Here is a 144,179-nt window from a genome sequence, read left to right as displayed (position 1 = left end):
CCGAGCCGGTCACGGGTGCACCTCAGCCACGCTCAAGGTACTAAACGATATCATAACTGCCATCAATAAAAGACAGTACTGTGCAGCCGTCTTCATCGACCTGGCCAAGGCTTTCAACTCTGTCAATCACCATATTCTTATCGGCAGACTCAGTAGCCTCGGTTTTTCTAATGACTGCCTTGCCTGGTTCACCAACTACTTTGCAGACAGAGTTCAGTGTGTCAAATCGGAGGGCATGTTGTCCGGTCCTCTGGCAGTCTCTATGGGGGTACCACAGGGTCCAATTCTCGGGCCGACTCTTTTCTCTGTATATATCAATGATGTTGCTCTTGCTACGGGCGATTCCCTGATCCACTTCTACACAGACGACACCATTCTGTATACTTCTGGCCCTTCCTTGGACACTGTGCTATCTAACCTCCAAACAAGCTTCAATGCCATACAACACTCCTTCCGTGGCCTCCAACTGCTCTTAAACGCTAGTAAAACCAAATGTATGCTTTTCAACCGTTCGCTGCCAGCACCCGCATGCCCGACTAGCATCACCACCCTGGATGGTTCCGACCTAGAATATGTGGACATCTATAAGTACCTAGGTGTATGGCTAGACTGCAAACTCTCCTTCCAGACTCATATCAAACATCTCCAATCCAAAATCAAATCAAGAGTCGGCTTTCTATTTCGCAACAAAGCCTCCTTCACTCACGCCGCAAAACTTACCCTAGTAAAACTGACTATCCTACCAATCCTCGACTTCGGCGATGTCATCTACAAAATAGCTTCCAATACTCTACTCAGCAAACTGGATGAAGTTTATCACAGTGCCATCTGTTTTGTTACTAAAGCACCTTATACCACCCACCACTGCGACCTATATCCTCTAGTCGGCTGGCCCTCGCTTCATATTCGTCGCCAGACCCACTGGCTCCAGGTCATCTACAAGTCTATGTTAGGTAAAGCTCCGCCTTATCTCAGTTCACTGGTCACGATGGCAACACCGACCCGTAGCACGCGCTCCAGCAGGTGTATCTCACTGATCATCCCTAAAGCCAAAACCTCATTTGGGCGCCTTTCCTTCCAGTTCTCTGCTGCCTGCGACTGGAACGAATTGCAAAAATCTCTGAAGTTGGAGTCTTTTATCTCCCTCACGAACTTTAAACATCTGCTATCTGAGCAGCTAACCGATCGCTACAGCTGTACATAGTCCATCAGTATATAGCCCACCCAATTTACCTACCTCATCCCCATACTGTTTTTATTTTATTTACTTTTCTGCTCTTTTGCACACCAGTATCTCTACCTGCACATGTTCATCTGATCATTTATCACTCCAGTGTTAATCTGCTAAATTGTAATTATTCACTCCTATGGCCTATTTATTGCCTACCTCCTCATGCCTTTTGCACACAATGTATATAGGTTATTTTTTTTCTACTATGTTATTGACTTGTTTATTGTTTACTCCATGTGTAACTCTGTGTTGTTGTCTGTTCACACTGCTATGCTTTATCTTGGCCAGGTCGCAGTTGCAAATGAGAACTTGTTCTCAACTAGCCTACCTGTTTAAATAAAGGTGAAATAAGAAATAAAATAAAAACTTAATAGGCATTTACGAGTTTATGACAGAATGTCAAAAGTAGGTGAACTCCAACGTTTTTTTCACCAAGTTACACATCTCACAAGGCACTGCAAATTGGTAGAAAGACCCAAACATATAGGCAAAATCCAAGTATATTTTATTCTGGCTTAAACAAAATCCGCCCAAAAACAAAATAATATGTACAGATAGGCCAAACAGCCCCAACATGTGTTTCTCTCCGGTGCAGTTGCTATGGTGGCAGGCAGCTGCTGTGCTTCAATGGTGCTGGTCAGATTAGGGAATCAATTTTGACCTGTCCCAACATACAATAACAAAACCACAATAGGCCTGTAAAACATGTTCACTGAAAAACGAAAACCCAATTATGTTCCCAGGGGAGTACTAAACTTTCCTTCATTGCTTGAATCAATGCCACAGAGGTGAAAGCCTTTGACTTGTTTCTATCTGTGTTTTGAGATGTTTGAGATGTTTTGGTGCCTCCTCGATAGTAAATAGGCTATATTCAGAACATGAAGACGCGTAAAGGGCATGCAGTGGAGACGGTTCATCATCATGAATAAATAAACAACGTTTATTCAGTCCCAACACGCTTCCCTTGAATAGTAATTTGACTTGTTCATGTTTTAGTATTGATTCAAATAAAAGTTGGTTGCGCAAACACATTTCGAAGAATTGAAAGTCCTTAACTAACGGTCCTCCAGAGAGGCCGCCTTTCTGCATGTACAGTGAAATCCTGCCATCTTCTGGCCAAGTTGCTCCTTATGGCTTCCCATGGATAACACAGCCACGAAGTCAGATTCCAATGCCATAAAGTCAAAACGGGCTTTTTTGTCTTAATTTAAGGTTTGGGTTAGGCATAAGGTTAACAGTGTGGTTAAGGTTAGGTTTAAAAATGGTAGAAATGGGCGGGGTTTAGCCAAATGTATGACTTTGACATGTTAACCATAGATGACTAACAGGTGGTGCTGTTTTGACGCCACCGCAAAGCCGTTTTGGTACTCCTCCATTGTATTTTTTGGGGGGGAAGCTATAGAAATGCATTTATTAATGTCTACATTAGAGGAGAGGATTGGCAAACTCTGGTATGGAGGACTGCTCCTTCTCGGGAGTACCAATATGGCGAATGGTGGCTTCAAAACATCTCATTTGCTATTACATAGCATCAGCAATACAGGCTTTGTACACATCATTGGTGCTAACCTACTGTAATAAGACTTTCACCCAGCCTGTATTGAAGTAGGCCTCTGTGCCTTATAGCCTACAGTATAGTTTTAGTTATTTCTCCAATTGATTATTGGCTCAATACAACCTCTATGAGCTCTCAAAATATCAACCTAACATGTAAGGCTACTGTCAATTATTTTAATTTTAATTAGCCTATACATTGAAGAATAGAGTTGAAGGAGCCTATATGTCATTAGACATTGTCCCTATGAAATGAAATGTGTTGGTAAAAGGGGCAATCTGTAGTTCAAACAATAACAAAGCGGCTATCTGCCTCAAGTTGAGGGATGGGGCTGGAGAAATGTAACCACTTAAATTCATAGACAGAATACAAGGACCAACAATCTATGATATAAAAATATACTTTTAACCATTTGAGGCTATACCGTAAGTTTACAATTACATTGTTTATAAACAATGTAGTAAAGCACTTATATTTTGGGTTGTGATGGGGTAGGCGAGTTTAACTAAGTTCATGTGGCATTTAGAAGTTATATTCTTCAAAAATGAATGGATATTGGGGTATGGATGCTAAAAGGTGTCGAAAGCGTGACAGGGATGCTGGTCCATGTTGACTCCAATGCTTCCCACAGTTATGTCAAGTTGGCAAGATTTCCTTTGGTTGGTGGACCATTCCTAATAGATACAGGAAACAGTTGAGTGTGAAAAACCCAGCAGCGTTGCAGTTCTTGACACACTCAAACTGGTGCACCTGGCACTTACTACCATACCCTGTTCAAAGGCATTTAAATATTTTGTCTTGCCCATTCACCGTCTGAATGGCACATATACACAATCCATGTCTCAAGGCTTAAAATCCTTCTTTAACCTGTCTCCTCACCTTCATCTACACGGATTGAAGTGGATTTAACAAGTGACATCACAGTTGTCCCTGTTATGTTTTGTACTCTCAGTGTATATTATTAATTTAAAAATCCACAAATGGACGCACCAATTGCAGATTGCCCCTTAATGCCAAAATTATTATTATTTAACCACCATCTCTCATTTGCGTATTCTTGCACTTGTGCAGCCCAATCTTTGCGGTGTAAAAGTCAATGTAGGCTAGAATTAAAACGCACAAGGCTAAGCCAGATCAATAAAAGCAGGGTTATTCCTACAGTGGAAGAGTTGTTTGATATATTTTTGATATTTCCTAAAGATTCTTCCAGTTAAAGAGACAGTTCCCTGAAAAGTGAAATTAAAGGAACAGTTAAATTAACTAAAGTAAAAAAAAAAAAATGTTAACCTTTGCTACATATACCTTTTTTTTCTTAAAAAAATGGAAGCACCAATCACATTTAAGCCTAAATAATAATAATTTAACCACCATCGCTCATTTGCAAATTCTTGCACTTCTGCAGCCCAAACCTTGGCTTGTCGGCTAGGCTTTAAATGCAATTTACCCACAAAACAATGCGTGTCGTTTTAATTGATCTGGTTGAGCGTAATAACACCAGGCCTACATTGGGAGAATTGTTCAGTGTTTCCTAAAGAGTCTTCTTACTGCATGTGCATAGACTATCATCTCCGTTTTAGTGGTAATGAATGACAGCCATAATCTCTGACACTGAATCAGGCTACTAATCAACCTAGAACAAGTGTGGTAGCACATATTTCCATATTCAACCATGATAGGTTTATGCTTTCCTGGAAGTAGCAGGAAACAAGTGAAATGGTTAGTGTAATTGATCGTTAGACCGATATAACCCAATCCACACGCACATCATTATAATAGTCCATGTTGTAGACTGTGGGACCGCAAGACATGTTATCATTTATATCAAAGGGGGTTAATTTAACCCTTCCAATGATTAATTTTGTCTATAAAACTATCCCCGATCCAGTGTAAAGAATAATAAAATAACTAAACATTTGTCTGCGGACCCATCACATATTTTTGCTTAAACTATCTGAATGTACGGGTTTTACGCACCAACTAAACTTCTGGGAGAGCGCGATGATCCCCTTTAGATTGTCTAGCAACTTGTTCCCTCAGTTAATCACATCCTATCTAGCCTATCAAATCACCAACGGCACCCCAACCATAATGTACAACGTTGCACTCTGAAACGAACCCTCCCCCCACGCAATAGCAACGACACCGCAGGAATCCTTTTATTTTCTAAACGTGAAGAAGGCAGCTCATAACAGATTAGGCTACTTCATTACAGAATGAATTTCGTTCGTAGACTACAAATTCACAGTTATGCGACTGATGCCACTATGGGCCACCTTCTCTTCCGGATTAACCTGTTACGCAATGTCTGCAGACGACGACACGCACGGCGATAAAGTAGGAACGCCAGAATTATTTGATAGCACAGACAATCTACTATATTAACAAGATACTTCAGTGGCCTCTCTAACGATGAAAACAAACGTCTTCAAAAATCAAAGGCAATCGGGGGAGCGGCAAGATCAGGTGGGACCATTCTAGCCAATGAGAGGGCAGATACGCGGGTGCAACAGGCACAATGGTTTCCACTAGTTACCACAGCCAAAGTCAAAATTGGCTATATGGGTCATTCTTGGGCGCGGGCAATATTTCAGTCCCTCTGACTTTTTATATTATATTTCAAGTATTGGGTCCCAAAAATGAAATGTTAAAAGATGTTGTATATATATTGAAATGTCCAGTATAATGAAATGAAATAAATATACATTAATTTAAACTTTATTATGAAAAAAAATCATATTTTTTTTAATTGACACTAAGAATTGTGTCATGTCCCCCAGGCATTTCACTTAATTTTTACTTGGGAAATGACTAGTAAAATGTGTACATAATTCATAAATATTGCCATTAATGCAAACATATGTTTGTGTTATTTTGTTGAGAAAGCATTTTAATCAAATAAATGCATAACTATTGATTCAAAATCACACAATTCCACTCTGGCCCTCTGTCTACAACCCTGTCACGCCAACCAATAAACCAACCAATAAAAATGGTCATGTGCCATCATTAACAGGAAGTGACATCATTCAACAATTTTCAACTGCATGGTACAGAAACAGGCAAGTAATCACATTCTTTTATATCTGTATAAAAAAAAATTAAAGTCAGGTAGGAATCATCGATCAGACCAACTCAAACCCGTTACATGAAATAACGATGGAAAACTAGTACTTATCAACATAATACTTTAAACCATAAAAATATACAATCTATTAATTTCATGAACACTATGTGGTCTCCTGTCCTTCACCACATGAGGAGCAGAAGCCATTTTGAACTTTTTCACGTTTCATTGTAACAGGGTTGCTCTAGATCCTAAACTACTCAAGGATTATAGTGGTTACATGTATATATTCTAAGGCACAAAGGCCCTCCTTCTATGTAAACACCTCGATCCAGTGCTAGACGACCTTCAGGCCACACATCCACAAGTGCACTTTTTCAGGGATGGGCCTTGCACACAGTATAAGCAGAGGCAACTTACTGCTTTTCACAACAGAATTACACAAACGTGGATTCAAAGCTGGTACATGTAACTTTTTTGAGTCAAGCCATGGAAAAGGGGCTCCTGGTGGTGTGGGAGGAGCGTTGAAGAGAACGGAGGACAGGTTGTCTCTGTGAGACAAGCATATCAGTGAAGCTGTCCTTTCTGAAGAGTGCCGATGTTGAACAGTGCCCTCCACCATGAGAATACACCAGGTCATCACCCTTGCTCCTGGTGAGCTGATGTCTCGTGATGTCGGCTGCTTTTGTTCAACAAAGAAGGACCTAAACTGTACATGCTTTAACTCACAGCACTTCAGTTTCAGGCTGCTCCAGAACAGCCAACCAATGAGGGAAATCCACAATCTGTGGATGAAATCCAGTGGGGAAATCCAGGTCATCTTGGACAGTGGTGTGTAGTGGAATATTATGATGACCTTTACCCAGGCATCATCCTCGGCACGGATAAAATGAGTGTACAAATGAAATGTATGCATTGTGTAAAACCAAACAGATTTTTCTGGCCTTCTCGAGACAACATCCACTAGTATCAGTTTGATGAAGTCCTTGATGATTCCACCCCCACAGCGTGTGACATCCCGCCACGTAGAGCTTGAGAGAGATCTGTGGGCCAGACTCTCAGGAAGAAAACCATGAATTAATGAATATGGTGCTCCTGGGAAGAAGGATAGTCATGCTGATACTAGTGCTGTAGTTACAGCTGTTCTAGCATTCTAAATGCCATTGGAAAATGTTCCTACAGTTTGATGACACTTTTCTGATGAAACCTGTTGAATGTTATTAATTACCTTAATGTTGATGTTTTTATTTGTTTCAATATTTACTGCAGTTTGGTTAATAAAACCCCAATTATTTTTAATATATCTAATGTCCTTATTATATGGTTGCATACAATGACATGCAATGTTTTGGGGTAAATCTTGGGAGGGATTTGGATAGTAAACTCAATGCCGTTACAGTATTCAACCATGTCACCCTAGTCTCAACCCTGTCACATGACAATATTTGTTAAATAAAATGGTAAAGATGAATAGGAATTGTAAGTTTTCTGAGTTCAGTCTGAAATGTTAAGGACAATCCCAAAAAGATTCGATAGGTTCAAATTCTAAAATACATTTGATTTAAATTATGATCCCACTGACACATAATGTGTCTATTTCAGGGTTTAATATAGCAAAATTCTGAGATTTTACATACATTTTATATTTATAATTGAATTGGTTTAGGGGACACATGAGCATTAGGTACATGTTGATTTTTATAAGTATCTTTCAGAATCATATTCAGACAACATATTCAACGGGGTTGAAGATAAATGGTTTCCATATCCCCCAAAAATTGACAATAAAAGAGCTTTAATGCCTGAGGTGGGAAAATATGTTTTCTTGAAGGTTTAATATGTACTTAATGTTGTGCATTTATTCTTTATTTAAAAACAATATTACTGTAGCGCAAGAATGACTCCTGTCATAAAAACATTGTGCTTTTTGGTCTTAAATTAAGGTTGGGCATAAGGTTAGGTTTAAAATAACTTTTTAAGAAGATAAATTGTTGAAATGGGTGGAGTTTATGACTTTGGCTGTGGTGTGAAGACCAGGCACAATTTTATTTTTTTCAAAGTTACCAGGATTTTACGTGTCCTACTTATCAGTACACTCGTAACAAACTAATCATTACGAAACTTCTATTTGATCAAATAAGCCACGTAGCAATAAGCCCTTCATATTTTAACCAAATTCGACACTCATTGACCACCATACAAAAACGAATGACTTGGTGAACGAAAAACGCCACCTGCTGGAGAACACCGATTTCTGGCCCAGTTATCCTTCTCGTTTAGCCCTTTGCTCTTTGGTGATAGCCTAGCAACTACATCTTTTGAAATAGGTTTATTTGAAAGCGCATGAATGTCATATGACTCTTTTTTGTTGTCAAAATCTACCGCAGATGATCTAATCTATGAATTTCTAAACAACTTGGTTATGAACAGGTTCTTATGTTGCAATGATTAGCATAGCACAAACCGACCCTATTTGAACAAACACCTACCCGACACCCGCCCATAAACACGCTCCCACTGCTGTGTGGGTTACTGTATTGGCTGTTTTAGATTATACATCTCCGTTGATTGGTACAGGGAGTGTCTTTCGAGCGGGCGAGTTCACGGTTGCAGACGAGGTTGACGCCTCTGTTGATACTTTTGGAAGTCGGTGTAGAACAAGACGTTCTACTGCTTCATCGAATATTACTTGTTCAGGCAGGAAACAAAGGTAGGCATTCATAACATCTTCTTATGCATTTCAGGAGAGTTGCTTATTATGCCTTAAAGCTTACATGTGTGTTCATCGCAAATCCCCATTGTGTTCTGCAACAGTAACCATTGTTGGACTAAACAAAAGCTATTGGGGTCCTTTAAACCATAAAACGGGAATGTACAATGCATTGAAATGTTGCTTTCAGATCATTTAATGTAGCCAGAGATGTAGGCCTGTTAAATCATTCACACGTGTGGAGCTTTGTTGTAAAGGATGATAATGACATCTCTTTTCACACCCGGCTCATATACATTCAGGAAGTAGAAAATCAGGATTAACATTAGGTCATTCAGACAGACTGTAACGTGAGATGTAAAGTTTATAACTTCGTCTAGTCTTTGCCAATGTATCCCTATACTACCAACTCCTCCTCGTCATATGATGTCCATGTGTGTTATCGTGTAACATTCTGGGGCTGCTCTTTCTGGGTCGAATGATTGAACATTGATACAAAGTTTTCAGAAGAAGCAATGTAGGTTATCTACTCCAAACTAGCACCAGTAACGTTACCGCATTGTTGATTGGTTACATTTTATCTCCAGGGTTGTTTTTTTGTCGAAGTAACTGAACATATCCTACCTGTCATGTATCCCATGTTCACATTCAGAGAAATAGTTGTATAAATACATTTTGGTCGAGGTATTTGTTAGACTGAAACTTGTCACCCAGAGTTTATATTATTTTACCTGTTATTTAACTTAGAAAAGTTCAAATTTTAGCTGGCCACCGGAGGACAACATAACCAATGGGATTTGATAGGAGTGACGCCAAAATCAAATCCGGCTTCCGTTTACTTATTTATTTTTTTGGTGTGCCAGAACAATTCACAGTTGAGCTTGCTCAAAGCTGATTGGCAAATGTTGTATACTTTAAAAAAAAATCAATGGCCAAATGCTTGCTGGCTTCCCTTGCCTTCAATGCTACGGGCGGCAACAATGTCATACTTGTTTGGACCAGAAAGCATCAGATATATGGCCTACATGTAGAGAGACAGAGGGGCGCTGTTTTGCTCGCTCGGATGCTTTCTCCTTGTGAGTTACATTCATCCTCTTGCAAATTGATGGAAATTTATGAAACGCAGAGAAACTTAAGATATTTATTTAGTATATATTTGGGGAGTGGGGGGGCTGGCTTTCCTTGGCATCCGTGAATACACGCCACTGGTAAGTGGCAGGTAGCCTACAGGTTTTTGGGCAGTAAACAAAAGGTTTCTAGTTTGAATCCCCAATCAGACTAGGTGAAAAATCAGTAGGTGTGCCCTTGAGCAAGGCACTTAACCGTAATTTCTCCTGTATGTCGCTCTGGATTAGTGTCTGCAAAAAGACTAAAATGTACATATAGCTGGCTAAAATGGTCATAACAGTATCACTCCTGAAATAACTTCCAACGCTCAAAAGGCTTGGCAGTTTAGTCTCAAGCTTGCCAGTTGCCCCTTTCTTGTTACCATTGACCCTGACTCTCTCTTCCCTTGTCTATCTCTCTCCCAAGTTCCAGGATGTCTCAGAAGATTAAGGCAGGGTCGGTGGTGGAGATGCAGGGGGATGAGATGACCAGAGTCATCTGGGAGCTCATTAAGGAGAAGCTCATCTTCCCCTACCTGGAGATGGACCTGCACAGGTGAGTTATTACCTGCTGACTGTATTCATTAGTGAACACCGTAGAAAAGCATTTTGTAACGGAAACGTTTTTCAATGAAAATGAGCGCTTCTTATTGGAGAAATTCACGTAGCCCCTCCCAGTTCGGGGGGAGGGGGGTTGGGGATGGGTGTAGAAGACACCAGATGAGCTTGTCAACATCTGTTTCAGCTCCTCTGTGATTCAGGTTTTACCTGATTGTCGATACTCTCTTTTTCCTGGTCAGGTCACGTAGTCAGGAAAACCCATTTCCCTGTAATTTCCAGGAGTACACACAAGTGATGTGGAAATGCTGATAGTCGCTGTGCACTGCACTACGCTAACCCTTGACACTAGCACAATATCACCAAGGACACACCTGCATATTATTGCGCATTATACAACAGGTGGGTCTAATCCGGATTGCTGATTGGTTAAAAATGCATTCCAGCCGTGTCTATTCCACCAGCTAAATCTGACGATAAAATGCCTATTTACTGATTGTGCAATCCACTGTCTCATCAGCCCAGTCAGTCAGTCGAAATCATGAATCAGCTGGCATCATTTTTATGGATATATACAAAGAAATGTCAATTGAAAAAAGGTAAAATGAAACGAAGTGCAGCTAGTTTGCAGACTTTCCAGCTTCAGTTTGAAGTGATTGTGTTAGCTGTCTTGTTGACTAACTCCTCGGAACAACCGTGTCCTGACGAGTGAACAAATGTTGTATGCCAGACGAAATCACACCTCATTAGCTCATTGTTATGGATGTATCCAAATAAATATCATTAGAAAACAGCGTAAAGAAATGCAAATGTGGCTACTTGACTGTTATTCTGGCTACACTTTTTGACGCGACTTTAAGTTAGCCGTAGTTGGCTAGCTAGCAAGCAAGGGATAAGAACATTGCCAGCCAGTATGGCAATGGAACATTTAGAACAAACGACTGGGACACGTCCATAGATGAGGAACAAAAAGACTGAACGATTGGGTCGTGTCTCTAGCAACCAAACTGATTGGCTTGGGTAGCAACCCTAGATTTGTTTCTGGACTATATCTTGTGGAAGGATGAAATAGTATGAATAAATTCATAAAGTACTTGTTTTTATGAAAATATGTCAATCATTTGAATGTGTTGGTAACCCGTTTTATAGATAGAAGTGATAATACCCGGTGTTTGGAGGATATAATGTCACGGTTTGCCTAACATCAACAACAACAACTGACCAAGGACAATCAAGAAAATATCATTTTCAAGATGTACAACTCTGGTCTGTATATCTGAACAGTTATAGTCTCATTCTCTAGTACCGTCCATTGAGTTCCCACTCCTCCTTTTTGCATAGCCAGTATATGCCCTTTAGACTGTGGACTGATGACACACACACCAGTGTTAATCTTGGCACAATTTATTTTTATTTAGTCTAGTCTTTTTTCATTAAGTCTTAGTCACATTTTTGTCATTTGAATATTGATTCAGTCTAGTTATTGTCAAAATGACAAACAGTGGGCCATTTTAGTAAACTAAAAGCCCTTTAATTGTAGTCACATAAATCACTGACTTCCATGTGCACAAACATAGTTTTCTGCATTACACTCTATCGCATGATTCTCTTCCCAACAGCCAAATTGGCAGAAGAACACATTACTCAGCAGCAGATTGAAAATCCCCCCTTGACAGGGCTCCAGACTAGCATTTTTCTCCTGGTGGCACTGGTGCCAATTACTTTTTCAGTTGGCAGCACCAGCCCATGATTTGGTTGCACCAATTTTCCCCCGTGGCGTCACACCATATCAAAAAGGTGTTATCACATCATTCACAGTGCTTTAGACTGTGTAATAGACTACTGAGATGGTAGGCTATTCAATAAATAAGTTGTTTCATCTAACATGTCCAAGTAGGAATGCATGATTCAATCGGAATGGCCGATGCATGCTTCCTATCTTAAAGCCATATCAAATATCTTGGTTGTAAAATAGTTGCTATTGAGCTCAATATTAAGAGATGACAAATAAAATAAAAAATAAAGCCAAAGAAAGTTGAGAACAACAGTAGTTGCATCCAAAGCTTTGTATTTCCCACAATTGCATCTTGAAATGTACAATCAGAAGCCTTTTTTTTTTTTCTCCTCTCCCGGTGCGCACATCCGGAGAGAGAGAGGCTCGCTCATTATTGAAACAGGCCCCAGCGAAACAGGCCCAGGAGCTGGGTAGACTCTTTCATTAAAGGAATTGTGAGGATAATGCACTTTACTGTTTGACCAAATCATGCTTTTATCTGCCGAAAAATAGGACGTTTTGAAACGTTTGATTAATGTGACCATAAGGATGATCAAATGGAACTGATGCAACCAAGTCAAAATGTGACTAAATGTTTGCAGTCTGGAGCCATGCCCCTTGACATACTGTAGCTCAATTGCAATCCAAGTTCTGTCAAGTAGTGGTCTGTTAAGTTGGAGCAAACTAACTAGCTAGCATTATAAATATTTTATTACCTGAACATATACGGTATATTGGGATGGTGCGCTTTCAGATTTCTCTTGAGGTTGGTAGTATTTTTCCCAGTCAACTTGTGGGTGCCAATGCTGTCTACTCCAGTGGTGGAAAAAATACCCCATTTTCATACTTGAATAAAAAGGACCTTTTAAACCTTTTAATAGAAAATGACTCCAGTAGATGAGGAAATTCACACAGTAAAATAGCACTTGAGTAAAAGTCTAAAAGTATTTGGTTTTAAATATACATAAGTATCAAAAGTTACATTTATAAATCATTTCACATTCCTTATTAAGTAAACCAAACACTCAGACATCATTTACATACAAAGCATTTGTTTTTAATGAGTCTGCCAGATCAGGGACAGTAGGTATGAGCAGGTATATTCTCTTGATAAGTGTGTGAATTGAAAAATGTTCCTGTCCCGCGAAGCATTCAACATATTACAAGTACTTTTGGGTGTCAGGGAAAATGTATGGAGTAAAAAGTAAATTTTCTTTAGGAATGTAGTAGGGTAATATAAACTCATCAAAAATAGAAACGTCCTTTCCCTGTCAACTGCGTTTATTTTCAGCAAACTTAACGTGTAAATATTTGTATGATCATAACAAGATTCAACAACATAAACTGAACAAGTTCCACAGACATGTGACTAACAGAAATGGAATAATGTGTCCCTTAGCAAGGGGGATTCAAAGTCAAAAGTAACAGTCAGTATCTGGAGTGGCCACCAGCTGCATTAAGTACTGCAGTGCATCTCCTCTTCATGGACTGCATCAGAATTGGCTAGTTCTTGCTGTGAGATGTTACCCCACTCTTCCACCAAGGCACATCAAACATTTCTGGGGGGAATGGCCCTAGCCCTCACCCTCCACTTCAACAGGTCCCAAACATGCCCAATGGGATTGAGATCCGTGCTCTTCGCGGGCCATGGCACAACACTGACATTCCTGTCTTGCAGGAAATCATGCACAGAACAAGCAGTATGGCTGGTGGCATTGTCATGCTAGAGGGTCATGTCAGGATGAGCCTGCAGGAAGGGTACCACATGAGGGAGGAGGATGTCTTCCCTGTAACGCACAGTGTTGAGATTGCCTGCAATGACAACAATGATGCTGTGACACACCGCCCCAGACCATGATGGGCCCTCCAAATCGATCCTGCTCTAGAGTACCGGCCTCGGTGTAATGCTCATTCCTTCGACAACAAACGTGAATTCGACCATCACCCCTGGTGAGACAAAACCGCGACTCATCAATGAAGAGCACTTTTTGCCTAACTCGGGCAGTTGTTGTTGCCATCCTGTACCTGTCCCGCAGGTGTGATGTTCAGATGTACCGATCCTGTGCAGGTGTTGTTACACGTGGTCTGCCACTGTGAAGACGATCAGCTGTCCATCCTGTCTCCCTGTAGCACTGTCTTAGGCGTCTCACAGTACGGACATTGCAATTTATTGCCCTGACCACATCTGCAGTCCTCATTCCTCCTTGCAGCATGCCTAAGGCACGTTCACACAGATGAGCAGGGACCTGGGCATCTTTATTTTGGTCTTTTTCAGAGTCAGTAGAAAAGCCTCTTTAGTGTCCTAAGTTTTCATAACTGTGACCTTAATTGCCTACCGTCTGTAAACTGTTAGTGTCTTAACGACTGTTCCACAGGTACATGTTCATTAATTGTTTATGGTTCATTGAACAAGCATGGGAAACAGAGTTTAAAACCTTTACAATGAAGATCTGTGAAGTTATTTGGATTTTTACGAATTATCTTTGAAAGACCGGGGCCTGAAAAGGGGACTTTTCTCTTTTTAATGAGTTTGGAGAGCTGTTCAATCTCTCCAAAAACTCTTGCCCATTCCATTTACTAGTCAGATTTTAGTCTGAGATAATTTAGTCTAGTGTCATTTTCATCAACTGAAATTAAAATTATTTCCATTGAGTTTTTTTCTGGGTCTATTTAGTCTGTTATCTTCTAGTTAATTGCCACTGAAAATAGGTGTTTGATGAATTTCATTATTTTTGTTGACAGAATTAACACACACACACCCAGGAGTTCAGCTGCAGTGCAGTTAATATCACAATTCACATGACCTCACCCTCTGTCTTAAACTCAGTTTTGAAGTTGAGTTTGGACCGTTAAGTTAAAGGCCCGGAATATATCCATAAGGTCGGTTTGTAAGAGCTTATGAGTTCGTGCTTTTTTTCCCACAATATTTTCAGTATTAATGCAAGAAGATAAGGTGTAATAGTAATTATATGAGCACAGTCAAGTCATACAAACCTCCAAGCGTTCCAAACCCATGACCTAACCTCTGTCATTACAAATGTCCAGGGAAGTTTTTTATTTTTTTAGTATTTTTTTAATATATCAAATTGTGGCATCTGTGAAGTTGGTCATGCAAGAATGCCTAACTGATAGCTTGAGGTGGGGGGGCTTCTTGGTGGGTTGTGTTATTCCTGTTGACTCGGTTTCTGTGTGTCTGTAGGGCACCCTCATTAGTTTTAGGAATGGATTCATTGTGGTGGGGGATGTGGTGTGAGTGGAAGGGTCATCTTGGTCAATCCCTCAGACTTCATAAACGGCCCTCTCAGGAGGCAGTGCAGCTTATCTCCATCACACACAATTACACAAAGCCTGTAGTGCTGTTTCACACCGTCTCCGAGATTGTGTGTGGTGTTTCACAGTGACATTGAGTTACACCTCTACTGTGTGCTGATCTGTGGTTGTGTATCCTAATATTTCTTATCTAACGTACAGTATTTCTGTGGTGCAGCACATTGTTGTAATACTAGGCTAAGGAGGAGAGGAGGGGAGTGGAATGAGAACTGGATGAAGAGTAGTTTCTGAAGGCCTCAGTTTCCACAAGGAAAGGCCTACAAGCAAATTCTGGGTATTTATGCTTAGTCTTGTCTTTTTGGAAGTACGTGTGCACACAAAGTTCTATTTTTGTGGGGTGATGAAACTGGTGTTCCTTCCTACACTACCTTGTTGTTGTGAGCAGAGCATCCCCATCCCTTGCGAGGATGTGTTGGGTCTTTCAGAGGAGCAATTAATTTGTTCAGTCACGCAGCAGCGGGTAAAGATGGAGTTTTGTCTGTTAGAATCTTCAACAGTGCCTTCAGAAAGTATTCATACCCCTTTACTTTTTCCACAATTTGTTAATAAGTAGGATTAAAAATGTTTTTAATTGTATTTTTTTGTCAATGATCTATACAAAACACTAATGTCAAAGTTGATATGAAAAGGGGGGGAAAACACTAATATATCTTGATTTTGGTAAGTATTCGACCCCCTAAGTCAATACTTGTTAGAATCACCTTAGGCACCGATTACAGCTGTGAGTCATTCTGGGTAAGTCTAAGAGCGTTCCACACCTGGATTGTGCAACATTTGTCCATTTTATTAATTCTTCAAGCTCTGTCATATTGGTTGTTGATCATTGCTAGACAACCATTTTCAGGTCTTGCCATAGATTTTCAAGTAGATTTAAGTCAAAAATGTAACTCGGCCACTCAGGAATATTCACTGTCTTCTTTGTAAGCAACTCCTGTGTAGATTTGGCCTTGTGTTTTCGATTATTGTCCTGCTGAAAGGTGTATTAATCTTCCAATGTATGATGGAAAGCAGAATGAACCAGGTTTTGTTCTAGGATTTTGTCTGTGTTTAGCTACATTCTGTTTGGTTTTTATCCTGGTGAAACTCCCCAGTCCTCAACGATTACAAGCATACTCATAATATGATGCAGCCACCACTATGCTTGAAAATATGGAGAGTGGAACTCAGTAATATGTTGTATTGGATTTGCCCTAAATGTTACACTTTGTATTCAGGACAAGTGAATGAATTGCTTTGCCACATTTTTTTCTTCAGTATTACTTTAGTGCCTTGTTGCAAACGGGATGCATGTTTGAGAGTATATTTTTATTCTGTACAGGCTTCCTTCTTTTCACTCTGTCATTTAGGTTAGTTTTGTGGAGTAACTGTTTTTCATCCATCCTCTGTTTTCTCCTTTCACAGGCATTAAACTCTTAACTGTTTTAAACTCACCATTGGCCTCATGTTGAAATCCCTGAGAGGTTTCCTTCCTCTCCGTCAACTTAGTTAGGAAGGACGCCTGTATCAAATCAAAGTTTATTTGTCAAGTGCGCTGAATACAACATGTGTAGACCTTACAGTGAAATGCTGAATACAACATTTCACTGAATTTACAGTGAAATGCTGAATACAACATTTCACTGAATTTACAGTGAAATGCTTACTTACAGGCTCTAACCAATAGTGCGAGGAAAAATAGGTGTGTGTGTGTGCCAAAGAAATAAAACAACAGTAAAAAGACATTTGAAAATAAGAGTAGCAAGGCTATATACAGACACCTGTTAGTCAGGCTTATTGAGGTAGTATGTACATGTAGGTATGGTTTGAAGTGACTATGCATAAATGATGGATAGAGAGTAGCAGAAGTGGAAAAAGAGGTTGGCGGGTGGTGGGACACAATGCATCTTTATAGTGACTGGGTCTATTCATACTCCATCCAAAGTGTAATTAATAACTTTACCATGCTCGACGGGATATTCAATGTCTCCTTTTTTTTTTACCCATCTACCAATAGGTGCCCTTCTTTGCGAGGCGTTGAAAACCTCCCTGGTCTTTGAGGTTGAATCTGTGTTTGAAATTCACTGCTCTTCTGAGGGACCTTACAATTATCTGTATGTGTGGGTTACAAAGATGAGGTGGTCATTCAAAAATCATGTTAAACACTTATTGCACACAGAGTCCATGTGATTTGTTAAGCACATTTTACTCCTGATCTTAGTTAGGCTTGCCATAACAAAGGGGTTGAATAATTATTGACACAGGACATTTCAGCTTTTCATTTGTAAAAATGTCTAAAAACATTATTCCACTTTGAGGTATTGTGTGTAGGTTACTGACAAAAATGTTAACCGAAAGGCTTTGTTTCCTGGGTCCCATGCTGCTTTGCTACAGTGTGGCTCTGTGAACTGGTAGAGCAGGGGACAGGGAACTCATGGTGAGGTGGTTCAGTCATCTGAGGTAGCGGTTTGGATTGGGAATTCCCACGGACTTCATTATAGAAGGTTTAAAACCAAGAGTCAGGTGAACTACTGTTCGGCGGTCTGGGGAAATGCATCATCAAGTGAAGTTAGGAGGCTGCAGAATGCACAGAACAAAGCAGCAAGGATTGTTTTCAGGTGGAGATATGGTTCTTCTGTTGCAGGTCATGCTCAGTGTTCTTGGTTGGTCATCAATCGACAAGACAATTGGAAAAAAAACATGCTTATTTTATTTCATAATATGCATCATTTAAAACGGCCAAGTTCTATTCACAACGGTATTCAGTTGGTAAGAGACAGACATTCTGTAAATACTAGGAATAGATTGTCCACCATCTATGCGTTATTCAGACAGAAAAGAGAAATAAGCAAAATAACATTTTGATTTAGAGCCATAGAGAAATGGAATAAATTAACTGAGCAAACTAGAAACCTTTCAATATATACATTTAAACATTATTTTAAAACAATTTTAAATATAATACATAGAAATGTTGTGGGACTATAGTAGATGAAGAATCAATATTTTTTAGATTGAGTATTTATTGGGTCATTATGCTAGTATATTATGCATGTTTGTAATAGTGTATTATATGTGAAAATGTGTTTGTATTTTAATGTTTAAGGACTGTTTAAGATTAGTCCAAATGGGGACTAAAATAGATCCAAATCAAACTTAAAAAAATACACCAATTGTATCATAATTAAATATGATTGTATCATAGAATAGCCAACTGTAAAACAAATAATAATATGTCAGAGATTAGTTTCACAGGCCCACACACTTTTCATGGCATTTGCCCTTCCATGAAACCTGACTGTAACTAAATTCTACTTTCTCCCTACCCCCTTCCCTGCCCCTCTCTTCTGCTACCCCCTCCCTGCACTTCCATCAGCTACGACCTAGGCATGGAGAACCGCGACGCCACGGACGACAAGGTTACCGTTGAGGCGGCGGAAGCGACGCGACGATACAACGTGGGCATTAAGTGTGCCACCATCACGCCGGACGAGAACCGGGTGGAGGAGTTCAAGTTGAAGCAGATGTGGCGTTCGCCCAATGGAACCATCCGTAACATCCTGGGAGGCACCGTGTTCAGGGAGGCCATCATCTGTAAGAACATCCCTCGCCTTGTGCCCGGCTGGGTCAAACCCATCATCATCGGCAGGCACGCCCACGGAGACCAGGTAACCTTTTACCAACCGTTCAGCAGTAGAACCCTTACTAACCATTCATCAACCCTTCTTTACTCCCTACACCCCTAATGAGTCTCAAGGTCGCTCTCTAGGCCCTTCTTCCTACCTCGCTTCCTTAAATCTACCATTTTTTTAAGGTAATTGATTCCCTCAAAGGTGGAAGGATGGATGCTAGGCCGTAGGTAGACGACGCAATGTGTTTATTAGTTCCTTGTATCTGTTAACACGTTTTCTAAGAAGGGAGATCTTGTACACAGGTCTCAAAATCAGTAACCGACCCAGTTGATCACATGTTAACCTCATGCCGACTAGAGCTGTGGTTGTCAGGCCTGCTCACAGGGAGACAGATGGTCAGCCTGGTGTTGTCGCTGAAGGCTCAGTCAGTCACTGATTAAGTGGATCTGTTGCCCTTTGGACCATGATGTTGATACTTGTCTCCCTGGATCCAAGTCTGAAACTGCTACATCATTCATACTGTACAGCAGCTAGAGGATAATAGAACATGTACTTGGCACCATGCCATAGTTAATATGATGAAATGACAGATGAGGTGAGCGCTGGGTTGGTTACTGATTGTTGAGAATCGTGCCGCGTTACGGCCTGGATGCATGATACATGTTTTACTGCTATTTCTCCATTTGCTTGTTCTGCTGCATCCACACTCCTGATTTGGTAGAAGCCATTCGGAATAATGTTTCATATTAGCCCAATATACAACAGCATTGTAACCTGTCATCTGTTCATAAAGAACTGTTAGCATATCCTTCTGAGATGCCCTTGGAGAGTGGGGTCACAACCAGGGTCTGCCATTATTGCCTGTTGCACCAGACAGGGGGTGGCATTGCTGTTTTCCTCCACTAGATGGAGTCCTGTCTGTATTACATCTATTGACCTGTTCTCCTGCCTCTTTTCACAGTACAAGGCCACAGACTTTGTAGTACCAGGGCCTGGGAGATTGGAGATGAAATTCACACCCAAGTCTGGGGAGCCAATGAACTTTGTAGTCCACGACTTTGAAGGTCAAGCAACATGTTTACTTGTCGATGAAAATATATATCTTTGTTCTTGTATAGGTAATAATGTCCAGTACAGATTGTCTCCCTTATATAACACTGTGTTAGCCTATTGTGCCAGCCTGGGTACATCGTATTGACTATCTTTACATTATGTGTGCAGTGTAAATATTACAAAATGAGACCAGCGTTATCTGATTTAACTCTGCTTGTAGGATAAATCTGCCATGGACCTCCCTTTCCTGAACCTACTCTAGACAAACCTTGAACTTTGATTTAAGGTTGGCGCCATCGTTCTGTTTGAGTGAGAAAAGGCTGTCTTAATGAGGCTGTGTGTGTGTGCATGCATGTTTCTTTGTGTGTGTTTGTGTGACTGTGTACCGTATCTACATGAGAATGATGCATGTGTCTGTCTCTCTGTCCTCCAGGTTCAGGTGGTGTGGCTCTGGGGATGTACAACACCGACAGCTCCATCAGGGACTTTGCCCACAGCTCCTTCCAAATGGGCCTGGTTAAAGGCTGGCCTCTGTACCTCAGCACCAAGAACACCATCCTCAAGAAGTATGATGGCCGCTTCAAAGATATCTTCCAGGAGATCTACGAGAAGTAAGACTGCCTAACCGCAGAACATTTAATCAAGTCGGGTAAATCATTATTGTCCCTATTAGCAATATATTTTTCAGGAAGTAGATCATACACATGAAACATGATCATGATCATTATCAATAAAAAAATGGTTGATATATGGTCAATGGCAGGCAAGCCCCCCCCCCCCCCCAACTACCATGCCTCTTTTCAATGTATGACTCACTAGTTTAGAATGGACAGTTTGAGGTTTAGGTGTGTAAACCCTGTCCTCAGACCTGTTCCCGTGTGTGTCGCAGGGAGTACCGCTCTAAGTTTGAGCAGAAGGGGATCTGGTATGAGCATCGTCTGATTGATGACATGGTGGCTCAGGCCATGAAGTCTGATGGAGGATTCATCTGGGCCTGCAAGAACTACGACGGAGACGTTCAGTCTGACTCTGTAGCACAAGGTGAGATTGTGTACTACAGTAGCTAGCTCTGAGGGATAAACAGTAGCACAAGGTGAGATTGTGTACTACAGTAGCTAGCTCTGAGGGATAAACAGTAGCACAAGGTGAGATTGTGTACTACAGTAGCTAGCTCTGAGGGGTAAACAGTATCATGAAGTGAGTTACTGTTTAGCTAGGCTTTCTGAATGAAAACAATGTCATTGGCTACATTGCTATATTTCTCACCTTAGCTGTAGGTTTTCAAGGCAGACTATACACTGTATTCTGATAGAAATTGAGTTACACTTTTAGCAACAGGAGTTCCAGGATAATGAGGAGAATGAGGCAAAAACCAACAACTAAATAAGCAGTCGCCCCTTCTGGCTGTAAAAGCGTTTAGCTCTAGTTTGCTGTTCAGCACTTTGCGACAGATGTATTTGTGTGTCCACCAGGCTACGGGTCCCTGGGTATGATGACCAGCGTGCTCATCTGTCCTGACGGTCGTACAGTAGAGTCAGAGGCTGCCCACGGTACAGTGACACGCCACTACAGACAGCACCAACAGGGCAAGGAGACCTCCACCAACCCCATTGGTAAATAGAACAAATGGTATCTCTATGACTGATAATACCTGCTCTTAAATCCTCTAGTCTAGCTTCTTCCTTTTCACAGTTTTTAGATCTGAATGTACCAGCCAAGATAAATAAAGGCAATACAAGGACCTAGGAAAAGATGTCCCTTATGTGTTATGGTCGCGTGTGCGCAGCGTCCATCTTTGCGTGGTCGCGGGGGCTGCTGCACCGGGCGAAGCTGGATGACAACGCAGAGCTGCGTGTGTTTGCTGAGGCCCTGGAGGTTGTCTGCATTGAGACCATCGAGGCTGGCTTCATGACCAAGGATCTGGCTATCTGTGTCAAAGGCATGGCAAAGTGAGTCTCTCTCACACACACACACACACACACACACTCTCACAGTAAACCTGATTATGAAACTAGACATTCAAACTTTCTTACTTTTCCCCTCTCCTCCTTTCTTAGTACCAAACGCTCAGACTACCTGAACACCTTTGAATTCTTGGATAAGCTGGCGGATAACTTGAAGATCAAGATGTCCAACCAACCCAAACTGTGATCTCCTTAGCTCTCAATTACACACACACACACACTGTTGACACCCGGGACTATGGGTCCCAAGCCAACACTAAACCACTGACGGAGGGACTGTTTGACACAGTACTGAATCAATCATTCCCATCTCCAAGAGTCTGTCTGCTAATGGAGGTTCCTTGTCCAGGAGGAGGGGATGTAGGCTGAGCTGAGGCCCCTCCATCGATCATTCACCACTATAGCAAAGCCATATCTTCTGGTAACACTCATCCAGTCTAAGTGTCCTGAATCTTAACTTGAGATCCATGAGCATAACTCATGTTTATCATGATTTAAGAGTTAAATGTGATTATCCAAGTTAGGATTCTGCCAAGTATGATCTTATGACTGTCAATACATCACATACAGATGGTTCCAGAAATCAGACTGGACACAGTCAGTAATATATTTAGCGATAATTGCACTTGTATTTTATTTTTTATGACGTGTGTGTTTTTAAGTGTTGTCCGTCAGTGATCAGTAATAGTGGATTGTCCTGCCTGAGTTTGAGGGTCGTCTTACCCTTGTTGCCTTATTTGTTTTATGTCAAGTAATTGATCCGTGTCACACATAATATATTCCATGTCGACTACTGTAGTAGACGAAAGCCTGCTTGATTTTTGACTATGTTCACGTGCTCTTTGATTCACACAAAGGTGTTCGCATCACTTACTCCTTATGGATGGTTGTGGAAGGGGTTGTTGTGGGCCTGCTTGTTATCTTTGTGTGTATAATCCATAGCTTAACACTTTACTCCTCAAATACAGAAACCAGTGTCAATGTACGTCTGCCAGTATCGGGTTGTTGGTTGGTACTCGACGGTGTGTGTGGTTAGAATATTAACTCAATAAATATTTTATTTTATTGTGGTCTTGTGCTTTTAGTTTTTCTTGTCTATTAACCAATGGATCCAAATGTTTTAAAGGGAAAAAATAACTGTTTATCTAGCTCCACTATATCTTACAAGAACAGCTTTGGAAATGTGTGGAAATACCATTTTCCTCTTAAAGTTTGCCACCAGATGGTGCCATTGTAATCCATTTGACATTGTCATGACGATGTATGTGCATATTCCTTTTAACTGCTCTCAAAACTGAATATAATGGTAGGTTTGCAAAGTAACACTGGGTACAAAGCAGTATCCATGTAATCATACAAACCAACATGACTATTAATGTACCATATCACAGGTTGTCAGATTGAATCTGACATCCAGGACTGAGCCATTACTCAGTCACAGAACTGGAATGAATATATCATCTGTAGCTTCTTTAATATCATGCAGAGATAGACAATAGGCGCTTCATATCCAATGTATTATCAGTTGCAGCACAACATCCATATAATCCTAATATATCACTGTATGGATGACTGTCTGGGTGATGCATTCACATTGGGAGTATAGGCCTACAGCAGTGCACTGTCCTCATACACACTCAGGGGCACCCTTGACATGATTAGCTTTTTGCACCAGATGGCATCCACTTGGTTAATCCTAGTGGAAGCCGAGATGGATGGCTAGATAGACACCGAGGAAGGGAAAGCAGAGGCACTTGGTTCTCTCCATCCTCCATTGGATGTCCAAGGTTTCCAAAAAGGTATCCGAGCCTGCAGGGCTGCTACTATTGTCCCAACGTAATTGGATTTTTGTCCGGGGGAAGGAAGTCTCATTTGCCAGTCGGAGGCTCCACAAAGATGGCTGTGCCACTGAAAGAGCAGGATCATTATCTGTGAATGTGAACAGTGGTTACTGTTTTCAATCAGGGATGGATGGGACAACGTAGCATGTTGCTTGTTGTTGATGTCTCTGTCTTATTGATCTGTCAGCCCTCAGAGGGAGTAAACCCAGCAAGCACATAACATTCTGAAAATGTTTCTTAGAGCTTGGTGAGAGTGTGGTTGTCCCTTCATTACTTTAACAGAACATTTACTGAAAGTTAACATGGTTACATTTAATGTTGGTAATGTTCTAGGGACATTATTCAACTGGTTTGACATTGGGAATGTTTTCAGATGGTTCCCAGAACATTAAGAAGCAACATTATGCTGTGGGAATGTCAATACTTCAGCATAACGTTTCCTCGTGGTTCTATTTAAAGTCATGTTCTCATTGTTCCAAGAACAAAGAAAACGTTCCATAAAAACCACAACTTTAGTAACGTTCAGAGAACATTCTAGGAATGTTATTTAAAAACATATGTTCCATTCTTAGCATCAACTAAACTCTTTGTCCTCTTGTTCAGGTGTGTTGGCCTCGCCCGCTAATTGGCCACACCTGATCTTAATGAGTTCTTGTTTCCTCTGAAATGGGGTATGTTTGAATAGACAAAAATTAACAACTTTATATGTGTAAAAAAAAAGCAAGGCACTACCTCCATCCTGGTGGTGCAGTGGACTTATTCCATTGATAGAGAACAGAAGATTATAGGTTTGAAACTCACTGATGCTGCTGAGGGGAGCGCCGCTCACAATAACGTCTGGTATGGGGTGAATGGAATGGCATGTAACACACAGAATCCATGTGTTTGGTGTACAGTATTTGGTACCATTCCACTAATTTCCCTCCAGCTATTACCACGAGCCCGTCCTACCCATTTTAAGGTGCCACCAACCTCCTGTGCTTTCTATAGCTGTATCTCTATGGCGACTACACATTTAGCACATCATGCTGTGAAAACCATATGTTTCTTAGAGCTTGGTTAGAGTGTGGTTGTCCTACGGTTACTTTGCATGCAACCTTTCCACAACTTTCTCGGATTGGTGCAGGAGAGTTGCTTGGCTTTAAGGACCTTGACAAAGAAAACGTTATTTACTTGGTATTTCATTAATGTCGCCCTTTAAACTTTTTGATTGGTGTCTAAATGTAAACGCAGCGGCTGTACAGGAACATTCTATACATGACGTCAGAGCTCAGGTTCTACGCTTTACAGCTCTGATTGGGTTTTGACTGACAAGAAGTTGCCCCCATCCTTCCCGCTAATTGGGCAGCTTTTGTAAAAGACAAATGTTGTACGAGTGAGGGAAATACTGTAAATGAAGGGAACTCAATGCATTTTAAAAGATTTTATTATTTTTCACATCTTTTTTTATTCTGCTTTCTCAGTATCCAATTGGTCGTAACAGTCTTGTTTCATTGCTGCAACTCCCGTACGGACTTGGGAAAGGCGAAGGTTGAGAGCCGTGCGTCCTTCGAAATACAACCCAACCAAGCCACACTGCTTCTTGACACAATGCCCACTTAACCCAGATGCCAGACTCACCAATGTGTCAGAGGAAACACCATACACCTGGCAACCATGTCAGCATGCACTGAGCCCAGCCCGCCACAGGAGTCGCTAGTGCGCGATGGGACAAGGACAACCCTGCCGGCCAAACCCTCCCCTAACCCAGACGACGCCAGGCCAAATGTACGCCGCCCCATGGATCTCCTAGGTTGCAGCCGGCTGCGACCCAGAATCTCTAGTGGCACAGCTAGCGATGTAGTGCCTTAGACCACTGCGCCATTCGGGAGGCCAGGGTGTCATTGTCAATGGCGCACTGAGACCACTAAGTAAAAGATTTTTAAAAAATAACAAAATACAATAACAAGTACACCACACCAAAACATCACCAACATCACAGCCATAATAAATAAGTGACTAAATAAATCAAAAAATAATTGCACACCTCGGTGAACTAATTTATCATCAGGGTTTTAAAATGCCCTAGTGGTACCAGGGAATCCAAATGTAATTAATTTTGTAAGTGATTCCAAAAATGTGGAGTTTGAAAACTAAAAGCCCTAAGAACGGGTTTGGTATGTCATTATTTTATATGTTAGCAATGAAGTTAAGTCAATCAATCAAATTTATTTATAAAGACCTTTTTACATCAGCAGATGTCACAAAGTGCTATACAGAAACCCAGCCTAAAACCCCAAGCAGCAAGCAATGCAGATATAGAAGCACGGTGGCTAGGAAAAACTCCATAGAAAGGCTGGAACCTTGGAAGAAACCTAGACAGGAACCAGGCTCTGAGCGGTGGCCAGTCCTCTTCTGGCTGTGCCAGGTGGAGATTATAACTGTACATGGCCAAGATGTTCAAACGTTCATAGATGACCAGCAGGGTCAAATAATAATAATCACAGTGTTTGCAGAGGGTGCAACAGGTCAGCACCTCAGGAGTAAATGTCAGTTGGCTTTTCATAGCCGATCATTCAGAGTTAGAGACAGCAGGTGCGGTAAAGAGAGAGAGTCAAAAACAGCAGGTCCGGAACCAGGTAGCACGTCCGGTGAACAGGTCAGAGTTCCATAGCCGCAGGCAGAACAGTTGAAACTGGAGCAGCAGCACGACCAGGTGGACTGGGGACAGCAAGGAGTCATCAGGCCAGGTAGTCCTGAGGAATGGTCCTAAGGCTCAGGTCCTTTGAGAGAAAGAGAGAAGGAGAGAGAGAGAGAAAGAGAGAGAGAGAATTAGAGGGAGCATACTTAAATTCACGCAGGACACCGGATAAGACAGGAGAAAATACTCCAGATATAGCAGACTGACCCTAGCCCCCGACACATAAACTATAGTAGCATAAATACTGGAGGCTGAGACAGGAGGGCTCGTGTGACACTGTGGCCCCATCCGGCGATCCCCCCGAACAGGGCCAACCAGGCAGGATATAACCTCACCCACTTTGCCAAAGCACAGCCCCTACACCACTAGAAGAATATCTTCAACCACCAACTTACTACCCTGAGACAAGGCCGAGTATAGCCCATGAAGATCTCCCCCACGGCACGAACCCGAGGGGGGCGCCAAACCTGGACAGGAAGATCACATCAGTGACACACCCCTCCTAGCGACGGGATGGAAGAGCGCCAGTAAGCTAGTGACTCAGCCCCTGTAATAGGGTTAGAGGCATAGAATCCCGGTAAATTAGGTAAATTGGAAGTTAATGGCAGGGATGCAGGACTGTGTTCCAAACAAAACAACTACAAGCATGCTTGCTCTAGTTCCTCAACGGCACAGCTAGGAGAGCTCAAAAAAGCACCTTATAGTTGAAGAGTCTTCTTTGAGTCATAAAAGTGCATTGAAATTACTTGGGAACTGTGCACACTGTGTCACTTGGAGTCACCAGTTTGACCTCTCACTCAAATCCTTGTGATTTTTTTGTCTTATGTTGCACCTAACCCAAATTGTCCAAGAATATTCTTATCATATTACTGAATGTATCCAGAGTATTTTCAGATTTCGTTGTCGACAAATACGGCGAAAAGTACAATAAATGTAAAATGCACATAAAATCAAAAGTGTCATGTTTGGATTCAGTCTTGTGTCAGGTGAACTGTTGTGTCCTCAGCTTTAGTTTAATAATGTTTCCATAATCTCCAAACTGTTCCCTTTTATTGCTATCATGGTTATGTATATGCTTCATATTTCTTCTATGAGACACTTTTCAATTTAGCCCTATCCATATAGGCCAATTCCCACTAGTGTAAAGGGTTAACAGAATGTTTCCTGAAAGTTCAAACATGGTTACATTTAATTTCAAATTTGGTAATGTTCTAGGAACGTTCTCCAACTGGTTTGACTTTAGGCATGTTCTCAATTAGTTCAGTGAATGTTAAGAAACAACATTCTTCTGTGGGAATTTCAGTACTTCAGCATAATGTTTCCTGCAGGTTTCCTCATGGTTCTATTTAAAGTCATGTTCTCAAATAGTTCTGAGAGCATTAAGAAAACTTTCCATGAAAACCACAAGAAAACTTTAGTAATGTTCAGATAACGTTCTAAGAATGTTATTTAAAAACATACATTCAGTTCTCAGCATCAACAAAACTCTATCTTGTTAATTGTGTTCAGGTGAGTTGGCCGCACAAACTAACAGATCTTAATGAGTGCTTGTTTCCTTTGAAATCTGTTTGAATAGACTAAAATTAACAGCCTTGTATGTGTAAAAAACATGGCATGCTGGCGGGGTGTACTTATTCCATTGACAGAGAACAGAAGATTATAGGTTCAAATCTCACTGATGCTGTGTCACAATAAAAAAAGAGTTTTCATGATTAATGTCTGATTAAGTAAATTAAGTTCCATGTGTCCTATCTGTGCTTGTAGTTCATAAAAGTTAACTCAAAATAAGCTAGCAGTGTTACTAAAAGTCATATTGAAATATTCAGTGAAAGTTTTAAGGAAAGTTTTAAGGAAGTTATTCAAAAACCTCCAAATAACCTATAATTTCCGTTCTCAGAGCGTTAATAAAACCTCCCAGGAAGATGTTCAAGGAACCAGAGTAAAACATTCTCAGAACCTCCGTGTAACCTGTAAATAATATTCCCAGAAAAGTCAGGAAACATATGGCTTTGTTCCCACAACCAATGTGAAACCAAAAACATATATGTTCCCACAACTTCCAAGGAACCATCCAGCCAGGAAGCTGTCTCTTCAGGTTGGTCATATGTTGATACTGTTGGTTTAGTCAGTGCTTTGAATGAACACATTCAGGAGGTCTAGTCTTGTAGTCCTAAATGTTTACTGCTATACATTTGGCCGCCTTTCAATTAAGTCTTTGTCCATCCTCCCTCTCATATCCTATAGTCATGATATTCATAATTACAACATACTATGCCCTTTACAGGCCCCTATAGAACAGCAAATATAATGGCAACATAATGGCATGATTATGATTGTTCTGTTTTACCTTTTTACATAGGATTGAAATGTACTAGATGTCTACCGGTATGTGACTTAGCCTTGCATAGCAAACAGACACCCTGGTAAAAAATGCCATTCCAACATGAAAAAAAAACAGATCATAATACATAGTCAAATTGCCCCTATTTCTCCTGAAATCACTTCCTTTTCACAGATTTATAAGATAAGAGCTGTGTTTTCCTTTGTGTTCTTCTGTCTGTATTCTAACTCTGTCTCTGTTCTGTGGTAAGGACACCTTGCTCCGGTAGGGAGGACATAAGAGGCCCCTGTGCTGCCGTTTCCATGGGGACCCAACAGCCACTCTACTCTTCAAAAGCGGTCGAGCAGAGCAGAGGTAGCGGGCCCTTTGTGTTGGAGAGGGAGAGAGCAGAACAACACTGGCCAGATGAAAGCACTGCCATCCTTAAACCCAATCATAATTTAGTCATCAGAACAGGAGGGTATAATCAAAATATAGGGGGGAGATGGATGGGAGAAACAGACAGAGAGAAAAGAGATATAGATAGATAGAGTGGAGTGGAGTGCGTGGGTCAAGAAACGAGAGAGGGAAAGAGTGCTGTTAGATGGAAAAATTAGGGGGATACGGATAGAAATGGTCTTGTTCTTGATGTTGATACTCAACCTTATTTGCAATGTCAATCTTGTATCCAGGCAGCGCACTTAGATTGAAGGTTTTGTTGTGTCTTGCTGGATACAGACACTGTGGGAGGAAGATAACATATAATATGTATTATTGTATACACAAATAAAATCATTATGTGACATATTTGCATTTATACTTTACTTGGTGAATGAACAATAGTTCCTTCAAGTCTCTGAAGGAAGCAACCAATACCATTCACTGTTAGTAGTGTCCATGCTACAATTGTGTTCAATGCCGTGATGTCCTTGAGGTTATCACATTATATACTGCTCTATTAATGTGTATATTATTTCAATATAATCCCATTTCAAATGGTATTTATCCATTATACTATTGAGCTATCAAACAGAACTACAAGTCCTTCTCTGCCTCCTCCTGCATCTCTCCCAAAAGCAGCTAGGCCTAATCCCTGACTGCCATAATTGACTCTCCTCTCAGAACAAAAAAAAGAGAGGAGAGTTTCCTGGGACAAATAGAATTGAGCAGGAATTCACATGCAGCTCTATGTAGGTCATGCACAATACGGCGTCTGCAAGTTTACACCTGGGGCTCATAGCACCATTATCCCACAACAATGCTTCGGAGAGGAACTTATTTGAGCCCATTAGCCCGGGCCAGTCCCCCTCATTAGAGAAGGCTTTTTAAATGAGCCTAGACAATAAGCACACAGAAAGGGTACAGTGGAGCGCTGAGGGACCGAGAGGGGAGGGGAGGTCGGAGGTTTAGCCAGAGAGCTCACGATAATTACTGTGTTTCTCTCTCTGGCCTGAAAGAGACTTGAATAATGTTTCTCTTTCTGTGGGGCAAGCACAATGGACGCTGGGTAGCTTCAAGGACCGTTAGCTCTGCCCTATTAGGAAAAAATATGCTCTGTTCTCTTTCCTCCACCCCTCCACTCAGATTCGTCATTAGAGAAATGTCTTTATGACCTCTGTAGGAGGACTGTCAGTTTGAAATGTTCCCCCCGCTACTGTCACCTGCCTTAGTCAATAGATTGGTATTATACTGGTCTTGGAACAACTGTAGGTTCATTTGTGTGAATTAAAAAATACAATAAATGGTTTTAAAAAAACATTTAAAAAAAGAGGTGATTGTGACAGAGGGATACAAGATTTAGCAACTCACCAAAAGGTTGTCGATTATTATTACACACTTAGGTTCTTTCGATTAATGTTGAAATTATAATAACACCAGCATTATCATGTTAATATTATCATACTATTACATTATTACTTATACAATAATTCATTACTATGCATGATATTGAAGAATTTACAACTCTGTACAGTAATTCTTCTGACCTGATCTGGGATGCATGGCAAACTTCTACCATTCTCTAGAACGCACGGCAAACTTCTCTAGAATGCATGGCAAACTCACACAAGTTGTAAGACCATGCAATAACTCCCCCGGCAGAATTGAGACGGAACATTTAATGACGGAACTATTAGTTCCATCCGGTGAACGTTTTCGCTGACGGACCAGAAAATTACATATTTGTAAACAGATTCAGGTGAGTCACGATTTATATATTTGTTTTTTTCTCGGAGACGTGCCTGTGGGTATTTAGCTAGCTTTATGTTGTTTTTGAAATACAATGTTAACAAATATTTATAAATATTTGCGCGTGTAGATGATTTTACCCCTGCTATCAAAATGACATTGTTCAAGGATGGAGGCTAGCTAACGTTAGCTTGCTTGCTAAGTTAGCTAGTTACAGTAGATGATGGACATTCACACCTGCTAGCTAGCCGAGTCGTTTATCTAGATTGGTACCGTGAGGCAAGCTCTACAAGCTAGGTAATTATTGTTTCAATGACGAATGTTGGAAGTTGTCTAATATTCTGTGCTAGTTTGGGGCTAGCTAAATAGCTTGCTAACTAGTTATGTCAGTGAACCACTCAAGCAGGATGCAGCTGGTCAGGATGTCTAACCTAATGTAAAACTGTAATACTTGCGTTGATAACAACTAGTCGACTGAAGTTCTAAGAAAGACACCTGTCTTGACTGCGCTTTCCCCTTGTATTGATCAAGGAATCGCTAACTGCACTAGAGACACTTCCTCTGTTAGCTAGTTAACGTTACCACCATTTCAAATGAATATAGAAAATAAAGACGTGTATACGCATGGTTAGCAGATGTTATTGCGGGTGTAGCGAAATGCTTATGCTTGATACCCTAAGGGAGGATGCAATGCCTGCTGTGTGCTGCTGTGTGAGAGGGATATAAAAAGTCAGTGAGGAGGCACTGTGTGCTTCTGTGTCACACAGGGTGGTCTGCTGGGAAGGTGAGGACACAGTCGTGACTCAGCTGCTGCTTGCTGCTGGGGGTGCTGCTAGCCTCAGACAGTCATGCACTTAACCCATCACATGCAACCAAGCCTTTTTGAGTCAAGGTCACTCATGTCAAATGTTATGATTTGTGTTTTCCTTTTTACCGTTTGCTCTTGGGGATGGTTGAATATGTTTTCCTAGTGTTGGGCGTACTCTTTAGTGCAGGATGATTGTCTGGATGTTAGTTTGCTATGGGCATACAGTACATAGCCATGACGACATAGTGTTTCATTAGATGCAGTGAGGTCATTGCTGAAGAGACATTGATGAGTCCGATAGCTGCTGAAGCTGGAGTCACAACCTGCCCCAGCCTCTGGCCAGGGTTGTTGTCACGGAGACAACATTCCTAAGCACAGCCTCATCTGGCCTGCCTGCTTACTGATCCATCCACCTCCCCACCATCACCCCCTTCCTCCACATCACCCTTTCTAAGTGAAGTACTGACTGTATGCCGTCCAGCGATTGGCTAATGGTGATGTAATGCCCTCTAAATTATTCATTACTGGAAGAAAGTGAAAGACCCTGAGCCGGGAGGGGCAAGGGAGGGAGGCAGGGAAAATCGATGGGCCTGTCAGTGAGAGAGGGAGAGGTAGCGATAGATGAGGAGTCAGAGGTTGCATCGGGGAGGAAGAGAAAAATAACAACAAACAGTGAGAGGCTAAACTGGCTGGGCAGATGAAAGGGAACACCGCTCCAACCAGGTTGGTCCATGCCTGAGGCACAGGTTGGCTGTGTGTTAGACTCCATTTACTCCCTCAAACTGGGATGATCCGAACAGTTGAGGGAGCGTCCGATGATGAGTCTGACTTTGAGGAGACGTCCATTTGAGACCCTTTTTAGGTGATGATTGAGGGTAGGTTCAGATTGATTGTAGGTAATTGATTTACAATGAGTTAAGATTGCTGGTAGTGAGTGTTTAACTATTTTTAGGCTATCTGTCAGAATAATTAGCATGTTCTATGATAATGGGAAATGTGAAGCTTGCTTAGCCTCATTCAGTGCTAAACCTAACTGATGTTGACCCTGTTCTGTGTTTCTTACAGTCCGATAATCAACCCTGACATGCTTCCTTTTTTTGTTCCCTCTTTTCCATGACACAGTGAATCTTCATATTGACCCCTTTTGTTGACATCATCACCCAATGTGGAGGAGGAGCATTCTTCTTTGTTACACACATCCATATGTGGATTCGTGTGAAAGCTCTCTCTCTCTCTCTCTCTCTCCCTCTCTCTCACACACACACACAGCACCACAGTTCTTCAAGTGTGTGTGTGTATCGGCCTGTGTAAGAAAAACAGTGCCACCAAAAACTGTGCCATGAGAATTTCTGGCAAAGGCCAGACCTACTCCTCTTACTGTGCCAATCTCTAGCATTAACTCAATAGGATCATCCGCCTCTAGCTAGTTGATTAACAGAGCTGTGTTAAAGAGGGATTGTTGTCCTGGAAGGAGCTTCCTGCCCTCGAGGAACACCATCCGCTCAGACTGCCTCCCTCTGGGGCTCAGACGGCAGATGCTTCGCCTGCAAGTTCCAGAGCCACCCCGCCCCATAGAGGACCATCCCACCCCATAGAGGACCATCCCACCCCATAGAGGACCACCCGCCTGCCCTAACAGCCTCTAGGAGGGTCCCACCCCGGGAGCACCATGGAAGGGCTGGAGGTGGAGGACATTAGTCCTGCCCTGGAGGCCACTGAGGACTTCCTACACTGCCTGGATGGGGGTGGAGGCCAAAGCCACTGCCAGGGTGGGGATGGGTTCCGGCAGCCTAGGCAACACCACCCCAAGCTGCAGGAGATGTCTGCAGCCCTGGGGAAGCTGAGCTCTAGCGGGGTGTGGGGCCTGCTGGCCAGGGAGCAGGGGACCGAGGTGTCCCCCCGTAACGTGGCCTGGGCTGACCAGCCCTCTGCCTTCAGCGTGCTGGCTCTGAGGCAGGGGAAAAGGAGTCGTGCTCGTTCCACCAACGACCTGGCTGCCCACACCAAGGACACCAACAACACCACCTCTAACTCCTCCAACACCGCCTTTAAGAAAGGCCACAACCGCTCACGTTCTGATGTCAACTACCGGCCGTCCTACACAGACAACGCTAATGGCCTGCCTGCTGTGGACAAGAACATGCTGAAGAACATTGCTCTCAACGACCAGAGAGAAGAAGGTAAGGCTGGAAGGAAGAGTATGTCCTTCTTCTTTGGTTAGCTAATAAGGACACACAGCTTATGTATTATTGGTTTAATAGTAGGGCTGTGGCGCTAATTGAATAACCGTGTGACGGTTATGGAGGAAGACAGTCATGAAAATAAAATAACTGTCAAAACCATTTAAAAATAGGCCTACATACATTTTTTTGAAAAACATTTTTAATAACTATATTTTCATGTAGATAAACTTGACCTATTAGCGGTATTATTTGCTAAAGATTATAAGCAATTGTTTTGCTAATTAAGTCTGTCTATTAAACTGTCTACATCTCCTCTTTCCAACAGTCGTTTGGTGCTCCAGCAGCTAAACCGCTAACGTTAGATGCGCGGGGGTGTAGATGCGCTGATGAGTGGACTTTCTTTTATACAATGCATGTTAATAGACTCTCCCCCCCCCCCCCCCCCCAACGATTATGTCAGTGACCGACCGTGTACATTGCCCTGGCCAATTACCGCAACCGCAACCTCAAATTCCAAGACCTTCACAGCCCTAGTTGATACTCAAGTCAATGCTTGTGTCTTTTTTTATAATTGGATGAATAGACTTATGCTATCATGACATGTACTTTTCCTTGTTGTGTCAGAGACTAGATTAAGGTTAGGACTAGTTTCCACCTTTGTCTAAATGAAGATAATTTCAGCGTCCTAGAGAAAACGAATAGGCCTAGGCTATGACACAGCTGTACTGCATGCAGCAGACAGTATTGTATTCTTCTGGAACACAGCAATGGCCACTCAGGATCAAATGTTATTTGTCACATGCTTCATAGACAACAGGTGTAGACTAACAGTGAAATGCTTACTTACGGGTCCATTATCAACAATGCAGAGTTAAAGATATATAACAAAATAGAAAGTGATGAGGAATAAATGCACATATGTAGGGAGTAGAAAATAACATGGCTAAATACAGGGAGTACCAGTCGGTGTAGGGGTACGAGGTAATTGAGGTAGCTACAGTATGTACTGTACATACAGTACCAGTCAAGTTTGGACACCTCTTTCCAAGGTTCTTAATTTTTTACTATTTTCTACATTGTAGTGTAGACAAATTGTGAAACAAATTTAAATATATTTTATATTTGAGATTCTTCAAAGTAGCCACCCTTTTTTGCTTGATGACAGCTTTGCACACTTGGCATTCTCTCAACCAGCTTCATGAGGTAGTCACCTGGAATTAATTTCAATTAACAGGTGTGCCTAGTTAAGTTAATTTGTGGAATTTCTTTCCTTAATGTGTTTGAGCCAGTCAGTTGTGTTGTGACATGGTAGGGGTGGTATACAGGGGATAGCCCTATATGGTAAAAGACCAAGTCCATATTATGGCAGGAACAGCTGAAATAAGCTAAGAGAAACGACAGTCCATCATTATTTTAAGATATGAAGATCAGTCAATCTGGAAAATTTCAAGAACTTTTAATGTTTCTTCAAGTGCAGTCGCTAAAACCATCAAGCACTATGATAAAACTGTCTTTCATGAGGACCGCCACAGTTACCTCTGCTGCAGAGGATAAGTTCATTATAGTTACCAGCCTCAGAAATTGCAACCCAAATAAATACTTCAGAGTTCAAGTAACACACATCTCAACTAGAGGTCGACCGATTATGATTTTTCCAATGCCGATTATTGGAGGACCAAAAAAGCCGATACCGATTAATCGGCCGATTTTTATTCATTTGTAATAATGACAATTACAACAATAGTGAATGAACACTTATTTTAACTTAATATAATATAAATAAAAATCCATTTAGCCTCAAATAAATAATAAAACATGTTCAATTTGGTTTAAATAATGCAAAAACAAAGTGTTGGAGAAGTAAAAGTGCACTATGTGCCATGTAAAAAAGCTAACGTTTGAGTTCCTTGCTCAGAACATGAGAACATATGAAAGTTGGTGGTTCCTTTTAACATGAGACTTCAATATTCCAAGGTAAGAGGTTTTAGGTTGTAGTTAATATAGTATTTATAGGGCTGTTTCTCTCTATACCATTTGTATTTCATATACCTTTGACTATTGGATGTTCTTATAGGCACTATAGTATTGCCAGTGTAACAGTATAGCTTCCGTTCCTCTCCTCGCTCCTCCCTGGGCTCGAACCAGGAACACAACGACAACAGCCACACTCGAAGCAGCGTTACCCATCGCTCCACAAAAGCCGCGGCCCTTGCAGAGCAAGGGGAATAACTACTCCAAGTCTCAGAGCGAGTGACGTTTGAAACACTATTAGCCTGCACCCCGCTAACTAGCTAGCCATTTCACATCGGTTACACCAGCCATTAGGCTGATGGGCTTGAAGTCATAAACAGCGCTGTGCTTGTGAAGAGCTGCTGGCAAAACACACGAAAGTGCTGTTTGAATGAATGCTTACGAGCCTGCTGCTGCATACCATTGCTCAGTCAGACTGCTCTATCAAATCATATACTTAATTATAACATAATAACACACAGAAATACAAGCCTTTGGTCATTAATATGGTCGAATCTGGAAACTATCATTTCGAAAACAAAACGTTTATTATTTCAGTGAAATACGGAACCGTTCGGTATTTTATTTTAACGGGTGGCATCCCTAAGTCTAAATATTCTTGTTACATTGCACAACCTTCAATGTTATGTCATAATTACGAAACATTCTGGCAAATTAGTTCGCAATGAACCAGGCTGCCCAAACTGTTGCATATACCTTGACTCTGCGTGCAATGAACGCAAGAGATGTTACACAATTTCACCTGGTTAATATTGCCTGCTAACCTGGATTTCTTTTAGCTAAATATGCAGGTTTAAAAATATATACTTATGTGTATTGATTTTAAGAAAGGCATTGGTGTTTATGATTAGGTACAGTCGTCCAACGATTGTGATATTTTCGCAAATGCACTTTTGTTAAATCATCCCCCAGCGTTGCATCGATTATATGCAACGCAGGACACGCTAGATAAACTAGTAATATCATCAACCATGTGTACCACATAACTAGTGATTATGATTGATTGATTGTTTTTTATAAGATAAGTTTAATGATAGCTAGCAATTTACCTTGGTGTTTTACTGCATTCGCGGAACAGGCATTCAGTCTCCTTGTGGAGTGCAACGAGAGGCAGGTGGTTCTAGCGTTGGACTAGTTAACTGTAAGGCTGCAAGATTGAATCCCCCGAGCTGACAAGGTGAAAATCTGTCGTTCTGCCCCCAAACAAGGCAGTTAACCCACCGTTCCTAGGCCGTCATTGAAAATAATAATGTGTTCTTAACTGACTTGCCTAGTTAAATAAAATGTAAATACCGATTTGCGATTGTTATGAAAACTTGAAATCGGCCCTAATTAATCGCCCATTCCGAACTGTTCAGAGGAGACTGTGTGAATAAGGCCTTCATGGTCAAATTACTGCAATGAAACCACTACTAAAGGACACCAATAAGAAGAGACTTGCTTGGGACAAGAAATGAGCAATTAGACCAGTGGAAATCTGTCCTTTGGTCTGATGAGTCCAACCGCCGTGTCTTTGTGAGATGCAGAGTAGTTGATCTCCTCCATGCTTCACAGTGGGAACCACAGATGCGGAGGAGGTGTGATGGTGCTTTGCTGGTGACACTGTGATTTATTTAGATTAAGGCACACTTAACCAGCATGGCTACCACAGCATTCTGCAGCGATATGCCATCCCATCTGGTTTGGGCTTAGTGGGACTATCATTTGTTTTTCAACAGGACAATGATCCAACACACCTCCAGGCTGTGTAAGGGCTATTTGACCAAGAAGGAGAGTGATGGGGTGTTGCATCAGATGACCTGGCCTCCACAATCACCCGACCTCAACCCAATTGAGATGGTTTGGGATGATCAGCATATGTGATCAGCATATGTGGGAACTTCTTCAAGACTGTTAGAAAGCATTCTATGTAAAGCTGGTTGACAGAATGGCAAGACTGTGCAAAGCTGTCATCAAGGCAAAGGGTGGCTATTTGAAGAATCTCACATATATTTTGATTTGTCTAACACTTTTTTGGTTAATACATGATTCCATATGTTATTTCATAGTTTTGATGTCTTCACTATTATTATACAATGTAAAAAAAGAAAGAAAACCTGGAATGAGTAGGTGTGACCAAAGGTTTGACTGGTACTGTATAGGTAGGGGTAAAGTGACTAGGCAACAGGATAGATAATGTGGTGAATAATACAAACCTCCCTGATGCATGTTGTTTAGTCTGCTTGTTTGTATTTGTTTAGGGAGAGACCATAATATGTCATTCTGTCACCAAATGTACTCAAATGAGGAGAAAGAGAGAGGCCCAATTATCCCTCATATTAGGAGGGATTAGCATACGACTGAAAAGACATTAGTTGGCTCAAGGCAGGGAGGGGGATGGATAGTTAGGCTTCACAAGAGGATAGTAAAATCATGGGCTGCATTCAACAGCACTTAGCATCCGAACAGATACTGCTGTTTGCCAGTCATTATAGTTGGCAATGCTTTTATGTAGGCCTAATTGTATTCTTTCTTGTCCTGTACAACATATTTCCATGACATTTGATTGTGTGCACTGTGTAGGTAGGCCCCTAGGAGCTATTTTACCCCCTTTTTATCCCCAATTTCGTGGTATCCGATTATAATCTTGTCCCATCGCTGCAACTCCCGTACAAACTCGGGAAAGGCAAAGGTCGAGAGCCATGCGTCCTCCAAAACACAACCCAGCCAAGCCGCACTTCTTGGCAGAATGCCCGCTTAACCCGGAAGCCAGCCGCACCAATGTGTCGGAGGAAACACCGTACACCTGGTGACATGTCAGCGTGCATTACACCTGGCCCGCCACCGGAGTCGCTAGTACGCGATGGGACAAGAATATCCCCGCCGGCCTAACCCGGACGACGATGGGGCAATTGTGCGCCGCCCCATGGGTCTCCCGGTCGCAGCCGGCTGCGACAGAGTCTGGACTCAAACCAGGATCTCTAGTGACACAGCTAGCACTGCGATGCAGTGCCTTAGACCACTGCGCCACTCGGGAGACCCAGACTGTCTCTTCTTAGAACAAACCTTAGCAGAAAACCATGAAATCCCCACCATCTTGAACAATGTGACTAAAATGGGGATCCACCGCAGTTGTTGTCACATTAGATGCAACAGGGAAAGGAGGCTTTGGTGCCACTGGTATGCAATAATGCTTCCTCCCTTTCCCACTGCCAGCGGTAAACGTTCCCTCATAAAGACCCCAGCCCACGTACTCCTGCAGAGTCCCCGTGGGGTGATATTTACTGATTTCCTCAGCAGCAACACTCACTCACTAATGCTGATGGATCTGTTGATTTCAGCATGGACAGAAGCTAGCCAGTGAGAGTGGGCTTCACAGCGACCTTCAGCTGTCAGTGCTGTATGGATTTGACTTAATTTACCAATCTACTTGTTAAGGTTTTATATGGTTGTTTTAAGACATTAGACCAGACATGTACTTTTGGGATTTTAATGTATAGCCTAGCTTTATTAGCTGTTAATTGGTCTTTCAATTTGTTCACCTCATCTAATGAATCTCTCAGTTCTGTTGACTTTTCATCAACACTGAACAAAAATATAAATGCAACGTGTCGGTCCCATGTTTCATGAGCTGAAATAAAAAAATCCCAGAAAATGTCCATACGCACAAAACGCTTCTCTAAAATGTTGTGCACCAATTTGTTTACTTCTCTGTTAGTGAGCATTTTTCCTTTGCAAAGATAATCCATCCACCTGACAAGTGGCATATCAAGAAGCTGATTTAAACAGCATGCTCATTACACAGATACACATTGTGCTGGGGACAATAAAAGGCCACTCTAAAATGTGCAGTTTTGTCACACAACACAATGCTACAGATGCCTCAAGTTTAGAGGGAGAGTGCAATTGGCATGCTGACTGCAGGAATGTCCACCAGAGCTGTTGCCTGAGAATGGAAAGTTAATTTCTCTACCATAAGCTAACATAATTTTAGAGAATTTGGCAGTACGTCCAACTGGCCTCAACCGCAGACGGTTGTAACCGACTTCAGAGGGCAAATGCTCACCTTCGATAGCCACTGGCACCAGTGGAGGCTGGTGACTTGAAAAATTGAGGAGGATGGGAGACCCACGGTACAAGCACGGGACGCACAGAGACATCAAAGTGTGTTTCAAAAATCATCAAAGTAATTATTTTAACCTAAAGCATTTAATATTGTACTATAAATGTATATTATGGGGAATGGGAGGGATCACAGCAGTGATTGAGGGTATGAGGCAGGTGCTGAGGTGTTCAGAGGCTTAACTTCAGGGTTTGACTGGGAAGAAAAACTATAATAAAACACACCACACAGACTAAAGAGTTAAGAATGAGTTAGTCCAAGCAAGAAAAATCAATGTGTAATTGTGTATGTGATTGACTATATACAGTAATGAGAGAAAATTGATAGGGGTAGTCCGTAATTGGAGAGAAAAAGTTCAATGTGCCAGTGGATGAGCGGGCACATGAGACGTGGCTTCAGTTCATGTCTTGACAGAGTTGACAATGGTAGTAGTGTGGAGTGGTCATCACCTCTTAATCAGGGAACAGGAGAGGACTTAGTTGGAAATACAAGTAGCAGATACAGTTGAAGTCAGAAGTTTACATACACCTTAACCAAATACATTTAAACTCAGTTTCACTATTCCTGACATTTAATCCTTGTAAAAAATCCCTGTCTTAGGTCAGTTAGGATCACCACTTTATTTTAAGAATATGAAATGCCAGATTAATAGTAGAGTAATTTATTTCAGCTTTTATTTCTTTCATCACATTCCCAGTGGGTCAGAAGTTTACATACCGGTACACTCAATTAGTATTTGGTAGTACTGCCTTTAAATTGTTTAACGTTTCAGGTAGCCTTCCACAAGCTTCCCACAATAAGTTGGGTGAATTTTGGCCCATTCCTCCTGACTGAGCTGGTGTAACTGAGTCAGGTTTGTAGGCCTCCTTGCTCACACACATTTTCTTTAGGATTGAGGTCAGGACTTTGTGATGGCCACTCCAATACCTTGACTTTGTTGTCCTTAAGCCATTTTGCCACATTTGGAAGTATGCTTGGGGTCATTGTCCCATTTGGAAGACCCAAGATTGAACTTCCTGACTGATGTCTTGATGTTGCTTCAATGTATCCACATAATTTTCCTGCCTCATGATGCCATCTATTTTGTGAAGTGCACCAGTCTCTCCTGCAGCAATGCACACCCACAACATGATGCTGCCACCCCCGTGCTTCACGGTTGGGATGGTGTTCTTTGGCTTGCAAGCCTCGCCCTTTTTCCTCCAAACATAACGATGGTCATTATGGCCAAACAGTTCTATTTTTGTTTCATCAGACCGGAGGACATTTCTCCAAAAAGTACGATCTATGTCCCCATGTGCAGTTGCAAACCGTAGTCTGTCTTTTTTAATGGCGGTTTTAGAGCAGTGGCTTCTTCCTTGCTGAGCGGCCTTTAAGGTTATGTCAATATAGGACTCGTTTTACTGTGGATATAGATACTTTTGTACCTGTTTCCTCCAACATCTTCACAAGGTCCTTTTGCTGTTGTTCTGGGATTGATTTGCACTTTTCGCACCAAAGTACATTCATTTCTAGGAGACAGAACGCGGTTCCTTCTTGGTGTTTATACTTGCGTACTATTGTTTGTACAGATGAACGTACCTTCAGACGTTTGGAAATTGCTCCCAAGGATGAACCAGACTTGTGGAGGTCTACAATTTTTTTTCCTGAGGTCTTGGCTGATTTATTTTGATTTTCCCATGATGTCAAGCAAAGAGGCACTGAGTTTGAAGGTAGGCCTTGAAATACATCCACAGGTACACCTCCAATAGGCTAATTGACATAATTTGAGTCAATCAGAAGCTTCTAAAACCATTACATAATTTTATGGAATTTTCCAAGCTGTTTAAAGGCACAGTCAACTTAGTGTATGTAAACTTCTGATCCACTGGAATTGCGATAGTGAATTGAGTGAAATAATCTGTCTGTAAACATTTGTTGGAGAAATTAGTTGCGTCATGCACAAAGTAGATGTCCTAACCGACTTGCCAAAACTATAGTTTGTTAACAATACATTTGTGGAGTGGTTGAAAAACGAGTTTTAATGACTCCAACCTAAGTGTATGTAAACTTCCGACTTCAACTGTACATTCCATTACAGCTGCACCATAGGTTTGAACAACAAGTTTCTCCATGAAGTTAAACACAGACTGCGCATCTCACCCACCCACATGCCCAAGAAACATTCCTGAATAAAGCCCTGGTCATCCACACAACTGACAACTGCAAGCAGACTGGTGGCTCCATAGGTCTCAGAGTGGCGGGGTAATTTTTACCCCCGGGGTCCCAGTGTTTTTCCTTATCTGTTAACTGGAGACCCTATAAGGTGTGACAGTGATTAATCAGTAATCAGTTGTAAAAATGTTGTAAGGGCTATGATGGGACCAGTTTTTCCTAATCAGGTCACATGTTTATTTTTATTTTTTTACTTTAAAAACTCCTGGCCCCTGGGGGGTGAAAACCCTGTCCAACTGCAGCAACCTTATAATAGGTTATATGAATTATAGTTAAGACTAGATTAGCAAACTCTACCTATTATGTTGATTAATTCCAGTTAACAATTTGGGATTGAAAACGAATAGGCAGCCTAGCCAGCCACATTTTGAATATAAACCAAATTTGATCACATTTTCTCCTTACAGTTACCCAGACCAAATGGACAGCGCACCTAGGCTGTATGCAGTTGCTCTTATTAGTAGCCTACTGTTGATCAGACTGAAAATTAGTCTCGTTTTCAACCCATACAACATTTGTGTAATAAGGTTTTGCTTGGGTCTGTCCTGATTGATTGTGTTAAATTTGCTAAATAAATACCGGGAGAAAGTGGAAAGACTACTCCAGCGCGTGCGAAAAAATGCGCCGCATCCACCTCTTTCTTTAATCTAACTTTTAATGGATGATGCGATGGAAGCTATCAAATCATTCGGAATTGATTTGACATCCTAGAAAACGGAATGTTCCATGTGTTCAGCAAATACAGCCTCGTAACGTGTAATTACCACTGCAAGCTCATTATAGTTGCACTTATTAGTGGAACTTCCCTCTCGTTGTGTCCTTTTAAAAGCCAATTCTTGTATGCCCCAAAACACAGTGGTGTTGATAAGCCGCTTGAGAACATTCCTGTTCCTTCTTACTTTATCGTTGTGTTGCGCAGTTTGAATACGCAGACCTTTGTCATGATCGATGCAGCTTTTCCCCAGAAACTTGAATCTGATGTGGCCATTTATATGCACCTTGCTTTTGTTTTGCCGTTTAGCTGAACGATCAATGTTCTTCTGGTCTTTGTACCCCTCTTTCGCCCAAGGCGCAGGCAGACTTCCCAAAAAGCAGGCAAGGCCAGCAATATCCATGGCAAATACCCAAACGGCGTTCCATAGTTGGCGGCGAAAACGGCACACTGGAGCTGGTAGATAGCTAGCTAGCTACGGCTACTTGCTACTGAAGTTAGTAGAATTTATTTAAATTTGCCTTGTTAACTGGACACAAAAATAAAGTTCTAAAACCAAGAAAACAATGTATAATCTTACTCCCATCTCCTGTAATTTGAAGAAACTAATTTGAATGGAATAATAACCAAAAAGTTCTCAACTATCACTTTTGAATCTATCCAATAATGTCACCAAGCTTCTCTTCATCTTCTTTGATGAGGTGTAACAGCGGTTGGCATCCAGCAAGCTTCTCAATACATAGCACCCACCATAATGCTTTGCGGCACAACCCCAATACAACACACTAGGTTCGTTCTCTGGTCCTAATCCTATGATTGGATGGACAACATGTCAGTTCATACTGCAAAAGTTTTAATTGGTTTGAGGTTGTCCTCCGGAAGTGGTCATAATTACCATGTATGTCTATGGAAGGGGGTGAGGCCTATGAGCCTCCTAGGTTTTGTATTGAAGTCAATGTACCCAGAGGAAGACAGAAGCTAGCTGTCCTCTGGCTACACCATGGTGCTACCCCAGAGAGTGCAGTTGAAGTTACTATAGACCATTAAAAAACGGTTTTAATCAATTATTTGGTGACATATATATTTTGTATAGTTGTATCTATAAAGGAAAACTTTTTTAGTGTTTCACTATTTTTATTTTTATGAAATTTCACTGAGGAGGATGGTCCTCCCCTTCCTCCTCTGAGGAGCCTCCACTGACTGGCACGCTGGAGAAGTGTGCTCTTCATGGATGAATCCCAGGTTTCAACTGTACCGGGCAGATGGCAGACAGTGTGTATGGCTTCGTGTGGGCGAGCGGTTTGCTGATGTCAACGTTGTGAACAGAGTGCCCCATGGTGGGGGCATGGTGGGGGCAAGCATAAGCTACGGACAATGGGGGAAAAAATAGCATTTTATCAATGGCAATTTGAATGCACAGAGATACAGTGACAAGATCCTGAGGCCCATTGTCTTGCCATTCATCCGCCACCATCACCTCATGTTTAAGCATGATAATGCACAGCCCCATGTTGCAAGCATCGGCACACAATTCCTGGAAGCTGAACATATCCCAGTTCTTCCATGGCCTGCATACTCACCAGACATGTCACCCATTGAGCATGTTTGGGATGCTCTGGATCGACGTGTACAACAGCGTGTTCCAATTCCCACCAATAACCAGCAACTTTGCACAGCCATTGAAGAGAAGTGGGACAACATTCCACAGGCCACAATCAACAGCCTGATCAACTCTATGTGAAGGAGATGTGTCAGGCTGCATGAGGTAAATGATGGTCACACCAGATACTGACTGGTTTGCTGTTCCACACCCCTACTTTTTTTTAAAGGTAACTGTGATGTGACCAACAGATGCATATCTGTATTCCCAGTTATGTTACGTCCATAGATTAGGGCCTATTGAATTTATTTCAATTGACTGATTTCCTTATGTGAACTGTAACTCAGTAAAATCTTAGAAGTGTATGCATGTTGCATTTATATTTTTGTTCGGTGTAACTAGGAACCAGCGAATTAAATAGAACATTAATAATGTATATGTATGTTTGGGATGTTTTCCTTACTGGAAAAAACATTATTCCTTTCTGTTCTCTTTGAGTCTGTCTGTCCTGGTTATGGTGTCCAGGATTCACCAGGGGGTCCATTGGTAAAACATCTCGTCTCTAAAGGCCAAAGTTATAAAATGGCACTTGTTATGTTGTGATTGGCTGTCCTTGGTCTGTCTGGGTGTGGCAGTCAGTCATTACAGTAAGAGTGACTGCTCTAGCAATTCTGTCTGGACTTTGGCAGCCTAACCGGTACTCCCTATTCCTGGTACAACCCTCCCCCCAAATTACACCCTAGCCCATGTACAGTGTTTATTGTCACGTCCCCATGTAAGCCTTAAGGCAGCTGCTTTAGTGTGATTACAGCTCTGGATGGACTGATATCCTATTTCAGCGTTTTAGCTGCAGGACTGAGGCAAGCGTTAGCTATGTGTTGGTGGTTTTACAGAATGTCAGTTTTGATTTCAGGCTGTTGGGGCCCAAGGCTGCGTGGCGTAACGTTAGCTTGTTCATGTCTCACAGCGTTACCGGAGCATGATGTCACGGCACGCAAGCAGTGGTGTAGTAATTGAACAGTGTGTGTGTGCGTGTGTCTCACCTCTTAATGTCTCACCTCTTAATTCTGCTCCACTCTCCACCGAGCGTGGCGACTGTCGAGCGGAGGCTGAATCTCAATCGGGCTCCTGGCTGCATTTACATATTTATTGGTCCTTAAAGAGTATTTAAGCATGCAAGTGCAAGACTCAAAGTGACACCTTGTCTGTCAGTGTTTTTGTGCAGTAAGATGGATGGGACACCCCACCACCAACTTCATTTACCTCAGTAGTTAAGAAAGAAGGAAGGAAAGGGACCATTGCCCATTTGAACCACATTTAGCCTTGTTTCTAGAAGTATTTTCCCATCTTATTAGGCTAGCCGAGTTCATCTAGTGAATCTATTATACTATCACTAGGGGACAAGGCACAGCTAAACCACACAGTTTTGAGTTGAGTATAATATGAACTGATGGCTCAGACACCAACAATGAGTTCATAACAAGATGTCCTCTCCTCACCTGCCTCTGGGCCAGACCATTCACATCACGTTAATGTTAAGTCCCTGTGACGTTTCAGCAACGCTATCGCATCAGGTGGCACTAACGGCCATGCAGGGCCAGGTCAGGACAGCCAGTTCAATCCAGGGAGGTGTAGGGCCGTGTAGGGCTAGGATGCTGCTGGTTGACCAGGCCCAGCAAAGCAAAGCGCCGACTGCGACTCTACTAATTGAGTCATGTCCGTGCGCCTCGCCTCCTTTGTAGCGTGAAATGAACAGTGACCTACACCGCACCCACGTGCTCACAGGAGCCTTTGAAGCCCAGGGGGACAGGCGAGCCCCCTAGCACCCCCAACCTTTGCCTGAGGGGCTCCCGAAAGCCAAAGCACAGCGGCCAACCGGCCCGGCCGTCTGGTCGTCTGTCCCGGGCTTCTGGCATCTGCTCTCTCCGTCTGACAAACGTAGACAAATTAGCCTACAGACCCACAGATGCCTTTTGCCACCCTCGATTGACAGAGGTGAACAGGGACTAGATTGGGTCAGAGCCTATTGGGTTTTTAAAGGGGAGTGAAACTGCAGGTAGGCTACATAACAGTAAGATACATTGAACTGAACTCCAGTAATATTTTTAATTTTTTGGTCTGTTGATTATCAGTTATCATTGATTGGTCAAAGATTACACCCACCTGTGAACCCTGGTATAACAACATTTCTGATAAGGATAAAAACAAGTATACGTCAAGGCTGCGAGTTGTGCTCCAATGACAACTAGTGTATGCTGGAGCACTACAGATAAGGAAAGTGGCTCCTATATGTCTCACAGACATTTCTATTTACGTGCAATGCTATTTGGCTTCAGCAATGCTCCTGGGCCACTGGTAGGTGGAGACACGTCTGCCCTTCTACACCCTACGTGCAGCCACAGCACAAGTCAAAATCCACCAAACCCCTGAACAGGAAGCTGAGAGATGAGATGCAAAAAGGAGGAATGGAAAGGAAAAGAGATAAAGAAAGGAGTGTGTAAAAGAAACGGATGGAGGGAGGAAGGGCAGAGAGAGGGTGTGCCCCAGATAAGTGAGTTTCTCCTGGTTCTCTGTGTTTGCACAGCGTTCTGGGTAACAATGCTGTTTCTTCCTGCTGACCTCACAGGAAGCACTTTCAAAGCTAACTGTGCTAGTTGCTATCACAAACCAAAATATCATCTCTCACGTTCAGACCTGAACATCTGTGTTTGGCTCCGATAAATAACATGTCAAAAGTGCTATCAGATTTGTAGCCCTCAAATGGTGGGAGTTGCATGGTAGCCTAATTCATTTAGTGAAAACGCTGGCTAAGCAAGCTGACCCAGAATAGGCTAGGCAGTTAGAAGTTTGCCCCTGCTCTTAGTAATGTGTCGCATTTGAGTTGTTTAATAAGTTGAGAATTCTAGGCTACGCTTTGAAGATGTGTCCTTAATGATGGGAGAATGAATGTCCTACGCGGTATATTAGCCAAGAGCACACTGCTGAGTGCTGACTGTTGAATGGAGGCCAGTGTTATTGATCCAATGAGCAGATAATAAGATGAAATTGTTGCAGAGACATTCTGTGAGTGGTAATAGCATGTGTGGCTGGCAGCCTAGCCCATTGGGCCCCCCCCCCACACACCGCCGTACTATTTGCAATCAGATAGTCGCTGTTCTTTTGTCTGCCCTCTGAATCTTTCTAAGGCTGTTATCTTCTACTTGTAACCTCTTCCAGTAGCTAGCTATACATTGTTCAATATAACAAGTAAAGCCTAATAAATGTAGCTCTAGCCTATGTGTTTAGCAGTGGGGTAAAAAATACTTTCAAGTACTACTTAAGTCGTTTTTTTGGCTAACTTTACTTTACAATTTATATTTTTAACAACTTTTACTTTACTACATTACATTCTTAAAGAAAATAATGTACTTTTTAATCCATACATTTTCCTTGTCACCCAAAAGTAGTCGTTACATTTTGAATGCTTAGCAGGACAGGAAAAATTTTAAATTTATACACTTATCAAGAGAACATCCCTGGTCATCCCTACTGCCTCTGATCTGGCGGACTCACTATAAACACAAATTGTTAGTTTGTAAAGATGGCTAAGTTTTGAAGTGTTTCCCTGGCTATCTGTAAAATGGTGCCGCTTGATTTGCTTAATATAAGGAATTTGAAATGATTTATACTTTTACTTTCGATACTTAAGTATATTTAAAACCAAATACTTTTAGACTTTTACTCAAGTAGCATTTTACTGGGTGATTTTCACTTTTACTTGAGTCATTTTCTATGAAGGTATCTTTGCTTTTACTGAAGTATGACGATTGTGGACTTTTTCCACCACTGATGTTCTGCTGTATATCAAATAGTGTTTTCTGCAGATGATCCTGTTGCTGAATATATGTTGTGTTTGTTCCAGCCCATAAGGACAGCAGCAGCGGCAGTGTGGTGAAGCAGGGCTCCCTGGAGCATCGTGAGGGTCAGAAGGGTCGTTGGAGCATCTGCCACCTAGAGCTGACCCCCTGTGAGCTGCGTCTCTACAGCCTGGACAGCAGTGGTAACCGCCAGCTCTGCACCGCCTACTCCCTGTCCCACTGCCAGGGGGTTAGCCAGCCCCAGCCACCACAGGACGGACGAGTCCTCCAGGCCCTCTTCTTCAACAGGTAAAATAACGGTGCTCAACTCTTAGGAGACCTCTTGCTGTCTCCTTCCTAAAATAGGTCTTCTAACCTGAACGGAATTTCCTGGATAAATAAAGGTTAAATGAAATAAATCAAAGATTGTTGGAGTCAACAGTCAATTACATAAACATGAGTTGCAATTTAAGTTATTTCTCTCATAACAGCATGTTTTAATAGACCACTCACTGACCTCATCTTCAACAGCTCCACCCGCCTGCAGTTACGTGCCGCCTGCCAGTGGGAGGCGCTAGACTGGAGGAGGCAGATCTGGGAGAGAGTATTGGCTGCCCGGCCCGGCCACAAACAGGCAGAGCCGCCTCCAGTCTTATCCCCGTCGTCATCCATCTCCTCTGGAGGTCTCGACACCAGACCAGACCCCATTGGTCCTGCTGAGGCTGCCCTGACCCCTCATACCTCGCATCTTCCCCCAGCCCGGCCCACGGCCCTGCCCCTGTTTACCAAGCGCTGTGCTGATGTCCTTAAGGTGGGTCTGCTCCACCAGCAGACTGACCTCAACAACTGGAGGGCTTTCACCTTTGTGCTGAGTCGTTCCACGCTGCAGGCCTTCCCAACCGAGGGCCGGGGGCCCGTGTCCGAGCCTGTCCTCCGCTACCCGCTGGCCTCCTGCCTGGCCGTGCAGAGGGACGAGGGGGCCAGCGCCGCCCGTTTCCAGGCAGTCTTCCCCAAAGAGGTGCTCCGTCTGCGGGCTGAGAGCCAACTCAAGGCCCAGGACTGGGTGGAGGCCCTGCGGACGGCCGTGGCGGCCCAGAGGCCACAGGGGGAGGAGGGTCAAGGCTCCAGCCAGGCCCAGCCAGGTGCAGTGTCGATGGGGACGGGGGTGCTGCTGAGGACCAAGCCCTCCAGGGAGAGGAGGCAGAGGGATGCCCAGAGGGCCAAGAGACAGTCAGTCACCACCAGCTTCCTCAGTATCCTCACCTGCCTGGCTGTGGAGAAGGGCCTGACCACCCAGAGCTTCAGGTGTGCAGGTAGAGACCTCCGCCTGTTACCACACAGACACACACACAGTCAGTCTGTGCAAGGCACTTACCCCTAATTGCTCCAGGGTCGCCGTTGATAATGGCTGACCCTGGCCGTGACCCCACTCTCCCAGGGTCTCTCAGGGGGAGTTGGGAACGCTAAAAGCACATTTCCAAAACAAAGGTTACATTTTAAAAATCCAATGCACACATGCATGTTAATACACACACTTGCACACGTGTAAAATATAAACCCCCGGAAAAGTATTTTTTTACACAGACACTAAAGTGACACATTCTTCACTAAAGTTCCAAAAATCTAATCTGTCACATCACTGGTTCATCTACATATCTCTACTCTTTATGGAAAGATGTTTTATAACATAACCCATCAAACCCGTGGCTTTATATTGTAACCCCTGTCATTAGTCAAAAATCTGTTGATATTACTACAGAAAGAGACAGCATACTTCAGTAGTGCTCTGCAAACACATGCATTACACAATCTCAGATGCATACTTCTGTGAGGGTAGCTAGCTAATGACTGTCAGATGGTGCAATATAGGCCTTGTATCTCTCAATCCTATCTACAGTGCCTTCAGGAAGTATTCACACCCCTTTACTTTTTCCACATTGTGAATTTAAAGTCTGAATTTAAAATGGATTACATTGAGGTATTTAGTCACTGGCCTACACACAATACCCCGTAATGTCCAAGTGGAATTATGATTTTCCAATTTGTTTAACAAATGATAAAAAAAAATTTGAAATGTCTTGAGTCAATAAGTATTCAACCCCTTTGTTATGGCAAGGCTAAATAAGTTCAGGAGTAAAAATGTGCTTAATAAGTTCCATGGACTTGCTCTGTGTGCAATAATGGCATTTAACATAGTTTTTTTGATGACTATTTCATCTTTCTACCCCACACATACAATTGTCTATAAGGTCCCTCAGTCCAGCAGTGAATTTCAAACACAGATTCAACCACAAAGACCAGTGAGGTTTTCCAATGCCTCGCAAAGAAGGGCACCTATTGGTAGATGAGTAAAAATAAAAACAGTCATTGAATAGCCCTTTGAGCATGGTGAAGTTATTAATTACACTTTGGATGATGTATCAATACACCCAGTCAATGCCACTTTCCCTCCAACAAAACAAACACAAACAGACAGACGAACAGCATCCCTCCAATGGAACACTTGGTAGACCCACAGATTTTTTGGGGTCTGTAATTTTATGAGTTCACCTCACCACAACCCAAATAAACACACACCCCTATTTTGTTTCTCTTTATTTTTCACTGCACGACGACATGGCATTACCCAGAGTCCTGTGCGGTGGCGTTACCTTTGTTGGCAATGCAGCTTTGTTGTGGTTGGCTTCAAAAGGGCGGCTGGGAGACGGCTGGGGATCAAGGTGTCTGGGGCTCTCACCCACAGCCACCAGTCCTTTGAGCTTAGACCAGTCACCTGTTACACCACTGGGGGTCACAGACCCCCCTCCCTAAATAACCAGCTTTCTCACACACACACACACACACACACACACACACACACACACACACACACACTGGCTGGCTGACTGTAGCAGTTTTTGTATTTACTAGGCTTATGACCTGACCTGTATGTTTGTAGGAGTTATAGAGAGGTAGCTACAGTTCATAGTTCCCCTTAGAGATGTCTCCACCATTACATCTGTTTCGTTCCCTAAGCCTCAGTGGACCATAACTGATATCTCACTACCAGATAGCCCCTTCTTCTGTCTGACAGCTCAGTAAATGGAGCCATGGCGGCTCTGTGTTTGGTCTTTCTGGGTGTGAAATCTGTGCTTCCTAAAAGGGGATGAATGAGGTGGTTTCCTCCTTCTCTTCTGTAACCAGCTCTATTAATGCACGCCATCTGAAAGGGCCACTGAACAAGGGGAGCGGGCACCTGACGATAATTGGCCGGCATAAAGCAGAGGGAAAAAAATCATTTTTTATAATCAAAGACAGGCGCCCGGGAGGCTGGGATGCTATCGTCAATGCGGAAGCTAATTGTTTGATACAGGGGCTCTTTTTGCTCGGGCTGCAGACCTCTTTGAATGAGACACAAGCAGAGAATAACAGCTGGATACAGCTTGTCCCATGCTCTGTTCACAAAACCCTTTAATTATGCGCTCTCTTTTTCTCCCTATTTCTCCTTTCTCTCTTTCTCGTTCATTCAGACTCACACAGTCTCTCATGCTGTCACTGTGTTCACTGAACTCTACTCTTTCTCTCTGGCTCATTCTCTCCCTCTGTCCCCCCTCTATCTCCTCTCTCTCTCTCTCTCTCTCTCTCTCTCTCGTGCTCTCGCTCGCTCTCTTTTTCCTCTCTCTATCTCTTCCCGCCCTCCCCAATCCCCTTGCCTGGCTCCTTGGTAGAGTGCCAGTTTCCTTTTGACTGCTTGTTCTTGTCAGTCACTTAGCTTTGGATGGAGAGTCAGGAGCCAGCCTGTTGTATTACAGTTTAATGGCTTTTCCCTAAACAAATATCCCTGGCCTCCACGGCTCTGTTAGGGGGATTAGGGGACATGCGATGAGGAGGGGTGAGGACAACAGGCAAATAGAGGGAAAGTGAGAGAGTGGGAGAAAGAGAGGAGAGTGGGAGAGAGGGGAAGTTACCATTGTTGGGTCTGACAGAGAGCACAATGGCCAGGGAGTGTAGGAGGGAGGCGTGGGGGTTCAGGGGTCCCCATTACTGTAGCTTTCGCCCCTCTGTCTATTTGGGGGCTGTGATTGAGCACCCTGTGCCTCTTCTGTCCCCCGCCTCCCCACCGACCGACACCCTCTGGCACCAATTTGTTAGCCCCCATAAAGGATAGATGATGGATGGTGGATTGGCCCCGCCTCCTCCTGTGCCTGTGTGTGTGATTCTGGGGGGAAGGTTGAGGGAGCATGTGCACCCTCTTTTTAACTGGGCTCTGGTGTCTACTAATTACCCATCAGACCTCAGCAACTTAATGGTCTAGGAATTTGTAAAGAGGCCAGAGCACAATAGGCCAAGAAATGCAACAAAACAACCAAAAACAATCCTTGAGTTGAATCTTCTTGCCTTCATTCCCCCTGTCTTGCCTTGCTCTTCCCTGTGCTAGCCAAATCATCAAATGTATTTATAAAGTCATTTTTACATCAGCAGATGTCTCAAAGTGCTACACAGAAACCCAGCCTAAAACCCCAAACAACAAGCAATGTAGATATAGAAGCACGGTGGCTAGGGACAACTCCCTAGAAAGGTAGGAACCGAGGAAGAAACCTAGAGAGGAGCCAGGCTCTGAGGGGTGGCCAGTCGTCTTCTGGCTGTGCTGGGTGGAGATTATAAGAGTACATGTCATTAAGGACAAATTGGGGAGGAGAATCTGACTCAAATCTCATGTGCTTTACCATTTCTTTCTCGGCTGTTCTTTTGACTGGAGAGTGAAGTCAAAATATCCTTGTTAGAACAGCGGTCGGTAATGAGGAGTTTTGGCATGGCGTCTCAAAGCTTCACATGAAGGGTCTTCATTAGATCACCCTGTTATTGCAGAAAACTTGATGTGTATTCTAGGTTTAAAAATGCTTCTAAAGTTTGTAATTTCCACATTAAAATATCAGACTTGATTTACCTTAACTAAAAATATATCAACCAATACGATTTTTTTACAATTAGAATCCACACAATAATTTACATTTTCACATTATATGTTCCTGCTGTGAGAAAGGGTCAAATTAAGATCTTACATCTGTATTCACGTGAATCCAGAAGAAAATAAATCAAAAACAATTCTGGGCCTGGCTGAACACACATTTTTTTTAATCAGTTCTTGATGAATATTGAACTGTGACCTAAATGCATCTATAAGATTGTCACTGGTCAGATGAATATGTGAATGCACTATATTCAGGGTTGGGTAGTTTAAAACATATTTTTTTTTTTATGTAATCCGTTACTAGTTAATTGTCCAAAATTGTAATCAGTAAGGTAACTTTTAACTTACCCAAACTCAGTAACGTAATCTGATTACATACTTTTAGAAGACAAAAATATATGTTACCATTTGAACGACATCTTTTGCAGGATAAATCCATGTTAAAGTTTACCTAGCTGGCCATATATGGATGTTACATTTTACTTCATGGGTTGGTTATGTAGTCTTTTTCTAACCCATCACTTTCTAATACATATAATACAACTACTAAATTATATCTATACATTAAAAACCAAAGTCTATCAGAATTCCAGTCATTCCAATAAATGTTATACCCCTTGATCTTCAAGAATAGGACTTGGAAATATGGAAGTATAGATTTGACAAATTGTTTTACCTGAGCATGACCCCAAAACTAAAGACTCATTATTCAGCCCTACTCTGTTTATGATTTTGTTGTCATGGAGGACTGATTGGGCTCATTGATTCCAGTTGAAAAATAAATGCTGCCCTTATGGAATGGCATGCTTTGAGCACTACTGAAAAGTGCTATTTACATGTGAAAAATGAATGCCATATGCTGCATTTGCTATAGGTCTATTGTTTACCTTTTTGTTGGTGACACTTTGATATCTTGATCATATGCAGCTGTTTAAAGGGCCAATCCACAGACGAAACAATAACTAAATGTCCACCCTGCCTCTGTTTTGGTAAAGAACTGAGGGATGGGACTGGAGAAATGTAATGACTCTCAGATTAATAGACAGAGCAATGGATGCAAGGACTGACCATCCTTGATAACATGGTTGAAACAATAATTTTGAAATGAGACTATACAGTTTTTGTTTACATCTACAATGTTTACAAACATTGGAGAAAAACACGTTTATATTTTGGGTTCTGATGGTGTATGACAGTTGAACTAAGCTCATGAGGCATTTATAAGTTATATTCTTCAAGAATCAATGGATATATACAGTACCAGTCAAAAGTTTGGACACATCCTCCTCATTCCAGAGTTTTTCTTTATTTTTAATATTTTCTATATTGTAGAATAATAGCAAAAACATCAAAACTATGAAATAAGACATATGGAATCATGTAGTAACATAAATTATTATATTAAATGATTATATTATAATTCTTCAAAGTAGCCACCCTTTGCCTTGATGACAGCTTTGCACACTCTTGGCATTCTCTCAACCAGCTTCAGGAGGTAGTCACCTGGAATGCATTTCAATTAACAGGGGTGCCTTGTTAATTTGTGGAATTTATTTCCTTCTTAATGTGTTTGAGCCAATCAGTTGTGTTGTGACAAGGTAGGGGTGTTATACAGTAGATAGCCCTATTTGGTAAAAGACCAAGTCCATATTATGGCAAGAACAGCTGAAATAAGCTAAGAGAAACGACAGTCCATCATTACTTTAAGACATGAAGGTCAGTCAATGCGGAACATTTCAAGAACTTTTAATGTTTCTTCAAGTGCAGTCGCTAAAACCATCAAGCACTATGATACAACTGTCTTTCATGAGGACCGCCACAGGAATGGAAGACCCAGAGTTACCTCTGCTGCAGAGGATATGTTTATTAGAGTTACCAGCCTCAGACATTACAGCCCAAATAAATTCTTCATGGAGTTCAAGTAACAGACACATCTCAACATCAACTGTTCAGAGGAGACTGTGTGAATCAGGCCTTCATGGTCAAATTGCTACAAAGAAACCACTACTAAAGGACACAAATAATAAGAAGAGACTTGCTTGGGCCAAGAAACAGGAGCGAGACATTAGACCGGTGGAAATCTGTCCTTTGGTCTGATGAGTCCAAATTTGAGACTTTTGGTTCCAACCGCCGTGTCTTTGTGAGAGAGTAGATGATCTCTGCATGTGTGGTTCCCACCATAAAGCATGGAGGAGGAGGTGTGATGGTGTGGTGGTACTTTGCTGTTGACACTCTCAGTGATTTATTTAGAATTCAAGGCACACTTAACCAGCATGGCTACCACAGCATTCTGCAGTGATGCACCATCCTATCTGGTTTGCACTTAGTGGGACTATCATTTGTTTTTCAACAGGACAATGACCCAACAAACCTCCAGGCTGTGTTAAGGGCTATTTGACCAAGAAGGAGAGTGATGGAGTGCTGCATCAGATGACCTGGCCACCACAATCACCCAACCTGACCATAATCACTCCACCCAATTGAGATGGTTTGGGATGAGTTCGACCACAGAGTGAAGGGAAAGCAGCCAACAAGTGCTCAGCATATGTGGGAACTCATTCAAAACTGTTGGAAAAGCATTCCTTATGAAGCTGGTTGAGAGAATGCCAAGAGTGTGCAAAGCTGTCATCAAGGCAAAGGGTGGCTACTTTGAAGAATCTCAAATATACAATATATTTTGATTTGTTTAACACTTTTTTTGGTTACTACATGATTCCATATGTGTTATTCCATAGTTTTGATTTCTTCACTATTATTCTACAATGTTGGAAATAGTCAAAATAAAGAAAAACCCTTGAATGAGTAGGTGTGTCCAAACTTCTGCAAGACACAAATAGCTAAATGAGAGAGCAGCTGTGGTGATTACCTCAAACGTTTATTCCCCATAGGAAGACACGGGTGGGACTATAATAGCCTACAAAAGCCTATTCCTGCTTTTTTCCCACAATCGATCAAGCACATTTGGCGTGTCATCATAGTGATCTCTGACTTGTGGTTAGATTCGCTCAGGTGGAACAAATTTTTAAAAAATTCGGGGCTTATTCGAATGTCATTTGGAAAAGTTATTTTTTTTCCGCTAACATTCTTTCTGAATTTAATTATCTAGTTTTTCAAAAGTATCTGTAATCGAATTAGAATATTTTTGCTGGTAGCGTAATGGATTACAGTTACCGTGTTTTTGTAATCCGTTACATTTATCATAAAAAGAAAAAAAGAACTATTTCTAGAAATACTACTTTTTAAAGAAATACTATAACTACTATTTCATATTGTTAGTAATTATAGGTAATATTAGATATCTGGAATCACTGGGCAGTTACTTTTGCTAACCAGTCATGCAGTTCAGGACCCTACCATGAAAGGCCAGTGACCCTCCACCTGTGTGTTGTCTTTGTCCTTTTGTTTCATAAGAATTGCGCCACATGCATATGCGACAAGTGATTGTTCACATCAAACCCATACTGAAACAGAATTTAATGAGCAATATTTATTCAGCTAATTGCACATGGGGAAACACATGGTTGTTTTTCTGTTGCCGATGTTCATTTGAAGCCTGATTACCCCCCCTCAACACCTCCTCTACCCTTCTATAAGGGGCTGAATGTACCCCCAGGTTCCTCTCAAAGTTTGCTTGACCCCGGTCTTTCAGCCTGTGTGGATTCACAGGGTCCTCAGAGGAGAGGGCTTTGTAGGGACGAGGAAGAGAGGAGGACTGGAGTATCCAGAGGGACAACCAGGGAGAGGAGATTGAGAAAAGAGATGCTTTGGGGTTGGGTGGGAATCTGTTGGTGGAAAGGGGTGTTAGGGGAAGAGGTGGGCGTTCACATCAAAAGATGGGCAGCGCATCCCCCACCCTCCCCACACACACACAAGCACTCTCACTCTCTCTCACACACGATTTTCTCCCTCACACACAAGTGTTCGTCTGCCTGAATGAGACACATCAAAGCAGAGGCCTCTTGTTTTTGCCCCCTGTGCATGCACACACATACACACACACACACACACACACACACACTGGTCAATGTCCACTCAGCAGTGCGGTGGTGTAAAACGTTGGACAGTTGAAAGCGTGGTTGAGTAGGAACCCCTCTCTGGGGACGACAGAGCAGAATTGACCCTCTCTAGCTGTGGGACTGGGACCTGAGGGGCCACAGTTTCATCATAGCAGCAGGTAGACCTGGGGTGCCTCAGTATTACAACAGTGGATTTCTCTCACGTTCCATCTCCTCCCATCACCTCTCCTCCCCTCAGTGTCAGCCATTTTGAGGCGACACTGGAGGTTTTAGGGAATCCTTACAGTGGCCTCTCAAGTGGGAGCTTGAGATGGTGGGTCCATGGTTTTATTCCTCTTCTTTCCCACACTGGTGGGCATAGACAATCCTAGAGGCCATGTTGTTCCCATGAGCACCACTGCTCTGTCCCTCTGCCCTCTGCACTCTACACTAGAAGGCTACTAGAATGTACCTAGCTGTGTTAGGGAGCTGTGGCTTTAGGGAGGACATAACCATGAAGTAAGCTCCCGTGTGGCTTAGTTGGTAGAGCATGGCCCTTGCAACACCAGGGTTGTTGGTTCGATTCCCATGGGGCACCAGTATGAAAAGTATTAATGTATGCACTCATTACTGTAAGTTGCTATGGATAAGAGCGTCTGCTATATGACTAAACTGTAACCATGTAGATCAATATGCGTTTGTTTTTTTGTGTGAGGGTTTTTGTTGTTGTTTTTTTTACTGACAGTGACAGCAGACCCAGCGGCCTTTCCAGCTGTGGTTTGCTAGTGGCCAGCTCCTTCCCAGCAGTTACACAGCGTTTGGCCGCTGGCACTGACCATCCTCTCCTCTCTGCTGGACATTGCCCATGGAGGCCCTAACATCCATCACACACTCACTAAAATAAGACACATCATCCACATCATTAGTATAGGATCTGTATTGCCAAGGCACCATCCAACACAACAAGTTACCGTCCAGATTTAAACATGCTGGATCCTATTTCGGAGAATCGAACCTATACAGAAGCCAAGGTGTAGTTCTGGAAACGACAATGTTAGTGAATGCTATCAATCATTTCCGAGAACACTTGGAGGAGCCCTTTTCAGAAAACCCCAATGGCTAAATCCAGCCCTAGTGAGTTGAGTTGATGGGCATCAGAGCAGCAGCAGGCTGGTTTGTTTTCTGGGGGAGTGGATGGGATGTGTGTATTTATGGAGCGGAGTGGTTAGTGTGGGTTTGTGCTGCGCTCCTACACTGATTACAGGGCAGCCCCGACACACGACACCCCGCCGCATGGTCTGTGGTACACGCCACACTGCAGCCTCCAGGGTGTGTGTGTGTGTGTGTGTGTGTGTGTGTGTGTAAGCTCGAGGATGGATGGTAAAGAGGGAACTAGAGTTGAGGGGGGAAGACACCAACTCTCTTTTTATAGCTTGGGGTCCCTGCCACAAAAACCTCAAGTTGACATTAGCTCCAGCCTGATCGGCTGATTGGTGCATGGCTAACTCCTTACCTCAGCCAGTGGCAGTGCAGCCCCTGTGTTTATGCCATATTGCCTTGGATTTAGGAAGGCATAAGGAGGAGATGGGTTCTCTCTCCAAGAGAAACGGACACACCACATCGGTCCCTGCTTAGTCATTTATCTGACTCATTGGGGCCTCTTATATTGCTTTGGGTTGTGTTCTCCACTGGCTTTCCCTCTGACTGAATCATAGTAGAAACTAATAGGCCTCAAAGTTTGTCCCCAGAGTTTGAGGTAATTAAGATGTTGGCTGGAGAGGCTATTGGGTTAATGTAGTGTTTGCGATCTGTAAGGTTTTTACATTGGTGTCCCTTATGTACACAGTGGTGAATGTTAAACCAATTACTCCCAAATTGATTTTACACCTGGACTAAAAAGCATGCTCATTGAAGAATCTCCATTACAAGTGCTCGGCCTAATGTCCAGGAATAGGCTTGAGCCGCCGGCCCGATATGTTTTTATTTGAGACGCATTACCCTTTGGTTTCTCTCTGTAGTCATAGACTGTCACTAGTGCTCTATCAGGTACTTCAACAACAACATCCCATAGAAAGCCTCCGCAGATAAAGCAGACGAAATCACAGACTTGTATTATGTTCATTCTAAGTCTCTCAGGTCCTGATCTGCTGCTCTGATAGCTGGCGTTGGTGTCCGGCTATGGAGACAGTGTTTTCCTCTTCTCTGTCTCTTTTCTTTCCTTCTCTCTATCCACGTCTGATCTCTTGCCCCTCTCTTGTCTCTGTGAAGTAAAGAGGAAGGCACCACGCTCCATCGAAAAAGAGCAAGAGCGTGCAAGTCTTTATCCATCTGAGGTCCTTCCCCCTCTCCCTCCATTGCCTTCTCCCTCTTCTCTTGTTCCTTTCTTCCTCTGTGGCGCTCCCGGCCCTACCAGATCATCCTGGGGATAAGGGATACCTGCCGTTGCCCCTTTCACCTGTTTGGGTTCCAATCGTCACCCGTGGCGTGGGACCTGAGTATTTGGGGGAATGCAGACAGGAACAATAAAAGAGGGTTTTCAGAGGATAGCAGCACTACTAAACAACCTCAATAGAATCCTAGGATCTCTCTTCTTGTTGTGACTGCAGGTAGGACTGGGGAAACCTATTGATCTCTGCCTCAGTCTCAACTGGGTTTGAGGGATTTACTGAACAGGTGATGTGGCTGCAGTTTAATGGTTCTCGTAGTTATAGATGTTTGTTTGCTTGGTTGAACGTGGTTAGTGTGGCAATTAAGAGGTGCCATAAACTGCTACATATTAACACTGTGCTTAAGAGCCCAGACTGACTGGGTCTCTCCTCTCTAATCATTAGCCGTAGCAAATGGGATTTTCAATCTCCTGACAACAGCTTCTCTCTGTGACCTGAATATGAGCTGTCTTTAGTGTCTTACCCAACAGGTCATTTCTAGTAAATTAGGGACTTTATTGCTCAACTTGGAGCTCCAGATACACAGAGCATTTTGTGCTTTAGTTCAGCTGTAGACACACACACTGACACACACGCAGACACACACACACACACACACCCTTATCCAGTATCTCCTCTCTATCTCTGTGCAGGGTGTCAGAAGCCAGTAGGGTTGTCACGGGGCAAGGCCAAGGTGTGTTGCTACAGTGGCTGGTACTACTGCCAAAGCTGTCATCAAGACAACCTGTTCCTCATCCCTGCCCGCCTGCTGCACAACTGGGACACCAACAGACACAAGGTGAGAATCAATGGTGATACATGCACACATTTCAGAAGTATGTCCAGCTTATTGAGATACACTCTAAAATACACTTGGGAACGTTCCCTAGTTACACACATTCGTATCTTAAATTGGGTGGACACATGGACGTAGGGTTGGGTGCCCCCATACAGTATAGAGAATGCTGCCAGGTTACATTTTCCAACTACCCCATGTGGTCCCACAACTCATACACACACATACATACATACATACGCATACACACACACACGCACACACACACACACGCACACACACACACACACACACACACACACACACACACACACACACACACACACACACACACACACACACACACACACACACACACGCATATGTATGTATACACAGTCACAACCCCACATCCCTATGCGTTCTCCACCACTCAGCCCTCCCATCCCTCCCCCTGTGTCCTGTCCAGGTGTCCAAGCAGGCCAAGGAGTTCCTGGAGTTTGTGTATGAGGAACCCCTGCTGGACGTGCAGCAGCTGAACCCGTGTCTGTATGAACACTGTGAGGGCCTGGCTGCAGTACTGCGCCTGAGACAGCAGCTCCAGTCCCTCAGAGCATACCTGTTCAGCTGCCGTGCTGCTGTGGCCGAGGACCTCCGTAGAAGGTGAGAGGGGGGCAATTTCCAAACTGTAGTAGACCCAGTTCCTCCTCAGAGCATCAGAGCATACCTGTTCAGCTGCTACTCTGCTGTGGCCGAGGACCTCCGTAGAAGGTGAGAGGGGGGCAATTTCCAAACTGTAGTAGACCCAGTTCCTCCTCAGAGCATCAGAGCATACCTGTTCAGCTGCTACTCTGCTGTGGCCGAGGACCTCCGTAGAAGGTGAGAGGGGGGCAATTTCCAAACTGTAGTAGACCCAGTTCCTCCTCAGAGCATACATGTTCAGCTGCTACTCTGCTGTGGCCGAGGGGGGCTTTGAAGGCGAGGGGCATGGGGAGAGGGGAGTACTTAAAGAATGATTAATCAAGGCCTTGATTGTTGAGTCAGGTGTATGAGCACTGAACTGATACTCCAAGACCATCTTTAGTGACTACAGATATAAAGAGTTGTGAATGGGCAAGATGTTGGGGGGCCACGACAGTGAAGGGTGATGTGAAGGAGGAAGAGAGAGAATGGTGTGTAATGAGACTGCAAACATCAAAGTAGGATTTCATAAAACACAGGAATATAGTGAAGAAGCTTGGAATGGTAATTGTATGTCTGATGTCCTTTGAAAGACCCTTTGTTGACTTGATTCCTAGCCCACGTTGAGTATGACTGTCTGTAGGCCTTAAGGCCCCTACATGCTCTCTCCGTATGATGGGAATGAGGGGATTGTGTTTATGTGAGGGGTCCAGACTAAAAGGCCTGTCTCTGGGGTGATGGATGCTCACTGCCCTGTATGGGTCACTCCCATGGACTACAGACACTCTTCGTACCCCTCCCCACACTATACTCTTGTACTCGCACTTTGTGAAGTACACTCAACACATCTCTAAAGAACTGGTTAGTAAGCTTCTCATTTTGTCCAGGTTAGTAATATTGTTTTTAAAGACAGTCCTGGTCCATATACTTGTGTCTAAAACATGTCCTTCTTTATGTGCTTTTGAGAGTCTGACTGGCAGGTTTATGTCCCGTGTCTACAGTGAGTGTGTAGGTCGGTGTAGACTGCAGACATCCCAGGTTCACCTGCCCTTTTGATGTCTGTCTCTGCTGTGCTGAGGTCTGTTTGAAGTAACCTACTGACAGAAACCAACAGAGAGGGTGGGGCTCTGAGACCCTCCTACTCCTCCACACCCACCCTGGGCCCTCAGAGCCATCCCATCTGGCTGTCGGAAAGAGGGTGTAACTTCATCTAGCTGTGATGTTTACGGCAGTGGTGGCGACCCCGGAACGATGCTCGCTCACCGGGGCCCATGTTTACCGCTACACCATTAGCCCACAGCGGCTAATGCCCCACACTTCAAAACATTACAGGATTAATGAGGCCGGAGGCGCTAAAACCTTCCCCCGGCCATCCATCGGCCCTCCATAGGCCTGCCATGGCCCTGGACAGGGCTAAAGGGCTAGGGAGCTCGGAGGAAGCCTGCCCTGTGTTTATACTCAACCCCTGGGAGATGGGAGAGAGCTGTCACGGCCCACACTGTCTGCGCTGATCTAACGCACACCTCTGAACCCCACGGGTACCCCACATACACAGACACACAGAAATGCTGCAGACGCTCAGACACACAGAAACGCTGCACGTGTGGATAGTCTGCACACATACATATGAACACAAGCATGCACCATACTGTTTACAGTGTACAATACTTTATCTCCTATTCACATAAGCCGAAGTCATAACCTCCATTAAGCAGTGAACCTGTTGTATTCAATATATAATAGTTGTAGTCTTATCAAACCACACACTGACTGACTGGCTGTGATCTTACCCCAGCAGGGTGTGCTGGTCGGTTACTGCCAGAGCCAGCGCTGATACCCACAGGAAGAGTCAACACTGCAGAATCAAGTGTGTGTGTGTGTGTGTGTGTGTGTGTGTGTGTGTGTGTGTGTGTGTGTGTGTGTGTGTGTGTGTGTGTGTGTGTGTGTGTGTGTGTGTGTGTGTGTGTGTGTGTGTGTGTGTGTGTGTGTGTGTGTGTGTGTGTTCAAATAAAATGTTATTGGTCACATACACATGGTTAGTAGATGTTAATGCGATTGTAGCGAAATGCTTGTGCTTCTACTTCGGACAGTGCAGTAATATCTAACAAGTAATCTAACGTTTCCCCAACAACTACCTAATACACACACATCTAAAGGGGTGAATGAGAATATGTACATATAAGTATATGGATGAGCGATGGCCGAGCGGCATAGGCAAGGTGCAATAGATGGTATGAAATACAGTATATACATGTGATATGAGTAATGTAAGATGTGTTAACATTATTAAAGTGGCATTGTTTAAAGTGACTAGTGATCCATTTCTTAAAGTGGCCAGTAATTGGGTCTCAATGTAGGCAGCAGCCTCTCTGAGTTAGTGATTGCTCTATAGCAGTCTGATGGCCTTGAGATAGAAGCTGTTTTTCAGTCTCTCGGTCCCAGCTTTGATGCACCTGTACTGACCTCGCCTTCTGGTTGGTAGCGGTGTGAACAGGCAGTGGCTCGGGCAGTTGTTGTCCTTGATGATCTTTATGGCCTTTCTGACATCGGGTGCTGTAGGTATCATGGAGGGCAGGTAGTTTACTCCTGGTGATGCGTGGTGCAGACCGCACCACCCTCTGGAGAACCTTGCAGTTGAGGGCGGTGCAGTTGCCATACCAGGCAGTGATACAGCCCGACAGGATGCTCTCAATTGTGCATCTGTAAAGGTTTGTCAGGGTTTTGGGTGATAAGCCAAATTTCTTAAGCCTCCTGAGGTTGAAGAGGCGCAGGTGGGCCTTCTTTACCACACTGTCTGTGTTGGTGGACCACACTCGAGAGGGAAGGAGAGTTATTGTCCAGCCCTTGTGGACTGGCAGGCAGGCCCCTGAGAAAATGACAATCACACAAACCAGGGGATTTAACAGGGATTCACACGGCAGACTGGGTGGCTATTGGATGTCTCTATTGGAGGCTTAAACACTCAGGTTACATATCACAGTTATGATGCCGATGTCTTTTTTTAAAACACTTTTTCTGTCTCCAGTGATTTGTTGTTTTGGGAAGGAGTTCTCCGGGGGTATGTTCTTTACAACGTAGAACAAAAGTGAGTGAAGATGAAGATCCATAGTGGGTTGTCATGTCATATGGCCAAAACATATTTTGCAGCAATCAGGGTGAGAGGCAGGTAGTCTGCCCTAAATATGTCTGTCAGTAGACATACACCCTATGCTCCTGCTTCCTTGAACATAACACTGATATCCTCCAATTAAAGCTGGTGTTGTCCGTCTGCTGAACCCTGTACTGTAGCAGTTAGATTAGTCAGTTATGGCATGGACTGTACATTCCCTAGCTGTGTGTCTGGTATGTATGTATGCTCTATGTTGTTCTGACTCTGGTTGCGTTCCATATGGTACCCTATTCTCTATGAAGTGCGCTACTGTTGTCCAGGGTCCATAGGGCTCTGATCAAAAGTAATGCACTATGTAGGGACTATGGTGACGTTTAGGACGAAGCCTCTTGACTGCTGGCTTCACTCTCTCAGTAGTGGCTTGTCTCTCTGACAGTCCCCCCAACTCCCTGTCTATCTCTTACTGACTGGAAAGCTACACACACACCTCCCTGGCTATCGCTTAACTGTAAAGCTTCCCACAAACACATGAAAAGGGAATTCATCCTCAGCTAAACAAATAGCCCGCCCTCTGAGCCTGTGTGTGTGTGTCAGGTTAGTGCTGTAATGAAGCCTGTCTAATGAGGCCTGAGGCTGATGTGTGAATGGGGCTTTGCTCTCTCTGACTAGACCTTTGCCATGCCTCCTCACACAATGACCACATAAAATCTGCCTGTCTGTGGGCATACACGCACACGCTCTGCCTCTATATCTGAGCAAACTCATACATGCTTGATCACACACTCTGTCTCTCTGTCTCTATCTCTCTCTTTCTCTGTCTCTCTCTGTCTCTCTGTCTCTCTGTCTCTCTCTCTCTCTCTCTCTCTCTCTCGCTGTCTCTCACTCACTCTGTCTGTCTCTCTCTCACTCTGTCTCTCTCACTCACTGTCTCACTCACTGTCTCTCTCTCTCTCTCTCTCTCTCTCTCTCTCTCTGTAGAATACTGATGTACACACACATTCCACATCATTTATATAGATATTGCAACCCTCTTCAGATAAAGGCGTGGCATAGAACCTGCATAGAGCTGTGTATGTGTGCGCCTCTCCACTCTCATGAGTCATATTAGAGTTGTGTGTGTGTGTGTCTCTTTTCACATTGTTACTAGTACAGAGAGTGAGTGCACCCAAATTGTCCATGTGATCCCATATCTCCCCCTCTCCATCTTCTACTCTCTCCCGCTCTCTCTGTCTCTCTCTGTCTCTCTCTCTCACTCTGTCTCTCTCTCACTCTCTCTCTCTCACTGTGTCACTTTGTGGATCCTCAAGCTGAAATGTGAGCTAGCGTGGGCGAGAGTGTGTGTGTGTTTGTCTGTGTGTGTATGTGAGTATGTATGCTAACGTTTGCGTGTATGTAGTTCAAGCAGATGAGCGTAGAGAGGACTGTAATAGCGAGACGGGCAGGATGAAGAGATTATTGAGGGTACCCCGCTTCACCTCGTAATAAAGGCAGAGGGATTTTAAACCCCTAAACCCCAGCCTCCACTGCCACCCCAACCCAGCTCCCACTCTATTGAATTGACCCCCATTTTCAGGGCAATTTGGCCACTTGTTGCCACAGTTACACAGGCCCGATCATGGCGTGTGTGTGTGAGACGTGACTCATGGTGCACATTCTGTTATCGTCCTAAATTAATCTCAACATGAAAGCAGAATCTCCTTTCTGTCATGTATGATACTGTCATGTTGATGTATGGATATACTTTCATGTTTAATATGCTGTATGTAATACTGTAATTAATAATAATAATAATTTCACCTTTATTTAACCAGGTAGGCCAGTTGAGAACAAGTTCTCATTTACAACCACGACCTGGCCAAGACCAAGCAAAGCAGTGTGACAAAAGCAATAACACAGAGTTACACATGGGATAAACAAAAGTGCAGTCAATAACACAATATAAGAATCTGTATACAGTGTGTGCAAATGAAGTAAGGAGGTAAGGCAATAAATAGGCCAATAGTGGCAAAGTAATTACAATTTAGCAATTTACACTGGAGTGATGTATGTGCAGATAAGGATGTGCAAGTAGAAATACTAGTGTGCAAAAGAGCAGAAAAACAAATATGGGGATGAGGTAGGTAGTTGGATGGATGGATGGATGGATGGATGGATGGATGGGCTATTTATTGATGGGCTGTGTACAGGTGCAGTGATCTGTAAGCTGCTCTGACAGCTGACACTTAAAGTTAGTGAGGGAGATATAAGTCTCCAACTTCAGTGATTTTTGCAATTCGTTCCAGTCATTGGCAGCAGAGAACTGGAAGGAAAGGCGGCCAAAGGAGGTGTTGGCTTTGGGGATGACCAGTGAAATATACAGTGCCTTGCGAAAGTATTCGGCCCCCTTGAACTTTGCGACCTTTTGCCACATTTCAGGCTTCAAACATAAAGATATAAAACTGTATTTTTTTGTGAAGAATCAACAACAAGTGGGACACAATCATGAAGTGGAACGAGATTTATTGGATATTTCAAACTTTTTTAACAAATCAAAAACTGAAAAATTGGGCGTGCAAAGTTATTCAGCCCCTTTACTTTCAGTGCAGCAAACTCTCTCCAGAAGTTCAGTGAGGATCTCTGAATGATCCAATGTTGACCTAAATGACTAATGATGATAAATACAATCCACCTGTGTGTAATCAAGTCTCCGTATAAATGCACCTGCACTGTGATAGTCTCAGAGGTCCGTCAAAGCGCAGAAAGCATCATGAAGAACAAGGAACACACCAGGCAGGTCTGAGATACTGTTGTGAAGAAGTTTAAAGCCGGATTTGGATACAAAAAGATTTCCCAAGCTTTAAACATCCCAAGGAGCACTGTGCAAGCGATAATATTGAAATGGAAGGAGTATCAGACCACTGCAAATCTACCAAGACCTGGCCGTCCCTCTAAACTTTCAGCTCATACAAGGAGAAGACTGATCAGAGATGCAGCCAAGAGGCCCATGATCACTCTGGATGAACTGCAGAGATCTACAGCTGAGGTGGGAGACTCTGTCCATAGGACAACAATCAGTCGTATATTGCACAAATCTGGCCTTTATGGAAGAGTGGCAAGAAGAAAGCCATTTCTTAAAGATATCCATAAAAAGTGTTGTTTAAAGTTTGCCACAAGCCACCTGGGAGACACACCAAACATGTGGAAGAAGGTGCTCTGGTCAGATGAATCCAAAATTGAACTTTTTGGCAACAATGCAAAACGTTATGTTTGGCGTAAAAGCAACACAGCTCATCACCCTGAACACACCATGCCCACTGTCAAACATGGTGGAGGCAGCATCATGGTTTGGGCCTGCTTTTCTTCAGCAGGGACAGGGAAGATGGTTAAAATTGATGGGAAGATGGATGGAGCCAAATACAGGACCATTCTGGAAAACCTGATGGAGTCTGCAAAAGACCTGAGACTGGGACAGAGATTTGTCTTCCAACAAGACAATGATCCAAAACATAAAGCAAAATCTACAATGGAATGGTTCAAAAATAAACATATCCAGGTGTTAGAATGGCCAAGTCAAAGTCCAGACCTGAATCCAATCGAGAATCTGTGGAAAGAACTGAAAACTGCTGTTCACAAATGCTTTCCATCCAACCTCACTGAGCTCGAGCTGTTTTGCAAGGAGGAATGGGAAAAAATTTCAGTCTCTCGATGTGCAAAACTGATAGAGACATACCCCAAGCGACTTACAGCTGTAATCGCAGCAAAAGGTGGCGCTACAAAGTATTAACTTAAGGGGGCTGAATAATTTTGCACGCCCAATTTTTCAGTTTTTGATTTGTTAAAAAAGTTTGAAATATCCAATAAATGTCGTTCCACTTCATGATTGTGTCCCACTTGTTGTTGATTCTTCACAAAAAAAATCCAGTTTTATATCTTTATGTTTGAAGCCTGAAATGTGGCAAAAGGTCGCAAAGTTCAAGGGGGCCGAATACTTTCGCAAGGCACTGTACCTGCTGGGGTGCGTGCTACGGGTGGGTGCTGCTATGGTCACCAGTGAGCTGAGATAAAGCGGAGCCTTACCTAGCAAAGACTTATAGATGACCTTGAGCCAGTGGGTTTGGCGACGAATATGTAGTGAGGACCAGCCAATGAGAACATACAGGTCGCAGTGGTGGGTAGCATATGGGGCTTTGGTGACAAAACGGATGGCACTGTGAAAGACTGCATCCAATTTGCTGAGTAGAGTGTTGGAGGCTATTTTGTAAATGACATCGTGGAAATCAAGGATCGGTAGGATGGCCAGTTTTACGAGGTTATGTTTGGCAGCATGAGTGAAGGAGGCTTTGTTGTGAAATAGGAAGCCAATTCTAGATTTAACTCTGGATTGGAGATGCTTAATGTGAGTCTGGAAGGAAAGTTTACAGTCTAACCAGACACCTAGGTATTTATAGTTGTCCACATATTCTTAGTCAGAACTATTCAGTGTAGTGATGCTAGTCGGGCGGGCGGGTGCGGGCAACGATCGGTTGAAAGCATGCATTTAATTTTAGTTGATTTAAGAGCAGTTGGAGGCCACGGAAGGAGTGTTGTATGGCGTTGAAGCTCGTTTGGAGGTTTGTTAACACAGTGTCCAAAGAAGGGCCAGATGTATACAGAACGGTGTCATCTGCGGTGGATCAAAGAATCACCCGCAGCAAGAGCGACATCATTGATATATACAGAGAAAAGAGTCGGCCCGAGAATTGAACCCTGTGGCATCCCCATAGAGTCTGCCATAGGTCCGGACAACAGGCCCTCCGATTTGTCACACTGAACTCTATCTGAGAAGTAGTTAGTGAACCAGACGAGGCAGTCATTAGAGAAACCAAGGCTGTTGAGTCTGCCGATAAGAATATGGTGATTGACAGAGTCGAAAGCCTTTGCCAGGTCAATGAAGACAGCTGCACAGTACTGTCTTTTATCGATGGCGGCTATGATATTGTTTTGGACCTGTAATGTATGAAATACCATTAAACGGTGTTATACATTTACATACGTGTACTTTGAAGTTACCGGTCAGTTTAGTTCAAGCGTGCGAGACAAAATTACACAAAGTGTCTGTCAAATGGTATGTATTATTATATATTATGAAAGGATATAAGTCATGGTTCTAAGAAAATATTCCAATAATTGAATATATACGGTAAAGAAGTCAATCTAACTCGACCAAAACAATGGAAATGCCAAGGAAATGCATGGGGAAAAGATCTGTGCGGGGAAAGATTCAGAATATCCTCATTGCCCCCCCCCGTAAAATTAGCCTACATTTAGGCTATTATTCCTGTGTATTTCACACTATGTTGAGGTAGAAATCTGAGTATAATGCTTGTATGGATGTTAACCCCAACACATGTTCATGTCACCTTAACCAATCAACTGCATTACAGTTCAAAATGTCCTTAACTACCACCACCAATTTTTGATGCTAGCTATGCTATCAGCTTATACGAACGGGAGTTAGCATTTAGCCGTCACTTCTTCTAAACCTTAAAAAGGCCCATTTCTAAATGTTATGCAGAGAAAACAGCGAAATAGATACACATCAGACTTTAGTAACTACATTGTGGGCCTGTTGCTTATACCAATCATTACGGATTTGACAAATATCTACTGTGTTAGATCAGATTTGTTAAATGTGCACCAATCCAACGTCCTCCTTCTATTCCCCAGTCTGCTTTCCATTGACCTCTTTAATGCATTTTGCATCGATGTAATGCTCTCTCTCTCCCCATAGGATCTTCCCCAGAGAATACCTACTGCAACACATCCACCTGTACTCACTGGCTGACCTGCAGCAGGTAAGACACACAGGCTGCTTTTAGGCCATGTCTACACTTGATAGTTGATGCAGCTGTTGTATTCTGATCATGGAGTTCTGATCATGGAATTACGAACATGTCATGCATGCTTCTACACTAGGGATCATCAACTAGATTTTTTTTCTTGAGGGGATGGTCAGTGAGACGGAATATAATTACAAATCATTTGTAGACTGCAAATTGACTGCAAGAAGCACAAACGGATATAATATTTGACTAAAACATAATCATTTCAAACCTTGCTTACGTTTGTTTACGATCACGTGTCTCTCTATTATGCGTGGGAATACTTGGGAGCAGAATTCCAAAAATTAAAATCACTTGGAGCTGATTTCCTGGTGTTTTTACAGCCTCATGTTTTTTTTAATGACATTTTCTTAAACTTTGGGGGCCAAATAAAACCACTCGTGGGACAAATTCGACACGAGGGCCACCAGTAGGGGAACCCCGGTCTACACCTACATTTTAAATATGTCTACCGTGTCCACATTGTGTCCGGATTCCCTTATCCCACACTATATTCAAATGCCTGTATGCATTCTGAAAACGATGGAAAAGGCTAAATCTGATAATAACACAACAGTAGCCAACTACTGTAACTAACTAGTCAGCTAACCTCTCTAACTAGCCAGCAAGCTAGCTAGCAAAGCTAAAGGGGTTGAAAATAAGTTAGCATTTATGAAGCCAGCAAACACATTCCTCATACACTAGAAATGCATTTCCTCCAACGTTTAAAAGGAGACTTTGGGATTTTAGCCATGAGGTCCTTTATCTACTTCCCCCAGTCAGGTGAATTTTTATGTCTCTGTGTCCAGTATGAAGGAAGTTAGAGGTATTTATGCGAGCCAATGCTAACTAGTGTATGCTAGCAGATACCCATAGACTCCCAGTCATTGTGCTAACGCTAGTTAGTATTGGTTCACAAAACTACTTCTAACTTCCCTCTTAACTCTGGGGAAGTAGATATTTGGTATTTTATTAGGATCCCCATTTGCTGTTGCAAAAGCAGCAGATACTCTTCCTGGAGTCCACACAAAACATGAAACATAATACAGAATGACATAATGCAGAACATCAATAGACAAGAACAGCTCAAAGACAGAACTACATAAAAACAAATTAAAGGCACACGTAGCCTACATATCAATGCATACACACAAACTATCTAGGTCAAATAGGGCCTCATTGACAAAATATAGATAAAGGACCTCATTGACAAAATCCCGAAGCATCCCTTTATTAACCCCCTAAATTCAATCGAATTAGCATAATTAAACAATTCTCTGAATTATCACAGTGAATTATTATAAAGTTTGTTTATGTGTGAAAAATTTTTCATTCAAAATGTAATTCGTTCAGTCAGTTTAAACTAGAGATATCTGTTTTTTGCATTGGATGCGTCTATATGTTGTTCCATGTAGGGAATCTGTTATTGAGTGCGTTTGTATGGGCTGATGGCAGTTTTTTTTCATCAAATGTTTTCTCATTTTTTTTGTTATGCTTCAAGGGGTCATAAAATTCTAAATCAAATAACAAAATTATCCTTGGTATGACCTTCTTAAAACAATTCCATATACACTATATATACAAAAGTATGTGGACACCCCTTCAAATGTGTGGATTTGATGTGGATTTTGATTTGGTGTATAAAATCGAGCACAGAGCCATGCAATCTCCATAGACAAACATTGGCAGTAGAATCACCTTACCGAAGAACTCAGTGAGTTTCAACCTTTCCAACAAGTCAGTTCAGAACATTTCTGCCCTGCTAGAGCTGCCCCGGTCAACTGTAAGTGCTGTTATTGTGAAGTGGAAACGTCTAGGAACAACAACGGCTCAGCCACGAAGTGATAGGACTCACAAGCCCACAGAAATGGACCGCCGAGTGCTGAAGCACGTAGAGTGTAAAAATCATCTGCAGCACAAGAACTGTTCGTCGGGAGCTTCAATAGACTGGGTTTCCATGGCTGAGCATCCTCACACAAGCATAAGATCACCATGCGCAATGCCAAGTGTTGGCTGGAGATCTCGCCACCATTGGACTCTGGAGCAGTGGAAACGCGTTCTCTGGATTGATCAATCACGCTTCACCATCTGGCAGTCCGACGGACTAATCTGGGTTTGGCGGATGCCAGGAGTACGCTACCTGCCCCATTGAATAGTGCCAACTGTAAAGTTCGGTGGAGGAGGAATAATTGTCTTGGGCTGTTTTCATGGTTTGGGCTAGGCCCCTTAGCCCCTCCTCCTTAGTGGAGGGAAATCTTAATGCTACAGCATGAAATTACAATCTAGCCAATTCTGTACTTCCAACTTTGTGGCAACAGTTTGGGCATGACAATGTCCTCGTGCATAAAGCGAGGTCCATACAGAAATGGTTTGTTGAGATCGGTGTGGAATATTTGTCTAAATATTTTTATATTGTTTTGTATTTTTTACCTCTTTCTCCCCAATTTTGTGATATCCAATTGGTAGTTACGGTCTTGTTTCGTCACTGCAACTCCGAAACACAACCCTGCCAAGCCGCTCTGATTTTTGACACACTGTTCGCTTAACCCGGAAGCCAGCCACACCAATGTGTCTGAGGAAACACCGTACAACTGGCAACCGAAGTCAGCATGCATGCGCCGGCCTGCCACAAGGAGTGGACTGGACTGCGCAGAGCCCTGACCTCAACCCCATCAAACATCTTTGGGATTAATTGGAAGCCAGGCCTAGTCGCCCAACATCAGTACCCGACCTCACTAATGCTCTTGTGGCTGAATGGAATCAAGTCCCCGCAGTAATGTTCCAACATCTAGTGAAAATCCTTCCCAGAGGAGTAGAGGCTGTTATAGCAGCAAAGGGGGGACCAACTCCATATTAATGCCCATGATTTTGGAATGACATGTTCGACGAGCAGGTCTCCATATACTTTTGATCATGTCGTGGGGTACCACTCACTCCCTCTCTTTCTCTGACCCCCCCCCACCCCCTCTCTTAACAACCCAGGGAGAGTCCATAGCCCTCTTCTCCCCCTTCCCTGCTCCCTCCATGTCCCCCTCTCCCCCTGGCCCGTTCACTAATTACACACATTCAGAATCAACAGGCAGAAAAACAAGAGTGTGACAGTCCACCATTCTTCCCTACATCCCCTGCCCTGACACTGTCTCTCTCTTCCCCCTCTTTTGCTATCCTTCTATCTCCTTTCTCCTCCGCTTTACCCCCTCTATCGCTCTGTACTTCTATCCCCTCTCACTCCTCTCTCTATCCCTCTCTCCCTCTTTCTCTCTCTGGGTGTCTGCGTGTGTCACTGTCACATTCTCCAGTGGACTGCACACAACACTCAGACAGGTTATGATGCCCATGTCAAACAAACTCTAATAGATGGCTTAAAGATTACCTCAAGTTGAGGACACCGCAGCATGCTACAACAGACATGCTGCTATAGGCAACTTACTCGGGGCTTGACAACTGCTTTAAAAGTTGCAAACAGCTCAACAATTCAGTGATAAGCAATGATAAATTGATGGATGGCTGCATTTGTTTTCCCCTTAATTGATAAACTATATCAGAACCTATTTGCCAAGTATACTTTTCCCCATATATTTTCTCTCTCGCTCTCTCTCTCTCTCTCACACAGCTTCTTAATTGGCTTTCCATATTAACGAGCTGTTTCTTTTATTTCTCCTGAATAATCAGAGCTCCTTCATCAAGCCTGGCTTTTATTGTTGCCCAGCGAGATCAGTGAAGACTGAGCCGTCTCTCCCTGGCTAGTTATTGACTAGACCCAGTCCTTCATAGAAAGCAGCAGTGCACTTGGCTCTTTACTATTGAACTCTCAACAAACGCGTCCTATTTGGAGCAGCCTCTGTCTTTAAACCATCAGACTGTTGGCCATATTTGTTTGCCCAGGGCCTGCCCAAGGCCTGCCCAGAGGCTGGACTTGTTTGGCTACTGGCCCTTTTGTTGCTTCATTGAAATGTTTTTTTGCTTTTCCAGTTGTAAAGTAGTGGGATGGGGAGATAGGCTTGTTTTGGAGGACTGAGGAGTACCATATAGATGCTAATTGTATTGTGTGTCGTGTACCGGGGCAGCAGTCCTAGTCCTGCCAACGACCTACAAACAACTGGAGGGGACAAAGGGGCATTGAGCAGCCCCGGCCCGGCCCGGATTGCACGGTGGCCATGGTGACACGCACATACGTGCAATAGGGCAGATTCCCACACTGACACCCTGGCATACAACTTAAGCACACCACAGGCTATCTAGTAGCCACTCTGACGAAGACACAAGGACTTCCTAGTTGAGCCCAGATACAGGCATAGACACAGGCATTAGGCATGTATGCCCTTACACTGGCACGCTCATTGGAATAGGGGCATGTTGGTCATCTTGAGAGCTGTTGGGTAAATGGTAATTCAGCGTTTTCTGAACTGTAAGATATTGATTTTAAACTCAAAAGTTGCACATATTTCTGAATATTTTTTAATTTTTTTAAACTCAAACACCTCTCTCTGCCTCTCAGTCCCACACAGACATACACGGACATTCTCTCTATCTCTCACTCGCTCTCATCCATAATCACACTCCCCACTACACGTCTTACACACACACTCACACACACACACACACACACACACACACACACACACACACACACACACACACACACACACACACACACACACACACACACACACACACACACACTGGGGCTGGTAGTAATCCTGTTTGGTGAGAGGGGTGTTATCCAAACAGAGCTCACCCTGTCTTTATGTGTGTAATCCGGGTGGCTTTCTGAGCATCACTAATGGAGGCCCGGCCTTCATCAGCGGAACACTAGAGAGGGATAACGTAGCGGGTGTTAAACAGAGGTTTTAGGGGATTAAGCCGTTTGGACCACAAAGCCCCCCGCACGGGACAGGGCCAGATGGGTGTGACTTTATGAGGGGTGGGGGGTGAGGAGGATTTGATTGAGGGGTGTTGGTGGAAGGAGGGGGGGGGGGATGCTGGGGCTGGTGTTCCAGGAACATTCACAATGACACTGCAGCGAAGGAAGGCAGCTGCAGGCAGGACAAACGAATGGTAGCCCCTCTCTTGCCCGCTCTGTCTGCACCCCTCCCTCAGACCGGCTGTAGGTGTGGTTTCACTTCTCTGAGGAGAATGTATCCACCTGGTTGGCAAAGAAAGGGAAACCTGGGGCTACTGCCATTTTCTGCTTTTTTTCCCCTAAAGCATCTCCCATTCACACTTCTCCTGCCCTTTCTCTCCCTTCAATTCCAACTCTCTCTATCTCTCTCACTTCCTCACTCTCTCCCTCTGCAACTTTTGCCTTCTCTCTGTCCCTTTCCCTCCTCTCTCCCTCCCTCTGTTTCCCTTCATCTCCCTCTCTCCTTGTCCACTGAGCATCAGTCCCAGTCAGAACCCAGTGTGGTGTGTTGCCAGTCGTGTCTTAATTACCCCTGGTGTCAGCATTGATCAGGGGTGGCATATATCATCTGGGTTGGGCTTGGCTAGGGGATGGGGAACACTGCCTGGCTGGCTGGCAGGCTGCTCTGCCTGACTGGCTCTCTGGATTGCTGGCTGACTCACTGACTGGCTACTCTGCCTCACTGCTCCACACTACACACAGCCTTTGATTGCTGGGCTACAGCCTGGCTCATGTCACCATGCTAGACAGCATTATTCACAGTGTTGTAGCTCTCCCAGACTGGGGTTGCCACAGCCTCCGGGCTGGAGGGATGGAAAGATGGAGGGATGGAAAGATGGAGGTGTGGTGCGTTTTCAGCCACTGCTTGAGGAGTTATTAGGACTGTTCCTGGTTGTCGCCCATTCTCTAGGTAGTTAGTCATGAGCTGTTGTAGACCAGTTAGTATTACATTGTGTAATCTCTCATTCTCTGTCCAAACCATACAGACATAACATCCACCTCCCCTGCAGAGCACCTTTTCAGTTATCCATCCATTGTGTGTATGTATGCATGTGCGTGCGTGTGTAGGAGTGGGGGTCGGGGTGGTCTCCTCTCCTTTCTTCGTTCTCCTTTCACCTTCAGCCCCCCCCTCACCCCCATCCTCCTTCTTCAGCCTCTCCTTCCCTCTGTCCCCCTCTCCCTCTCTCTCGTCTTTTCTCCTTCTCTTCTCTCCTCCAGGCTGAAGAATGCCTGGCAGGCCTTAATTGGTGCAGCCCCAGCGCTGCCAGGTGTAGCCACTTGTCTCTGCCCCCTCAGCCTCCCTCAGTGTTCTCTGGAGGTCCACTCAGGCCCGTTCCCTTCCCCAACCCCATTCAACAGAGCCACAATGCTCTCTACCAGGCCCTCACCAATCAAAGGCCCTGCCGGTTTTTAACTACTCGCCCACCGGCATTCACATATAATTTTTTGCTAAAACGGCCCCCAAAAAAAGGAATTCCCTCCGCCCCCCAGGCCTCTCCAGCCAGCCTTTCTCCCAGGGCCTTCATTAGTTTTGATGTAAATTCCCGATGTGAATTCCTGACGTGAACTCTTGTCCATCTCCTCTATGTGCTGCGCTGCAGTGGCTCCCAATGGGACCTGTATTAAAAGTGTTTATCCTCACAGGGAAAATTCTGCTGTCTTCTCTCTGTATAGTAGAATATATTACAGCAGTACATTCTTATAGATGGGAAATAGAATGGTTGAATTAGAATGAAAATGTTGAAAATGTTGAATTTGAATTATATCGTGGAGAATGAGGAAGAGAATGTTTTGGAAAGTACATTTTATTTCACTTCATCCATTATTCCCTTTTTTCCTTCTCTCTCTCTCTCTCTTGTCTATCTCCATCTCCTTCCTTCCCTACTCTCTCTCTCTCTCTCTCTTGTCTATCTCCATCTCCTTCCTTCCCTACCTCTCTCTCTCTCTCTCTCTTGTCTATCTCCATCTCCTTCCTTCCCTACCTCTCTCTCTCTCTCTTGTCTATCTCATCTCCTTCCCTACCTCTCTCTCTCTCTCTTGTCTATCTCCATCTCCTTCCTTCCCTACCTCTCTCTCTCTCTCTCTCTCTTGTCTATCTCCATCTCCTTCCTTCCCTACCTCTCTCTCTCTTGTCTATCTCCATCTCCTTCCTTCCCTACCTCTCTCTCTCTTGTCTATCTCCATCTCCTTCCTTCCCTACCTCTCTCTCTCTCTCTTGTCTATCTCCATCTCCTTCCTTCCCTACCTCTCTCTCTCTCTCTCTCTTGTCTATCTCCATCTCCTTCCTTCCCTACCTCTCTCTCTCTCTCTCTCTTGTCTATCTCCATCTCCTTCCTTCCCTACCTCTCTCTCTCTCTCTCTTGTCTATCTCCACCTCCTTCCTTCCCTACATCTCTCTCTCTTGTCTATCTCCATCTCCTTCCTTCCCTACCTCTCTCTCTCTCTCTCTCTTGTCTATCTCCATCTCCTTCCTACCCTACCTCTCTCTCTCTCTCTCTCTCTCTCTTGTCTATCTCCATCTCCTTCCTTCCCTACCTCTCTCTCTCTCTCTCTCTTGTCTATCTCCATCTCCTTCCTTCCCTACTCTCTCTCTCTCTCTCTCTCTTGTCTATCTCCATCTCCTTCCTTCCCTACCTCTCTCTCTCTCTCTCTCTCTTGTCTATCTCCATCTCCTTCCTTCCCTACCTCTCTCTCTCTCTCTCTCTCTCTCTTGTCTATCTCCATCTCCTTCCTTCCCTACCTCTATCTCTCTCTCTTGTCTATCTCCATCTCCTTCCTTCCCTACCTCTCTCTCTCTCTTGTCTATCTCCATCTCATTCCTTCCCTACTCTCTCTCTCTCTCTCTCTCTCTCTTGTCTATCTCCATCTCCTTCCTTCCCTACCTCTCTCTCTCTCTTGTCTATCTCCATCTCCTTCCTTCCCTACCTCTCTCTCTCTCTTGTCTATCTCCATCTCCTTCCTTCCCTACCTCTCTCTCTCTCTCTCTCTTGTCTATCTCCATCTCCTTCCTTCCCTACCTCTCTCTCTCTCTTGTCTATCTCCATCTCCTTCCTTCCCTACCTCTCTCTCTCTCTCTCTCTTGTCTATCTCCATCTCCTTCCTTCCCTACCTCTCTCTCTCTCTCTCTCTCTCTCTCTTGTCTATCTCCATCTCCTTCCTTCCCTACCTCTCTCTCTCTTGTCTATCTCCATCTCCTTCCTTCCCTACCTCTCTCTCTCTCTCTCTCTCTTGTCTATCTCCATCTCCTTCCTTCCCTACCTCTCTCTCTCTCTTGTCTATCTCCATCTCCTTCCCTATCTCCATCTCCTTCCTTCCCTCTCTCTCTCTCTTGTCTATCTCCATCTCCTTCCTTCCCTACCTCTCTCTCTCTTGTCTATCTCCATCTCCTTCCTTCCCTATCTCCTTCCTTCCCTACCTCTCTCTCTCTCTCTCTTGTCTATCTCCATCTCCTTCCTTCCCTACCTCTCTCTCTCTCTCTCTCTTGTCTATCTCCATCTCCTTCCTTCCCTACCTCTCTCTCTCTCTTGTCTATCTCCATCTCCTTCCTTCCCTACCTCTCTCTCTCTCTCTTGTCTATCTCCATCTCCTTCCTTCCCTACCTCTCTCTCTCTCTTGTCTATCTCCATCTCCTTCCTTGCCTACCTCTCTTTCTCTCTACAGGTGATTGATGGGAAGCTGGCCCCCTTTCTCTCCAAGGTGATTAAGTTTGCCAGTTCCCACGTCTTCAGCTGCAGCCAGTGCAGAGAGAAGGGCTTCATCTGTGAGATGTGTCAGAACGGACAGGTCATCTATCCCTTCCAGGAGAGTGCCACTAAGAGGTGAGGCCCCTTCATGCGCAGATATAGGATCAGCTCAATACTTCAACAATCTTAACCTTTTTAACTATTCAGGGTAGCAGAGAAAACAGATGTTAGATCAGCGACTTGCGTGATGGCATCCTGGAAGAATGAATGGAGTAAAGAGCAGTGTTAATTACACGCTGGCAGGGGCACGGGTGATAGGGAGAACATGGTGTCCTGCTGGAGAGGAACAGTTCATCCCCATATTGCCTTGCTCCGTCCCTGTTTCTGTCCTTGTCTGCCTCTGCCTGAGCCTTATGACATGCCACTGTTAAGGAATGGCCCTCTCTCACCTCAGGGAGGTTTCATTCACTTTGAAGAGAACAAGACAGGAAGGGGGAGAAGAGGAGGAAAGAAGATCCTCTCTTTTACAGGAAGAGGATGGTGGAGATGAGGAGAAGAGAGGACACAGAAGAGGACAGCGTAGAGATCGCCAGACGTGGCTGTGCTGCTCTTGGCCAGAAGCCCGAGAGCGAGACAGGCAGATAAAACATTCATTAATGTCTAGTCTGTCCACACACTCTTAAATTATTGATCTCTGCTGCCTCAGCTCACACATCTCTCTTCTGGGTTAACGGAGAGCCTCTGAAGGCAGGGCCATGAGAAGCAGAGGTGTGTGTGTGTGTGTGCGTGCGTGCGTGCGTGCGTAGGGGCCAGTTACAATCTTTGCCGAAGTGAATATATGATATATATTAATCTAGCTTTAAAGGTATCGACTCCCCACATAAATGTTATGCTGTTTCTTCAGCTTACAGAAGATGCTGTAGACTAGAGCTAATGATTTAATTGCAGTGCTTGGTACACACACACCCTTCACTATCAGGCTGGATGGCACACCTGAACTTTTGACCAGGGTTTATTGCCCTTGGCAAGGAAGGATCACGTTAACTGATAGTGATAGTAAACCAGTTATACTGTAGTAAGAGTAACAGCTTAGTCAGACTTTGGCCCCCGAGAGTAGGACCTGCTCCTTTCCTGGTTGCATCAGCTTTACCACCTCATCCATGACATAGCCTGGGACACTCAGTTCGTTAGCCTGCCATATAGACTCTGTTAATCATCAATAGGTGAACAATTTCATTCTTTGGGACCGGTGCCCCATTTTGATTCGAGTGGCTATGAGTATGTTGTGTCGGATGCATTCCATAATCATTTCTGAAATATGTTCTACATTGTTTGTTCCAATTTATGGTCTTCTTCTTCTTCTTTTGTTTACCTTCTAAATGTCACTACAAATGTATTTATTTTCAGGCAAAGTAAATGCTTTCACCATTCTATGTTCCAGAAGTTTTAAGGTGAACTGTGTAGCCTAGTTAAGTGGATGCTGAACAAGGTTTCTCTCGTCTTATCTTCTATACATACAGTGGGGCAAAAAAAGTATTTAGTCAAGTTCTCCCACTTAAAAAGATGAGAGAGGCCTGTAATTTTCATCATAGGTACACTTAAACAATGACAGACAAAATTATTATAAAAAATCCAGAAAATCACATTGTAGGATTTTTTATGAATTTATTTGCAAATTATGGTGGAAAACAAGAATTTGGTCAATAACCAAAGTTTGTCTCAATACTTTGTTATATACCCTTTATTGGCAATGACAGAGGTCAAACGTTTTCTGTAAGTCTTCACAAGTTTTTCACACACTGTTGCTGGTATTTTGGCCCATTCCTCCATGCAGATCTCCTCTAGAGCAGTGATGTTTTGGAGCTGTTGCTGGGCAACACGGACTTTCAACTCCCTCCAAAGATTTTCTATGGGGTTGAGATCTGGAGACTGGCTAGGCCACTCCAGGACCTTGAAATGCTTCTTACGAAGCCACTCCTTCGTTGCCCGGGCGGTGTGTTTGGGATCATTGTCATGCTGAAAGACCCAGCCACGTTTCATCTTCAATGCCCTTGCTGATGGAAGGAGGTTTTCACTCAAAATCTCACGATACATGGCCCCATTCATTCTTTCCTTTACAGGAATCTGTCGTCCTGGTCCCTTTGCAGAAAAACAGCCCCAAAGCATGATGTTTCCACCCCCATGCTTCACAGTAGCTATGGTGTTCTTTGGATGCAACTCAGCATTCTTTGTCCTCCAAACACGACGAGTTGAGTTTTTACAAAAAAGTTATATTTTGGTTTCATCTGACCATATGACATTCTCCCAATCTTCTTCTGGATCATCCAAATGCTCTCTAGCGAACTTCAGACGAGCCTGGACATGTACTGGCTTAAGCAGGGGGACACGTCTGGCACTGCAGGATTTGAGTCCCTGGCGTAGTGTGTTACTGATGGTAGGCTTTGTTACTTTGGTCCCAGCTCTCTGCAGGTCATTCACTAGGTCCACTAGGTGTGGTTTTGGGATTTTTGCTCACCGTTCTTGTGATCATTTTGACCCCACGGGGTGAGATCTTGCGTGACCCAGATCGAGGAAGATTATCAGTGGTCTTGTATGTCTTCCATTTCCTAATAATTGCTCCCACAGTTGATTTCTTCAAACCAAGCTGCTTACCTATTGCAGATTCAGTCTTCCCAGCCTGGTGCAGGTCTACAATTTTGTTTCTTGTGTCCTTTGACAGCTCTTTGGTCTTGGCCATAGTGGAGTTTGGAGTGTGACTGTTTGAGGTTGTGGACAGGTGTCTTTTATACTGATAAGTTCAAACAGGTTCCATTAATACAGGTAACAAGTGGAGGACAGAGGAGCCTCTTAAAGAAGAAGTTACAAGTCTGTGAGAGCCAGAAATCTTGCTTGTTTGTAGGTGACCAAATGCTTACTTTCCACCATAATTTGCAAATTAATTAATTAAAAATCCTACAATGTGATTTTATGGATTTTTTTTCTCATTTTGTCTGTCATAGTTGAAGTGTACCTATGATGAAAATTACAGGCCTCTCTCATCTTTTTAAGTGGGAGAACTTTCACAATTGGTGGCTGACTAAATAATTTTTTGCCCCACTGTATGCTCAGCAGATCGCTAGATACTGCCACCTGTGTATAATGCTGTCCTGTCCAACAGATACCTGGGAGGGTGGTAATGTGATCAATCTTCCAGACGGGGCTGGACAGGGCTGGGTGAAACTAATGTTTATCCAGTCTTTTAGTACAATGATGTGTTCATCTGTATATTTCCAGCTCATCCAGCTCATACATTTCCGACATCAGTGACCAACCTACAAGCTGAAACTAATATGCTTTTTCCCCTCGCTTCAGATTTGTGTTGTATTGATGTTTGTGACTCTGTGCTTGGTCTGTATGTGTCCAGATGTGATGGTTGTGGAGCGGTGTTCCATACAGAGTGTCATCTGAAGGCCCAGCCGTGTCCACGCTGCGTACACAGAGAGCTCCACCATAAGAGAGCCTCGTCTTTCTGGAGCCCTGACGACGATACACCAGGCTGCGTCACACTGCCTTACCAGTACACCTGATCACAAATACACACACACACACACACACCCGACACCCGGAGATCACACACACACACACACACACACACACACACACACACACACACACACACACACACACAGATTGAAACAGCGGTGCCACTCCACAGAGCTACTCTCACCAAAGTCAATGGAAGCATGTGTGTTTGTGTGTGTGAGCCGGCCAGGATACACAGTGAGAGTGTTGATGACTAAGAAAGGGTTATGCTCTCTCACACACACCTGCTTTGTGAGCTACGCTGACGTCACTCTCACCTGGAAGAGATGGATCCTAACGCAACACCCACCGGAGAGGAACTGCTCTGCCTCTTAGCCTCTCTGCTATGTGCTATCTTCATAGTGCTGCACACACACACAAACACAGAAACACACACACACGCACACAAACACAGACAACACAAATAAAGGGAGAGGGACTGCTCTGCCTCTTAGCCTCTCTGCTATGTGCTATCTTCATAGTGCTACACAAACACAGAAACACACACATACACACACAAACACAGACAACACAAATAAAGGGAGAGGGACTATGCTGACTCAACAGCAGTAATGCGTCCTCTTGACTTTCTGGACACAGTCGCTCACACACACACACACATCTGGAAATGTATATTTCCAGCTCATACATTTCCGACATCAGTGACCAACCTACAAGCTGAAACTAATATGCTGTTGGTGTGATGTCACTATAGCCTATATCTATAGCCTATATCTGGACTCTGTTGGTGTGATGTCACTATAGCCTATATCTGTAGCCTATATCTGGACTCTGTTGGTGTGATGTCGCAACTCGCTATATATTTGGACTATATATCTGAACTCTACATGTCCGTACTTCACCACGCTGTCCCTCTGCCCTTCACTCTCTCTTTATCCTCCCCTTCACATGTTTTTGCACTATTTATGCATGTTCATTAGGATGTCAAGCCACAGACTGGGTTAGTAGCCACTGTATTTAAGGATGAGTTTGCTTATTTAACTCACCTCTATTAGCTCTTAGAGCCCCTCTAACCAACCAACCTTTATCCAGACATATTCAATAGGAGGGTCCAAGTGGGGGACGCTTATTATGATCAGGACACACTTGAAACTAGAATGAGATTGAGTCATAGTAATGTTCAAATTGCATATCATCCTATCATGTATACTTTTTCCTTGAGCGTGATAGGGGCAACTACTCCCTACTGCTGTCCTATGGGGCTAGAGGCTGGTGGATGTATTGACTGTCTCCATTATACTCAGTAGGAAAGGCTCCATCAGGTCAGCCCTACATCATCAGGCCTCAGCCACAGAGGGCCCAAATTACAGTCCATGTAAAAGACCATGCAGGGATTAGTTATGTTACGCAAGCCATCTCAAACCCACAGGAGCTGGGACTCATTCTGCTGCTATGACTCAGTGCTCTCACTCTAGAGCTATATATATATATATATATATATATATGAGAGAGAGAAAGATTTGGTGAGGGGTGTCTATGACTCCCAGTAGTGTGACTGGTCTAAGCTCAAAGGACTGGCGGTGGAGGATGAGAGCCCCAGTGTGTGTACTGTATGTGTGAGAGCCCCAGTGTGTGTACTGTAGGTGTGAGAGCCCCAGTGTGTGTACTGTAGGTGTGAGAGCCCCAGTGTGTGTACTGTAGGTGTGAGAGCCCCAGTGTGTGTACTGTATGTGTGAGAGCCCCAGTGTGTGTACTGTATGTGTGAGAGCCCCAGTGTGTGTACTGTATGTGTGAGAGCCCCAGTGTGTGTACTGTATGTGTGAGAGCCCCAGTGTGTGTACTGTATGTGTGAGAGCCCCAGTGTGTGTACTGTATGTGTGAGAGCCCCAGTGTGTGTACTGTATGTGTGAGAGCCCCAGTGTGTGTACTGTAGGTGTGAGAGCCCCAGTGTGTGTACTGTATGTGTGAGAGCTCCAGTGTGTGTACTGTATGTGTGAGAGCCCCAGTGTGTGTACTGTATGTGTGAGAGCCCCAGTGTGTGTACTGTATGTGTGAGAGCCCCAGTGTGTGTACTGTATGTGTGAGAGCCCCAGTGTGTGTACTGTATGTGTGAGAGCCCCAGTGTGTGTACTGTATGTGTGAGAGCCCCAGTGTGTGTACTGTATGTGTGAGAGCCCCAGTGTGTGTACTGTATGTGTGAGAGCCCCAGTGTGTGTACTGTATGTGTGAGAGCCCCAGTGTGTGTACTGTATGTGTGAGAGCCCCAGTGTGTGTACTGTATGTGTGAGAGCCCCAGTGTGTGTACTGTATGTGTGAGAGCCCCAGTGTGTGTACTGTATGTGTGAGAGCCCCAGTGTGTGTACTGTATGTGTGAGAGCCCCAGTGTGTGTACTGTATGTGTGAGAGCCCCAGTGTGTGTACTGTATGTGTGAGAGCCCCAGTGTGTGTACTGTAGGTGTGAGAGCCCCAGTGTGTGTACTGTAGGTGTGAGAGCCCCAGTGTGTGTACTGTAGGTGTGAGAGCCCCAGTGTGTGTACTGTAGGTGTGAGAGCCCCAGTGTGTGTACTGTATGTGTGAGAGCCCCAGTGTGTGTACTGTATGTGTGAGAGCCCCAGTGTGTGTACTGTATGTGTGAGAGCCCCAGTGTGTGTACTGTATGTGTGAGAGCCCCAGTGTGTGTACTGTAGGTGTGAGAGCCCCAGTGTGTGTACTGTATGTGTGAGAGCCCCAGTGTGTGTACTGTATGTGTGAGGGCCCCAGTGTGTGTACTGTAGGTGTGAGAGCCCCAGTGTGTGTACTGTAGGTGTGAGAGCCCCAGTGTGTGTACTGTAGGTGTGAGTGCCCCAGTGTGTGTACTGTAGGTGTGAGAGCCCCAGTGTGTGTACTGTATGTGTGAGAGCCCCAGTGTGTGTACTGTAGGTGTGAGAGCCCCAGTGTGTGTACTGTAGGTGTGAGAGCCCCAGTGTGTGTACTGTAGGTGTGAGAGCCCCAGTGTGTGTACTGTATGTGTGAGAGCCCCAGTGTGTGTACTGTATGTGTGAGAGCCCCAGTGTGTGTACTGTAGGTGTGAGAGCCCCAGTGTGTGTACTGTAGGTGTGAGAGCCCCAGTGTGTGTACTGTATGTGTGAGAGCCCCAGTGTGTGTACTGTATGTGTGAGAGCCCCAGTGTGTGTACTGTATGTGTGAGAGCCCCAGTGTGTGTACTGTATGTGTGAGAGCCCCAGTGTGTGTACTGTATGTGTGAGAGCCCCAGTGTGTGTACTGTATGTGTGAGAGCCCCAGTGTGTGTACTGTAGGTGTGAGAGCCCCAGTGTGTGTACTGTAGGTGTGAGAGCCCCAGTGTGTGTACTGTATGTGTGAGAGCCCCAGTGTGTGTACTGTATGTGTGAGAGCCCCAGTGTGTGTACTGTATGTGTGAGAGCCCCAGTGTGTGTACTGTATGTGTGAGAGCCCCAGTGTGTGTACTGTAGGTGTGAGAGCCCCAGTGTGTGTACTGTATGTGTGAGAGCCCCAGTGTGTGTACTGTAGGTGTGAGAGCCCCAGTGTGTGTACTGTAGGTGTGAGAGCCCCAGTGTGTGTACTGTATGTGTGAGAGCCCCAGTGTGTGTACTGTATGTGTGAGAGCCCCAGTGTGTGTACTGTAGGTGTGAGAGCCCCAGTGTGTGTACTGTATGTGTGAGAGCCCCAGTGTGTGTACTGTATGTGTGAGAGCCCCAGTGTGTGTACTGTATGTGTGAGAGCCCCAGTGTGTGTGTAGGTGTGAGGGCCCCAGTGTGTGTACTGTAGGTGTGAGAGCCCCAGTGTGTGTACTGTAGGTGTGAGAGCCCCAGTGTGTGTGACTGTAGCCCCAGTGTGTGTGTGTGAGAGCCCCAGTGTGTGTACTGTATGTGTGAGAGCCCCAGTGTGTGTACTGTATGTGTGAGAGCCCCAGTGTGTGTACTGTATGTGTGAGAGCCCCCCCAGTGTGTGTACTGTATGTGTGAGAGCCCCAGTGTGTGTACTGTAGGTGTGAGGGCCCCAGTGTGTGTACTGTAGGTGTGAGAGCCCCAGTGTGTGTACTGTATGTGTGCTTTTGGATCCCCTTTTTCCATTACTTGAACTCTACTTGGGCAAGAACATGTTTTCTCTGCATTGTTGCCTTTTCCTCTCCTCTCTTTCTTCTCCTGCTTTCTGAGGTACTGTGCTTTAATCGTACAAAACTTAACAAGACAGATGCTTTAGCTAGAGTCATGTCTTCCTTATGCAGCTGGGCCTTTATATTCAGATTCTGCTTTCCCTAGAATGTCTTTGTTTATCACTTTCCACATTTCTTCCCGTTTTGTCTCATCTCTCCTGAAAGGGCCTTAGTACTCCTTAAGCTGCTCATCCAAGTTTCAGTTTGTTTATGTATTCATGTATTTGTATGTAAGTATGTATGGTTTACATTTGAAGTTACAAGTCATATCACCTTCTGGAAAAAGGCTTGATAGAAAGCTGGATAACAGCTAACTCTGGTTCAGGCTGTTTGTGTGGCCTGCTAACACTGAGCCAGTGTTACCAAGCAGCACTAATGCCCTGGACAAGTGCAAGATAACAGCTAGCTCTGGTTCAGGCTGTTTGTGTGGCCTGCTAACACTGAGCCAGTGTTACCAAGCAGCACTAATGCCCTGGACAAGAGCAAGATAACAGCTAGCTCTGGTTCAGGCTGTTTGTGTGGCCTGCTAACACTGAGCCAGTGTTACCAAGCAGCACTAATGCCCTGGACAAGAGCAAGATAACAGCTAGCTCTGGTTCAGGCTGTTTGTGTGGCCTGCACTGCAGTGTTACCAAGCAGCACTAATGCCCTGGACAAGAGCAAGATAACAGCTAGCTCTGGTTCAGGCTGTTTGTGTGGCCTGCTAACACTGAGCCAGTGTTACCAAGCAGCACTAATGCCCTGGACAAGAGCAAGATAACAGCTAGCTAAGTGGCAGTGCTTGTTTAAATGCAGCTACATTATCATTTGGTTTTCAGTATTTTGACATTTTGCACTATCAATTATTTTGCTGTTGTAATGTTTGGGGTTGTATGCTATTATGTCCAGTAAATCAATGACTTGTTTTTTGTGTGAATTATAATGACCTGTTCTGACCAATTCATTCATGTTATTTATTGAGTGTCTTTTCGCCTGCCTTAAAATGAAAGCCAATCCTGTTACAGCGATAATGTAGTTTGTGTGAGACGTGTGGGCTTCCATCTTTAATCATCAAAATGCCTCAGATGCCCATGTAGTATTAAGCCATGTTTCTGTTTTTCATTGTATAGAAGAGATCCAAAACCGATGGTCACTGTTGCTTGAATAAAGGTGTCTACTCCAATCTGGAAAGCAAAGGAGATAATATCTTAAATATGTTTTTTTTCTTTTAATTGGCTTCTAGCAAAGCTCAATGTACTAAGAGCAGAAAGGGAAGGCTTATAAACGGTCTGTTCTTTGAAGTAAAACTCTGCATACTTGTAGTCAAATGTACATAACTGAAGTCTATCAGAGTGCAGGCTCTCATAGACTGTCTTAAAAAGCTTATATGACTAGGAGTGTTACTGCTTCTCTTAATGTATGTTGAGCTTAAACATCAGGAATTCACTGCACTGGAAATGGTGGACAATGCGGTCTCTACTGAGGGACTGATGAGGGCATTGAACCTAAGGGAAGTATTCTCCTGGACATGTTTTTCCTGTTCAGATGCACCGCCAAATAGGGATATCTTTCTTTCCACATACTTTCTCCAACCTTCACACCATGAGCACTTGGTTTCTGGATTAATGAATACACCCTGCTTTTCAATACTGGGTTTTTATTGTGGATTTTACTCTGCCTTCGTTACATTTTGTTATTTTGTGTCACTTGTTTATTTGATTTATGTTGTGCACCAAGCAGCACTTAGGACTTAAGCACTGTTTCAGGTTTCCCTACTGTTCTATCTTTCTGTTTCGATATGTATCACAGCCAACCTCCTACAGAGACGTGTGTTTCAGTACCTGACCCCTCCTTCCTGCCTTTCTTTGTCTTTTTTTACCACTGATGCCAATAAAACAAACAACTTAATACAGGCTGGTGTGGACGGTGATTTTCTGATCTGGAGTGAATACTCATTGGAGACAGGTGTATGATGATACTATAGGGACAGGAGTTTCTCCATCAAACAGGTAAAAACCAGTCCCTAGAGATGTACCTTCAATGGTCACATGGTCTGTAAAAACTGGTCCTAGTTAGATAATACATTTGTGAAGTACATAAATCCCTGCTTGTGAGTCAGAACCAACCGAAGAATGGTGACAGTGGAACAAATGATTCAGTCCTGTCTATTTCTATTCGTAGTCCTGTTGATCGCCCTGAATGACGTTCCATATTGGGCTTGGTTAGGCTTAGGGCCAGAGCAGGTCCAAACACTGACTCTCTGACTCTCACTAATCCCAAATTACGAACCTGACTGAATGTATCAGGTTCCTTTCCTCATGGAGGAGAACCAAGACCCAGCCAGCCCGAGGACCTGTGACAAACCACACTTTACTAGCAGCCTTGTAATCGTCAAGGATCTGACTGAGTTCTACCACTCGCTTTGTGTCTTTTTTAAATAGTGAATTGCCTTATTGTTTATGCTGGCACAGGCCAGGTGGTACATTACCTTGTTCTGTCCTTATTCAAAGGTTAAGATCTGAAAGAATCCTTGAAAGAATGGATTAATCCAATGGCATGCCCTCATGGGCGAGGCAGGGTCCACCTGGCATCACCCAGCCACACCTCTCCAGCCTGGCATAGGATTGGGGAGGAGTTGTTCCTAACCACTGATACAGGGTCAGATATTATTTCATCTAACCCAATGGTTAACCGTAGGACTGGTTGCAGGGTAGTCTCATCCTAGATATGTGGGTTAGGGCCAACTTCTACCTCGAGCCCTGGCATACAGCAACCAATGGGATCCCTGCTCCATCTGTCAGAGCAAACCACTGAGTCCACACAAAGCCTGAGAAACCCACTCTCCCACCATCACCCCCACGCCCCCCATTCCTCCCTGCCTTTTTGGCAGCAGCCATTCCTCCAGGTCTTGTCCAGGAGAGAGCACTAAAGCTTTCCACCTGACAGACAGTAATCCACCGGGATCTGAGGCCCGCCGATGGGCCGGAACATGCCCGCCCACCGTGTGTGCGTGTGTGTGTGTGTTCGCCACTCTTTTTTTGTTCTCTGAAGTGGCAGAGAGGTTTCGGTGGTTTTTAGAGGGGCCTTGAGCCTCGCCGCTCTGTTGATTCCAAACTCCATTAAGTTCTTAATGTTGGACAGGCCAGAGTTGATCTCCTCTTCTCTCTCCCTCTCCCCCCTCTCTCTCTCTCTCTCTCTCTCTCTCTCTCTCTCTCTCTCTCTCTCTCTCTCTTTCTTTTCCCCTTCCCCCTTCCTAAATGGAACCCTCACACATTTCTTTCCCTAGGGGACACGGGGGTTCCAGGCATTGTAACCCTTTACGATTTTAAACAGATTTTCAGTGTGAGGTATTAACGACACCAAGTGTTTGTACTTGTATGCAATGAGTGAATGGAGGGGTTGACACATTCCTTCCCTTCTATTGGAAATATATCTACTGTAGTTACCAGAGGAATGAAAGCCCTGTAAAATGTCATTGGACTTTGAAACAATAACTCTGTATGTAAATTCTGTATGTAGTTTGCCGACATGACAAAAGATGTGTCCAAACATGGTTGGGAAAAACTGTTGCTCAGCCTTTATGGTTCCTGTCCTTATTCTCCTCCCGAGTCTCTCAGCAGGCTTCCCAAACAAGACGAGTACAAGTGTAACATAACTGTGTGTGTGTGGATGTAAGTGGGTGTGTGTGTGTGTGTGTGTGTGTGTGGTGGTGGGGGGTGGTGGTGGGGGGGGGGGGGGGGGGGGGGGGGGCACGTGCGTGTGTGTGTGTGCAGACTGTGTATTGCCTGACTCATTTGCCTGCGATTTGTATTGAGGAGAGGGCAAATTGAACCTGAGTGTCGACCGCGCTTAATTGTCATCGCCAATTAGTGCATTGTCAACGGCCACAATGGCTCAACTGTACCGAGTGGAACACGGTCCTTTGTGCTTCTCCAGTGGCCCGGGGGCCAGTCAAGACTCATTTAGGGCCTTGACAACAAGAGAAGAGAAATGCAATAAAAAAAAAGAAAGAAAACAAAAGGCGGTTTAAAGAGAAAAAGACGATTGGAGAGAGGAGGGTTGGAGACAGGAGGGGTGGAGAGAGGAGAGAGGAGGGTTGGAGACAGGAGGGGTGGAGAGAGGAGGGGTGGAGAGAGGAGGGTTGGAGACAGGAGGGGTGGAGAGAGGAGGGGTGGAGAGAGGAGGGTTGGAGACAGGAGGGGTGGAGGAGGAGGGGTGGAGAGAGGAGGGTTGGAGACAGGAGGGGTGGAGAGAGGAGGGGTGGAGAGAGGAGGGTTGGAGACAGGAGGGGTGGAGAGAGGAGGGTTGGAGACAAGAGGGTTGGAGACAGGAGGGGTGGAGAGGAGGAGGGGTGGAGAGAGGAGGGTTGGAGACAGGAGGGGTGGAGAGAGGAGGGGTGGAGGAGGAGGGTTGGAGACAGGAGGGGTGGAGAGAGGAGGGTTGGGAGAGAGGAGGGGAGACAGGAGGGGTGGAGAGAGGAGGGTTGGAGGAGGAGGGGTGGAGGGAGAGGAGGGGTGGAGAGAGGAGGGTTGGAGACAGGAGGGGTGGAGAGAGGAGGGGTGGCGAGAGGAGGGTTGGAGAGGAGGGGTTGGAGACAGGAGGGGTGGAGAGGAGGGGTGGAGAGAGGAGGGTTGGAGAGGACAGGAGGGGTGGAGAGAGGAGGGTTGGAGACAGGAGGGTTGGAGAGAGGAGGGTTGGAGACAGGAGGGGTGGAGAGAGGAGGGTTGGAGACAGGAGGGTTGGAGAGAGGAGGGTTGGAGAGAGGGTAGAGGGAGGAGGGGTGGAGAGAGGAGGGTTGGAGAGAGGGTAGAGGGTTGGAGAGAGGGTAGAGGGAGGAGGGGTGGAGAGAGGAGGGGTGGAGAGAGGAGGGTTGGAGAGAGGGGTAGAGGGAGGAGGGGTGGAGAGAGGAGGGTTGGAGACAGGAGGGGTGGAGAGAGGGTTGGAGGGAGGAGGGGTGGAGACAGGAGGGTGGAGAGAGGAGGGTTGGAGAGGAGGGTTGGAGAGAGGAGGGTTGGAGAGAGGGTAGAGGGAGGAGGGGTGGAGAGAGGAGGGTTGGAGAGAGGGTAGAGGGAGGAGGGGTGGAGAGAGGGTAGAGGGAGGGAGAGAGGAGGGTTGGAGAGAGGGTGGAGAGAGGAGGGTTGGAGAGAGGGTGGAGAGAGGAGGGTTGGAGGGAGGAGAGGGTGGGAGAGGGAGGAGGGGTGGAGAGAGGAGGGTTGGAGAGAGGGTGGAGAGAGGAGGGTTGGAGACAGGAGGGTTGGGTAGAGGGAGGAGGGGTGGAGAGAGGGAGAGAGGAGGGTTGGAGAGAGGGTAGAGGGAGGAGGGGTGGAGAGAGGAGGGTTGGAGAGGAGGGTTGGAGAGAGGAGGGTTGGAGAGAGGGAGGAGGAGGGTGGAGAGAGGAGGGTTGGAGAGAGGGTAGAGGGAGGAGGGGTGGAGAGAGGAGGGTTGGAGAGAGGAGGGTTGGAGACAGGAGGGGGGTAGAGAGGAGGGTTGGGAGGGGTGGAGAGAGGAGGGGTGAGAGAGGGAGGGTTGGGACAGGAGGGTTGGAGAGAGGAGGGTTGGAGAGAGGGTAGAGGGAGGAGGGGTGGAGAGAGGAGGGTTGGAGACAGGAGGGTTGGAGAGAGGAGGGTTGGAGAGAGGGTAGAGGGAGGAGGGGTGGAGAGAGGAGGGTTGGAGACAGGAGGGGTGGAGAGGGAGGAGGAGGGTTGGAGACAGGAGGGGTAGAGGGAGGAGAGGGTAGAGGGAGAGGGGGAGGAGGGGTGGAGAGAGAGGGAGAGAGGAGGGTTGGAGAGGAGGGTGGAGAGGAGGGTTGGAGGAGGAGGGTGGAGAGAGGAGGGTTGGAGAGAGGGTGGAGACAGGAGGGGTGGGGAGGAGGGTTGGAGACAGGAGGGTTGGAGAGGAGGGGGAGGAGGGGTGGAGAGAGGGGTGGAGAGAGGAGGGTTGGAGACAGGAGGGTTGGGTAGAGGGAGGAGGGGTGGAGAGAGGAGGGTTGGAGAGAGGGTAGAGGGAGGAGGGGTGGAGAGAGGAGGGTTGGAGACAGGAGGGTTGGAGAGAGGAGGGTTGGAGAGAGGGTAGAGGGAGGAGGGGTGGAGAGAGGAGGGTTGGAGACAGGAGGGTTGGAGAGAGGAGGGTTGGAGAGAGGGTAGAGGGAGGAGGGGTGGAGAGAGGAGGGTTGGAGACAGGAGGGTTGGAGAGAGGAGGGTTGGAGAGAGGGTAGAGGGAGGAGGGGTGGAGAGAGGAGGGTTGGAGAGAGGGTAGAGGGTTGGAGAGAGGGTAGAGGGAGGAGGGGTGGAGAGAGGAGGGGTGGAGAGAGGAGGGTTGGAGAGAGGGTAGAGGGAGGAGGGTGGAGAGAGGAGGGGGGAGGAGGGGGTGGAGAGAGGAGGGGTGGAGAGGAGGGGTAGAGAGAGGAGAGAGGAGGGTTGGAGAGAGGGTAGAGGGAGGAGGGGTGGAGAGAGGAGGGGTGGAGAGAGGAGGGTTGGAGAGAGGGTAGAGGGAGGAGGGGTGGAGAGAGGGTAGAGGGAGGAGGGTTGGAGAGAGGGTAGAGGGAGGAGGGTTGGAGAGAGGGTAGAGGGAGGAGAGGGTAGAGGGAGGAGGGGTGGAGAGAGGGAGGAGGGTTGGAGAGAGGGAGGAGGGGTGTAGAGGGAGAGGGTAGAGGGAGGAGAGGGTAGAGGGAGGAGGGGTGGAGAGAGGGTAGAGGGAGGAGAGGGTAGAGGGAGGAGGGGTGGAGAGAGGGTAGAGGGAGGAGAGGGTAGAGGGTGGAGGGGTGGAGAGAGGAGGGTTGGAGAGAGGGTCGAGGGAGGAGGGTGGAGAGAGGGTAGAGGGTGGAGGGGTGGGAGAGAGGAGGGTTGGAGAGAGGGTAGAGGGAGGAGGGGTGGAGAGAGGGGAGAGAGGGTAGAGGGAGGAGGGGTGGAGAGAGGGTAGAGGGAGGAGGGGTGGAGAGAGGGTAGAGGGAGGAGGGGTGGAGAGATGGTAGAGGGAGGAAGGGTGGAGAGCGGGTAGAGGGAGGAGGGCAGCGGTAACCTGGGATGGAACGCAAGGCTGAGGGTCCTTTTGAAAGGGGGAAGAGAGTATTGCTACGACCCCCCCTTACTAACCCTCCCCTTCTCTGACACACACACATACACACAAACTAGCCCTCTGACATGGGGCAATCCACACAAAGGCACACAGGACTGCTGTTCTGGGTGACCCGGATCAGAGGAGAAAGAGTAGCTAGTACTTCTGCTCTCTACAGTTACAACTGTTGCCTTATGGTGCATTCTGACTGGGGCCTCTAGCATAGACCTATGTCCATGTGTAAAAGCCTATGAATCTAAACTAGGTCATTGCTCTGCTCAATGCACATTATCAAAAACATTGTGCTTTACTCAAGTGAGTAGCTACACTATTTTGATTGGTTGGGTCAGTTCCATTTTATTTCAATTAAGGAGATACAGTACATTGAAATTCCAATTCAATAATTTGAAAGAGGCCATTTATTTTCAATGAGGATTTCTCCATTCCTGAAGTGGAATTCCAATCCACTTTCTCTAGTTTACTGAATAGAGATGGAGTTGACTCTAGCTCTGGTTGCTAATGGCTACTGATGTTTGCTGTGATTGTTGCTTTCTGTTGGACAGACAGGGCAAGACAGTGATGGACTGCTACGAACACACAGCAGTTTAGCCATCTCTGACAGGAAAATTCAGTGACTTCCCCAGGTAGACGCTAAATTCCCACAGCAGCACCCTAACCAACACCAACCCACTCTACAACATGTCACACCACTCTCAGTCTAGTGATGCTTGCTTTTCCCTCTGACTAAAGGTTTGAACTGGTTATTAAGTCATTTATAGGGCCCAGGCTCATGGATAGAGTCACATAGCAGGATATACTCCTGGCCCCAGGTATGTGTTATAAATAGGAATGTTTTCCTAACCATGTTAACTGACCAGGAAAAACTCTGGTCCTAGCTGAGGCTCCTCACTGTATGACAACACTAAACAACACTGAAAATACTACTGTTATTCAAAACACTCAAACTATTATAGAAGTGGGGATTGGAGTTACATAATCTTATCACACAAAAAGTGGGATTTACACATGATTGTAGGTCCCTAAATGTGGGATTATAATTGTTTTGAGTAATTATGTCCGGTATTGTGTAACCCTGACCTCATGTCTATGTATACTGTATAAAGGTTAAATCAGAGAGTGGGAGGGGGAGTGGAGACAGGAAAATGAGAATGCATTTACAAATGTAACATTGTGTGATTAGCCTTTTGTGTGTTTGTGTGTGTGTCTATGGAGAAGGCTGAATGAGGAGCAGGATAAAGGCTTTTGTGTAGACACCTGTACGGGCACGTAGGCTCATCCCTGGCCCTGGAAAGAGAGAGGGAGGTGGTGAAGGAGAGAGGGAGGGAGGGAGGGAGGGAGGGGGACAGAAAAGCCAGGGAGGGGAGCATTGTGCCACAGATTTTGCCACAACACTCAATTTTACTCACATACCCAAGCTAACTGATATGGAACCCACAATCTTTACTGTGTGTGTTTTGTAGGTGAGCTCAGGTTGTTATTTTGATTCCAAAGAAATCAGAAGACCTAAATAAACTGACCTGTGATTAGATGTTGTGTCCAATCTCTGAGCAGCTCCGCCTGTGTGGTCAATTGTTGATTAGGTTCGCCTAGCTGTCAGATTGGTTGATATGCTGTGCTCTGTAACCCGTGGTTACCAGACTGGTCAATGATGCAGGTCAGGGTTTGTTTGAATGTGTCAAGTCTTAGTCAAACATCTCAGGTACCAGGGAAATTTAGCAAGAGTGACCCACCGTGTGTGTTTTTGTGTGTGTGAGGTTTAGTGTGTGTGTGTGTGTGTGTGTGTGTGTGTGTTTGTCACAGGTTTTTATAAAGTAAAAAAACAAAACATTTAACCTTTATTTAACTAGGCAAGTCAGTTAAGAACAAATTCTTCTTTACAATGACAGCCTGCCCCGGCCAAACCCTAACCCAGACGACGCTGGGCCAAATGTGCGCCGCCCTATGGGACTCCCAACCACGGCCGGATGTGATACAGCTTGGATTCAAACTAGGGACTGCACAGTAGTGACGCCTCTTGCACTGAGATGCAGTGCCTTAGACCGCTGCGCCACTCGGGAGCAGTCTTTTGATACCACAGAGTCTTTCAGGAATGTGGTCCTTTCTATTGACTCATTTATCTTGGTAACATGCAGTTTATCCAATGGAATCTGGGTGTTAACAGGCAATAGAAACGCTTGACTTGGCAGTTAAGAAAGACACAGTCAGTCAGACAGACACATAGTCACATACAAACACACACACACCCTGCAAGACCTTTGGACTTCAGAAAGCCTCAGCACCTCTGTGTCACCTGGGCAGGAAATGTGTGTGTGTGTGTATCAACCCTATCCTGTATGAATGTTCCCTGACCTTAAAGAGACAGGTCAAAAGAAAACAAGCTGAGTGAAACCATGGGCTATGTCCCAAATGGCACCTTATTTCCTATATAGTGCACCACTTTTGACCAGGGCCCAAAAGTAGTGCACTATACAGGGAATAGGGTGCCATTTGGGACACAGACATGCTTTGTGGAGGGGCCTTCCATGTGATCACAGTGTATGTCTTGCCTGTTGGACCCATTGTCATGAATGTTTAGACTCACTCCTGCTAGGTCAACACACTCACAAAGCACGGCTGTTGTTTACCTTACCTATATGCCTACTTATTTACTTTACCTATATGTCTACCCTCCCTCCCTAACACAGGAGGCTGCTGAGGGGAGGACGGCTAATAATAATGGCCGGAACGGAGCTGATGGAATGGCATTAAACATGTATTTGACACCATTCCACTTATTCTGCTCCAGCCAGTGGATGACCCCGTCTTCCGCAGTTAAGGTGCCACCAACCTCCTGTGCTACCTACCTGCCTCCCTACCCAGCCTGGTCTCATAGACTAGACATAACATAGTAAACATAAATCTGGGAAACTCAAATTAGTAAGATATGTTACATTTGGTATGGTTACATAAGACAGAAGGTTGCTTAAGGCAAAAACGAAAGGAGGGTGGTTGGGTGGGCATATATAATGTGAACGTCTAGCAACCCAAAGGTTGCCTGTTCGAATCTTATCATGAACCAATTTAAACTTTTTAGCTACTTTGCAACTACTAAACCTTCCCCTAACCTTAACCATTTAACGTAACTCCTAACCCTAACCTTAACGCTAACCTTAACCCCTAGCCCAGGTATTCCCGTCGGGGAATGTGATACACATTTTATTTTTTTATAATAAAAAAATCTTCACATTTTCAAATAATACATTTATATTTTCCAACGGGGCTATAGATTTGGATGAGGTTTTTTTCTTGCCTGAGTAGCCTCGTTTCACTGCCAAAAATAGAATTAAACCATCTAGTGTTCAGCAAAATAACAACACAATGTCAAATACAGGTAGCCTAGTCAAATAATTATCATCCAATCACATTAAACTTTACTCTCTCACAGGAAACCTTCACTCTTGAGCAGACATTTAGAAACATGACAATTTGAAAAATAAGCAACTGTAGTTTTTTGAGTGAGAATCAAGACGACTTTCGAGTAGTAAGACATATAAAAGCAACAGATACCATTAATAAGAAGGGGCTAGAAGCGTCTTATATGATGAGCTACCGAGTGGCTAGGACAGGCAAGCCCCATCCTTTGTGGAGCACTTAATTCTTCCTGCTACCGCGGATATGGCTGGGACAATGCTGGGGGAAAAGACCAAAAAAACTATACAGACAATGTCTTCATCAAACAACACTGTTTCACGATGCATCAGTGACATGGCAGGAGATGTTTTGAAAGAATTGCTGCTTTGCATACAAGCCAGTGTATTGAATGTGCGGGACAAAATTGAGACTTTAATTAAGAAGTTGGAGCTCTTTTCTGCCTGCATTAACAAGGACAACACACAGGTCTTTCCATCATTGTATGATTTCTTTGTGTGCAAATGAACTCAAGCTTACGGACAATGTCAAATGTGATATAGCGAAGAACCTGAGTGAGATGGGTGCGCGATTACGCAGGTACTTTCCCAAAACGTACGACACAAACAACTGGATTCGTTATCCCTTTCATGCCCTGCCTCCAGTCCCCTTACTGATATCTGAACAAGAAAGCCTCATCGAAATTGCAACAAGCGGTTCTGTGAAAATGTAATTTAATCATAAGCCACTGCCAGATTTCTGGATAGGGCTACGCTCAGAGTTTCATGCCTTGGCAAATTGTGTTGTTATTAAGACACTGATGCCCTTTGCAACCACGTACCTACAGTTGAAGTTGGAAGTTTACATACTTAGGTTGGAGTCATTAAAACTCCTTTTTCAACCACTCCACACATTTCTTGTTAACAAACTATAGTTTTGGCAAGTCAGTTAGGACATCTACTTTGTGCATGACACAAGTCATTTTTCCAACAATTGTTTACAGACAGATCGTTTCACTTATAATTCACTGTATCACAATTCCAGTGTGTCAGAAGTTTACATACACAAAGTTGACTGTGCCTTTAAACAGCTCGGAAAATTCCAGAAAATGATGTTATGGCTTTAGAAGCTTCTGATAGGCTAATTGACATAATTTGAGTCAATTGGAGGTGTACCTGTGGATGTATTTCAAGGCTTACCTTCAAACTCAGTGCCTCTTTGCTTGACATCATGGGAAAATAAAAATAAATCAGACAAGACCTCAGAAAGAAAATTGCGGACCTCCAAGTCTGGTTCATCCTTGGGAGCAATTTACAAATGCTTGAAGCTACCACGTTCATCTGTACAAACCATAGTACACAAGTGTAAACAACATGGGACCACGCAGTCGTAATACCGCTCAGGAAGGAGACGCTTTCTGTCTCCTAGAGATGAACATACTTTGGTGTAAAAGGTGCAAATCAATCCCAGAACAACAGCAAAGGACCTTGTGAAGATGCTGGAGGAAACAGGTACAAAAGTATCTATATCCACAGTAAAACGAGTCCTATGTCGGCATAACCTGAAAGGCTGCTCAGCAAGGATGAAGCCACTGCTCCAAAACTGCCATAAAAAAGCCAGACTACGGTTTGCAACTGCACATGGGGACAAAGATCCTACTTTTTGAGAAATGTTCTCTGGTCTGATGAAACAAAAATAGAACTGTTTGGCCATAATGATCATTGTTATGTTTGGAGGAAAAAGGGGGAGGCTTGCAAGCCGAAGAACACCATCCCAACCGTGAAGCATGGGGGTGGCAGCATCATGTTGTGGGGGTGCATTGCTGCAAGAGGGACTGGTGCACTTAACAAAAGGAAGGCAATGCTACCAAATACTAATTAAGTGTATGTAAACTTCTGACCCACTGGGGGTGTGATGAAATAAATAAATGCTGAAATAAATCATTCTCTCTACTATTATTCTTACATTTCACATTCTTAAAATAAAGTGGTGATCCTAACTGACCTACGACAGGGAATTTTTACTAGGATTAAATGTCAGGAATTGTGAAAAACTGAACTAAATGTATTTGGCTGAGGTGTATGCAAACTTCCGACTTCAACTGTATGTGTGGAGTCTCTGCCCTCACTAGCATGAAAACTAAATACAGGCACAGACGGTGTGTGGAAATTATTTAAGACTGAGACTCTCTCCAATACAACCCAACATTGCAGAGTTGTGTGCATCCTTTCAAGCACACCCATCTCATTAACCTGTGGTGAGTTATTCAACCTTTTTGATGAACAAATAAGGTTTTATATGTAAGATGGCTAAATAAAGAGCGAAATTATTGATTATTATTATATTATTATTTGTGCCCTGGTCCTATTTCCCACGTGCCGGGTTGTGACAAAACCTCACACTCATTCTTATGTTTAATAAATGTATCGTATAGTGTGTGTGTGGCAGGACTACAGTGATGGCAAAAAACAGCATTTGAGAGTGAACTGACCCTGATGCTAGAGGGGGTACGCAGCTGGAGAATGAATGTTTGAAGGGGTAAACGTTTTTGAAGCACTGCCTTAACCCTTATCCTAGCTAACGTTAGCGTTAGCCACCTAGCAAATTGAAATTCGTAACATATCAATTCACAACATATCACAAGAATTGTAATTTGTAACATATCATACGAAATGGATGATGGACATCCACAAATTAATACATACCATAGTAAATTGAGTTTCCTGGATTTACATACAGAATAATAGGGAATTCTCTGAGACCAGGCTGCCCTTTTCTTACTTACAATGACAGCCTAGGACCAGTGGGTTAAGTGCCTTGTTCAGGGGCAAAACGACAGATTTTTACCTTGTCAGCTTGGGGATTCAATCTAGCAACCTTTCGGTTACTGGCACAACGCTCTAACCACTAGGCTACCTGCCAACCCTACCTACCTATCTACTCCCCTACTTCCCTACCTACTTCGGCCAGCACTAACTGAGAATTCAGGATGTTAACAATTGGACATGTCCAATAATGCAGGGCCTCGAGGTGGGTCCTTGTGGTCCTCTGTAGCTCAGTTCGCAGAGCATGGCTTTGGCGCTATTTTACTCATGTTAGGCTGTCAACCATGTCCAATCACCATCTCCATGTCCATGTTTCAAAAGCCAATCATGTATAGCTTCTCATTCTTTGGAAGAAGGACTCAGCCTATAGCGCTGTTCCATCTTTTGAAAGATGGAGGGGTGCGATGCTATTGGTTGACTCAGCCAGACAGAACTGTAGCTAGCTAGCTACTGTAGACAATTGTCTCCAACTTTCTCCTAAATTATCAGCTTTTCATCCCACAAGGTAAGATTAAACACCATACTGTAATGGTGATATTAACCAGAGCCAACTTGTTTTCCAACAGTAGAAGTTAAATAGCAACCGCCAACTTGTGGTTATCAATAGTTGCTCCTTAGCCGCTGGTAACGGTACAGTAAAGTTACAGTAACTCTAGCATTAGTTTTCATAAGTAAGAGAACTCTCAAAGTTGGTGAGATCTAAAATATAATACAATCTGCTAACGTTAAGTTATTGCCCATTTTAGTAAATGCTATTCTGCTAGCTAAATGTATTAGCTATCTAGCTAACGTTTGCAATCTATGTAAACAGGTACGGACGGTCATGTGTTACATTTTGACTTTTTTTTTGCTAGCTAAGTTAGCTATTATGCCAGCTAAGTTAGATAATGCTTTGATATCCAGGGGATGAACTTTGTTCTAGCCATAGCTAACATATACTTTATACCAAAGTATTTGTTTAGGAATTAAAACAGTCAGTCCATGATATTTTATTTAACCAGGTAAGTCAGTTAAGAACAAATTCTTATTTAGAATAATGGCCTACCCCAGATGACGCTGGGCCAATCACGGATGGTTGCGATACAGCCTGGAATTGAACCAAGGTCTGTAGTGACACCTCTAGCACTGAGATGCAGTGCCTTAGACCGCTGCACCACTCAGGAGCCTAGCTGATATAGCCTAAGTTGACTATTTGCCATGATGCTTGGTTAGACAACTTGCTTGAATACTGACAAATTTCCCAATAACACCACGTATTCTTGTAGGCTGACTATATTAGCATAGTTTACATTAGGTTTGCTATGTATTGCTAATTGTTCTTGTGGTAGTGTTATACATCCATCCTGATGTTTTCAGATGTCTAAAAGAAGGGCTAGTTTAGCCAGCTAGTCCTAAGGAGGACTCCGGTACACTGCACACCGTGTGCTTTTGTACTTTTTGTTCATCTAAAAAACATACTGTATTACAAGAAATAGCTGTATAGCTGCAACTTTATTATAATATTTGGCCATCCAATTGTCATTGCATATTGTAACAAAGAGTATACACAGTGTCAAAGTCCCAAGCTGTGATCTTGTCAACCAATCACAACAGGTTTTAACAAAAGTTCCAGAGAGAGGTAGAGTTCATCACCCCTTGACTCAAGGTTTTGTGTGTGGGGGATGGGTTGTGGGGTGAGCTACTTGAAAGTGCTGGGAGATGGTGAAGTCACCAGCAGGGGACTTCATAACAGGCTTCCTTATGTATTGTTACAGATAGAGAATTGCCCGATGCAGGTCCATGGACAACTCTTCTCTGGGGCCTTCAGAGATGTGTCTGTGGATTTCACCCCCAGGAGGTCAAATGAATAAAGCTTACAGGCTAAACGAACATGCATTCTCTTTTTTCTGATTTACTGAAATTAGATACCATACTCTAGTGTTGTCTCTGTATTTTCCCCCCTATGTTTGAAGCAGGTCTCTACCTACAGCTTCGCCAGTGCCTGCGTCTGTGTCCGCTGTTCAGACTCCTCCATTGAGGACTGCAATTGAACTTGTTGTCAATGGTAAATGTTACATTTCTTTTTTTTTTACTATTCGGTTTTTCTCTCTCTTTTGCAGTTCAATAAGCAACGTTTTTGGGGGCTCTCGTATCTGCAGTAAGACCATACCTTAACCTGGCAAGGAAGAAAAATATATATATTTAACCTTTATTTAACTAGGCAAGTCAGTTAAGAAAGCCTGCTCATGTAAATCAAATACAGACTAACCTGTCAAAAGCTTGGCTTGTATTGATCTGTTTTTATAACGGTATAACCTTAAATAATCTTAATGGAACTACATAGATGTCCGTAGCCCGGCCAAGTTGTCTACAGCCTCTCTGAGTGCCCCCACCCATGCTATGGCCTCTGTAAGTGCCCCCACCACTACACCGCGTCTGAGTACCCCAATCCCTGCACCCCTGTCTGTGAGTGGAATTGTACCTGCTACATCATACACTGTTGTCCTTTTAGAACTAATACCTAGAACTTACATCAATCAAACATGATGGAGAAAAACTATCGTGTGTCATGTTTGAAATATCGCATGACCATATTGTCGGTATTCATACACATATTTTCCTTTAGCATTTCAGCATGATGTGCCTAGGAAGCCTGTTTGGGAACATATTATATAGCTTAACCTGTCAAGAGCTTATTTGATTAATACTGTTTACCCTCAAATCATCTTCTACCATTTTCCCTTCCTCCTGGCCCTTCTCCAGCCCTGCTACAGCCTCTGTGAAGACCACCTCGCCTTTCTCCCAGACCCCATCTGCTACAGCCTCTGTGAAGACCACCTCGCCTTTCTCCCAGACCCCATCTGCTACATCCTCTGTGAAGACTACCTCGCCTTTCTCCCAGACCCCATCTGCTACATCCGCTGTGAAGACAATCACTCTGCTGTTTCTAATGGGCACCGCCAGCTCTTCTAGAGCTTCTAAGAGCTCTCCTCTGATAGAGCCTCTAAGAGCAACCTCAGTACATAACACACATAGCTGTCATTTCTTAACTAATATTGTTATGAAAACTATGTGTCAGTGTTTTGATTTGATTAAGATATTGTGAGTAATCAGATGAATCTATTTTTGGCTTGTTTTGCATTCAGTTGTCTTTGTCATTCTCAAGAGAGCTGATTGGTGGGTGGACAACCTGCTCAGGCAGACTGGGAAGGCCATACAGGACATGGACCTGACTCAGAGGAGACTGATATGCAGGACTATTCAATGGACCCCACAGTTGCTAGTCATCTGGATGGCTTCACTAACACCACCACTGCTGACTTCTCTGCTGCCAGGCCCACCCAAACTGCTCCCACTACAGTCCTGCTTCCTCCTGTGTCAAGTCTGCTGCCACCAATACCTGGCCTGCTTCACTCATAGCCCAGTCTGCTGCCAGGCCCACCCAAACTGCTCCCGCTACAGTCCTGCTTCCTCCTGTGTCAAGTCTGCTGCCACCAATACCTGGCCTGCTTCACTTACAGCCCAGTCTGCTGCCAGCCAACTCCACCCACGCAAAACAACTTGAGTGGCAACACGTCACTAGTTTCCATATAGACCCTACTGCAAGTTTCCATATAGACCCTGCTGAAAGTTTCCATATAGACCCTGCTCCAAGTTTCCATATAGACCCTGCTGTAAGTTTCCATATAGACCCTGCTGTAAGTTTCCATATAGACCCTGCTGCAAGTTTCCATATAGACCCTGCTGCAAGTTTCCATATAGACCCTGCTGTAAGTTTAAATATAGACCCTACTGTAAGTTTCCATATATATACCCTGCTGTAAGTTTCCATATAGACCCTGCTGTAAGTTTCCATATAGACCCTGCTGCAAGTTTCCATATAGACCCTGCTGCAAGTTTCCATATAGACCCTGCTGTAAGTTTCCATATAGACCCTGCTGCAAGTTTCCATATAGACCCTGCTGCAAGTTTCCATATAGACCCTGCTGTAAGTTTCCATATAGACACTGCTGTAAGTTTCCATATAGACCCTGCTGTAAGTTTCCATATAGACCCTGCTGCAAGTTTCCATATAGACCCTGCTGTAAGTTTCCATATAGACCCTGCTGCAAGTTTCCATATAGACCCTGCTGTAAGTTTCCATATAGACCCTGCTGCAAGTTTCCATATAGACCCTGCTGTAAGTTTCCATATAGACCCTGCTGCAAGTTTCCATATAGACCCTGCTGCAAGTTTCCATATAGACCCTGCTGTAAGTTTCCATATAGACCCTGCTGCAAGTTTCCATATAGACCCTGCTGTAAGTTTCCATATAGACCCTGCTGCAAGTTTCCATATAGACCCTGCTATACTCCAGCCCTTTTTATCTTCTTTTTAAAATTAGGGTCATCGAGTAAATCAGATTGAGCTTTAACCCACGGTTGTTCTAGTGTGTCACAAACCACTACCTTCCTTCCCACGGGGCACACCTGGGTAGAATCAATTTAGTTCCAATATCATTTCAATGAAACTACGTTGAACTACATTGGTTCCACGTAGTTTCATTGAAATGAAGTGGGAACAAAATTGAATTGATATCTGTGCCCAGTGGAATGTAATGTATTTATATTTATATCAGGTAATACGCAGTCCACAAGAAACTGCAACAGATAACTGAATATTTAAGATACTAATTGCAAGATACTAATTGTATAGTACAGCAATAAACCAACCTCATTAGAACAACACTTCTATATATTATAATTATGCTACCATAATTGTTTAATTAATTTAGGTGATCTTAAATTCACCAATGTGAAAAATAACACTTTTGGAGACTATAGTGGTTGTTTAGAAATGTTATTTCTGGCCAAGGCGGGATTGAACTGGGGACCTTAGGGTCCACTCTTCCCCTTCCTCTCCCCTCCCCTTAACTTATTATTGTTCCCCAGCTTTGGCGCTTGCAACACCAGGATAGTGGGTTTGATTCCCGGGACCACCCGTATCTAGGAATGTACGCACGCATGACTGTAAGTCGTTTTGGATAAAAGCGTCTACTAAATGGCATATATTATATTATTATTATATGAATTCGTTTTTCCTGACCATGTGCAAAGCTGAGACTGAACCTAGGGGCCTATAGGAAGTGATGTCAAGGGGATGTAGTTCCTTTTTCTGCAGGTGTGTGTTGATCATTCAGGCTGCATTTTAATAGCGAAGCAGACGAGTTTCATGCCACTTCATTCCTTTGCTGGAATAGGCCCTTAGGGTAAACACATACACTATACAGGGACCCATGAATACACACACACACACACACACACACCCTCTCCAAGACAATCCCCACCCTTCATTTGACCCTACATTGACTCTTTTTCTATTTGTTTGACCCACGGTGCATATACATATACAACCTGCTGGCTGCACACATGTATTGTGTGAAATCCTGTATTAAGACTACACTACAGGGTCTTGCTGCCATCATCTGGGTCACAAGTTCACATACTGAGGGTATGTAGGCGACATTTCCCCACATACTACTCAAAATGTTGTATTCATCGCACAGTATACATCTAGATTATGGCATATTTGGTGTGTGTTATCATACTTTCTTTTTTTCACCATCATACTTTTCCTTGAAGTGCAGGTGCGTTATGTCTCCAAATGCCACCTGTCCCTTCACATCCGGTGAGCTACATCTTGGTCCATAAATGAACTGATTTGGTCAGTATTGTCGCCCACAACTCAGGTCCTGATTGGCACAAAAGGTACAAAGGGCGCGGCGTTGAAGTGCGAGTAGGCGTGGTAAAACTATCCAAACAGTCCTGGGTAATGAAACCGAGTGCTCGAGGACTGGCGCTCTGGATGAGGTGGGCGTTCTGTGCGTTCTGTAGCGGGACGAGAGGGGTCTCCTGAGTTATTTCGGCTCGAGCGCAGTGAGATGTGTAGCGCAACACAGTGATACCTGCTAATATCATTGGATACAAATTTGGAAAACAAGTGCTTTAGTTTGGAATAAAACGTCTTTGTGGTTATCCAAGTGATCGGACAAAGGCAAGCGTAACGAGTTTCCCAAACTTTAGATAGAGAGGAGTGTAAACCTGTTTTCTACCTCTACATTAGGAACCCGAGAGCTGCTGCATAAAGAGTGGATTCTGTTTTTGTTGGATTTTAATCTGGACTTCAAATTAAACACATTATTTTCCTAAAATTTCTTCAAACATTTTTGCTTCCATTTTTGTTTTTATTGAGTAGAGAGCCTGTGACCGAGGCACGGGTGACTTCACCTGTCATGCGGAATACAAACTGTAGGAATATGAAATCGTTTCCGGATTAAGCCTGCGGTTACAGTTGTTACATTTATTGGCGCGTGACCTAACTGCAAGTAAAGAGGAAATTCAATTTTCAACTCATGTAATTGTAAAGCTCGGTGAATGATTTACAATTCGACCTCTTTAGACCCTCGACTTGGTGCTTTAGTCCATCTTTCGAAATCCTCACACATGTTTAATTGATTCGTTGGATTAAACAACAGTGAACGTTAATTTAGATTTTTCCCGGACCTTTACTGCATTTATAATCACCATGGTTCATTCGAAAGGTGCTCATGCTGTTGGAACATAAACTTGTGGTCTGGAATGAAACTTGTCGGTGATTTATAGAACAGAGGACTCTGGGCATGCTGCTGGAGCAATTACTCTCTCCTGGGATTTCATATTTCCGAGATGCAGTCATAAATTAAAGGAAGGACTGAGCTGAGAAAATACTCAAGTTCACAGCACACAGTGCAATTTTTCTACCTATATTTCTTTCTGGAAATATCCCACTTTCCAATGGCGACCACAGTAAAACCCCCGCTATGCGGTGTCGTCCGTTGGCTGCTCGTGCTGCTCCTCTCCCAGCTGCCCCGGCTCACGCAAACTGCCTCCAAGGATATAGTGTGTGAGCCCATCACGGTGCCCATGTGTAAGGGCATCGGATACAACCTCACCTACATGCCCAACCAGTTCAACCACGACACCCAGGAGGAGGTGGGCTTGGAGGTCCATCAGTTCTGGCCCCTGGTCCGCATCCACTGCTCCCCAGACCTGCTCTTCTTCCTGTGTTCCATGTACACCCCTATCTGTCTGCAGGACTACAAGAAGCCCCTGCCCCCCTGCCGCTCTGTATGTGAGCGGGCCAAGCGAGGCTGCTCCCCCCTCATGATCCAGTATGGTTTTGAGTGGCCAGAGAGGATGAGCTGTGAGCAGCTGCCTCAGCTGGGAGACGAGACTCTGTGTATGGACCAGAATAGTAGCGAGACCACCACCCTTTCCCCTCCCTTGCCCAAACCCACCCCCAAAGGCACCCGCCGAAGGCAGCCCGCCCCCAAGCCCCCCGCCCCCCAGGAGTGTGACCGCGACTGCCGTTGTCGGGACCCTCTGGTGCCTATCAAGAAAGACGCCCACCCCTTATACAACCGGGTCCACACTGGCCCTGTGGATAACTGTGCCCAGCCCTGCCACCACCCTTACTTCTCCCAGGACGAACGCACCTTCACCACCTTCTGGATCGGCTTGTGGTCCATCCTGTGCTTCGTCTCCACCCTGACCACTGTTGCCACCTTCCTCATAGACATGGAGCGCTTTCAGTACCCTGAGAGACCCATCATCTTCCTGGCTGCCTGCTACCTTTTTGTCTCCCTGGGCTACATTATACGACTAGTGGCAGGTCACGAGAGGGTGGCGTGCGCTGGGAGCGGAGACCAGCAGCACATCCTGTATGACACCACTGGCCCACCCCTGTGTACCCTGGTCTTCCTGCTCATCTACTTCTTCAGCATGGCCAGCTCCATCTGGTGGGTGGTGCTGTCCCTCACCTGGTTCCTGGCCGCGGGCATGAAGTGGGGTAACGAGGCGATTGCTGGTTACTCCCAGTACTTCCACCTGGCTGCCTGGCTGATCCCCAGCGTCAAGTCCATCGTGGTCCTCGCTCTGAGCTCTGTGGACGGAGACCCAGTGGTGGGGATCTGCTACGTGGGGAACCAGAGTCTGGAGAGCCTGCGGGGGTTTGTGTTAGCTCCCCTGGTGGTCTACCTCTTCACCGGCTCCCTGTTCCTCCTAGCGGGCTTTGTGTCTCTGTTCCGCATCCGCAGCATCATCAAACAGGGAGGGACCAAGACCGACAAACTGGAGAAGCTGATGATCAGGATCGGATTGTTCACGGTGCTTTACACAGTTCCTGCTACTATAGTAGTAGCCTGCCTGGTGTACGAGCAGCACTACAGGCCTGGTTGGGACCGGGCTCTATCCTGCTCGTGTCAGGCTGAGAGACAGAGGCTGGGCCTGGGGCCCGACTACGCCGTCTTCATGTTGAAATACTTCATGTGTCTGGTGGTGGGGATTACGTCCGGCGTGTGGATCTGGTCCGGAAAGACCCTGGAGTCGTGGAGGAGGTTCACCGCTCGCTGCTGCCTCTGCTGGGCCTCCAAGCCCACCGCACCCCCCTCATTGTACAGCGAGGCCAGTACGGCCCTCACAGGACACCCCAGTGCGGCCCTGCCACCAGGGTCCTACCACAAACCTGCCCTGCCCTCACATGTGTGAACGGGACCCTAGAGGGTAGAGAGGCCACGAATGCACATGTCCAGTGATAGCCCCCCTGTCATATGTGTGAATGGGAACGTGCCTCACCTGGAAATTGGACAAGATGGTGACTGTGATAAAAACACCATACAGCTCTCTGGAGGGAAAAGGGACAGAGGACAAGGAGATAACCAAGTAATATTCCACAGGTTCTAAATAGAACATTTATCGACCAACCAGCCTCACTAGCTCTTCTTGGAACATGAAGAACAGACACAAATGTGTTTTAACAGGAAAGAAATGGGACGTTTGTATCATATGACCTCTGTGGTACTTCCGATGCGCCGTGCTGCTTTGGTAAAGTACCACTACTTCAAAAGAGCCACTAGAACATTCTCTGAGAGGGGGAAAATGGAGATGTGTTTTTATGTGTATAAACCAGTACTCCTGTCAATCTATCTGGACCATTAGAGATGACTCATTATTTATTCCTGTATTCATTACCAGTCATACATTTGGACACACCTACTCATTCATGGGTTTAATTTTTTTTTTAAACTATTTTCTACATTATAGAATAATAGTGAAGACATCAAAACTATGAAATAGCATATGGAATCATGTAGTAAACAAAAAAGTGTTAAACAACTCAAAATATATTTTAGATTTTAGATTATTCTAAGTAGTGACAGCTTTGCACACTCTTGGCATTCTCTCAATCGGCTTCACCTGGAATGCTTTTCCAACAGTCTTAAATGAGTTCCCACATATGCTGAGCTCTTGTTGGCTGCTTTTCCTTCAATGTTTGGTCCAACTCATCCCAAACCATCTCAATTGGGTTGAGGTTGGGTGATTGTGGAGGCCAGGTCATCTGATGCAGCACTCCATCACTCTCCTTCTTGGTCCAACAGCCCTTACACAGCCTGGAGGTATGTTGGGTCATTGTCCTGTTGAAAAACAAACGATAGTCCCACTAAGTGCAAACCAGATGGGATGGCGTATCACTGCAGAATGCTATGGTAGCCATGCTGGTTAAGTGTGCCTTGAATTCTAAATAAATCACAGACAGTGTCACCAGAAAAGGACCACCACACCTCCGCCATGCTTCACGGTGGGAACCACACGTGTGGAGATCATCCGTTCACCTACTCTGCGTCTCACAAAGGCACGGCGGTTGGAACCAAATATCTCAAATTTGGACAGATTTCCACTGGTCTAATGTCCATTGCTCATTTCTTGGCCCAAGCAAGTCTCTTCTTGTTGGTGTCCTTTAGTAGTGGTTTCTTTGTAGCAATTTGACCATGAAGGCCTGATTCACGCAGTCTCTTCTGAACAGTTGATTTTGAGATGTGTCTGTTACTTGAACTCTGTGAAGCATTTATTTGGGCTGCAATTTCTGAGGCTGGTAACTCTAATGAACTTATCCTCTGCAGCAGAGGTAACTCTGAGTCTTCCTTTCCCGTGACGGTTCTCATGAGAGCCAGTTTCATCATTGTGCTTGATGGTTTTTGCGACTGCACTTGAAACTTGAAACGTTCAAAATTCTTGAAATTCCCCGGATTGACTGACCTTCATGTCTTAAAGTGATGATGGACTGTCATTTCACTTATCTTATTTTAGCTGTTCTTGCCATAATATGGACTTGGTCTGTTACCAAATAGGGCTATCTTCTGTATACCACCCCTACCTTGTCACAACACCACTGATTGGCTCAAACGCATTAAGGAGGAAAGAAATTCTACAAATTAACTTTTCACAAGGCACAACTGTTGATTGAAATAGTGACTACCTCATGAAGCTGGTTGAGAGAATGCCAAGAGTGTGCAAAGCTGTCATCAAGGCAAATGGTGGCTACTTTGAAGAATCTCAAATATATTGTCCTTTTTTAACACTTTTTTTGGTTACTACATGACTCCATATGTGTTATTTCATAGTTTTGATGTCTCCACTTTTAATTTACAATGTATAAAATAGTAAAAACAAAGAAAAACCCTTGAATGAGTAGGTGTGTCCAAACTTTTGACTGGTACTGTGTATGATGCTCTATAAAAGATTATGGATTGAGCTGGCCCAGAATGCACCCATTATCCAGGGTATTGTTCATTGTGGACACTGGGTCCGTAATGGGTGAAAACAAAACAACTCGAGGAACACTAATGAAAATATATATTTTTTATTTTCAGCATGATCCCCAGTGATTTAAATCACAATATTCTGTATGAATCAAGTACATATGTGGTATGGATGTGTTTGTATGCTGTTCGAGTTGAATCAATCAGTATGTACCAATGCACAAAATCTTTGCCATATTCTGCCTGGTATATCCAGCTTGTTTGACTGGCCGGTCTGTGAACAACCCAGCCAGTCAATACAATAGTAGGATGAGGACCTCTAGCCCAACTGTTGACCAGTTGCTGGACTGGAGTTACAGTAAAACAGCCTCCCAAGAGGTAATCAGAGTATGTATGTGGAGCAATGTACCAGTAAACAACAGATATGAAGTCTATACTTTTCTCAAACAGTGTATTATTTTATTTTAGAAATCAATGTCAAAGGTAAACTCTAAAAAACCACAAGCCCCATAAGCCATTGCAGTAAATGAGGTGCTTTGGAATAGCCTTGATACTGAACATGTTGTAAAGTGGTTTGGAGGGACTACTGTCTGTCAGATCAGTCTCGCAGGCCAGAGAGTCGTCTCAAAGGGCACCTGGCTTTTGCTCAGTGAGTCCTTTGCCATTGTGTTACTGCCACTAGTGGTACACACAGGAACTGTTCACACCAACCCAATGGTGAACGTATGTATCTCTTAGGGCTCTGTATACATTTTCAATGACCGTGTCAGTACTTATCTTGTGTGTTTTACAAGTCAGAGGTTTACAAAAAAAAAAGGCAAACCATTTATTTTCAATGGTATCCTGCAGACATCAAAAACTGTCTTACAATTGATATACTAATCATCTATAGGAACTGTGGTGGAGAGCCAGAGTATGGTTGAACCAAAACTCTGGGTGAACCAAAACCTTGTCAAGTTTCTGTTTTCTGTCGTTTTACTCTGCTGTGCTTGTCCAAGTTGTCGTGTGCCTCGTTGTTTTTCTAACCAGACTAATGTGTAGGTCCAGTGTCTGTTTAATTTATTAGCCTGTTTCCTCTGTGTTCTACCCCATCATTTGTAAATCTGCTTTGGCATCCTTCCATAGATGAGTCGACTGCATCGTTGTGTGTACTTACTTCTCCAAGAATGAAATGTCTGATTATTTTTTTAATTTTTAATAGATATTTATGAAAATGTATTCTTTCACTCGTTTCATTTGTCTCTGACTGATAGAGAATTAAACTGTGGACCAATCTGTTTCTGAGTATGTGTCATTTGATGTGTAAAGTAATAATGTACATTTTTACAAAGCGCTGTGCCACTCTTACATAGTCTCATCTCCACTCCAATAAAAGCCACACAGATGTTTCATGATTAGTGTTTATTTAAAATACTGCATCTGATAATTATTTTTCCATTTAAAAACAAAAATGTCACAACTAGCAGCCTACATAGTAAGCAAATATATATATATATATATATATATTTAAATAAACAGGAAAATAGTCTACTCTTCTCTCTGTAGTGAATAAGTTATTTTGCACATGGGGAGTGGGCATGGGGGGCTGCCAACGACAAATCCCTGAGAGGGGTTGGTGGCGAGTCATGGTTATGTATCCTGGAGTGTTTGTTGGTTAGGCTGTAGAGGTCAGATATTGTGTCGCTGTCCAGTGAGCACAACATTGGAGTATGGCTGTCCAATAAGAGAACAGCATTCGAGTGACATTTGTCCAATGAGAGAACAGCGCTGTAGTATGGCTGGCCTATGAGAGTACAGCATTGGCGCAGCGGATGCCCACCAGGTTGTCAGCGCTAAAGGACCTCCTCACGGCTGCTCGGCTCCAGTCCTTATACTTGTCCTCACACAGTCTGGAGATGGCCTGAACACACACACACACACACACACACACACACACACACACACACACACAGGGATGAGTGACTAGTCACTGTGGCTTCAAACCTAATGGACTGGTTAAATTCCCTTTATATAATTCTTGTGTGTCACTCTCTGCTACCATCTTTTCTGTGATGCATTCTCAAACCTCTACCTGTAAGCTCCATCACAGCCCTCTCCTACCCACCACCCTTTAACTACCCCTCATTGCCGTGCCTCCAGTTTCTGGGCCCTCTCGTTGCCGAGTGTCTCCAGGGGGAAGCGGGGGCTGTTGTCGTCAGCCAGAGAGCGCAGGGCGAAGTAGTACTTGGCATAAACACTAGCCGGGACGTTGATGTTGAACTGCAGCAGCTCCAGGAATTGGGCGTTCCATCTCGTTCCTGAAAGGGGAGAGAGCGAGGGAAACATGGTTAATATACACATTGCTCTTAGGCACAGCTATAGGATCAACCTCCCCAAATTAAATCCTAACCCTGCCAATCAGTGCGGGAGAAATGCCAAATGGACTTTAGATAAGTGATAGGGGTAGCTTCATCCACAGGCAAGCCCTCAGGGCATCAATCTAATCAATAGCAAACTCCACTCGTCTTTCCCTGGAGCAGCAAGGGGAACAGTACATGAGGCCTATTCATTCTAACTGTCCTGCAGTGAAGACCAGACTGGCTTTTTGACAGAGCGGCTTGCTTCAGGTATATCATGTCTCTTCCTATACAGATCCCCCTCATCATCCTCATCATCACGACAATGAATAGGAGCGGCAAGCCGGTCACCATGGAGACAGCATCCAGGATGCTTTGTGGGAAAGGAGACAAGAGGGCCAGGGTGGCTGAAGGTTGGTGTGTGTATTGGAAGGCTGGTCTCCCAGGGAAACTAATGGAGCGGGCGAGGGCTGGGGCCATTATGTAGTAGCAGTGAGAGCCACTCCACTCCCTCCCCTTTCCTACCCCCGCCAGTCCTCGGCCCAGCTCACAAAGAGCACTTCAATGGAGGAGATGAAACTAGACTGCGAGAAGAGGGAGAGCGCACACACAGAAAAACATGTACACACACGTGTACTCTTAAACAAATGAGACATACAACACTCTAAAACCTACTAGGATGATGACCAGTAGTGTAGTGAGGAGCAGCCTACTGATTGCTTTGAGATTGCCTTCTGAACACAACCTCACTCAGCCTCCGTGCCCCTCTCCCTCTGTAGTCTCCTCTCAGTTTGATCCTAACACAGGGGCCCACATCACACAGCCCTTATCAGAGCTAAAGACAAGACTACTATACCAGTCTACAGACCACCACCCAATGACTGATCATCAGACAGGAAGGAGGTCTACGTCTGTCCTCCACCTGGACATGACTCAAAAAGAATGACTGCCAATGTGAAAAGATGACATCTGAACCAGCACAGTATGGTTCAGGTTGGCACAATAATAAAAGGGCATATTGTGTGTAATGACTCTAAGTGACACAACTGTGGCAGACGTACATATCCTCCACAGTGATGTCTTTGAGGATCTGGCAGTAGTCTACGTTCCAGACAGCCTGGTCGTCCCACACCTTGGAGGCCAGCAGGATGGCTCCCAGTACAATGCGCTTCCAGTTACATGGGCAGATGTCCATCTCAGCGTAGGCCAGCAGACGCTCCAGGTACACCTGGTGAGGTAGATAAACCTGTGCTGATAAACCTGCGGTGGCTTTTTCGCTTCAGAAATGTGATTGGCACAACAAAGAAAATAAGCGCAATCTGTGGGTAACGGCATGTCATTGATGATTTATTAGAACCAATCACACTGTAATAAACAAATGCAGGTCTACTCTGTTCATTGAGATGAGACTCTGCTCACTTGACTTGCTGTGCTTTATCAATTGTTTCTAATACTTTGCTGCCCTCTGGTGGTAAATTAGTGCAGATGCAGGTTAATACAACATCAAATCAAACTTTTGTCATATGCACCGAATACAACAAATATAGATCTTACTGTGAAATGCTTACAAGTCCTTAACAAACAGCGCAGTTTAAAAAGAGTTAATAAAATATTTACCAAGTAGAGTAAAGTTAAAAACAAAATTTTTTAAGTAACAATAACAAGTCAGTGTGGGGGAGTACAGGTTAGAGGTCATTTGTACATGCAGGTAGGGGTGAAGTGACTATGCATAGATAATAAACAGCGAGTAGCAGCAGTGTACAAAACAAATGGGGGGGGGGTCAATGTAATAGACTGGTGACCATTTGATTAATTGTTCAGTAGTCTTAAGGCTTGGCGGTAGAAGCTGTTAAGGAGCCTTTTGGTCCAAGACTTGGCACTCCGGTACCGCTTGCCAAACAGTCTATGACTTGGATGACTGGTCTGACAATTTTATGGGCTTTCCTCTGACACCGCCTATTATATAGGTCCTGGATGGCAGGAAGCTTGGCCCCAGTGACGTACTGGGCCGTACGCACTACCCTCTAGCGTCTTATGGTCAGATGCTGAGCAATTGCCATACCAGGAGGTAATGCAACCGGTCAGGATGCTCTCGATGGTGCAGCTGTAGAACCTTATGAGGATCTGAGGACCCATGCCAAATCTTTTCAGTCTCCTGAGGGGGAAAAGGTTTTGTTGTGCCCTCTTCACGACTGTCTTGGTGTGTTTGGATCATGATAGATCATTGGTGATGTGGATACCAAGGAACTTGAAACTCTCGACCCGCTCCACTACAGCCCCGTTGATGTTAATGGGGGGTCGGTTTTGCCCGCCTTTTCCTGTAGTCCACGATCAGCTCCTTTGTCTTGCTCACATTGAGGTCATCGTTGTTGATGACCACTGTTGTGTCGTCAGCAAACTTAACGGTGTTGGAGTTGTGTTTGGCCATGCAGTCGTGGGTGAACAGGGAGTACTGTAGTGGAATAAGTACACACCCCTGAGGGGCCCCAGTGTTGAGGATAAGCGTGGCAGACATGTTGTTGCCTACCCTTACCACCTGGGGGCAACCAGTCAGAAAGTCCAGGATCCAGTTGCAGAGGGAGGTGTTTAGTCCCAGGGTCCTTAGCTTAGTGATGAGCTTCGTGGGCACTATGGTGTTGAACGCTGAGCTATAGTCAATAAACAGCATTCTCACATAGGTGTTTCTTTTGTCCAGGTGGGAAAGGGCAGACATCTGTTGGGGCCAGTATGCGAATTGGAGTGGGTCTAGGGTATCCGGGAGGATGCTGTTGATGTGAGCCATGACCAGCCTTTCAAAGCACTTCATGAGTACTGACGTGAGTGCTACGGGGTGGTAATCAATTAGGAAGGTTGCCTTCACTTTCTTGGACAATAATACCTAGCGGAATATATCTACAGCACAGGAGGTTGGTGGAACCTTATTTGGGGAGGGGCTTGTGTTAATGGCTGGAGCGGAATGGTATCAAATACATCAAAAACACGCGGCATTCCAGCCACTATTATGAGCCATTCACCCCTCAGCAGACTCCACTGTATCCCTTCATATATGTGTTGATTAATCATGTATTCGCTGCTGATACATGGGTGTATAATGGGTTTTGATTGTGCCGACTGGACTCACCAAGGTGACGATGGCACACTCTGCAGTGAGCTGTGCAACGCTGAACAGAGTTCTGACAAAGCGGTAGATGAGTTTGTGCTCGGGGTCCGTATGAGAATAGTCACCAGGAACCTACTCTCTATTCAGGGAGAAGACCGTGTTACACACAGATACAATAAACACCAGCGGAGGCTGCTGAGGGGAGGACGGCTCATAATAATGGCTAGAAAAGAAGCGAATGGAATGGCATCAAACCATGTGTTTAATGCATTTGATACCATTCCACTCATTACCACGAGCCAGTCCTCCACAAAATAAGGTGCCACCAACCTCACATGATACACCAGCCCAGACTCAACACATTCAGTCTTAAATGGCATATAGAGTACTCTCAACAAGTTACAGTTGAAGTCGGAAGTTTACATACATTTGAACTCAGTTTTTCACAATTTCTGACATTTAATCCTGGTAAAAATGCCCCGTTTTAGGTCAGTTAGGATCACCACTTTATTTTAAGAATGTGAAATGTCCGAATAATAGTAGAGAACGATTTCAGCTTTTATTTCTTTCATCACATTCCCAGTGGGTCAGAAGATTACATACACTCCATTAGTATTTGGTATCATTGCCTATAAATTGTTCAACTTGGGTTAAATGTTTCAGGTAGCCTTCCACAAGCTTCCCACAATAAGTTGGGTGAATTTTGGCCCATTCCTCCTGACAGAGCTGGTGTAACTGAGTCAGGTTTGTAGGCCTCCTTGATCGCATACGCCTTTTCAGTTCTGCCCACAAATGTTCTATAGGATTGAGGTCAGGGCTTTGTGATGGCCACTCCAATACCTTGACTTTGTTGTCCTTAAGCCATTTTGCCACAACTTTGGAAGTATGCTTGGGGTCATTGCCCATTTGGAAGACCCATTTGCGACCAAGCTTTAACTTCCTGACTGATGTCTTGAGATGTTGCTTCAATATATCCACATCATTTTCCTCCCTCATGAAGCCATCGATTTTGTGAAGTGCACCAGTACCTCCTGCAGCAAAGCAACCCCACAACATGATGCTGCCACCACCGTGCTTCACGGTTGGGATGGTGTTATTTGTCCCCATGTGCAGTTGCAAACCGTAGTCTGGCTTTTTTTATGGCGGTTTTGGAGCAGTGGCTTCTTCCTTGCAGAGCGGCCTTTTAGGTTATGTTGATATAGGACTCGTTTTACTGTGGATATAGATACTTTTGTACCCGTTTCCTCAAGCATCTTCACTAGGTCCTTTGCTGTTGTTCTGGGATTTATTTTCACTTTTCGCACCAAAGTACGTTCATCTCTAGAAGACAGAACTTGTCTCCTTCCTGAGCGGTATGACGGCTGCGTGGTCCCATGGCGTTTATACTTGTACTATCGTTTGTACATTTCGTAATTTTTTTTTTTGGATGTCTTGACTTCTTTTGATTTTCCCATGATGTATGATGTCAATTAGCCTATCAGAAGCTTCTAAAGCCATGACATCATTTTCTGGAATTTTCCAAGCGGTTTAAAGGCACAGTCAACTAAGTGTATGTAAACTTCTGACCCACTGGAATTGTGATACAGTGAATTATAAGTGAGTAGATATCCTAACCGACTTGTCTAAACTATAGTTTGTTAACAAGAAATGTGTAGAGTGGTTGAAAAAGGAGTTTTAATGACTCCAACCTAAGTGTATGTAAACTTCCCACTTCAACTGTAAAACAAAAATGTAGAAAAAGTATTAATTTCTAAATTTAGGTTCATGTTGAGTTTCCTACTAGCTAAACTAAATCTTATTCAATCCCCCTGCAGTGGTGTGTTTTATGCTGAAATTCGAGCTAGAGGTGCACTGGGATGGGCTATGGCATAAAGTTACAGTGTAAGGTCTAGAAGGGAGTGGGGAGACTGGCTGATACCAGATATTGATGTAGACAAGGGCAGACACACCAGTACAGCCAACAGTAGATCCACTGCAGATCTCTGTTAGGATGTAAACCAATATCAGGAGCTATTCTTTGGAATACATAAGATTCTGCAAAAACTGGAACTGTCCACTCACCGATAAGGGGTGCATCTTCTCATCGAAAATGTCCAGTGACCTGTCAGAGTCCCTGAGACAGAGAGGGAGAGAGAGAGAACACCACTCTGAACCACACTGTCCCAAACCCCAATACACAGACATTTTTCCAGGCCCAGAGACCACCAACAGATCCATAATGCCTACTACCTATGTATACTCAAAATTAACAAGTCAAAACACTGCCACTCACCTGTTTTTAATGTGGTAGCATATCGCTAGTGTAACACTGGAAGAGGAGAAAGATAATTCATTAGGACCTGTGTTCAACTAGAAAAGGTACATGTATTGTATGTGCATATGAAGGTAGCAGGTAGCCACCATTTTATTGTGCTTTTCAGGTTGGGCTGGCTGACCGTGCTGTCATCGATAAAGATGGTGGAACAGGAACTGTACTTCTTAGAGAGAGGAGAGGTCTGCAAAAGGAAATGTGTGACATTCAGTGGAAGTTGTCTTGGAAGTCAGACAGTGCTATATTGAACTCTATCCCTTTGAGGTAATTGATGCTAGCCTGTGGTGGCTATAGCATAATAATGACATCCCCAATTGGTTGCAGTAACTCCTGATGAACTACTTCCAAGGTAAAAGGTTAGGTTTGAAATGTGGGTGAACTAGGCCATGTAATCTTGGGTCTGGGGCAGTCACTATAATACAGAGGTGTAGTTGAGGAAGAACAGTGGACAAAACACTCATACCAGGTCTCCTGTTTAATTGTGTTTGTCTTCTAGCTGACCGGACACCCCAACCACTTCCTACATGGGCTAGTCTGTTCACCACAAGCACATAGGCTACATGAACACACACACACAGTAGGGTATTTGACCAGGTCAAAAAGTCTTGGCAATTAGTTCGTTTCCACAGTGGGGATATTAAATAGAGGTCAGAGTAAACAAAGATTAAGAAGGCAGCCATAATGTCAACCAACCCTCTGCCCAGATCCTTTAAAAAGCTGACCAATCAGGTATTATGTCAGAGTGTTAAATTTGCAAATGTATTAGTTTGGTGTTGCCCTCCAGAGTAGGGACACAATGTTTTGGTGTCTCATCTGCCAGAGCCACAGGGCATCTGATGACCCCAGGTGACAATGACATCATACTGCTAACTCTAGAGAATGTGATGAATACACACAGTAGCCCCCCCACCCCACACACACACACAAAACCTTAATTATTGTTGGTTGACAAAAACCCAACCTAACCATTAAATACTTACATGACTAACATGGTTTATGTGATTCCTTTTCCTCTTGTCTTGCACTGGAAGGAAAAAGAAAATAGGCTGTATCAGACTCAGACAAAACAGTCACATAGAAAGGGAAAGGACGAGGAACAGTCACATAGAAAGGGAAAGGCCGAGGAACAGTCACATAGAAAGGGAAAGGCCGAGGAACAGTCACATAGAAAGGGAAAGGCCGAGGAACAGTCACATAGAAAGGGAAAGGCCGAGGAACAGTCACATAGAAAGGGAAAGGCCGAGGAACAGTCCCAGAAAGGCCGAGGAACAGTCACATAGAAAGGGAAAGGACGAGGAACAGTCCCAGAAAGGCTGAGGAACAGTCACATAGAAAGGGAAAGGCCGAGGAACAGTCACAGAAAGGACAAGGAACAGTCACATAGAAAGGGAAAGGACGAGGAACAGTCCCAGAAAGGCTGAGGAACAGTCCCAGAAAGGCCGAGGAACAGTCCCAGAAAGGCCGAGGAACAGTCACAGTCACATAGAAAGGACGAGGAACAGTCACATAGAAAGGATGAGGAACAGTCACATAGAAAGGACGAGGAACAGTCACATAGAAAGGACGAGGAACAGTCACAGTCACATAGAAAGGACGAGGAACAGTCACATAGAAAGGACGAGGAACAGTCACATGGAAAGGACGAGGAACAGTCACATGGAAAGGGAAAGGCAGAGGAACAGTCACAGTCACATAGAAAGGACGAGGAACAGTCACATGGAAAGGACGAGGAACAGTCACATGGAAAGGAACAGTCACATAGAAAGGACGAGGAACAGTCACATAGAAAGGACGAGGAACAGTCACATGGAAAGGACGAGGAACAGTCACATGGAAAGGACGAGGAACAGTCACATGGAAAGGACGAGGAACAGTCACATGGAAAGGACGAGGAACAGTCACATGGAAAGGACGAGGAACAGTCACATGGAAAGGGAAAGGCAGAGGAACAGTCACAGTCACATAGAAAGGACGAGGAACAGTCACATAGAAAGGACGAGGAACAGGAAAGGAACAGTCACATGGAACAGGTCAGAGGAACAGTCACATGGAAAGGAACAGTCACATAGAAAGGACGAGGAACAGTCACATGGAAAGGACGAGGAACAGTCACATGGAAAGGAACAGTCACATAGAAAGGAACAGTCACATAGGAAAGGCACGAGGAACAGTCACATGTCACATAGAAAGGACGAGGAACAGTCACATGGAAAGGACGAGAAAGGACGAGGAACAGTCACATGGAAAGGACGAGGAACAGTCACATGGAAAGGAACAGTCACATAGAAAGGAACAGTCACATAGAAAGGGAAAGGCAGAGGAACAGTCACAGTCACATAGAAAGGACGAGGAACAGTCACATAGAAAGGACGAGGAACAGTCACATGGAAAGGACGAGGAACAATCACATAGAAAGGACGAGGAACAGTCACATGGAAAGGAACAGTCACATGGAAAGGAACAGTCACATGGAAAGGACGAGGAAAAGTCACATGGAAAGGACGAGGAACAGTCACATGGAAAGGACGAGGAACAGTCACATGGAAAGGACGAGGAACAGTCACATGGAAAGGAACAGTCACATGGAAAGGAACAGTCACATGGAAAGGACGAGGAACAGTCACATGGAAAGGACGAGGAACAGTCACATGGAAAGGACGAGGAACAGTCACATGGAAAGGACGAGGAACAGTCACATGGAAAGAACGAGGAACAGTCACATGGAAAGGAACAGTCACATAGAAAGGGAAAGGCAGAGGAACAGTCACAGTCACATAGAAAGGACGAGGAACAGTCACATGGAAAGGACGAGGAACAGTCACATGGAAAGGGAAAGGACGAGGAACAGTCACATAGAAAGGACGAGGAACAGTCACATAGAAAGGACGAGGAACAGTCACATAGAAAGGACGAGGAACAGTCACATAGAAAGGACGAGGAACAGTCACATAGAAAGGGAAAGGCAGAGGAACAGTCACAGTCACATGGAAAGGACGAGGAACAGTCACATGGAAAGGGAAAGGACGAGGAACAGTCACATAGAAAGGACGAGGAACAGTCACATGGAAAGGACGAGGAACAGTCACATGGAAAGGACGAGGAACAGTCACATGGAAAGGACGAGGAACAGTCACATAGAAAGGACGAGGAACAGTCACATAGAAAGGACGAGGAACAGTCACATAGAAAGGACGAGGAACAGTCACATAGAAAGGACGAGGAACAGTCACATAGAAAGGCCGAGGAACAGTCACATAGAAAGGGAAAGGCCGAGGAACAGTCACATAGAAAGGACGAGGAACAGTCACATAGAAAGGACGAGGAACAGTCACATAGAAAGGCCGAGGAACAGTCACATAGAAAGGCCGAGGAACAGAAAGGCCGAGGAACAGTCACATAGAAAGGCCGAGGAACAGTCACATAGAAAGGCCGAGGAACAGTCACATAGAAAGGCAGAGGAACAGTCACATAGAAAGGCCGAGGAACAGTCACATAGAAAGGCCGAGGAACAGTCACATAGAAAGGCCGAGGAACAGTCACATAGAAAGGCCGAGGAACAGTCACATAGAAAGGCCGAGGAACAGTCACATAGAAAGGCCGAGGAACAGTCACATAGAAAGGCCGAGGAACAGTCACATAGAAAGGCCGAGGAACAGTCACATAGAAAGGCCGAGGAACAGTCACATAGAAAGGCCGAGGAACAGTCACATAGAAAGGCCGAGGAACAGTCACATAGAAAGGCCGAGGAACAGTCACATAGAAAGGCCGAGGAACAGTCACATAGAAAGGCCGAGGAACAGTCACATAGAAAGGCCGAGGAACAGTCACATAGAAAGGCCGAGGAACAGTCACATAGAAAGGCCGAGGAACAGTCACATAGAAAGGCCGAGGAACAGTCACATAGAAAGGCCGAGGAACAGTCACATAGAAAGGCCGAGGAACAGTCACATAGAAAGGCCGAGGAACAGTCACATAGAAAGGCCGAGGAACAGTCACATAGAAAGGACGAGGAACAGTCACATAGAAAGGACGAGGAACAGTCACATAGAAAGGACGAGGAACAGTCACATAGAAAGGACGAGGAACAGTCACATAGAAAGGACGAGGAACAGTCACATGGAAAGGACGAGGAACAGTCACATGGAAAGGACGAGGAACAGTCACATGGAAAGGACGAGGAACAGTCACATGGAAAGGACGAGGAACAGTCACATAGAAAGGACGAGGAACAGTCACAGTCACATGGAAAGGACGAGGAACAGTCACATAGAAAGGACGAGGAACAGTCACATAGAAAGGGAAAGGCAGAGGAACAGTCACAGTCACATAGAAAGGACGAGGAACAGTCACATGGAAAGGACGAGGAACAGTCACATTGTGCTTATGAGGGAGCATAGAGTATCATCTCTTTACATAGCGTGCTAGAGCAGAGACATTGGTGGTGGAGAGGACAAGTTACCACCGTACCAAGTAGCTAAAGTGCATAAGACGAGAGTTTGAGACGTGTGCCGTATGGACTCTCACGGCATCATGATCATGTCTCGTGTGATGATGTGATGCGAGCAGGGTAGATTACACTCACAGTCTGTCTGGGACTTGCTGAGGAAGATGGTGCTGAGTCGGGCATGGTTCGATGGGTGGGACTCCTGGGCCAGTTCTGAAACACAAAGTCACCATGGACCAATAGAATACAGTAGATAAAAGAGGGATAATGATACAGACTGTTACTGAAGAGACTGACTTATTCCATGGTTAGTGATACAGAGAACAGCCTGTGTAAACTCTTAGTTCCCTGGAGGCCAGTATGTTGACCCGAGGCCAGTATGTTGACCCGAGGCCAGTGAGAAGAAAATTAGACCTGATGCTCCATAAAGACAGTACAGTGACCTGAATGCATACTATTACCCAATTAGAGGAATGCATGAATGAATACATAAATTAAAACAAATGTGTATAGGACAGCCAGGCTATGTAACCAAACACTCTTGGACAGCAGCAGCATCACATACTAAACAATGGCCTCATTTGAAACTACACCACATAATGGGTCCATTACACACAGGTTCAATGGTTAGGCTTAGCGATTAGACAACCTGAACCAACCATAATGTATTAACAGCTGCCTCTGTCTGGGATTGTGAGCCCCTGGTGGAACGTGGCAGGCAGGGCCAGGGGAATATCAGGTCAGGCGGGTTGGCTTGGCAGAGCCAGCATACCCCCCCGTCCACTCAGGCTGTGGCAGGGGCGCGGGATGATGGTATGGGACTGGCAGGGAGGGGGGCAACAATGAGGCCTTTGTCTGGGGTCTCTGGAGAACACTGGGTCTGCTCTCCTTAAGCTCCACCCATACTGGCCAGCATGCTGAGAAACAGAAGGTAGAGCAGAGAGGAGGGTGGTTTTCAACCTGTGGTCCGACCGCTGTTGATCCGTGGGGTACTGGAGGTAATGTTTTGGTAATAAGCCATTTGATATTACAATAGGCCTTTGAATCTGTTACAGTCACTGATAAAACATACTCTTAATTTGACCACTAAAATATTTGAGATATGGTGGCCCCCTGTAACAGAAAATATTTGAGAACTGCCGAGGTAGACTTGGTTACAACACAAAATACGGTGCGACATACACACGTCTGCCACTACCGATCAGATAAATGGCACGCTGTCTGGGATTGTGAGCCCCTGGGCTCCCGAGTGGCACGGTCTAAGGCACTGTATCTCAGTGCTAGAGGCATCACTACAGACCGTGGTTCGATTCCAGGCTGTATCACAACCGGCAGTGATCAGGAATACCATTGTGCGCTGCCCTATTGGCCCAGCGTCGTCCGGGTTAGGGTTTGGCCGGGGTAGGCCGTCATTGTCAATAAGAATTTGTTATTACCTGACTTACCTCGTTAAAAGGTTAAATAAAATACAGATTAGAGTGTGTCAGACATCAAGTGATTACTGCATCCTAGATAAGATGGAGCCTCAGCTCCACGACCCAGCCACACAGCTCCTCCCTCCACCAGCATCTACCATTCACACCCTGACCTCTACATGGACTGGAGTCTTCCTGCCGGGGAATCCCATGCCCGCTGAGCACCGTCTGTGCCCGTCACGGTATTTCTGTCCCGGCTCCACTTTAAGAGGTATGCCACTGCCATGTGATGCCAGGAATGGGATGTGGAGTGGAGTTGGAGCCAGGCGGGCATACAGTATCTCTCAACACTAAGGAGGGCAAGCCATGGTTAGCATGTTACCCACTAGAATCTGCCATGCTCCTGGACCTACTACTCTGCTGCAGCAGGCATAGGTCATACAAAATGGATACACAGATTACTTCATTCAGCCCCCTTCACTCGTATTCGTCCCATTTTGCCATGGCTCATGCGGTGTTCTTATACTATCCGAGTGACTCAAAATCAAATGGGGGCCCCATGCCATGTTTGAATTTTTGTGTTTTGATTCAGTGATGTAAATGCGAAAGCACAACCGTCACTCACTGCTCCGTTTTTCCTCTGTCACTCAGAGGCTGCGTGACAGCAACGCCTAGTCTGACTGGCCTGTTTGTTCTTACACGCTAAATAAAAACATACCTAGTATCCACTTTGCTCGCGCTGCAGGCCGCTCCAATCATTGAAACAAATGTAACAGAAACCACATCAAATGTTATTTTGCCGTGATGGAGCTGCGCAGAAGAGGACAGAAACATCTACATGATTCAGGTGGATGACGTATTTTGAGTTCAAATGTTGCATGTACAGCCATCTAGCGCAAAAATAATATTGTGATATGAAACTAGCGAATTTTTCCGCCATTACTAGTAATCATCCAAATATGGCTAACTTAAGTGATCCGAGTAAGAACGAAAATAGCCTTCATTGTCTGCTTGTGCAGAAATGTGCTTTGAGTCCTAGGCTCTAGGCTGAAGGGACAGCAGTAGTAGGCAGGCAGGCAGAGCAGACAGCACTGAACCACTCTATTGATTAGAGGAAAGTCCTTGCTGTGAGATCAATGGCCTATTGGCCTTCACAGTTCAGACAGCAGGACGTGTGGGCTGCCCGAACCAGAGTGAGCAGGCTGTGATGGTGATGTAGTCCATTGTGCTAAATTGTGTCACTGGCGCTGGGCCGAAGAGTGGCTGTCTGAAGTCTCTGCACATGGTGGTTATGCTCCAAAACTTCTCCGTTCCTGGCTCACACAAGACAACACTGAGTGGCCCTTATCAGGTGATCTACCCTCAGTTCAGTCTACTACTCTTTATCATCCACCTACATACAGCTGGTCCTAGACCTGTGATGAAAAGCTGGAGGACTGTCTTCATAATAGTGCTGAGCAATTAGTGCTTTTTGAGGTCGGTTTGGTTATTAAAAAATAAAGATTTTCAGTTTCTATGCATTATGTGCATTATGTGGGTTGAATGCTGTAAAAACACAATAAAACAATGAATAAAAGTCCCATGACGGTAGTGACTGCCATACCCATGACACTTATTAACAATCAGTTATTCACAGTATTTAATACAAATATTTCAGGTTGTGCATTTAACATGTTTTATTTGATAACTTATATTTCATTCCAAATCATCTCATAGAGCTGTTTCCTATGCTGTTTAACAAAACCACTAGGGAATGCCTCAAGGGAATGCCTCAAGGGAATGCCTCAAGGGAATGCCTCAAGGGAATGCCTCAAGGGAATGCCTCTGTCTGTTACAGTAGGGTGGTGGGTAAGGCGTTGCAGAGATCAGTGGCTATATTAAGGATTCAATCATCTGTTTATGGCAAGGACCGCTAAAACAAAACATCCTTGAAACATTGCTGCAATTATTTCATGAGGATATCCCAAGCTGGAAGGCATGCAATGAAATCACATGGGTGTCACCCATAGGCACAAGGGGTCTTATACTCACTGAGGGTTAAAATAGTTATACTCTAGCAACATAACACTGCTTATCAGAGCATAGTGTACATAGTATTGGTTTAAAACAGCTTTTCCCCTTGATTATGTGTGTGAGTCAGTGAGGCAGCTGTCCTGTGGTATAGCATCATCAGGATGCCCGGGATATCTGGCTGAGTTGGAGAATAGATCCTTGGGGGTCTGTGCCATATTACACCAACCAGCCAGCCAGCCTTACCACACAAATGGCACCTTATGCCATAGTGCAGTACTTTTGACAAGGGCCCATAGGGTTCTGGTAGTACACTAAATGTGGTCCTTTGTAGTGCAGTTGGTAGAGCATAGCGCTTGTAACGCCAGGGTAGTGGGTTTGATTCCCAGGACCAACCATATGTAAAATGTATAAATGCATGACTAAGTCGCTTTGGATAAAAGCATCTGGTAATTGGCATACACTCACTAGCGTTTAAGGTATATCCACATTTCAGGTACACCCATTTAGTACCGGGTCAGACTTTGCCTCCAGAACAGCCGGAATTCTTTGGGGCATGGAAATGTTTCTCAATTGGTATCAAGGGACCTAATGTGTGCCAGGAAAACATTCCCCACACAATTACACCAACAGCCTGTACCGTTGAGACCAGGCAGGATAGGGCTATGTTGCAGCAGATGACCACACCGGGTTTCACTCCTACAATGCTGCTTACGCCAAATCCTGACTGACATCAGCATGATGCAACAGGAACTGGGATTCGTCAGACCAGGCAATGTTTTTCCACTCTTCAATTGTCCAGTTTTGGTGATCATGTGCCCACTGGAACCACTTCTTGTTTTTCCTTTGATAGAAGTGGAACCCGGTGTGGTCGTCTGCTGCAATAGCCCATCCGCGCTGTTATTTGCCTGGATCAAACACCCCTCCTTCCCAGGCAGCCTCATCACACCCAACTTTATGGGCATGTAATTAAATTGGCTACAGACCTGAGAGAGGTGTATGAGAAATGGTGGGCTCAAAAGACTAAATGGGTGTAAAACTAATCCGAATATTATACCTTTAGTATCTCTACTACAGCAGCTAATCCCAAATATGCGAGCGTGACACCTACCGTTAGGTTCCTCTCTGTCGCTAATGTGCTGCAGGTACGGGCCGGTGTCGTCCCTCACGTTCGTGCTTTTTTGGTAGTCTTCCTGGCGGTCCGCCAGTTGCCTTGGTAACTTTGGGCTTCTCTCCGGGGACACGCAGCACGCTATCGTATTCCCCATTCCACACGAGGAATAACTTCAATACTATTTTAGAATCAAGAGTAGTGCAAAATTCCTTCAAATCAGGTATGCCAGCTAGAGTTTCAGCTACCAACAAATACATACGCTTCTCATTCAGCTACAAAAAAAACATTGAAAACAGAGAAAATATTAAATTATAAACAAAATTGCTGACAAGAAATATCAATAAATTGCACTTCTGTCCATGAGGGTGTGCTTGCCTGTTCTCCTTCCGCACCATGCATTAAATCAAGATTGCTGACTGCAACAAAAATAAAAAGCGATGTTGTTTCTTTGTGTATACTATATTAGATACATGGAGCAAAAACAAGGTTGCTCGCTACTTAACAACATAAATCATTTGTAACACCGAGGTCATCAAGAAGCTGTAAACCCGAGCAATACAAGTGGCTGCCCATTCATCCATTGGACATTCCTTTACAAGAAAGTCAGCAAGCTAGCTGTAGCAGCAACGGAACACTGTATGAGCGATTAGCTAGTCCCTTTAAACAATAGAACTACTCCACGCATATGCAACTAGTTTCCAACCGTCGGTTCCCAATTGTCCGAAGTAAATTAGATCTCTCACGCCAGTCCCTTTTTTGATTCCCAATTCCAGGATCAGACGCCAACTCTATCCCGAGGCGTTGTGTTCACGTAGCTGCCGTCTTGATAAAGAAATCAAAACCGGAGCGGTTCAAATCATTTATCGAAGTCAATCTGGTCAAGTCTTCCCGAAGTTCATCTTCGACCCCACCCCCCTAATCTTCGGACTCAGGATCCTCCATTGTCCCCACCGGCCAGTTCTGCGTACCGCTCGCAGCCACTACAGCCATCTGTTCTGAACACGGCTACCTGGCATGCACAGCTGACCCACCCACTTACAGAATTCCTTAAATTACTATTGGGCGTGTAATCAAAACGAGAGGAATTTCTCAATGGCCATTGGTTCAAAAACGTGTACATTGAAATGAATTCTGACAAATAAATACATTCAGATAAATACATACATCTTCATCCTTATTGGTCTTCAAAATATGAATAATTAAGAATGACCGTCTCCCATCGTTCAATGGGCGCATTCGATCATTCTGAGCCGCGGGACACCTGCCCATGGACCTGTGACGTGACCGGGCAATAGCGGTGAGACATGAACGCCGTAATCTACGTCGCGTGGTCATGTCGTCAACAAGGCAGCATGGTGTATCGTCCAGAAACATACATCTAGTTTCCATAAAACATACACTTACCGAACAGTTCATTATTTAAACGAATGCCGACCCGACCGCCCAATTAATCAAATCCCCTCATTGTACATGTCCAATTTTTTATTTTGATGTAACCTTTATTTAACTAGGCAAGTCAGTTAAGAACAAATTGTTATTTTACAATGACGGCCTACCTCGGCCAAACCCGGACGACGCTGGGCCAATGGTGCGCTGCCCTTTGGGACTCCCAATCACGGCCGGTTGTGATACAACCTGGATTCGAACCAGGGTGTCTGTAGTGCCAGACAGCTGCGCCACTTGGGAGACAATCAAGTTGTTCCACCCATATAACGAGGCCGCTTGTTTAATCGTCATTTGATTGGACAAAAACCAAGGAAAAGGCCATACCTCAATTATTCTTACAGAAGCAGTGCTTTATATTGAGATAGCTCTTCATTCTGAACATTTTAAAATTCTAATTAGAAGACGCTCAGGTCAGAAATGATAGACACAGGATTGATACCATTTTGGTTCTGCTGCTTCAAATATCACTGTATAACTGGACATACAATACCACATGTAGCTATCAGAAGAAACTCAGGCAGAGTTACAAGTGGGCCTTTGATTTGGATTAAAGCTCCTAATTGCATACTTTTGTTTTGATTGATGTAACTGGTGTGTAATATCATCTGGGATCAATGGGTTCTATATACCATTGTCAACCCAGCTATTAACCCAAATAGCTTCTTCAGCAAGTCTGTATCTTGACAATGATGTACAGTATGTGATTAATGACCAGTGTTGGAGAAGCTACTCTGAAAATATAGTTAACCAAGCTGCTAATTACTTCACACTGGAAGAAGTTAAGCTACACTAAAGCAAAAAAATTCAGTAAATAACTAAACTTAACTAAAGTTACCATGAAAATGTAGTTCACTACATCCAAATTACTTCGTCAAAATGTATCATATGTAAATCTGAAATGTCATAGACAACAAATTGCAAGAACTAAATGACAAAGAATGAATAATTTAGCATGTTAAACACAAAAACGATTTTCAAGTAAGAATTAGCCAGGTTTGATGACGAAAAAGAAAGGACGTTATTGCATATTTTACCCATATTTTCTTACATTTTTTATTGCCAAAGGAGTAATGTAGTTCTAGTAGTTAGCTACACCACTACATGGCAAAGAAAAGTGATTAACTACTTAAAATATTTGCAAAGTGCTTTTCAATATACAAGAATAATCTCATAGTGCATAAAATAAAAGTAAAATAGTAAGATAACAACAAAGCAAATATACACTGCTCAAAAAAATAAAGGGAACACTTAAACAACACATTGTAACTCCAAGTCAATCACACTTCTGTGAAATCAAACTGTCCACTTAGGAAGCAACACTGATTGACAATAAATGTCACATGCTGTTGTGCAAATGGAATAGACAACAGGTGGAAATGGGTCCTAGCATCGACCATTGTGGTACACACCGCAGGTTATGGTGGAATCCTCTGTTATGGTTATGGTGGACTCTTCTAATCTTGCCTCACCGAATGTGACTGTACTTGTTACATTTTTTTTATTGAACCTTTATTTAACTAGGCAAGTCAGATAAGAACACATTTTTATTTACACATACTGCTTGCAGTTAGAGAGGTAGGAGGTGAACCAGTTTAGGGCAGTCCCACAGATGGCAGTGTGCTTTCTGAGGTGCTGCTGTGTTCTACTGTGTCAAAAGCAACACTGAGGTCCAGAAGAATCAAGATGGTGGGGAATCCTATATCTGCAGGCATGAGCAGGTCACTAACAGCAGCCTTCACCAGGGCTGTCTCAGTACTGTGCATGGGTCTGAAGCCAACTGGAGAGCTTCATAAAGCTGGTTAGCGCTGAGGTGTGAGTGAATTTTAGTTGCCACCATCTTCTCCAGGACTTTAAATATAAATGGGAGGTTGGAAATAGGTCTGTAGTTTGAGAGGAGGTCTAGGTCAAGAGATGATTTTTTGAGCAAAGCGGTGATGGCAGCAATTTTGAATAGTGACGGCACCTGCCCGCTATGGAGGGACTTGTTGAACAGATTTGTTAAAAACCTGGATGAGAGCAGCTGAGCATGTTTTGAACAGTGATGTTGGAATAGGGTCGAGAGTGCCACTGGTAGTTTTCATTTTTTTATATTAGTTTATGTTAGCAGAGTCACTTAGAGGATGAGCAGATATGGGTGGTGGTGTAGGAGCCAGAGTGGGGTTAGATTTGGAGGATAGTATGTTCTCTCGGATGGTGTTGATTTAAGCCTTGAAGAACTCAGCAAATATATTGCATTGTTTGGTAGTTGCTATGGGAGGGCCAGAGTCTGTAGGGTGGAGGAGGTGACTGATGGTGGAAAACAAGGTCCTAGGATTTCCTCGGTTGTTGTCTATCATGGCAGAGTAGAAGGTGGAGCGGGCTACTTTAATGCTTTGAAATAGCAAGCCTGGTGGTCTTTATAAGCCAGTAGGTGGACAGTTAGGCCAGTACTTCTCCACAGACGTTCTAGATTGCGGCCAATGATGTACTGTATATAAACCCTGGATTGCTGATTCTATGTATTGGCCATTGAGGTGCTTTGAAGCCACTGGCCGGCCATAATGGCACTCCCCTGGAGAGCAGTCCTCCATAGGAATGAATGGAATTCTACAGTATTTCAGTTAAATGTTTCAAGGACAAAATTAAATGTATGGAAGTAAGTTTGTTGTTGTGGGAACAGTAACATTTGTACTCTACAATTATTTTTTTAAGGAAAATGTTTTATTTTTATGTTTATTTATATAACATAATTATGTATGCATTAAGGTGTCTAAATAGAATAAATGTGTCAAAAACAAATGTAGACATTAATAAATGCATTTTTATAGCTTCCAAAATCTTTTTTACAATGGTAGAGGAGTAACAAGATTGCTGTGCGGTGGCTTCAATACAGCGTCCCCTGTCAATCATCCAGGGTTTATTACACATCATTGGTCTTCACGCAACTCAGCTCCTCTGTGAACCATGCCGATGACCATTGGAAGGACAGTTTACGTGTTTTTCAGGGGCAAGACTGTTTATGGTCCTTAGAGTGCTGTTATACAGGTCAATCATCACACCAGGCGTGGACTCATGACAGTCAGCTTGTAGGGCAGGGCAAACAGACTCCTGGAAGATGGAGGTGTCTAGGGACATGATGTTTCTGAATTGAATAGTGCGCTTTAATAGGCTCTTTTTAATGGCTGGAATGGAATCAATGGAACAGACTCAAACATGTGTTTTCCGAGGTGACGAACCAGCACAGGTGTAACCATACTGACTAACGAGGTGACACCAATTGGTGCGCCCCACGTGCTAACATCCAACCTCGAAATATAAAAGCTAAAGCCAATTTCTTTGAAAAGTACCCCACAGGGTGCTTAACATTGTTATCGTCTTTCTGTAGGAGCAGAGCCCCTGCTCCTACGTCGCTGGAATCTGTGTACAAAGCAAATGGACAACGGAAATCTGGAGCAGCTAGCACCGAAAGGGTCTTTGTCTTCTCAGAAGCCTCCAGACAGTCAGGGCTCCACCAGAAAACAACGTTCGCATTGATCAAATCTGTAAGTGGCGCAACAACCTCAGCAAAGTTCTTGCAAAAAGTCCAGTAGTAGCCAGCCATTCCCAAGAATCAGCGCAGTTCCTGTTGAGAAGCTGGCACTGGAAGGTTATTGATGGCCACCGCTTTTGCCAGGTTGGACTTTTCCTTGCCCCACCACCTTCCCAAGATATTTCACTGTTGTTCTGGCAATTTCACTTTTTGACAGGTCAACTCTCAGGTTGTGAGCTGCGAAACGCCCGAACAGACTCCTAATATCCTGAAGGTGTTGGGGTCTGGTGATGCTAAATAAGACCATATCGCCGAAATATGCCTCCACATTTTCCAGGTCATGTAGCACGATGTGCATGAGCCTTTAAAAATTGGCTCCAGAATTTCATAACCCGAACAGGAGATGAAGGTAGGAAAACAAGCCATCAGGAGTGACAAAAGCAACTCTTTGGCACACTCAGTTAGAGAGACCTGCCAATGTCCCTTCAGCAGATCAAACTTGCTAACATACAGTACTGTTGATGATAGTGAAGACATCAAAAATATGATATTCTAAAGCATTGCAACAATGTTGCCTTTTTCCTCCAGAGACAAGTAAGACATCAAGATCTTCTAGAATCTCTGAGTTACTCAACTGCACAACAGGCACAGGGTGTATTGGGCTTTCCTTGTGCTCTTGAGGAAGACTAAAAGCAGAATATCACTACCGGTTTCCACTGACTTCTCCGCCCGATCATAGAGGGTGAAGTATGATTTCAAAATGTTGACATGACACAGCCAGGTTTTTTTTTCCTTCACTCCGGTGTGGCGATGATGTAATCTAGATTACCAATTTTTTTCACTATAGGGTAAGGGTCTGAAAAGCGAGTTTGAAACAGTGACCCCAGAATGAGCAACAAAACCAGGACTTGGTCACCCACATCAAAAGTGCGGCTTCGGGCCTTCGATTGTACCAAACTTTTATTTTAATTTGCGCCTTCTCCAGATTCTCCCTGGCAAACTCACACATGCGGTGCAATCTGTATCATTTGTTTTTGTGTTTAAGGTGTTGCCCTGCAGCAACCTCTTTCTCAGCAAGCTCAAAGGATCTCTGGCATGATGTCCAAACACAAGCTCATTCGGACTAAAACCAAGACATTCCTGAACAACCTCCTGCGCTGAAAACAGCACAAGAGGGATCCATTCATCCCAGTCTTTCTCAAACTCAAAGCAGTAAGCTCTTAACATTGACTTCAAAGTCTGATAAAATCTCTCAAGAGCACCTTGAGACTCTGGGTGGTAGGCACTAGAGGGGCAATGGGTAACACCCAATTGCTGTAGCAGTGGCGGGAAGACCTTTGACATGAAATTCGAACCTTTGTTTGATTGCACTACCTGCGGGAGCTCAAACGCTGAAAATAAGTTCACCAGGGCCTTAACAACACACGGAGCTGTGATTTTTCTCAGTGGAATGGTCTCGGGGAAATGGGCAAAGGACCAACACAATCCACCAGAACCATGCTGAAAGGTTTGTCCAAAGCAGGAATAGGCAGCAAAGGTGCAACCGGTTCAACTTGGTTCAGTTTACCCATCCGCTAGCAAGCACAACAGGATTTATAGTAAGTCTTGTTTCAGACCAGGCCAGAAGAATTTATGCAAGATACGGTCATATGTCTTGTTGACCCCAAGATGGCCTGCCATACTACCATTGTGTGCCAACCTCAGTATCTCTTGTCAAAGCGTAACTGGAACAGCTGGCCTCCCGGGTGGCGCAGTGGTTAAGGGTGCTGTACTGCAGCGCCAGCTGTGCCACCAGAGACTCTGGGTTCGCGACCGGGAGGTCCGTGGGGCGACGCACAATTGGCCCAGCTTGGTCCGGGTTAGGGAGGGCTTGGCCGGTAGGGATATCCTTGACTCATCGCGCACCAGCGACTCCTGTGGCGGGCCGGGCGCAGTGCACGCTAACCAAGGTTGCCAGGTGCACAGTGTTTCCTTCGACACATTGGTGCGGCTGGCTTCCAGGTTGGATGCGCGCTGTGTTAAGAAGCAGTGCGGCTTGGTTGGGTTGTGTATCGGAGGACGCATGACTTTCAACCTTCGTCTCTCCCGAGCCCGTACGGGAGTTGTAGCGATGAGACAAGATAGTAGCTACTAAAACAATTGGGGAGAAAAAGGGCTAAAAATTCAACAACAAAAAAAGCATAACTGGAACAACAATTTGAGAAACATTGGGCCAATCGTCTTGCCCAGAAGTGTTGCGAGAATGCCATTTCCTTATTAGAACACCAACTCTGTCAAAGTAACACCCACACATTTACTCAAACTCCTCTGGACATATCTCAGCAAAAAGAGGGGAGAAGGAAACTTATTTTCTCTGTTCAGCAATTAGCTGCTTCCTAGACATCAAGTCTTACAAACTCGCTCACCTTTGAGGTTTCTTTTTTTTTGTTTATTACCCCTTTTTCTCCCCAATTCCGTGGTATCCAATTGGTAGTTACAGTCTTGTCCCATCGCTGCAACTCCGATTAGGACTCGAAGGTCCAGAGCTGTGCATCCTCCGAAACACAACCCAGCCAAGCCGCACCGCTTCTTGACCAAATGCCCGCTTAATCCTGAAGCCAGCCACACCAATGTGTTGGAGGAAACACCATACACTTGGCGACCGTGTCAGCGTACACTGCGCCCTGCCTGACACAGGAGTCACTAGTGTGTGATGGTACAAGAACATCCCTGCCTTGTCAAACCCTCCCCTAACCCGGACAACGCTGGGCCAATTGTGCGCCGCCCCATGGGTCTCCCCATCAAGGCTGGCTGCGACAGAGCCTGGACTCAAACCAGGATCTCTAGTGGTACAGCTAGCACTGCGATGCAGTGCCTTAGACCACTGCGTCACTCGGGAGACCCACCTTTGGGGTTTTCAAGGGAGAGGTCAACTCAGGAAATCAGGATTACCGAAATCAGGATCCCCCATAAATGTCTCAGACAGATCTACCATGGTGGGATTGTTGACATCCTCCTCAACACTAGACTTGTTCCCGGCGACTTTCTTAGACAGCACGTGTAACAGCACACACTGGGAACACTCTATGGTACTTTTCTGATTACCAATCAGGTTCCTCTACTCTGGGTTCCTTACAAATGACAGGATTTGGCACGACCTTCACTCCAGCCAAATCGTTTCCCAAAAGGAATGAGACCCCTGTCACTGGTAGGCTAGGCCTCACTCCAACGATCAGACTCAAGTTCCACATTATACAAAATAACTTCCATGCAACCGAACTCCACACCTTGCACTAACACACTGTAATCAGTTGTTGAAGTGTCAGACAAAGGCAATACACCCTTCAAATGAATAACTGTGCTGCCCAGTATCTCGCAGTATCTTCACCGGCTACTTAACAGCATAGCCACTCTGCAGAAACACAAACCCATCTGAAACAAAGGGTCCATGCACATCCAATCCAAAATGTTGTTTAGGAGATGCACCAGTCACAACCAGAAACTTAATGGGCTTTAGTGCTCCCACAAGAACAAACTGCTTTTTCTCTCTCTTATTTTTATGTTTCAACTTAGGACACAGAGACAATGTGTCCTTTCCCACGGTAGTAATGACAATCTGGCAGATACAAAAAAAACAGTTTGGCGCCAATCCTTATCTTTGGGCACTGTAGAAAAAGACTGAAACCTCGCAGTAGGAGGTGACTTCTCTGGATTGCTCTTTGCGTAGAGATAACTACTGGGTGCTTTGGTCATCTACAAGAACTGCAGCTTTCTCAGGAGTGAGATCCTTGTGCTCATATACGTAGGTAGCAACCCTTTTCGCGAAGGCAATTTTTGAACTGCTTGAGAAGTACGAGTGTCTTTAAATCCTGAAAGTCCAAAAAGACAGGCTTGTTTTCTTACGATCCTGCTTGTTTTCTTACGAACTTAACATGGCTTTGTGATTCCGTCTTTTGTAATTTACAGAAGTGTTGTCTGTTGGTCTTGAGAGATGTGGAGAGTTAACACCTTTAGTTGGCTCTCCCTATTTGATTTCTAGACAACAATCCTTTATCTGATCTTCCCTGTATTCATTTTGCTCCACTTTTGGTTTGCTTCTTGTCTCTAAGTTTGGTGTGGGTTTTAATTTGGTTTGCCTGTTCTTAGGCTAATTTAGTGGGCGCTCATGGTGGATGTGTTTTAGGTTCCAGTTGTTTCTAGTCTACTTTCAATGGACACCCCTGTTGTCACGCTGTATAATGATAGGAACCTAAAATCAAGTACATCATGAAAACAATGGGGACGAAGCCCAAAAACAAACACGTATATGTATATATATATATTTATATATATATATATAAAACACAGGGATGTAACCCAAACAATAGAGTGAGGTGTAAAACCTCTAAATAATACACGGGACGAGACCGGTAATAACAAGTGCACAATAACACGTAGCATGAAAACCGATACAACAGAGCACACGACCAACGGACATGAGACAATGATCGACAAGGACAATGGGGAACAGAGGGCACATATATACACATATTAATCAGGGGGAATGGGAACCAGGTGGACGTAATGAGACAAGACAGTCGCTGTTGGTGGTAATGAATTTTGTTCAGTGATGCCTAGAAGGCCGGTGACGTAGACCTCCGGAGCTGGTGAACGGAATGAGCAGCAGTACCGGGGGAAGAGTGTCTTTCAGGACGTCTCTTAGCTTGACCTGGTATAATCAACTATGTTAGCTACATAGCTAGTAGCTAGCTAATGAACAGCTTTCCAGTCCCAAAGAGAGAACTATGAAAATACAAAAACACAATTGCAACAAAAATATAAAATGTTATATCACTTGAGAATAGTGAAGCAAGTCCTGGTCTAATTTCTGTTTCCTAACCTCAGATACAGAGACCTGTGAAAGCTGATAAATCCTGTCTGTGGATGAATGTCCCAAAGAAAGTCCCAAGTCCTGGAGAGACTGAAGGGTATATCTCCAACGTGTTATATATGCTATTGGTTTACTGTTACAATTGGTTGTAGGACTACCAAAATACTGTTAAAAGTAACAATGCATAGACCTAGAACATGCATGGACAACCTTGCTCTTAATAGGTCTAGCTACTGTGTGTGCAGGTTTCTGTTCCAGCCTTGACATTCTGGCTATTATTTGTAATAGACACTAATCATCTAACAATCATCTCTTGTTTTGGAGTAAGATGAATGTTTAAACCCACTAACCATTTACATATGCGTTCTTTGTATGATATGAAATAGTGTTGATTCTTTGATTTAAGTATAGTGCATTTTTTGGTCATTTAACATTCCTTGTTTGTCTGGTTTATTTGGTTGTCACTTACTCTCATTTTGTCTGATTATATTGCACAGATTTGCAGCTGATGTCGTTGATCATTGTTAAAGGTGTAACAATCTCTGTATGTCTGACCTAGGATGCAACCCCTGTCCACAACAGCACTTCATACTCACAAAGCAGCGTCCATTATCCTACAAAAACCATAATCTTGGTTGGGCTAGGATAACAGTACTTTAGTTCTCAGGGCAGGTGACATCACCACACGAAGGCTACTAGGGCTTTGCCTTACTTTGTCTTTCCTTGATTAATCGCATCCTACCTCCTCAACTGTATTGTCTTGTACCTGTATTGGAGGAGAAGGTGCAAGGTCCCTCCACTCAGACCTATCCATGCTCTACCCTTTGGTTACAGTGGATGTGAGATTATTTATGGCATGCATGCCAAATGCAGACATACGAAGAGATTAATATTGAGCTCGTGGACATGTTTAATGCACTTGAACATCATTTCTATACTGAAACCGGATTAGTAAATCCTCACACATTGTTTACAATTTGTTGAGATGTTTTCTCCATTTCAAATTATATTAGAAATAGGAAACACAATCACATATCAGAGATAATTTATGTGTGTGTCACAGATGGCCGGAGGCACCTGAATTGGGGAGAATGGGCTCGTAGTAATGGCTGGAATGGAGAAAATGGAACGTATCGAACACGTCAAACACATTGTGTCAGTGTGTTTGATACCATTCCATCCATTATTATGAACCATTCTCCCCTCTACAGCCTTTTGTGGTGTGTGGGAATAATAACTAATAACTTGAAAGAATTGAAAAGGCTGATACTGGCAAGATCAGTGTGTGGGTTTTTCTTTTTCATTAGACAATTAATGAGGCTAACTATGAAGGATATCCGATTTGACTTCTACAGCTACTGTATATGCCGTCATGAAATGGATTAGTGCAAGCCCTATCCTTGTAATGAAGATAGGTAGGCCTTAAGGATGACATGCACAGGAGAGAGATATTACTAGCACATGAGTGTGTGCAGAAAGGAATTATTTAAGGTTATTTGATTTAATTTCAAAATACATGTTGCTTGAAATAAAGTTGTAATTTGTTTGCTTCATGTATCATCCTGGTGTAATTAATATGCAGTTCTACATTATCACCACAAGTTGCCTTCCGACTGGTGCATCGATCCTGTGAGGGTAGGTAACAACATCTCCACCCCGCTGATCCTCAACACTGGGGCCCCACAAGGGTGCGTTCTGAGCCCTCTCCTGTATTCCCTGTTCACCCACGACTGCGTGGCCACGCACGCCTCCAACTCAATCATCAAGTTTGCGGACGACACAACAGTGGTAGGCTTGATTACCAACAACGACGAGACGGCCTACAGGGAGGAGGTGAGGGCCCTCGGAGTGTGGTGTCAGGAAAATAACCTCACACTCAACGTCAACAAAACTAAGGAGATGATTGTGGACTTCAGGAAACAGCAGAGGGAACACCCCCCTATCCACATCGATGGGACAGTAGTGGAGAGGGTAGTAAGTTTTAAGTTCCTCGGTGTACACATCACAGACAAACTGAATTGGTTCACCCACACAGACAGCATCGTGAAGAAGGTGCAGCAGCGCCTCTTCAACCTCAGGAGGCTGAAGAAATTTGGCTTGTCACCAAAAGCACTCACAAACCTCTACAGATGCACAATCGAGAGCATCCTGTCGGGCTGTATCACCGCCTGGTACGGCAACTGCTCCGCCCACAACCGTAAGGCTCTCCAGAGGGTAGTGAGGTCTACACAACGCATCACCGGGGGCAAACTACCTGCCCTCCAGGACACCTACACCACCCAATGTCACAGGAAGGCCATAAAGATCATCAAGGACAACAACCACCCGAGCCACTGCCTGTTCACCCCGCTATCATCCAGAAGGCGAGGTCAGTACAGGTGCATCAAAGCTGGAACCGAGAGACTGAAAAACAGCTTCTATCTCAAGGCCATCAGACTGTTAAACAGCTACCACTAACATTGAGTGGCTGCTGCCAACATACTGACTCAACTCCAGCCACTTTAATAATGGGAATTGATGGGAAATGACGTAAAATATATCACTAGCCACTTTAAACAATGCTACTTAATATAATGTTTACATACCCTACATTATTTATCTCATATGTATACGTATATACTGTACTCTATATCATCTACTGCATCTTTATGTAATACATGTATCACTAGCCACTTTAAACTATGCCACTTTGTTTACATACTCATCTCATATGTATATACTGTACTCAATACCATCTACTGCATCTTGCCTATGCTGCTCTGTACCATCACTCATTCATATATCTTTATGTACATATTCCTTATCCCTTTACACTTGTGTGTATAAGGTAGTAGTTTTGGAATTGTTAGTTAGATTACTCGTTGGTTATTACTGCATTGTCGGAACTAGAAGCACAAGCATTTCGCTACACTCGCACTAACATCTGCTAACCATGTGTATGTGACAAATAAAATTTGATTTGGGCTGTGTTGCAGCCGGCTTCGACCGCGAGACCCATGAGGCGGCGAACAATTGTTCCAGCGTCGTCCGGGTTAGGGGAGGGTTTGGCAAGGCAGGGATGTTCTTGTTCCATCGCGCCTGTGGAGGGTCACGCGCATGCACATCGCCAGTTTGACGGTGTTTCCTCTGAAACATTGGTGCGGTTGGCTTCCGGTTTAAATGGGCAGTGTGTCAATAATCAGCGCGGCTTGGCAGGGTTGTGTTTCGGAGGACGCACGGCTCTTGACCTTTGCAGCGACGGGACAAGACTGTAACTACGAATTGGATATGTCGAAACTGGGGAGAAAAAGGGGGTAGAAAATAAATAAAAATAAACATCAGCATTTGTACAATAGTCTCCTATAGCTTTACAATGTAAACAAACCACTAGCTAGGTCTAGTAACACGAGGTCAATAATACATGCGTAGCACAAGCTAGTGGGTCATTAAAACTACAGTATATTTCTTAATTGAAACTAAGTGAGCTATACACCTGGGTAAAATATATTTGTGTTTTGGAGGAAGTGGACGAAGAGCTAGGAGAGACAGATTGGTAGTGAGATAATTACTGCTGCTAGCTAACTTTTGATGTAAACAATGTGGCCGTTAAACATTGGACTCATATGCTAGCTACATTTAGTTATATTGTTGGCTGTCTTGAGAGAAATTATCTGGCTAACAAGGTAAGCTGATATTTACCTTGACATCACGCTAGCTCTGTGGTTATTTGCTGTGCTCGCCAAATGTAACACCACCAGAGCGAACGGATAATAACCAGGAAATTAACGTTGTCTGATGATTTGCGCGTGCATATCGAACATGTTATTGTTTTTCTATAAAATGATGACAAATAAGGCACTTTGAATGCAATTTATTGTGGCATAAATGTTTACAAAAGAGTGGTACAATGTGTCACATAGCGTCAAATGTCTATCTGTCCATGGCTGTGGAACGATGTTTCGGGGTGGGGGTGCTGACATTTTTCCTAGATTTTTTTGTCTGCTGACAAGTACTTTGCTTTGCTCCACGTCTACAGGAGTAATAAAGGCCTAGTGCACTAATTTGATTAATTGTTTATTTCTTTATTGATCAGAGGACAGCACCCCTATTCCCCGCGACTTTGTATCTGTCTAAAGCGTGGATCGTTGGGCGCTTTAGTTTAATGCTGTTCACAGACAGTATATACAATGGACAGATACACAACTGGAACACAATAAAACCTCCCTTAACAGGATTACATTATGTACAATAAATGGTATTTAAAGATTACAATTTGTAAAATTGGCAATATTCAAACAGGGCACAAAAGTTTAGAAAAAGGTTATTGTTCAAAGTTCCACTATGACAGGCTGTTCATGCAGGAAGTAAAGCTAGGTTGTGTACCTCAAAATGGTACAGAAACCAAACCACTGTAGGCTATTGATATTTTTTTTTGTTCATTCAGCTACTTAAATTGAATTAAATGCTAAATACAAAAGCCTATAGGCAAGTTTACCTCTTGGTATCTTCACTGGTATTTTGTCAAGATTAATTCAAGATGAATTCTTCTTCTGTTCAAGCAAACCTCACCTACTGTTTTGTAAGCGCCATTGACCTGCTCTGTCATAAAATAATTAGTTTTACAGAGCCGGCAAAGCTGAAACTCAAGGTGTGCTGTGTCAAATTGCATCCCTTCAGCATGAATCTATAATCTACCCTGAAAAAGCTCTGCTAAGAGATTACCTCTGCAATTTGTCATGCTTGGATTCAGCCGCACAAATGACTTGTCAAAGCGTCTGTAAAAACTGAAAGAGTAGGGCCAGGACAAGGTAATGATTCATACGACTCAATAGATGGCTTTGCCTTTTGCAAGCAACAGAAGAACAAAATTACAGTGCTACCCTTGCACAATGATAATCAGAAACATTACTTTCTGTGACCATTTCACACGAACCCAACCCACTTTTCTTTTTACAATACCATTCACATAATATGATGAATGCTGTACATTATAAACAGTCTTTTAATGTAGAAAAATAAAGAAAGCAGAGTGACACTGGATTGACTGAATCTCAACGTACAAACACAGTAAAAATTATAACCATTAACAAACTACCCCCATCCTAACAGAAAACTGAAAACTCAAGAAGTTATGCTTTGTTATATGTTTGATGTGCATGAGATGAATCTGGGTATTCACACTGAAGATACATTCCAATTCCAATGTGTTGATTTGTTTTTCATGGTTCACCCAGGATCAATATATTTAGATTACTGATGCGTCCTGAATACAAAAAGACTAACAAACTAGGATTTTGGTACTGATTATTTCCACAAATATATATATATATATTTTTTTAAAGATATTACAGATTTGGAGTTGGCTGAGCCAAGTATTTATTTCACATTCAATTCAGGAATATTCTAGTGTCTAAAATGAATTCTTATTTATAAAGTACAAACAAAGACAAAAAATGTAGGAAGCAATGCATTTACTGTACCGTGACATTACATATGACATAATATCTAACAAAAAGAAAAGACGCTTTCGTTGCATGATGGTGTTGCTTCCTAATCTAGGCGGGGGGGCTCTGTGATGAAATGCATTTATAGTAAGCATGTTACAACATTCGCAAGAGGCTTTTACAACCACTTAGGGCTCTCAGTCCTCTGTACAGATCAGTGGTGTGGCCGGCAGAATCACATTTATTTCTTAACCATTTACAGCTTAATGAAACCCAGAGGACTAATTGAACTAATATGTCTTATGGGTCGTAATAGCTTCCAACAGGCTGTTCACTCGCCTGTCTCAAAAGAAGATGAGCAGAGCACCACAAAGCATGATGAGTTTAAAAAAGGCCTTTTTCTTAAATAGCTGCCGACATTGTAATAGGCCTGGTAAGCTAAAGGAATATACATGTATATATTTTTATATTTTTTTATGTGCTGCAATATATGATACAAATACGTTAATCTATATTGGTTTCATATTATGCATAACAATTTTCTTATCAAATCAATAGAAATATCATAGTAAAATCTACACATGCTGTAGGCTCCATGTACAGTAATTATATCAAAAGAAAAATAATCAATATGTAATACAATATGGTACTACTTTATCCTATCATAAACAGAATATAAAGTATCTATGTCTGTGATGTTGGAAGATTGATCCCAAGTCCTACATAAACCTACTAACGAATTGTTCATGTAATTGTATACGCTACCGTTCAAAAGTTTGGGGTCACTTAGAAATGTCCTTGTTTTTGAAAGAAAAGCAAATGTTTTGTCCATTAAAATAACATCAAATTGATCAGAAATACAGTGTAGACATTGTTAATGTTGTAAATGACTATTGTAGCTGGAAACTGCAGATTTTTAATGGAATATCTACATAGTCGTACAGAGGCCCATTATCAGCAACCATCACTCCTGTGTTCCAATGGCACGTTGTGTTAGCTAATCCAAGTTTATAATTTTAAAAGGCTAATTGATCATTAGAAAACCCTTTTGCAATTATGTTAGCACAGCTGAAAACTGGTGTCCTAAATAAAGAAGCAATAAAACTGGCCTTTAGACTAGTTGAGTATCTGGAGCATCAGCATTTGTGGGTTTGATTACAGGCTCAAAATGGCCAGAATCAAATAACTTTCTTCTGAAACTCGTCAGTCTATTCTTGTTCTGAGAAATAAAGGCTATTCCATGCGAGAAATTGCCAAGAAACTGAAGATATCGTACAACGCTGTGTACTATTCCCTTCACAGAACAGCACAAACTGGCTCTAACCAGAATGGAAAAAGGAGTGGGAGGCCCCGGTGCACAACTGAGCAAGAGGACAAGTACATTAGAGTGTAGAGTTTGAGAAACAGACGCCTCACAAGTCCTCAACTGGCAGCTTCATTAAATAGTACCCGCAAAACACCAGTCTCGATGTCAACAGTGAAGAGGCGAATCCGGGATGCTGGCCTAGGCAGAGTTGCAAAGAAAAAGCCATATCTCAGACTGGCCAATAAAAAGAAAAGATTAAGATGGGCAAAAGAACACAGACACTGGACAGAGGAACTCTTGCCTAGAATGATCAATTAGCCTTTTAAAACGGGCCTCTGTACGCCTATGTAGATAATTCATTAAAAATCAGCCGTTTCCAGCTACAATAGTAATTTACAACATTAACAATGCCTACACTGTGTTTCTGATCAATTTGATACTCTTTTCATGGCCCCAGAAAACGTGCTTTTATTATTATTATTTTTTTTAAACAAGAACATTTCTAAGTGACCCCAAACGTTTGAACGGTAATGTA

General features: G+C 44.1%; 4 protein-coding genes and 1 pseudogene across 4 annotated transcripts in view; 3 read left to right on the top strand and 2 right to left on the bottom strand.

The window, feature by feature from the left end:
* Positions 1–8,387: 8,387 nt before the first annotated feature.
* LOC139400226 (isocitrate dehydrogenase [NADP] cytoplasmic-like) lies at positions 8,388–23,023 on the top strand. The gene is made up of 9 exons (XM_071145216.1): positions 8,388–8,560; positions 10,094–10,222; positions 18,681–18,972; positions 19,898–20,000; positions 20,423–20,600; positions 20,879–21,030; positions 21,462–21,602; positions 21,776–21,938; positions 22,047–23,023. The coding sequence occupies exons 2-9, from the start codon at positions 10,101–10,103 to the stop codon at positions 22,138–22,140; spliced, it is 1,245 nt and encodes a 414-aa protein (XP_071001317.1). The 5' UTR covers positions 8,388–8,560; positions 10,094–10,100; the 3' UTR covers positions 22,141–23,023.
* A 7,921-nt stretch (positions 23,024–30,944) lies between these two features.
* On the top strand, positions 30,945–84,080 carry LOC139400219 (pleckstrin homology domain-containing family M member 3-like). Its single transcript, XM_071145210.1, has 9 exons — positions 30,945–30,991; positions 32,912–33,969; positions 48,530–48,773; positions 48,996–49,777; positions 60,490–60,635; positions 61,081–61,274; positions 70,151–70,214; positions 78,805–78,962; positions 82,231–84,080. Exons 2-9 carry the CDS (start codon positions 33,459–33,461, stop codon positions 82,391–82,393), a joined length of 2,262 nt encoding a protein of 753 aa, XP_071001311.1. The 5' UTR covers positions 30,945–30,991; positions 32,912–33,458; the 3' UTR covers positions 82,394–84,080.
* Positions 84,081–105,700: 21,620 nt separating this feature from the next.
* LOC139400208 (frizzled-5-like) lies at positions 105,701–111,644 on the top strand. The gene has a single exon (XM_071145200.1). The coding sequence runs from the start codon at positions 106,580–106,582 to the stop codon at positions 108,329–108,331; it is 1,752 nt and encodes a 583-aa protein (XP_071001301.1). The 5' UTR covers positions 105,701–106,579; the 3' UTR covers positions 108,332–111,644.
* A 310-nt stretch (positions 111,645–111,954) lies between these two features.
* On the bottom strand, positions 111,955–127,339 carry LOC139406061 (cyclin-Y-like protein 1; annotated as a pseudogene).
* Positions 127,340–141,878: 14,539 nt separating this feature from the next.
* The window catches only part of LOC139400186 (cAMP responsive element binding protein 1b), an 11,309-nt gene continuing 9,008 nt past the window's right edge, over positions 141,879–144,179 (bottom strand). Inside the window, exon 8 of the mRNA XM_071145190.1 lies at positions 141,879–144,179. This exon is cut by the window's right edge and continues 2,293 nt beyond it. The gene's annotated coding sequence lies outside the window, so the exon portion shown is untranslated.

The sequence above is a fragment of the Oncorhynchus clarkii genome, chromosome 3 (genome assembly GCF_045791955.1).
Source record: "Oncorhynchus clarkii lewisi isolate Uvic-CL-2024 chromosome 3, UVic_Ocla_1.0, whole genome shotgun sequence".
Taxonomy (NCBI): domain Eukaryota; kingdom Metazoa; phylum Chordata; class Actinopteri; order Salmoniformes; family Salmonidae; genus Oncorhynchus; species Oncorhynchus clarkii.
Note: the sequence above shows the minus strand (reverse complement) of the source record. Positions and strands in the feature narration are given on the sequence as shown.

Excerpts from the sequence above, each read along its gene's own strand:
- LOC139400208 (XM_071145200.1), top strand. The coding sequence starts at position 106,580 with ATGGCGACCACAGTAAAACCCCCGCTATGCGGTGTCGTCCGTTGGCTG.
- LOC139400219 (XM_071145210.1), top strand. The coding sequence starts at position 33,459 with ATGGAAGGGCTGGAGGTGGAGGACATTAGTCCTGCCCTGGAGGCCACT. Across the intron at positions 49,778-60,489 it reads CCAGAGCTTCAGGTGTGCAG|GGTGTCAGAAGCCAGTAGGG; the intron begins GTAGAGACCTCC and ends ATCTCTGTGCAG. Across the intron at positions 78,963-82,230 it reads CAGGAGAGTGCCACTAAGAG|ATGTGATGGTTGTGGAGCGG; the intron begins GTGAGGCCCCTT and ends GTATGTGTCCAG.
- LOC139400226 (XM_071145216.1), top strand. The coding sequence starts at position 10,101 with ATGTCTCAGAAGATTAAGGCAGGGTCGGTGGTGGAGATGCAGGGGGAT. Across the intron at positions 20,001-20,422 it reads TGTAGTCCACGACTTTGAAG|GTTCAGGTGGTGTGGCTCTG; the intron begins GTCAAGCAACAT and ends TCTGTCCTCCAG. Across the intron at positions 21,031-21,461 it reads GTCTGACTCTGTAGCACAAG|GCTACGGGTCCCTGGGTATG; the intron begins GTGAGATTGTGT and ends TGTGTCCACCAG.